Source organism: Suncus etruscus, chromosome 4 (genome assembly GCF_024139225.1).
Source record: "Suncus etruscus isolate mSunEtr1 chromosome 4, mSunEtr1.pri.cur, whole genome shotgun sequence".
NCBI lineage: Eukaryota > Metazoa > Chordata > Mammalia > Eulipotyphla > Soricidae > Suncus > Suncus etruscus.
Genome location: NC_064851.1, coordinates 72,226,457 through 72,370,635, shown reverse-complemented (window position 1 = coordinate 72,370,635; position 144,179 = coordinate 72,226,457). Strand labels below are relative to the sequence as shown.

At 34.2% G+C, this 144,179-nt stretch overlaps 1 non-coding gene and 1 pseudogene across 1 annotated transcript; both read left to right on the top strand.

Annotated features, from left to right (window-relative positions):
- The first annotated feature begins 37,107 nt into the window (after nucleotides 1-37,107).
- Nucleotides 37,108-108,107, top strand: LOC126007107 (structural maintenance of chromosomes protein 3-like; annotated as a pseudogene).
- LOC126007956 (small nucleolar RNA SNORA51) lies at nucleotides 40,349-40,481 on the top strand. The gene has a single exon (XR_007495421.1). It is a non-coding gene; the product is annotated as a small nucleolar RNA SNORA51 (small nucleolar RNA).
- Nucleotides 108,108-144,179: the final 36,072 nt, after the last annotated feature.

Sequence of the window (144,179 nt, the reverse complement as noted above, 5' to 3'; positions counted from 1 at the left end):
GTGCCAACACACTTTTCACACAGTCTCTGTTGTTGGTCTCATGTTTCTGTATTAAAGATTCTGGAATCTGCATGTCCTACATTGAAGTCATGATGTGGAGTGCCTTCTCGTTTCACCTCACCATGAAAGGGCAATGCAGGAAGCCCTTTCCTGTAAGCAGGTTGTTGTTGTTAAGTCTTCTCAGTGTTAAGGGAAGTCTCTTTTGAGTAGGACGATGTCTGAGCAGTGGTAGGGTTTTCCGTGGTAGAGGATTGCTTCCAGGTGATGTTATAGACAAACCTCACCATAAAGGGGCAATACAGCAAGCCCTGTCCAGTAAGCAGGTCTTTGTTCTTGTTGTCTTCTCAGTGTTAAGGGGTGTTACTTTTGAGTAGATGTCAGAGCAGCTGTAGGGTCTTTCCTGGTACAGGAATGCCACCAGGTTATGTTATATACAACCTTGGATGTTTTGTAAATGTCTTCTGTAGATCAAGGGGTGAATGGAGAATGCCCATTCTTCTGAGGCCTGTGCCAGGTCTTTATGTCAATGTTCAGGGTGTAAGGTCTCATTGCACTACAAGATTTGTGTGTTCCCATTTTTATTAGATAAGAACTTATTGGTATGTATAGTATTTTTCCATGTTAGTGTGCCTATGCAAACAAGATATAAAGCCACGTGGTGCTATCAGATATATGGGGGCATAAGAACATTTCCAACAAGACCCATGACTTGGTTCAAACATAAGTATTAAACTGAGGGATTCTTTCACACCAAATTCCATATTGAGCAGTTCACAAAGAGAAGATAAAAAACATGGGGGGGATCATCACTGTATAAAAAGTATTTAGCAAAAGTTATAGCCGTCAAAGAAAACACCCATAAAATGTTGAAAAGATATGTGTCCTTTTTATGCCTTTTAAAATAGTTGGGTGGGTGTTAACTCTAGGGCACCACTTTGGTCTGTGACTTAGGACTCAACAGTACTTAAGTTAGAAAGGGTATAAAAGGAGTAATGATGATAGGAGTTAAAGAAGTTAAAGAGAAATGAGAACTTATGAAGGGGTATGCAAAAGGGCAGAGTACAAAATGGACATTTTGCATACATAAAAACATAATTCAATGATAGTGAGTACTATTAAAGTTTCTTGTGAGAGTACTATTAAAGTTTCTTGTGAGAGTACTATTACAGTTTCTTGTGAGAGTACTATTAATGTATCTTGTGAGAGTACTATTCATGTTTCTTGTGAGAGTACTATTAATGTTTCTTGTGAGAATACTATTAATGTTTCTTGTGAGAGTACTATTAATGTTTCTTGTGCGCCCCCGCACGATTTTGAAAATGTAGACTGGGCAGAGCTTACCAGTGCCAGCCAAACCTCCTCCTGCTAGACTCCCGGCTCCCAGGAAGGAGAGATCCTTCAAGAAGCTGGGAGACCAGAAGCTCAGAGCCCCACCCAGACCCTCCCTAAGGAGCCGCATGGATAGTGGGGGAAGGCCTAGGGTACCTTCAAGCTCCACCAAGGGACCCAACTCACCGGCTTGCCCAGGCGTGTGGCCCGGGGAAGCCCTGGAGATCTGGAGCAAGGCGGCAGAGGGGTGCTGGGGTTACCCAAGTCCCGCACCCCCCCCCAGGCCTGGCCAAGCAGGCCTCCGGCATGGCGGGGGCCTGCCAAACCTCCTCCTGCTAGACTCCCGGCTCCCAGGAAGGAGAGATCCTTCAAGAAGCTGGGAGACCAGAAGCTCAGAGCCCCACCCAGACCCTCCCTAAGGAGCCGCATGGATAGTGGGGGAAGGCCTAGGGTACTTTCAGGCTCCACCAAGGGACACAACTCACCGGCTTGCCCAGGCGTGTGGCCCGGGGAAGCCCTGGAGATCTGGAGCAAGGCGGCAGAGGGGTGCTGGGGTTACCCAAGTCCCGCACCCCCACCTAGGCCTGGCCAAGCAGGCCTCCGGTATGGCGGGGGCCTGCCAAACCTCCTCCTGCTAGACTCCCGGCTCCCAGGAAGCTTATTATCTTTATTTCTTGATCTCCTACATATATAAGTCATATTATATATTTATGAAAATGGTAAATTTGAGTTAGTTTGAAGTTAACATATTGCAATCAATGATAAAATTTAAACAAAAAATAATTTTTAAAAATTTGGAAAATAATGACCATAGATGACTATACATAGCTAGAGAATAAAGATCAATAAATTTAATATTATTATATGGCACTTAGAAAAATAATAAACCAAAACCATGCAGACCACTTTAATATAAAACAAATGAATTTATAGAATTATTGAATAAAGATAGAATATAAATATTTTGTCTCTTAAGTGTATATATAACTCATTAACTCAAGTTATATTCCTTAGGAAGAGTTCTAAAATATTAAAACTCAAAATAAAATGTATTTGAAAAGTAAAGGCAACTATATCATGATGTGAATACTAGACTTAAAAATAGCCAAATGTCTTATCTGGAAATATCAAAGAATTATTTAATGATTTTTGCAGAAATAATTCAGTAAAAGTAGCCAAATCTCTTTAAAAAGATTTAAATAGTTTAAAGAAGCTGAAGACACGCTACAACCATGTAATTTTGCATCAATTTGTGTCAGACATATGCAGAGAATTGATAAGCAAGTGAATGAAAATAATACATAAATAAATGTAACATATTAAAATTTATTCTTATAAACTAGTGCAGTATAATCCTAGCCTGAGTTTTCTCAGGTCCTTTAACTAAGTTTAAAAATTTAGCTAAGTTTTGAGTAAGCAAATGATGACATAATTAGCTGAAAACCATGTCAATCATGGAATAGGTCAGATAATTTGGCTATATTAGGAGAAATTCCCTCAACAAAATCTAACTAGGATATATTTTGTTATTAACATAAATTAATTTTCTTTCTACTCAGCTAGAAATATTTTCATTCTCGTCACATTATAAATGAAGTATAACAGTAAGAACTATAGTTTTAAGTGGAGGAGTTTAATTGTTTCTTGGATCAAATATTCTATTACTTTCAGAATTGTCTATGTATTATTATATTCTTAAGATAAACAGTGCAACTTGACTGTGGCCAGCTTAGTTGTTTTTTTGAACTTATTAAAAAGTGATATGTTGCACTAAACTCAAAATATGCTATTTTGAATGATGCATAATAGTTTGCAATATAAGACAAAATAAAAATGTGAATCTTTTCTTGTAAAGGACTATTGTTTAATAAAACTCTTGATGTGCACCATTTATACATGGGTGAATATACAAACAGTAACATGAGGTAAAGATGTTAGAATCAGAGATTTTAAATTGCTGTAAATGTAGGAATACAGTAATTTTGTGTAACAGGATATGTATAAGAGCAATTTCTGTCTGTATAATTATTTTCAATATTATTAAGGGTATAAATACACAGGAAAAATGAATTTTCCACATTAAAAGATGTGTTATGTCATTTATGTACATATACATATACCCAATAATGTTTATTTTATGATATATAATCAATGTAAGGTAAATATTTAAATATAAAATAACTAAAAAATTTTCTCTCAGGTCTGGAGCAATGGTACAGTGGGTAGAGTGCTTAACTTACATTCTGCCAACATGGGGTTGGTACCTCAGCATCCCAGATGGTCTCCCAAGTCTGCCAGGAAGATTACTGAGCTCAGAGACAGAAGTAATCACTGAGTGTCACTGAGTGTGGCCCCAAAATAAAACAAAAGCCAAAAATTTATCTCTACAACATAGTAAAACTATATATCCAAACCGTAAAGTCAACAACTCTGAAGTATGAAATTCAGACTAGAGCAACCAAACTATAAGTGTGTAGATGAAGAAGGCAATCTGGGAAGTCAGAGGGAACCTGGAGACACAGATGCAGAAAATCTGACACTGATAGTGGAACTGGTACTAGAACATTGTATGCCCCAAACTCAATTACAAATAGATTTGTATATCACAGTAGACTAATAAAAATTAAATTGAATTGTTTAAATTTCCCTTAGTATTAGCTAGTGATGCTATACATTATGGGTTAATAATCCTGAAACTAATGCATATTATATATAAGCAAATTAGTAAGTATAGTAAAAGCAATGTGATGTATTCTTAGGATTATTTGAAGAGGGGGAAAAATTTTAAACAAAAAAGGAAAATCACAGCAAACTAGAATATTAGACTAGAAATATGAAAGTAGTACAGGAGTGAGTGCAGGCACCCACCCCCTGCTTTCTCATACTTTTTTGAAGTGCTAGTGCAGAAAACACACACCACAAAAGCAAAAGTATTAGAAATGGTGCTTGGAATTCCTGGAGCACTCAGCTACATTTCCAGCCTCATGAAAATTTATTATTTTAAATACAGTCATTTCCATTTTAGACAACAATATTTATCTGAAACTACCTATTGTTCAGAAACAATAATCAACTAGCAATGACTCATTGCAAGATAAAATAATTTTCAAAAAATAACAAGAAAATATCACAACTTTAATTTATGTTATAAATTTCTCAAATGTATGTATTATAGAAACATCTATCATGTACCATCTATTTATTGTTAAAATATACATATGTTTTAGTTTTTCATAACATGCAAATATTTTCAAATTACTCCTTGTGAGAGATCTAAAAGTAATGTATTATTAATTGCAGAAAGCCATCTAGAATCAAGGTAAAGATTTCAAAATGTATTTTTAAAAATAAATAATCTACCTCTTTAGGTTCTGAATGGTTCATAATTGGTAACAGAGAAAGCATCTTAAAAATTAAAATGAGCCGCAAAAAAAAAAAAAAAGACTTCTTTATAAACTCCATTCCTTGACCTGTGCAGGTAGCAAAATCTCTAGATACAAAGGTCTAATTTTATCATTCATGATGGAACAGATGTCTCCCTCACATCAAGGAAGGATCTAGGGGAGTGTAAATGAACACACATGGAGTCTGTAGTTAATCCCATGACAACATGCTTCAAGGGTGGAGAAACCCTGTATCACTTAGGCCAAGGGAATTCCCTTTCTAATTTCCCCAATATTTACTGTGCCTATGCAGAAGAAAAGAAAAAAAAAGGAACCAGCACATATTTTAGTGTTTATTTATTTATTTATTTTACTGTTTTGGTTTTGTTATTGTCGTTGTTGTTTCCTTTCTTCTTTTGTGCTCCGTTTTGACTTTTTTTCAGAAGCATGATTATTGTGTGGTGCATGTGTCTATTGCTGTAGTGCTCATTGGATATCTTGTTTGATTTTTCTTTTTGTACTATTGTGGTGATCCTCATCCTTTTTCCCTTTCTTCTCTCAAAATGGATGTTTAGATTCTCAAGAAGGACTCTGCCCACTTTTGGCCTTAGGCATTTTTACCCCATTCTATTTCCTTCCTTTTTTTTTCTTTTTTCAAACATAATCACATAACTGGAACCATCTTGCTCTGCCCTCAAATTAAGAGGGAAATAACAGAGGGTACCAAGTCCAAATAACTGTATTATCATTAAATAGTAATAAAAATGATCAGACTTAATCACCAAATCCAAAGTCAAAGACAACAGAATCGATACCCAATCTACAACAAGCTAGAGACAGAGGGATCACTTATACTAGCAGCCCGGGGGGTAAAGGAGCAGAGTATCGGATTCATGCTGAGAATGGGTGGGGAGGTCAACTTTGGTGGAGGAAATTCCCCTGATACAATGTTAATATGTACCTAAAATATTACTATGAAAGATATGTAACCCATTTTGATCAAAAATAAAAAATTAGAATAATTTTCTATAGCAAAAAATAAATATATGCTCATAACACAATGAGGATATATTAAATGATATAGTTTTAAATGACTCCTAATAAACAATGAGGAAAGAGACTATTAAATTAACTTTAAGATAAGCTTATATGTCACTACCTGCAAAAGGAAGCACGCAGCAGACGTGGTTTTTGGCTTTCCTGGTGCAGTGCCTAATTTCCTCCCAAGAAATATCTGCCAGAAGGCCCATTTGGAGAACTCAATCATTGCCTCTTGCGTGGATCACTGGCTATATTTCTGTCATACTTCTTACTTTGGTAGTGACTTAACATTTTTCCTTTTAGTTCGTTTCTGGTATACTACAGAAATTTGGCCTTAGCTATCCTGCAGTCATTAAAGGAATTTCAGTACCAAAGCAAGCTGCTAGAAGTTCCCTGCTGGCTTAGTATATTTGCAACTCAAAGTCCAGCCAGCTACCTCTTTTTTGTCAGCTTTTTTACTTCCTAGGCCAAGTCAAAACATAACATCTTCAAGACAATGGTCTTCTTTCCCTGCCTTTGAGCATCAACAGCAGAATGATTTCTGTCTCAGGAACATTCCCTGTCACTTTGAATACCTGCTTACAAACAGGTTTGGTCAGTGTAGAATTAGGCTATTTTACTAGGTATAATTATGTACCCCTTTCTTTAGTGTTATTCTCTTTCTATTACCAGATCATAGGAAGTGGGTCTTAGCCTCTAGCTAGAATACTATTTCCCTCAGGTTAAGAATATTTGTTATCAGGAGTAAACCAGGATTTCCTGCTATCCCTTAATTTACATCAGTAATGACACCTAGAACCAGGAACTTCTTTGATATGTAAGAATTCAGTCTTCCTTTTAACCTCTAACTCCTAACTGAAACCTATTCTATTCTAAGGTTACAAACCACCTAAAGCTATGTGTATTTGTTCTTAAATCAAACAATGTACATTGCATTCCTTTCATGTTATGACTGCCTCTTTTTCCCTTTATATACTCCCTTGCCTGAAGATTAAATTTGTCGCACTTTGCCAGAAATGTGTTGACCCCACACATACTGCGTGTGGTATCATTATTTCATATATCATATTCATCTGCTTCGTGTTCCCGCTTACTCACAGTGAGGATTTACGGTCTTGACCACTAAGGTCTTGCCTGTGGGCGCAGCATGTCCACAGCTCTTATACTTATAATATTTAATTCTTTAGTCATAAAAATGAATATATTTTGAATTCAAAATACTTTATTGTACAATAATTTAATGCAACTGTAACTGGTCATACAGATATTTATTGTTTTATTTGAACTTTTGAGATGGGTTTGGTGATTTGTTGGTTCGAACTTTTATTTCACTACACAATTAAGAATATTCAAAAATTTAAATATAGTTACTATATCTCACTCTTATTTTATCATAATTACAGTTATCTAATTTACTTCAGCTTTATCTCAACACACTAATCTAACTTCTTTGGCATCCAACAAAGTCTTAATAGAACTCAAATATTCAATGTAGGCTTGAACATGGTAGATCAGTAAAAACTACTTTTATGTAATACTTTTAGCTACCACTACTAAATAAAATGATCCTGAAGAAAAAGCATTTATTAGTTGAAAATTGTGATCTGTTAACTGAGTCATCAAGTATCATTCTACTTATGTTTATTTGTGAGACTATTACAAGGAGAGATTGCATGGAGGTAGAGAGTTTATCTTTAATGCAGAAGGACAGTGGTTCGAATCCCGGCATCCCATATGGTCCTCCAAGCTTGCCAGGAGTGATTTCTGAGCATATGGCCAGGAGTAACCCCTGAGCTCTGCCGGGTGTGACCCAAAAACCAAATCAAACAAAAAAAATTCTTCCTTTTTCCTCCATAACATCAGACCCTATACTTTGTATAGGGAAGTCCTCTTGCTCCTACTCATTGAATCATATGCAGCATTAGGAATTCAACAGAGGTCAACAATAGGTAAGGCATGCATTTTTGCTCCTGTATTATTCCCCTTGCTCCATTACAGATTCTTAATGAAAGAAGGTTCTACTATCTCAAAAGACTGGCATACATGTCATGCATATGTGAGCACAGGATTTGCTCACCATATATCTATAGTATCTGAGGTATGCTCACACATAACACTTGCCCCAAAGAGAGTATGGAATGATAAAATACACATTTCTAAGATAACTTTATATGATTAATTTATTAAACTAAATATTAATTCATAGTATTAAAAGATAGTTATGCTATATATAGTACATATCAATTTCTATATTGCTAAGTAGCAAATAAATATATAAATCTTTGTACTTATCAATAAAAATATGTTTACCATGGTTCCAGTCATGTTAATGATGCATTTAGTAATACATACTATTTTATATGCTTTACAATTATAATAATTTAAGGACATATTTTAACATATGTAATTAATTATATTCTTTCTGTGATATAATGTAAATAATAAGTAAGTCAAACATTTCCTTATTCTTTTTTGGGGGAAGGGGGTTTTCATCACACCCGGCAGCACTCAGGGGTTACTCCTGGCTCTATGTTCAGAAATTGCTCTTGGCAGGCTTGGGGGACCATACGGGATGCCAGGATTTGAACCACCATTATTCTGCATACAAGGCAAATGCCTTGCCTCCATGCTATCTCTCTGGCCCCAAGTTCCTTATGCTTAGCATTCTACATACTTGCAGTCAATTCCTAATGCCACATAATACCATAAAATTATTGTGATCTAAAGCCAAAATTCACTTTAAAAATGATCAAAATTTTAAGACATATCAAATTATCTTATTGGATTTTTAAATTTTAGAGTGTATACAATTTAATTCGTGTATTATACTCTTAGAATATATATTTTGTGAGAAATTAACAAATAGAATGGCTCATGGCTATAATCTACTTATGGATCACTTTTGGCTTGACTCAGAAGACTTACTGGGTCTTGGGGATAAAAACCAGGTCGACTGCATGAAAAGAAAATGCCCTGTGTGTTAATCAAACTACTATTCTTACCTCAGAACATTTTAGAAATAAAGAACTCAATGAATAGAAATTTCAAGAGTAGCTTTATTCTGTACACAGTAGCATGAAAAAAAAAAATCTCAAATAATTTATACAATTTGAAATCGTAAGAATCCTAGGTAAAAAACTAGATTTTTTTTGACCCAAAAGTTTGACACACTTTCTTTTAGTGGTAAAATATAACCTGGCATTTACAAGCTATTTTATTTTGTGAAAATCTGACCCACTGGAATATTTATCAATTTATGACAGGAGAATCAGTTACTGCTTATAAAGTTTTACTGCCTGGGACTATTATATAATCTATAACATATGACTTTACTCAGAAATACTATGAATTCCTAAATGCAACATGAACACATTTTTTTAAGTAAATGATTTAGGACTTACATAGTCTAAGCTTCAATTTTATATAATTGTAAATCTAGTTTGCATGTAAGACACAGTTTAGGTAGTTGATAATATTTCTACTTAGGTACTTTTATTTTTGTGGCACAAATCATTGTGCTCAGAATAAAATTCCTGGGTCTGTACTGAGAACTATATAAAATGATCTGGTCAAGACTACTGACAACTCCCAAGGCCTTACCCAGAATACTATCTTTCTCAACTAGAATTTATTTTGTTGCAGAATAGTATCTATAAAATAAACTTCATTTTTCATTTGATTAACCTACATTTTTATGGTATGTTATTATTTAATGATACCTCTGAAGTTTGGAAATATAGTACAATTTGTAGTGTGCAAGGAAAGTATAGTGTGAAAACCCAGGTTCAATTCCTGGAAATCTGTACAGGATAGATATATATCTGAGAACACAGACCTCAGAAGCCAAGGTTAGGACCAAGTAATAATAAAGAAAACTATTACTATCATTATATAGTTTCCATAATGATAGAGCCATTGTTATAACAATAATGTTGTGAAACATGTCAGATATTTAAACTTGTTAGATAATAATTTTATTGATTTGTTGTTTTAGCAAATATAACACTAGATGCTATTACTTATAGTGATGTTTTCTCATAAGTTTAATAATTTTAATTATTTTAATTATTAAAATATTTCCAATTTTAACAATCTTATATTATATTTTCCAACTATGAAATGATACAAAGAAGCATGAAATACATTCAGGATGCCTAAAGAATATTAGCTAAAGATATCCAAAGAAAATCACCCCAAGGTACATAGTAGTCACAATGATGAAAACCACAGATAGGGATAGTTTTCTAAAAGCAGCACAATCAAAACGGGAAATTATAAACAAAGAGGCAATCTTAAGATTTATAGCGTATTTATCTCAAGCAACTCTCAAGGCCCAGAGGCAGTGGTGAGATACAGTGACAAAACTCAATGAAATGAATGCTTCATCAAGGGTACTTCACCCAGCAAGACTCACATGCAGATCTGGAGAAAGGATAAACAGCTTCATGGATTAAAAAAAAGAAGAGGAAAAAGAAAACAGCTCAGAAATTTAGACTCAAAATCAACCTTAAAAGAGAAGCTGAAAAGGGCAGAGAGGAGCTACTGCGAATAAGCATACGGGAGCTGGAATTGGCCGGTGATGTTGACCTCACAGAAATAGCAAAGAACATGGAAGGCTATTCTGGGGCAGACATCACCAATGTGTGCAGGGATGCTTCCTTGATGGCTATGAGATGATATATTGAAAGTTTGACTCCTGAAGAAATTCGAAATCTTTCAAGAGAAGAAATTCACATGTCCAAAACTAAGAGGATTTTGAAATGGCTTTAAAAAAGATTTCCAAATCATTATCTTCTGCAGACATTAAAAGATATGAAAAATGGATATTTGAGTTTGGATCATATTAATTCTCACATGTAAACTGTGAGAACCCTGCCTTAAGTGTTTGAATAATTAAGTGTAGTTTTTGATTGCACCAAATGCTATATTTTTTAAACTTTCATAATGGTAAATTTTTAAAAAAGAAGCCTTATGATTCTGAATAGTCATTAACAAAGAAAAGAGAAGCTGAAGGGTCTTCTTTAAAGCAAGGCAGATCCAAGAAATACCCTCTATTCCTACAAAAAGTTGACACTTAAACCCATGACAATCATTTATCTTAATGTCAATGGACTAAATGCGTTAATTAAGAGGTACATAGTGGAAGAATACATCAAAATGTTGAATGTAACAATTTGCTGGTTGTAAGAAATGCATCTGAACAGTCAGAGCAAATAAAGAGTCGAAGGCAAAGGTTAGAAGAGGACAATCATTAAAGCAAACAACTCCCTTAAACAGTCTGTTTATATGTGATGGACATGGAGATTATTATGCTGAGAGAAATGAGCCAGAGGAAATGGATAGACAGAATACTCTCACTCATTTGTGGGATAAAATAAAATAAAATAGAATGTGGAATGATATCCAGAGACAATAAATATGAGGATTACAACGAACAGTTCGTGGAAGGAAGCTTGCCACAAAGAACAGAGAATGCATTTAAAGTAGAGGTGTGTTTCTTTCTCGACTATAAAAGAGACATGCATGGCAACTCTTCATTATTAATAGTAATGCAAACTACAGTGACAACACAACACAGAGAGAGAGACAGACAGACAGACAGACAGACAGAGACAGAGAGACAGAGAGACAGAGAGACAGAGAGAGTGCGTATGTGTGTGTGAGTAAAGTAAAACCCCTGCGCCAAAGACAGGCTAGGGAGGGTGAGCGGGAGGGAAGAGGGCATCAGGTAGGGTGAGAGGGAAACTTTGGCATTGGTAGCAAGAAATGAGCACCGGTGAAGGTTGTTGTACATTCTATGACTATAACTCAAATCATGAATAACTTTATCTGTGCACAATCATGTAACCATGGTATTTAAATTTCAACAAAGGAAAAAGTATGTTATTCCAGATTAGACTATGTAATCTCAAGCATGCCAGGTATTTACGGAAAGTTACAACTATAAAATCAGCATATTTATTTTAAAGCAATAGTCATTGAATATGTTGGTCTGATACAATTATATAAGAGAGTCATTTATTTATTAAATTTTTACTTTTATACATTGTAAGAGAAGGCCAGGTGACAGTACAGTAGGCACTTGCCTTGCATGTAGCTAACCAGGGTCCATCCTCAGCACACTGTATTGTTTCATGAGCCTTTCAGAAGTGATTCCCTGTACACAGATGCAGGATTAAACCCTATGCACATCATACCCAGGAGTGATTCAAAACTTCTGACTCTTATTTTATCATAAGAAATTGAAAGAATGTACTTTTATTCATCTTAACACAATCTATAGTTAGATAATATCTCTCAACACAATATAGATTTGTGTTTGTGTTTTGCTGAATTTATATAGGGAAAATGGTTTAGAATCTTCGAATAAAATTCACTTTTCTTGTTCTTTAATTTTTATCTCCTACTTTCAATAAAATATTTCTAAAGTAATATTGAATATACTAATAGAAGGTAACAGATAGGTCCAGTGTGATACCATATTCTTTGAAAAATATATTTATCTTGATTAAATCATAATGCTGTTTTTAGCATTTAATGTTTACATAATTTATTCCAAGCACATTAAACACTTATAATTATGTTTTTATCCTTTATTCAATGTGTTTCTAGAAGTTCAATAGCATGCTATTTAAGATTACATTTAGCTTGATTATGTGAAATTATCATGCTGAGATTTGATACTAGTTTTGAAACGTATAAACTATAAAGTACTATACAAACCATAAACCTTCAAGTCCTTAGTTTTTATAAAAGAAAAATAAATTCATATACTAATTCTGTTTGTTGAATAAAGTAATTCTATATGAAGTGCATATGAAAATGCATATGTTAGTTTATTAAAACATTTAATCTTCAGTATTGTATAAGTCCTTGTTACAAATATTGCTAGAAATTAAAGACTTTATTTTTCAGCAAAACAAAATAACCCTATGTAAGGATTAAAGAATAGAAAACAGTTACTTTAATACAAGATACTTTTTTAAAAAGAAATAAACACAATTTCAAAAGATCAAGAAAAGATTTCGGGGTCGGAGAGATAGCATGGAGGTAAGGCATTTGCCTTTCATGCAGAGAAGGTCATTGGTTCAAATCCCGGCATCCCATATGGTCCCCCGTGCCCGCCAGGAGTGATTTCTGAGCGTGGAGCCACAAGTAACCCCTGAGTGCTGCTGAATGTGACCCAAAACAAACAAACAAACAAAAACAAAAAAAATCAAGAAAAGATTTCAAATTGATCTATTAGTTACTGATATTAGGCAACATATTTTAATTAGAAAATATGGAAGGAGTTGGCATATAATAGTGAGTAATTCTGTCCTCAGATATATTTACAGAGTTTACAAACAAAAATTGTTAACATCAAAGAAATAAAATTAATCTTTCAAGAATTATTGAGATATATGTCTTTTGAATGTTTAGGACCAGAGCCATTGATTAAGACTCAAATATTAATGTTTACATATTTACAATAAGAAAATGCTTTAATTTCATAGTGCCTCATATTCCTTAAAGTCTAATCTCAAAAAAAAGCATTTTGAGAATTGTAAACATATATTTAGAAAATATGCTTTTATCTAAAAGGATGTCTCATGAAATATATCAGCAAGTATAATATGTGAAGATTTTTATATGTACAGATATATAATTTGAAAATATATGCTTTGAAATTTTTAAATTATCTTATTTAAATAAATTTATTTAAAATTACTTTATTTAAAAAACATATATTATATAGTTGCCTTAGTTGTACATAATACAATTGTTTCCAGGTAAGTGGAATCAAAATTACTAAAAGAAAAAAGAAAAGAAGAATAAAAAAAAAGAAAAAAGGGATAAAGAAAAGAAATGAGAGGAAAATAAAAAGGGGAAAAAAGAATACAACAAAATATTTGTGAAAATAATTGTATCTCTCCATGAGGTCATTAAATCATTGTCAGAAGGTTTAGTAGATCTTGTTCCTATTTGATCATTCTGTTACTTTTTGTTTCTGAAAATTAGATGGTTTCAGATACAAATTGGCATCTAAATTGATATGTTCCTATGTGAATGACAGACAGTATTGAAAAAATTGGAATTGTTTGGTAGCTTCAAATGTGACTGAATTATCCAGGAATTCCAAGTATCATTGTTGATACTGCAGCATTTGTGAGCTTTGTGTTTTTGGCTTATAGGGTTTACAGAAGTATGAGAAGGCAGGGGGTGGGTGTTCACAATCATTCCAAGAAAGGTCTAGTGGTGTCAGCCCAAATACCAGCATACCTGCAGTTTTGATCAGATCCCTGTCTCTGTAGAAATCCTTAGATGAGTGATGAAGCAGGGACATTGGCAAAGTGGTTATTGTGGCTGATGAATACAACAGGCATAGGTTTGGCAGTGTGGAGGTTTGGAACATCCTCTCCTTCTGAGATTGCCAACTTTCAGCTGTTTGGTCAGTGACGCCATTATTTTTACAGCTTGGTATGCATCTCTTTTCAGAACAGAGTTAATCTATAGAACTGGAAGAATGTGATGTGCTTCCAGGGATTCCCAGAGAAATGAGAAGGTAGAACTAAGGTGCCCACAATCACCCCAGAAAAGTCCTAATAATGTCAGCCCACATAATGGCATACCTGAAGTTTAGGTCAGATAGGTATCTATGTAATGAGCAGCAGATGAGTGGTTTTGAAATAGTATATCAATTGACACAAAAGTGTACCTTTAAGTGAAAAATAAAGCAAAAACATCCAAAGTCTAAATTCACAAAAAGAAAAGGAATAAAAATTAACTTTATAATTTATTATTTATATAACTTATTTAATAATAGTGACCCACTTTTAGCATTTATAAAATATAAATTTAAAAGTATTAAGCAATAATAAAAATAGTCAAAGTTAGTGTATCCTTTAAGGCATCTAACTGATTTGGAAATATTGTAAATTTCCGTTATATATTTTTTAATGAGCCAATTTATTGAATATTAGTATCAGTGAGTTGAGAAGTTTATGAGTATTGTTACATTCCTAAGTTCAATGGCACCAAAAAATCTTTAATCTGATAACTTACTTTCCATCTAAATAATGTGTTAGCCTAACTTTTCACACTAGTAAATGTTTATTTAAACACTTATTGCATTTGTACATTTACTAGTTATACTGTTTAATGAACTTTTTCTTACTAATATTGAATCTTTTAAATTAGTATATTCATTTCCATATCACACAAATTTTGCAAACTCTGAATTGTGACATTTTATTGATTCTATTCTCTTTTCAGAATGGTGTTGAAATAATTTTGAAATGATAAAATATATACCACATATTTCCAGTTTTCAATTTCAATACATAATTTAGAGTTATGCATTTCTCTGTGCTTTTTTATCTTACAGAATCTCTCAAATTTTTATCAAATATTTTAATCTGTAAATATATAATGCATATTAAATACTTTATTAGTTTTGTAGAAGTTTCTATTTCAAAACCTTAATTAGGTACAAATAGTTTAGATTTTCATAAACTCTGCAAACCTATATTTCTGTATTTTCCAAAGTAGTTTTCACAGTGAAAATCATTTTCCTTTATGGCAATAGGCCTACAAGTAGCAACAGATGCACTCACATGTAATGAAGCACAAGGCCCCAATTTGGCATTACTAGTCAAGAGTTTCCTCTTATAGGAGATGTCACTTTTTGCACTCAACAAGCCTCCTGCTAAATTAATCTTTGGTTGGCATTTATGTCTACTTGAAACTAGCTTGCCTATTCCTCAGTATGGCACCATGACAACCTAACAGATGGGCTTAAGGATGTGCTTGCCAGATGATCTGAATGACAACCAGGTTCTCAACTTCAAATATTGAAATAATGATCCACTTCAAGTATGTGCATAATAAAGCAGGGATATATGCAGTACAATGTACAAATTTAAAGATACTTAAGTAAATTTTAAACTTAAACATAAATATCAACCATATTTATACCTATGTATGCTTCTATTCAGATACAGTTAAATAAAAGTGAGAATAAATTCAATATACTAACAGTCCTTAGAATGACAGGGTAAATCAAAATAACTTCATTGAAAAAAAAACTTGGATAGTTCCTTCCTGTCAGTTCCCTTGTTTCTTATTAGAACTTTCCCCAATTAACTTGCCTTTCTTATTTTAATTTTATTTTTATCATTTTATTATTATTAATTACTAGTATTATTTGGTGTGCAAGCTTCCTCATTGAAGTGTGATATACTTAAACCAAATATCTATTTCATGGCAAACACCAATAAACAGAGCAATATATTCTGAGGTCATTTTGAGGGAAAATTGAAAGATGTTGGAGGTGATCGAAAGTGAGACACCATGGAAGTCTAGACTTTTTGCTCTGCTCAGTAATTGGTCCTCAGGCTTCTAAATAGCAGGATAGTATGATCAGACACTTAGTATAAAAGAACTATTGGTTTCCAGGCAACTATAAAATAAGGCATAGAATTGCAGAGCTCAGTTCAATGATGTAGTGACTGCAGTTATGATGTACAAGGAGGATATGATGGCTTGACACTTTTTAGGGACATGAATGTGATAATTCAGTTTTATCAGAGGTGTAACAAGTGAAGTTGTCCCAAGCTTATCTGACAAAATGGATGCAGCCATATCTGGAGTAGAAAATCTCCAGGTTTTACATATGATACATATGATGGACTTAAATGAGGAAATAAAATTTACAGTTCCAGTGATTAACCATATTTTGGAATGTAGTGTGGGAAGCATGAGAACTGCTTTTGGTAAATAATATCTGGTGTCACATTCCTCAGGTCCTGCATCTAGCCTTATCACCACTTTTATTTTTTTAATTATTTTTTTTTGGCCACACCCAGTGATGCCCAGGGGTTATTCTGTCCTAGGTTAGCATGCACAAGGCTGATGCCTTACTGCTTGTGCCTCTGCTCTGGCCACTCATCACCACTTTTTAGAGAGAGCTAAAGCTAATGTTACTTGGCCCCACTTGCTTAGTTTTCTAGTAAAACATACTATTTTCTTGAAGAAATCTCTTTCCCTCTGTTAAGCTTTCTTTAACAATTAAACATGAGCAGCAAGAAACTCCCTTTGTATTAGTGCCAGAATATGGCATGTTTGCTTGGACAGGCTAGGACACATTATAAGGATTACCTTGGTCTTTGCTGCCCACTGTCTTGTATTTCATCCTCCTCCTAAAATGCACCCACTGCTTTCCAATCACATTTATAGTTTAGTTAACATAGTGGGATTTAAAAAAGTTCACAGACATTTTAAACTTTGTAAAAACTCAGAGGATGATAAAATTACAGCATTCCATTATATAGATACATACATATATATATATATATATATATATATAAATGAAACAAAGTAATAAAATACCCATAGTATTTTTATTTTCTTTTTTACTTATAGACATATCTTTACCAGAATTTTAACTCTAAGTTTAGATTCTTTAGAAAACTTTCTTAGGAGATATTTTTGTCAAGATACATGAGAAGCACAAGGAAATATATTTTATTATATTGCAGATCCCAGAGAGTTGTATGTGCTGCTGAAAAGCCACTAGTTTATATGAAGAACACTAATTTATGTAAAGAATATCTACATTATGCTTTGAGGATTACTAACATTTTTTTTCCGTTGCTTGCCTTGCCCTATCTGTTCTGTGTCACATTTCTTTTTTATAATAGGCTCTAAAATCTAGATATTATTTGTCTCTAGATGACAAAATGTTTTTATTTTAAATATTATAAAACTTTTGCTTGGGGTTTTTAGAATGGCAAGTACCCATATATATCTTCTCTCTCTTTACATATATATATATATATATATACACACACACATATATATACATATATATATTATACACAGTACTCTAATAAAGAGAATTGTACCTTTCACTGAATTTAAGGAGTAGAAAAATTTGTTGTTAAAATTAACTTATAAAATGTAAAAGACACTCTTTTCTTAATGAATAGTATTGGTACAACTATGTCAATTAATTGTTAACACACTTTCACCTTAAACTTTTAATTCAATACTACCTCATAGTTTGTGAAATTCAATACAATGAATCATTGAAGCCTTTTAACTTTGCAAAGTTCTGTGCTCTCTGGCTAGCTCACTGCATGATGCTAATAGCCTGTCCAACACCCTGTAGCTCTAAAACTCTAATTGCAAAGATCTGGTAAATATGCAGCTTTTTTTCTTTACTAGCCCAAATCTCAGGGTAATCCCCTGAGATAGTGTTCTATCGCTGTTTATGAAATATGTGTCCTTTACTGCCCATAATTCCCCGTAGGCACCCATTTACTCTCTGCTAAGTACGTTGAGTATATCAAACCACTGATGATTTTATTTTTAAATTTTAAAAATCAGATGTTGGTTTTGCTTCTAATATATTTTGTATACCTATCAGTTTTCTTTTAATGAATATTATCAAATTATATTCTGTTTTATTTGATCAAGCAATCCCATTTTTACTTTACTGGTTCTGGTTTTCTCATTGACAAAAAAAGAAACTGTACACACTATTTGTATTTGGATTTATGTTTTTAGTAATGGCTCAAAAGACAGAACTTTCTATTTTAGCTTTATTTTGATCACATGATTGACAATAATGTTAGTATTAAATTCCCATCACCATTAACCCGTGTTCCCCTGAAACTTACTTTTTATATACCCCAATTTTTCTTCATATTATGCTCAGGTCTATCAACATTTCCATATGTTCTATTGCATTTTGGTCATGGTCATTTGTCATTATCTTACCAGTTTTCTTTATTAGCCCTCATATGAGAGATCACTCTTCTGTCTTCTCCTTAAAATTAACTTCACTCAGTATGATTCCTTTCCAGTTTAACCCATGTATTGGTCAATTGCATCAGTTTGACCTTTTTATAGCTATATAACATTCCATTTTATATATACTATTACTTCTCTACCTAATCACCTGTTCTTACACACTTGATTGGTTTCATATATTGGCTCTAGTGAAAAGTATTTCAATGCACTTCAGAGTGAGAATGTTTTTCTGAATAGATTGGAACCTTGGGGACCAGGCCAGCAGAAAACCCTCAAGGATTAAGAAAATAAGACAGATTTAATAGAGGCCAGGGGCCTCATAGCCTAGTGGACAAAGAGCCCTAACTGCCACCCAAGTCTAGTACTTACTATTTATAATTAGTCACCGTATTTTCCGGCATATAAGACGACTTTTGACGGGGAGGGGGGGGGGAAGTCAACCAAAAATCGGGGTCATGTTATACGCCACGTTTCGATATGCGGCTAAACGAAAACGTTTGGATATTGCCAGGAAACGTATTTTCCAACTCGATCCTGCACCAATCACTGCAAGGCTGCTCAGACTGCCTCTCTATTCAGCCAATCCAAGCAGGCTTTTTATGTATGCAAATTATACAATGTTCTGTGCCCGAATCTACACTGTAAAAAGCCTGTTCAGATTGGCCAGGGTCAGACAGGAAGTCTATTACAGTATAACCTTTGAACCTATGTTTTAACTGTAAAATTAGGTGGTCGTCTTATATGCCCGGTCATCTTATACGCTGAAAAATACCGTAAACATAAGGTCCCCCGTGCCTGCCAGGAGAATTTTTTGAGCATGGAGCCAGGAGCAACCCCTGAGCACTGCCGGGTGTGACCCAAAACACACACACACACACACACACACACACACACACAAAATACAGTAAACACTGGGAAAAGGGATAGCATTAACAGATTTATACCTATCTATGGTAATCTAACATGCTAGGCTTTTACATCTGAAAGGAACCTTGGACAGCCAATGCAAACATCTCTATAAAGTCATTTTCTGGCAAAGTGACAGAAATCCTGAATATAGGATTTCCACCAAGAGTATATTCCCCAGTGGTACTGGCTTTCCAGTAATTGGTAATTAATAATTAATAACAATTAATTAATTAAACAATAAATTGTCTTTTGTACTGCTCTCTAAAGATTGTCACCTTTGTAGTTAAGCATATTTGTTTCCTAGTTGTCTGCATATCCAGCAACTACACACTTAATTAGTCAATGAGTATCCATTTTGTTTTCAAAAAACAAATTGTAAGCAACAACAGTTGTGTGGATGAGGATTCTTTTCCCTCCAAATCCAAGTAGTAACTTTAATTGCTTTTTTCCTTTTGATGTGTGCCAGTGTAATAGCAGGTTTGAGGTAAGTGATACAGATTAGTTTTCTTTATACACATTATCAATTTTTATGTCTTCTGTGAGAAAATATCAGTTCATTTATTCTTGTCATTTTTTAGATTTTTTAGTTTAGTTTTACAAGTATTTGGATACTACCTTCATCAGTTAAATAGTAGAAAGATATTTTTCCCATTCTGTAGTGTATCTTTTAATTTTAGTCATCATTTCTTTTGTTATGCAGGAGCTTTTAAATTCAGTGTGGCCTTATCTTTGCTACAGTTTGTGCGAAAGATAGCATTGATTCATTGAAGATGCCTCTAGCTTCAATGTCATGAAGGGTTCTGCCTGAATTTTCCTTAAGACAATTTATAAATTCATTTTTTCTTTTAAAATTGTTAAGCACTTTCGAATTGACATTTGTATTTTAATTGACCAATTTTTCAGCACTATTAGTTGAAAATTTTTTTCTTACTCTAATGTATACTATAAGCTTTAATGTCAAATATTTGCTTACCAGATATCAGAATAGAAGACTATTTTATTTTATTTTAGGTTTTTGGATCATACCCTTTGATTCTCAGGGGTTATTCCTAGCTATGCACTCAGAAATTGCTCCTGGCTTGGGACCATATGGGATGCAGGGGGGTCAAACTGTGGTTCATCCTAGGTTAGCCCCATGCAAGGCAAATGCCCTACCGCTGCGCCACCTCTCCAGCCCCAGAATAGAAGACATAAGTTCTATGTTTTTAACTCTATTTCACTGGCTTGAGTATATCCTATTCTATCATCACACAATCTTTTTTTAGTACAGCATATAAGAGCCAATTATCTTTAATAAGAAAACTTTCTATTTACTTTTTAGTCACGTTTACATCCATGGCATTTTTCTAAAGACTGATTAGAACAGGTCTAGAAATCACTTTTTTCAATAGAAAAAAAATATTCATGCATTTATTTCTTTAACTTTGAATACTATTTGGATTTTCATTGAACCTAAATTATAACAGTACTTTTGAAATGTTTATATTTATTTGATATTTGTCTCCTCTCATTCGTAAAACAATGAGATAAATGTAAAACTGCTGTGCAGCTGTACATTATTTATATAATTCTACATTCCTTTAGAATAAAAGGAAATAATTAAATTTTTTATTAATAATTTACATTGCATTTCCTACTAAAATGAGAATAATAGCAGCTTTCTTCTGCCTTCATATCTAGTACAATAGTAGCTATCCAGGGAACACTAATTTTAATAATCAGAAACAGTTCTATAATGCCCTTAAAGGAGAAATACTTGATATAAACTTTATGAAAAAATTAACTAGAGTAATGTTTTTTTGTAATTTTTTTAATGTAATTTTTCAGCAGAATATTTTGGGTCTTTGCATTCTCATCAAGTTGTAAATAAAAATAAAATTTGAAAATATCCACACATACTAAGAAAATAAGTTAACTTAAATTCAAAGACAACTTCTTTCTTTCCACTTTTAATTAGATCACCATGAACTATAAAATTACAAAGTAATTAATAAATGGGTTCCAGGCACACAATGCCCGTTACCACATTCTTCCACCAATGATTCTGCTTAGCATAAAATGCTTTCAGTAAAACGTAATAAAATAAGCATGGACCATTAAATTTTGGCATCCCAGATAGTAGCACAGGTTTCTCTAGAGAAGATTAGATGCTACACAAGATATACCTTGTGTATATCTTCATCAGTCTCCTGAATTAGGGGACTTAACTACCTGCCAGGAAAGTATTAATGCATGGGACAAAGTTGCAACCTGGCAAGTAAAAGAAATTTGGAGACAGTTTAAGATGGCGGACCAAGAAAGAGAGCAGCAGAACAACACAGGAAGAAAATAGAAAAGAAAGCACAGTGGCTAATGAAGAAAGAAGAAAACAAAATTAGGGTGAAAATTCCAAAACAAATGTTTTTTAAATATCAGAGTTCCAGTAGGAGAACTATGAGCTCCAACCCCAAGAAACATTTGTATGGATTTCAGAGTCTTTTCAGAATACAAACATTGCTTGATTGAAACACAATTTATCTGGCCATCAGACCCTCTGATCCTTCAAAATACTTTGAACTCAGTGATTGAGACTGGAAAGTACAAAAAAAAAGACAGACTATGGAACAGTATTTTCTTTAATGTGTTCAATCTTAAGATAATTGTTAGCTATAGAGAAATTATTACAAATGTAATATGCCAGTACCTCATGCAGATAGTGTTTCTAGTCAAATGGTCATAAATAATTTTTGTTGAGAAAGAATTCTGCTGTCTATAATGTTTTTCTCCAATGTGCATAATGAGAAAATAAACTATTTTGAATATTAAAAAATAAGCATGGGGAACAATGTTGCCATTTTATCCTCTGCTCATTTAAAATCAGAGATGCTCACACTTTACAAGATAATCATGTTCTAATAGTACTTTGTTATTAAGTAAGTTTGTTCAGGCAAATAGCTGTTAGAGTTCTTTTATTCAGTTTAACCAGCACTTGGTAATCTATCTATTGTTTCAATGAAGAAACAATCATTGAAAATTACCAAAGAAAATTCTATAATAGTCAGATATCTTTCTAGACAAGTAAGATAGTCTGATGACAGCTAAAATGTCTATAGCAGGTAAAGAGGATTGAGAGTAACTAACAACCAAATAATAGCAAAAGGCCAGATTCATGATGCCCTGAATATTAAATTATATGCCCCCTTTCTAATTCCAGGGTGAAATCTATTTGTCAGAGGATTCTATCACAGATATAAAATCCCTCATCAGAAATTTAACATTGTAAAAATTGAATGCTTGAGTCTTATGCACTGCTGGATTCTCCTGATTTGAGAATTTGCCTCAGGGTCTCACATCTGCCTATCTTGAATGAAAAGATCAAGGTCAAAGCAGAAACATTGTATTAGAGCTAGGAATGTTTCTCTGACCTTAGGAATTAATTAACTTTTAGAATGAAGAATGTGAATGAATGGAAAGCTGATCTAAACTGTTACCAGTTCTAGATGCACATAAAGTCATATTTATTTATTAATTATAAAGAAATATGCTTAAAATATGGCCTTAGATGTAGATATTTTTATATGTTTATGTTATCACTTAGAAATTTACTTTAAATATTAATTTATTCACAAAACTTAAAATTCGGAGATTGAGGAATTTTAAAAATAAAATGAAGTTAAAATAAAAAAACAAACAGAAATATATAATGAAGTTGAGAAAATTATGCTCAATGGAATGACTGTTGTTATTTTGAAAAAGCAACTTTTATGTTAAAATTATTAATTATTGATTTAAACTTCATGAATCTGTGAAATGCATATAAGCATGACCTCAGAAATTATTTTATAAGAATTTAATTTGTCATTTTCTCTGGTAAAGAGAGATTTATCACTCTCAATATGTATGTATATATTTCAATATATATTTATGACTATCAATATAAATTAATAATTCGTGTTTTTAAATTTTACTTTATTTTATGGTATTCATTTACTGGGTTTTGGAGGTTACACTTAAGCAATGTTCAGAGGCTGTTCTTTTTTTATTTTAACACTTTTTTTTATTTTGATCATAGTGGTTTACATATTGTTGACAATAGTATTTTAGGTACATATTTACACAAAATCAGGGGGGATTTCCATCACCAATTTGTCATCTCTACACCTCCGCTTTTGTCCTGTCTCCCATATGCTCTTCCCTCACCCTTAGGGCTGCCAGAATATGTTGTTCCCTCTGCATCTAGCCTAATACTTAGTAGTCTTGCACCTGTTTGGTTCTGGTGCCTCCCCTACTTCCCCCTCTAACTTCGGGGCAGGAGTAGCTAGTTCAATTTACGTGGTTTTGCTTGAAGAAGGGAATAGTAGTAAACTGGGGTAAAGGTCTAATATGCAGAAAATAAGCGGAATTCTTCTAGAGGGTCTCCTCCTCAGAGAGACGAAGGAGAAAAAGGTGAAACAATCCACCAGTACAAAAAGAAGTGTCAAATATCCAGTGAGGACTCCAACAATAACGCTAAGCACCACAAAAACAAACAAACAAACAAAAAAAAACAAACAAAACACGCCACGGTCTTGAGATAAGAAACATGGCAGAGCATATAATGAAAGAAAAGAAAAGAAAAGAAAAGAAAAGAAAAGAAAAGAAAAGAAAAGAAAAGAAAAGAAAAAAAGTGTAAATGGGGGCAACAGTTTCAATAACCACACCGGAGGAAAGAAGTCAACCAAAAATAGGTAGGTAAATATAATAATAATGATAATAAATGAAGATAAAAAATAATATATATAAAGAGATAAATAATATTTTGTGTTTTGTTTCTTTCCCTCCTGCCTTGGCACAGTAAGTATTGGGGTCATTCCAAAAGAAATTCACTTGGCCTAAGAGATATGGGGTTTCTCCGCCCTTGGAGTATATTGTCACGGGATCAACTATAGCCTCTGTTCAGTATCCTTTGCTCTCCCGGTGGTGTTTTTGTGTTGTTTGGAAGACTTCTGTTCCATCCTAGGTGATACATTCAGACCTCTGTATCTATCGATCTCAGTATCTGCATAATTCCAGGGATGGGACTTATGATGAAGTCAGTCTTTGTGGTTCTAGAAGTTTCATTCCCTCAGTGTCATTTTAATCCATCTTCTGTGGTTGGTGGTCTTGGTCTTGGCACCTAGGATAACGCCTTTCCTTGTGTTTCCAGAAGCCCCATTCCGTTGCAGTTGTCTCTGCCAAACCTTTGGAACTGGAGATCATGATTGTTGTGCAGGTCGTAGTTAAAACCCTAGACTAGGGCTTTTTTTATTGGTCCCAAGATATATACAGTCTGGTCGTGATTCTAGTAGCCAGTCATCTGTAAATCGCAATCTTGGTTTTTGGACCTACCAACGAGTGATAAGACTTCTGATTTTGACTTATCGATGATTGGAAAGGTAGGATAATCTGCTCTTAGGTCAAGTTGTTCCCAACTTCCTCGTCGTCAGGATATCATATTAGTACTGGCACTCGTTGGTGTTCCAGTAGTATTAAGGTTGTCCCGGCTGGGGTTTGTTTCCTGCAGTTGTTGTGAAGAACTGTGCCATTTCTGTGTCTGGGATCCAGGGTTCAAGGCTGACCGGATGGCTGTTCTTGGCTACATGCTCAAGAGTGATAGCTTATTGTGCTCAGCGGTCCAAATAGTGTGAGGATTGACTCAGATTCAGCTATACAAAAGGTAACTCTTACTTTTTACATTTAGTTCTGTTTTTTTTTTTTGTTTGTTTGTTTGTTTGTTTGTTTTTAGGTAAAACCTGGAGGTGCTCAGGGATTTCTCTTTGCTCTGAACTGAGAGATCATTTCTGGTTGGTTTAGGGAACTATGGGAGTTGATGGAGATCAATCCAGGTTGGATGCCTGAAGGCAAGTGCCCTACCAAGTACTATCTTTTCAGTCCCTTTATCATTTTGAATTTTTGCTTGTAAAATTAAAGTTGACTAATAATGAAGATAAAGAAATGCTAAACACAGAACTTAACATTAGAATATCTTTAAGGGGGCCCGGAGAGATAGCACAGCAGCATTTGCCTTGCAAGCAGCCCATCCAGGACCAAAGGTGGTTGGTTCGGATCCTGGTGTCCCATATGGTCCCCCGTGCTTGCCAGGAGCTATTTCTGAGCAGACAGCCAGGAGTAACCCCTGAGCACCGCCGGGTGTGGGCCCCCCCCAAAAAAAGAATATCTTTGAGGGGCCGGCGAGGTGGCACTAGTGGTAAGGTAGGTCTGCCTTGCAAGTGCTAGCCAAGGAAGGACCTCGGTTTGATCCCCAGGTGTCCCGTATGGTTCCCCCAAGCCAAGCTGAATTTCTGAGCACTTAACCAGGAGTAACCCCTGAGCATCAAACGGGTGTGGTTTGAAAAATAAAGGAATATCTGAGTATTTTGAAGAAAATTGCTAAACTTCTTTAGCATGTCATCTCATATGGGATGACAAAGTAAAGGGTATTTGACTAAAAAAAGTCCTATTTTATTTATAGATATTACACTCAGTAAATAATAACTGTTAACATAATTTTTGTAGATGCACAGAGATACAGGTGGAAGTAATTTTTATGGTGCCAAGATAAAACTCAATTTGTTTTACATTTAGTATTACACTTAACCATATCCTATTACGATAATTTTTATTATAAGGCAAAAATAAAAGACTTCTGGCTCTGAGCTAAAAATTCGCTCCTGGCAGGCTCTGGGGATCATATGGGATGACAGGGATTGAACAAGATTCTCAGTTTAATATAGTCCCATTTGTTTCTCTCTGTTTCCATTCATTTGGAGAGTAGTGTTTCCTCATCGAAGATGCCTTTAGTCTCAATGTCTTGAATTGTTTTGCAGATATTTTCATCTACATACCTTTTAGTTTCAGGTCTGATATCAAGGTCTTAAATCAATTTTTATCTGACCTTTGTGCATGGTGTTAGAGGTCTATGTTCACTTTTTTTGCATGTGGCTGACCAGTTTTACCAAAACCAATTTTTGCTTTATTTGTGATTCTTGCTCCTTTATCAAAGATTAATTATTTGTATATCTGGGGATCATTCTTTGAATATTCAAGTCTATACAATGGATCTGATGATCTGTCTTTTTTTCCAATACCATGCTGTTTTACTGTATATTGCTTTGTAATAAAATTTAAAGTTGGAGAGAGTGATGTGACCCATCTTTTTTTCCCCTTAGGGTTGCTTTAGATATTCATGAGCTTTTATTGTTTCAAATAAATTCAGGAGTGTTTGATCCACTTCTTCGAAGAATGCGATGGGTATCATTAGAGGGATTGCATAAAATTTATATAACGCACTGGGGAATATTGACATTTTAACTATATTAATCCTCACAATCCATGAACAGAGTGTGTCTTTATTTCCTCATGTCTTCTTTTATTTATTGAAACAGTGTTTTGTGGTTTCCTTGTGTAGTTACTTCACCACTTTAATTGACTCCAAAATATTTGAATTTTTGTGTTGCTATTATGACTGGAAATGTTCTTAAAATGTCTATTTCTTTTCTATTACTATTTTTGTGTAAGAAGTTCATTGGTTTCTGTATAATTTGCTCTCTATATATACTGTTTCTAGAAGTTTTTTGGTAGAATCTTTAAGGTTTTTAAATGTAGTTCCATGTCATCTGCAAACAGAGAGAGCTTGACTTGTTTCTTTCTTTTTATTTTTTTATTGCTATGGCAAGTACTTCTGGTAATATTTTGAATAGAAGTGTTGAGAGGGGCAGCATTGTCTTTTGCCATATTTTAGAGACAAGGTTTCAGTTTTTCTTCATTGATTATAATATTTTCCAAGGACACATTGGAAATGACCTTGACTATATTAAAAAAGTTCCTTCCATTTCCATCTGTTTGAGAAATTTTTTATGAATATGTGTTAGACCTTATAAAATAATGTTTCTGCATCTATTGGTATAATCATATTTCTTTTCTTTTCTTGATATGGTATATTATATTAATTGAATTGAGTATATTAACCTATCCTTGCATCTATAAAATGAAATCTATTTGGTTATGATGTATGAACTTCTTGATAAGTCATTGAATCCTATTTGCTAAAATTTTTTTGAGAATCTTTGAATCTTATTCAAAGATATTGATCTATAGTTCTCTTCTTTAGGTGGCATCTCTGTCTGCTTTTGGTGTTAGTTTGATGTTAGCTTTGTAAAAATATTTGGATTTGCTTCTGTTATAATTAATCCACCTGGTCATGGGCTTTTGTTTTTGTAAAGACTACTAATTACCCTTTTAATCTCCTAACAAATAATGGTTCCCTTTAGATAAGCTAGATCATCTTCATTTAACCTTGGAGGTTAAAAAAAAGCACAAGAATTCAGCCATTAATTCCAGGTTCTCTTGTTTTATGGCATAGAGTATCTTAAAGTAGTCTATGATTACACTCTGAATTTCTTTAATGTCTGTAGTAATCTCTCCCGTTTTATTTCTAATTTTGTTTACTAAGTTTTTCTCTCTCCTTTACTTCATGAGATTTGCTAGTGGTATGGATTCTGTTAATTTTTTCAAAGAACCAACTCTTGCTTTTATTGATATTTTGTTTTTTTTTCTTTTGATTTCCAATACATTAATTTTGCTCTAAGGTTTTTTTCCTTCGTCCTGCCTATTTATGCTTCATTTTGTTGATCACTTTCTAATTTTATGAAGTGTGCCATTAACCCTTTCTTCATTCCTGATGAGTGTTTTCAAAGTTATAAATATTTCTTTTAGTATTGATTTTGCTGTGTCCCACAAATTCCAATAATTTGAGTCTTCATTCTCATTTGCTTCCAAGAATCTTTTAAGTTTCTCTTTGATTTAGTCTATGACCCACTGGTTATTCAGTAGTGAGGTGTTCATTTTTCATGTGTTAAAGTCTTTTTCTCTGTGTCTGTTTGTAATTGATGTTATTTCAGTGCTTTATATTTGATAAGGCAATTTATATAACTTCTTTTTTGTTTGGTTGCTTTTTTATTAATATCTTGATTTAAACGTCTTTATTACAAATATGATTGTGGTTAGGTTTCAGACATGTTAAGAACACCCTCCTTCACCAGTGCAACATTTCCACCACCAATGTCCTAAATCTCCCTCCATTCCACCCCACCCCCACCTGTACTCTAGACAGGCTTTCCAGTTCCCTCATTCATTCACATGGTTATGGTAATTCTCAGTGTAGTTATTTCTATAACTGCACTCACCACTCTTTGTGGTGAGCTTCTTGAAGTGAGCTGGAAGTTCCAGCCCTCCTCTCATTTTTCTGAGAATTGTTGCAAAAGTGACTGTTATTTTTCTTAAAACCATAGATGAGTGAGACTATTCTACATCTCTCTTTATCCCTCTGACTTATTTCACTCAGCATGATAGATTCCATGTACATCCATGTATAGAAAATTTTCATGACTTCATCTCTCCTGACGGCTGCATAATATTCCATTGTGTATATGTACCACAGTTTCTTTAGCCATTCATCTGTTGAAGGGCATCTTGGTTGTTTCCAGAGCTTGGATATTGTGAATAGTGATGCAATAAATATAGGTGTAAGGAAGGGATTTTTGTATTGTATTCTTGTGTTTCAAGGGTATATCCCTAGGTGTGGAATAGCTATACAAAAAACAAAACAAAACAAACAAACAAAAAAAAAAAAAACAAAAAAAAACCTACAAAGCCCTGCTCCAAGAAATAAGAGAAGACACATGGAAATGGAAACACATACCCTGCTCATGTATTGGCAGGATTAACATCATTAAAATGGTAATACTCCCCAAAGCATTATACAGATTTAATGTGATCCCTCTAAAGACACCCATGAATTCTTCAAAGAAGTGGATCAAACACTTATGAAGTTCATCTGGAACAATAAACACCCTCGAATAGCCAACGCACTCCTAGGGAAAAGGAATATGGGAGGCATTACTTTCCCCAACTTTAAACTGTACTCTAAAGCAATGGTTATCAAAACAGCATAGTTTTGGAATAAAGACAGACCCTCAGATCAGTGGAATATGCTTGAGTTCTCAGAAAATGTTCCTCAGATATACAAGCACCTAATTTTTGACAAAGGAGCAAGAAATCCTGAGTGGATCAGGGAAAATCTCTTCAACAAATGGTGCTGGCAGAACTGGTTAGCCACTTGTAAAATAGCAAACATAGACCCCCAGTTAACATCATGTATGAAGGTAAAATTCAAATGGATTAAAGACCTTGATATCAGACCTGATACCATAAGGTATATAGATCAACACGTAGGTAAAACACTCCATGACATTGAAACTAAAGGCATCTTCAGGGAGGAAACTACACTTTCCAAACAAGCAGAGATAAACAGATGGGAATACATTAAGCTGAGAAGGTTCTGCACCTCAAAAGCAATAGTGCCCAGAATACAAGAGTTCATATAACTTCTTCCTCTTTATTTTGTAAAGATATATTTTATGTATTAGTATAATGTCTATTATGGAGAATCTTCCATGGGGACAAATGTGTATCCAGTTTTCTGGTTATGGAGAGCTCTATTTATATCTACTTAGCCACTTTTTTCCATTTTTCCCATCAAATCCAGTATATTCTTGTTTTATCTTGGTTGACCTATCAAGGCATGACAGGGCAGTGTTGAATAGCCCACTAATATTATGTTGATATTTTTATTCAAATTTGTCTATAATTATTATATATTTTTGCTGGACTATCATTGGATTCTTCTTTAGTAAGGAGTATGATTTCTTCTGTTGTACATATTCCTTTATTAATAAGAAATGTCTGTCTCTGTTCCTTTTTATCTTAGTTAATTCCAGAATATATGCCATCTGTTATTAAAATGGACACTCCATCCTTTTTTTAACAGATTATTTTGCTTTGATGATTGTCCTCAAAACTTTGTGCTTGAGTCTATGCTTGATACTTTTTGAGTCATCAGAGCTGCTATCTTCATTCTCTAAGCAATGTGTTGCCTGCACTGTTTCCTTTATTGTCATGCTTGTAGTGTGGTGTTTTCTATGTATTGTGCTGGGGCTCATTGACTAGAAGTGCTCTGTCACAGACTCCTTTGGCTCTCTTCAGTGAGAAGTTCATTCACATGAGTTGACTTGCTGTGCTCTGTTGGAGTAGAAGTAGTACTTAGCTATATTTTTTATTTTTTTTAATTTTCATAGTTGTTTATCATACTGCTCTTACATGATTTAATGAATGTCCAACACCAATCCCACCACCAGTTTGAATTTCTTCCACCGCCCACTAATGTGGCCAATTTCTGACCTCAATACTTGCACCATTTAAGGCACAAAATATTTTATTTATATTGCTTGTTATAAAAAATGGCATTAAAATATTGGCCAATAAAAAACAATTTGAGTTCATTACTATATCACATAACAGTGTCAACTAGTGACATTTTCTGAGAATTTACTGAGCTGGTCGTGGGAGTTCGAGCTTTCATTGTTATTGATTTGCTGTTGAGTTTATGAACTTTTATGCAATTTTCTTATCAAATTTTCTGTGTTATTAGACTATGAATTTGAATATATGGGCTACTTCAGATGTATATATATAGAGAGAGTGATTTCTCCATAATCAATCCTACATTTATAAATTTTTCTTTTTCTTTTATTTTTTTGAAATTTTTTGGCCATACCGGTGATGCTCAGGGGTTACTCCTGGTTATATCTGCTCAGAAATCGCTCCTGGCTTAGGAGACCATTGTGGGATACCGGGAGATTGAACTGTGGTCTGCCCTGGATCAGCCACGTGCAAGGTAATAACCCTACTGCTATGCCATTGCTCCAGCCCTATAACTTTTTAAAATATTTTTATATCTATGTTTCTTTTATATTCAATTCCTCTATTTTGTTGTAAATCAAACCCTGTCTTATATGCACCATAAAGTATGTTTCTATTCTAACTGATGATGTGTTCTGGAGTGTAAAATGTAAATCAGGGAAAATCACAAATGATTAAGGTGCAAATATCAAAATGATGGTGGTCATAACCTGTTCACACCATGTTGAATTTATGTTTAACATAGTTTAAAGATTACTGATTTTAGTGTTCAGAAATAACAGAGTTATATAATGTCAATGGTGTAATATTACATATACATAATATCTTATATAGATATAATATAATATGTAATATTATCCATAATGTAATAATGTACTATATATTATATCCATATTTTATATTTTAAATTCTATATTTTAAGATATATCATGTAATTATGATTTATATCATTATATATATTGTATATTATTTGTTATATATGATCTATAATATATAATATGTAAAATCAGAGTTTTAATAAAACACCACAATAAGGTGATCATATGTGTGAGCTTTCTAAAATACATTTTAAAGAATGCTATTTCTAGACATTCTCAGAAACTCACATGGAGATTGAGTATTATTAATTTTACAAAATAAAGCATAAAATGGTAAATAAAATTAGGATTAGTACATTGCTAAAGGTAAATACCAAGTATATGACAATCCTAGCTCAATCCCTAGAAAAACTCAGCACCAATGTATTTCTGGGTGAATCTTTGGAAATATCAAATTTGTATATGCCAATCTGCTTGGGTCCCATATGGTTATCAAAAAACACAAGTCCTGAGTAATACTACATAATCCCATCTTGACATCAAATTGTTAGCCCAGTTTGTTCAGTGTCACCACCCCTTAAATACTCAATCTTTATGTTTTAATTGGTAAGTTCCACAACAGATTTAAATATAGGAATAACTTTAATTCTAAACTAATATCACCAGAAAATAAACAAGGTGAAATTATTCTTAATTTTTTACACCCTCTTTATCTTGATATAAAATTTAGACAAATGTAAGAACTCAAAAAGAACTGTGGTAAGAAGTGAATGGAACAAGCACTAACATACTATGAAATTTATTTTTCTTAATGATTGTAAACTTTTTGTATTCATCTTTTGTATGTTATGAAACCAATGATTAATGTATGTTATAAACTGAAATGATAGTATCATGTGTGTTTACTTGTCATGATATCTTACTTAGAATGTAGGTAATATGTATGGATAGGACAGCATGAAAACTGTATTTTAGAAATATTGGTCTAATTTTCAATTTAGGAAAAGATTAGAAGGGGTGGTAAAACAATTGATAGCAGAAGGGCAGATAGAAGGCCAACTCAATATTCTGTATTGCAGATGGTTGTATTCTGAACTACAGAGTGCAAATGGAAAAAATAGATAAAGCCAAATAATTTTATAAGAGAACTTACTTATAATCTTACTTACCTCAGATGATAAAAGTCATGTTAAGAATGTTTTTCATTGTTGGACACTATAAACAAAATTAACTGCCAATTAGTTGTGAGTCTCTTTAAATATATTAAAGCCACATCTTCTAATTTAATCTAATTCTTTTATCAAAATGTATTTATATTGATGTAAGATGTGACATTATTAACATAATCCATATAAAAATGTTATGTGAACATTTCCATTTAATTATCCTAGCAAATTCAAGCAAGGGGATATCAATTTGGATAATGTTATTAATTTTCTATCAACATTACTTGTTTTTAGATTTTTCAGTTCTCAAGAACACATTTTAGATATGATTTGGGGTTTGTTAATGAAAGATATTAATATATTTGGAAGTTAGAAATAAAGAAGTAAACAATTCTCCAGTGGTAATAACATACTACAAAGCAACACTCAGACCTAGCCCTGAGTCTCCTTTATTTGTTGCTGTAAATATGGATTGAGTAGTAAGTGGTAGTGATTTATATTTTAATGCAAACAAGATGGGGGAGGTCTGCTAGATACTTAACATTCATTTTCTTATAGAGCTACTCTCAGTGGAAAAATTATTCTATTTATTTTTAATTATTTTGATTTTAATTCTGCCCAGTCCACACAGCAGATGAATTTTCAATTGTCTGTATACAACACTGTATACATAAAACAGTAACATACCTGTTCTAAGTTTTAATGCAATGCACAATGTTAGACCTTTTTTTTTTTTTTTTTGATTTTTGGGCCACACCTGGTAATGCTCAGGGGTTACTCCTGGCTATGTGCTCAGAAGTTGCTCCTGGCTTGGGGGACCATATGGGACACCGGGGGGGATCGAACCGCGGTCCATCCAAGGCTAGCGCAGGCAAGGCAGGCACCTTACCTTTAGCGCCACCGCCCGGCCCCCACAATGTTAGACCTTAATCAAACTTTACAAAATTAGAAAAAAATATTTCAGATGTATTATTATTCTTTTCTATTTTTCCTATTTTATACATAAAGCTGCTTGTCTGCTTGCCTTTTGAAAGTTACATACTGCTCCTTATATTTGACTCATTATTTTAAATAGTGATGTGTCTAATTCTGGATCTGCAATCCCTCTGCAGCAGGACCTCCTCTAGGAAGCAGCAAATGCAACAATTTGTGTTTACCTAATGGGTAGTGAGATGCTTATAACAGTAATTTTGCTTATTTTTACACAAGGTCATCTATTGTGCTATTTATTTTGATTATATCCATATGGATTGTAAAAGCATAGAGATAAGATTTATGTGAAAAAAAAATACTACCTTGACCACTTTATAGTAAATAATCAATGAATTTAATGGTGGCAAAATGCTGTTAAGCCACAGTATTTTAACAGGTAAATTTTGAGTAAGCCATATAGCTTTTAAACAATAGCAACAACAAAAACAACAACAATCACCACCCTCGAAACATCTCAGTCACTTAAAAGAGGAAAGTGAAATGACATCTATTCACATGCAAAATAATTACCTATGGGATATTCTGAATTTTGCATATGAAACACTTTTGCCCCTTCTCTTTTTATTAGCTTTGTAGGCATAACTGCAAAATTAACAAACCATGAAATTCAACACCACACCAAACAGTAACAGATGCCTGACTTTGCAGTTGCTAGAGCAAAACCCAAGGAATGTATTTCAGGAATTGGAAGAGAGCTCATTTTGTTTTCTTAGAAAATTCAGACATTTTCATGCTTTATAAACACCCATTTAGGAAAATTTCATTTCAAATATGTACACTAGATCAGTGGTGTAATATAGAATACATTTTAAAACTCATTGGAACACTGCTGTCTTGTATCATACTTTCAAACCTAGTTGTAGACACATTGATAATCACAGATGCTTTACAAAAATAAAAATTTTATGCCACATCATTGCATGTGCTACTGCAAATAAAAAACTGCTTTATCTTTTTAGGTGTGATTCAAAAAAAATAAAAGCAAATAATGATCTCAAAGTAATATAATATTTTTTTCACATTAGAATGACCATTATTAAGTTTGTGTAGAATTTTATTTGCATATGCATTCATAATTTATTTAGTTTAAGCTATGTAAAATAACTATAAAATTATTAAAATGATATTTAGCCAATTTACAGATAATAAGGTATTTTAAAAATAAAAACAAAAAGTGAGAGATGGTTTAGGGATTTAGACATATGTTTGTATATGTGTATATGTACATATGTATATATATATATGTATATATAATTGTCCCCAGTTCAATCTACAGCACCAAATATGATCTCCTGAGGACAACCTGAGGGCTTTGTGATCTAAGCACAGAGATAAAAGTAATCCCTGACCAATTATGGGAATAATCCCCAAATAATAATCAAATGAAAACAAAATATTGTGCTGCTGATGAATGTTTCCCTGGTGTTTTATGTGAATAGCGGGGGAAGATGGAAGCCTCAAGAAGGGAATCTACCAGTTTTCTCTAACCAGCTTTGTCACTCTGGAGAAATACTAGGGAATTCAGGTCTAATGAAAGTCTGTTGTGCTGAGATGTGCTGAGACTCAGCACAACACTTACACACACTACCAGGCCCTGCTAGCTGTGCCTGTCAAGCTGTGCCTGAAGTCTCTGTGTTTTGCATAGTCAGGGGATGAGCTCTAATACCCAATAACTCAACAAACAGTGGACTCAGACTGGAGCAAGGAAATGGTACCTCCAGTAAAGTCAGTTCTAATAGTACCCTTTGAGTCTTTTGGGTTTTTTGACTTCTTTGAGTTCTTTAACTCTGAGTTCTTTAACTTTCACTCACAGAAAAATATTTCTGGAGGAGACAAATAGTAAGTATAATAAATTTATTGAGGGAAGAATAAAAGTAAGAGAGAGATAGATTAAGATATATGTTCATGAGAAAACCTGAGCTTCTTCCAACTGGAGAGTCCAGTAAACATTCCAATGTGAAAGTGCAAATCTCAAGAAGAAAATTCAGGTGGCACAGGCCTGGGCACCATGTTTGCAGGGAACACATGTTCACACTTTCTCTGCCAAATTAATTTATATAGACTTCATAAAAATTTCTACCACCAGTTCATTGCTAGAGTAGTTGCCAAAACAGAAAAAAGAATGACTGTTTAAAAAATAACATGTATTTAAGGATCAAGTCAGTCAGCATAATAGTTTCCATGTCCATCTATGTATAGGAAAATTTCATGACTTCATTTTTTCTGATGGCTGCATAGTATTCCATTTTGTACATGTACCACAGTTTCTTTAGCACCTCATCTGTTGTCAGGCATCAATGTTGTATCCAGATTCTGGCTATTGTAACTAGTGATGTAATGAATATAGATGTGCAGAAGACATTTCTGTATTGTGTTTTTGTGTTCCTAGTTTATATTCCTATTGAATCAGATAAAAAGGAAAATATATACTGAGTATGCCAAAGAATTAAATAACCATGCTTTGAATTAATGTTATGTGGTTTTCTATATGCTCCCTATGTATTAAAAATAAAAATAAATATTATTTATTTAAAGCATCTTAATAAACACATTTCAAAATATAAAAATATTAAAATAATATTTATCATTAAAGTATATAATTTTATGATAATTTATTATCCTAGTCACAGTGCTCCCTTCTCTGCCTTCACTGCAATCCGCACTCTTTGTGATGAGCTTCCTAATATGAACTGACCTCCTGGCCTAACATGAACTATCCTCCTGGCCTTTGTCTCTATTTTCTCTTGATATATCCATAGTATCTTTTTAAAAATATATTCCCCAAATATGTGAGATTATTCTATGTCTATCCTTTCTCTGATTCATTTTATTCAGCACAAAATTCTCTATATCTATCATGGTAAGCAAATGTCATGACTTCATTTTTCCTAATAGCTGTGTAGTACTCCATGGTGTGAACCACAATTCCTTTATTCATCTTCTGTTTTCTGTCACTTGGGTTGTTTCTCGATTCTGACTGTGCTAGTGCAGATACGGGGAGAAAAGAACTCTCATTCACTGTTGATGGGAATGCTTCCTGGTCCAGCCGTGACACTGTCCTGCTTCAAAGAGGCCCTTGAAGGTGCTCCAGGGAAAGCCACTGGGCTTCTTTTTCATTTCAGCACAGTTGCTCCCTTGAGCTCTTTCTGCTTTGGGATCCACAGTGCCTCCAGGGAGCCCCTCAAGGTATTTCCATACCAAAGCAGCTGACCAGACAGGCGCAGCAGGCAAGGTCAGAGTCATTCCTGTTCCTCTGGTTACTGGGTCAACAGGATTCCTTGTGCTGCAGTTCTCTGTATGAGTCCTGCATTCTTCCACATCTAGTTGCATGCACCTGAGCGAGAATTCTCCAATCCATATTGGGTTGGGTAACTCCCCAGGAAGTTCTGCTGTGAGTGGGGAAGGCATTAGTGGATCATGGGCTCCAGAGCTAGGAGGAGAATAAGGAAGAGGAAGAAGAGGACCAGGAGGAGAAGAAGCCTGGGACCTGGAGCAAGAAACTATTTTAGAAATAAACCAAATAAATGTTAAACCATCTTTGCATTCCTGGGATGAAACCTACTTGATCATAGTGAATGATCTTCTTGATAAGGCATTGAATTCTATTTGCCAGAATTTTATTGAGAATCTTTGCATCTGTATTCATCAATGATATTGGTCTGTAATTTTCTTTTTTGGCTGTATCTCTGTCTGTTTTTGGTATCAAGGTGATATTGGCTTCATAGAAGCTATCTGGAAATGTTCCCGTTTTTTTAATTTTATGAAAGAGCCTGGCCAGGATTAGTAGTTCCTCTTGAAAAGTACGAAATAATTCATTAGTGAATCCATCTGGACCTGGGCTTTCCTTTTTGAGGAGACATTTGATTACCGTTTTAATTTTCTCAATAGTGATGGGGTGTTTAGATGTGCTACATTCTCCTTGTTCAACCGTGGAATATTATAAGAGTTCAAAAATTATCCATTTCCTCCAGGTTTTCATGTTTTGTGGCATAAAGTTTCTCGAAGTAATCTCTGATTACCCTTTGAATCTCTGCAATATCTGTAGTGATCTCCCCCTTTTCATTTTTAATAAGGGTTATCAAGTTTCTCTCTCTTTCTTTATGAGTTTTGCCAAATAAAAGGCTGAAATCCAGGAGTGGTGGCTCTAGCCCTGCTCTGCTAGCCTAGGACAACCACGATTTGAACCCCCCGGCTCCCATATGGTCCCCCAAGCCAGGAGTGATTTCTGAGTGCATAACCAGGACTAACCTCTGAGTATCATGAGGTGTGAGCCCCCCCAAAATAAAATAAAATAAAAGGCTTAGATTTAACCTCATAAACACGTAGGAGATACTATGTTAATTTTCATCGAAAGAATTATGGAATATGAATGTTGTCATTACAGATCTTTATTTGTAGCATAAATAAATTCTTATTTTAGAATACCATGATAAAAGTTTAAACAATAAAACCATAATAACTAATCTTATTAAAAGTTAGTAAATCAATTCCACAGTTTTTATAATTGTATACTTATGTTTGACCTTAAAGTTTTTTCTTTAAATATTATTCCTCTAGACAACATGTTTCTACTTTACATGAAATTTTTATTTATTTATGACAAAATTAATAATACAAATGATATTTTCTTTATTTTTTTTAAGTCCATCAGTTAGGGATTAGTCAAACACCTCTTTACTGATAAATGGGGGGTTGTTTGATATCACATATTTCTTTTTTATTTTTAAACAAAATTCACATTTTATTTAGGTTCAAATAAACTATACAAATTGATTTTCTCCACCAAAAATGACAGCAATATTTTCATATTATCCCTGGAAACCCACAAAACAATAATTCTTATAGGTTTTCCAAGTTTTGACTATAAATCTATATGGGACAGTAGATATTGTCATGAAGAAAAGACAGAAAACAAATCAGTTGTCAGTATCCATGGCGTCTTGAGAGCAGGAGCATTTTTTTTTTTTTTTTTGGTTTTTGGGCCACACCCATTTGACGCTCAGGGGTTACTCCTGGCTATGTGCTCAGAAATCGCCCCTGGCTTGGGGGGACCATATGGGACGCCGGGGGATCGAACCACGGTCCTTCCTTGGCTAGCGCTTGCAAGGCAGACACCTTACCTCCAGCGCCACCTACCCGGCCCCAGAGCAGGAGCATTTTAACCCCTTTAATGAATTCTTATTGTTCTTGGGACAAAAACCTTTAAGGACGTAATTGGCAGGAACAGTGGTGCCTGTGTTGAAGCTTGTAGTTGCACTCCTTTTTCTTACCCTTGGCACAGGTCTTTCTATATCAATTGTTATTTTCATATTTCTTTTCCCTAATTAGTCTTTTTTATAGCACAAAAGATATTTTATTTATAAAAGAAGCAAAAATAGATTAATGTAAAAGTTATTCAGAGTAAGATTCACACTTATGTAGTTGACTAATCTTTGGCAAAGATGCAAGGACAATAGATTAAGGATTATCTTTTTTTTAATTTAATATCTTTATTTAAACACCTTGGTTACAAATATGATTGTACTTGGGTTTTAGTCATGTAAAGAACACCCACCTTCATCAGTGCACCCACAATCAATGTCCCAAATTTCACTCCTCCTCACCCCACCCCCACCTGTAATCTAGACAGGCTTTCCACTTCTCTCATTCATTCACATTGTTAGGATAGTTCTCAATGTAGTTATTTTACTAACTGCACTCCCACTCTTTGTGATGAGCTTCATGCCTTGAGCTGGACTTTCCAGTCCTCCTCTCTTTGTCTCTGAGGATTATTACAAAAATGTCTTTTATTTTTCTTAAAACCATAGATGAGTGAGACTATTCTGTCTCTATCTCTCTCTTTGACTTATTTCACTCAGCATAATAGATTCCATGTACACCCATGTATAGAAAATTTTCATGACTTCATCTCTCTGATGGCTGCATATTTCATTGTGTATATGTACCACACTTTCTTTAGCCATTCATTTGTTAAAGGGCATCTTGGTATTTTACAGAATCTGGCTATTGTAAATTGCACAGCAATGAATATAGGTGGATATAACATATTTCCAATTCAATTACTGAAAATTTATTTTGCTTTATCAATTTTACTTTTTAGAGTGTAAGTTAATTTTGTGTCTTGTTTGAAGCTAGACTCTAAATAAAAATAGTGTAATTATTTGAGAAGTTGTATATTTTAATGTAACAAAATTGGTTCAATGACAGATAAATGAGTGCCCATATTCCATATTCATTAATAATAATTAATCATTAATTAATACTTTTTCAATTTCGTGTTAATTATTTTATCTTTCAGAACCTATATTTCTAGCTGTAAAATGGGAAAATAATTGACAGAATTGTACAGAGAATTGCAATTGAAAATAACACATATCTATAATTTAGGAAGCTCAATATACACTGGCATTATTATTGCTATTACTATTATTATTACCAATTTTCTAATTTTGAATGAGATACAATTATCAATACTAGTATCAGTATTATTTATATTATATTTAAAACATTCTCCATATATATATAAACCTTCACTAGTGCAACATTCCCATCACCAATATCCCAAGTGTTCTTCCTCCCCACCCCACACTGGCCTGTACTCTAGACAGACAATTTATATATATAAAAAAAATTAAAAAAAAAAGAAAAGATAAGATAAGGCCTCCCAATGCTTACCACAGGATGTGTTTTTTACACTGACTGTAAAGAAAGAGGAGGTGCAGTAAATGCATTCCATATACATCTCAACCCAGTCCCTTTGCCTGCTCCGTATTGTTAATGGGGGGACAAAAATATAAAAATAAAACATTCTCCACAAATTCTAATAAATTATTGATGTTTAAAATATAAAATTTTATATTCAAATTAGGAATTAGAACAAATTAACTGTTATGCAGTATGGTTAAAAAACTAATTAATATAAAAATAGTGTATTAGTTTATAACATGTACCATCAATTTCAAATTATAGCATGGACCAGACACATTTTTTATTTGTTTTTGGGCCGGTGATGCTAGGGGTTACTACTGGCTGTGAGCCCAGAAATCTCTCCTGACTTTTGTGGAAGCATATGAGATGCCAGGGATCGAATTGATGACTGTCCTGGGTCAGCTGCATGCAAACAAACCCCCTATCACTGCACTATTGCTCTGGCCCCAACAGTCATATATATTTTTTATATATTTATATATATATGATATTTTATTATATTTTTTTTGCTTGAAATACACTTATAATCCTTGGATAAACTAAGTGGTTAAATAATCCTCAAATGTGCCCAGCAGACATTCTTCTTCAGCTAACTGAAATTTTGAAAAAGTACCTATTAAATGTACTAATGTACTATCAGCTCTACATGTTAAAATAGCCACAGGTAAGAACCAGGTTCAAGTTTCCAACAAATCATACTAAATATTACTGTGGGAAAATATATTTTAAAGGGCCAGAGTAAATGCATTGCATGAAGAAAATCTGGATTTATCCTTAAAACACATAACCTTTGAAATAACAACAGATAACACCCAGACAATGAACAAGGATTAAACCCTGACCAAAGCTGGTTATGGATTCAAAAGAAAGAATATAACATGTTTTACAAATTTTGAACCAAATCACACTTTATATACATATATATTTGCATATTATAAATACTACATATCATTATATATACATTTTACTATATGGTATTTTTAATATATCATGTATAATGAATATTCTTTGATGATGTTCATAATTAAGTATATTTTGAAACTATTCTTATGATAATATTTGCTACATACAGTTAGACTTTCTTAATATAAGATATTTAAGAATTAGAAGTTGTGTTGAATATTCAGTAACTATAATGCATTGAATCCCAGATTTAATACTTATGATTTAAGGAGCCATGTTTCTCATCATATAATTATTGCAAAATACTGAAGTTATTTCAAGAATAATATAGTCTGTAAAATTTTGCCACAGTGTCATGGATCTGTGGCACAGAAACTGTTTCCATGACAACACTTTCAAATCACATTGAAGAAATATTTGTAGGTATTCAGATTTTGTAATGAGAAAATAAAATATTTTAATCTTCAAAAGTCATTTTAAAATTTCTCATCTTATCCACTTTAACTATCATAACCTAAAATTTATGTCTCTTTTATGTTTAAAATGCATTATTAAAATATGTACACATTAATAATAGACATACTTATGAATAGTTTGTTTGCATTTATTTTCTTACAAATATTAAGTGGAATGTACATAATTATATAGACCCTAGACAGTAATACATGTTAACATTCTAGCACTTACGTTTTTAAGTTATTGACATTTTTAAGTGACAATTTTTTGGGGGAATCACACCCGACAGCACTCAGGGGTTACTCCTGGTTCTAAGCTCAGAAATAGCTCCTACCAGGCTCAGGGGACCATATAAGATACTGGGATTCGAACCACCGTCCTTCTACATGCAAGGCGAAAGCCCTACCTCCATGCTGTTTCTCCAGCCCTCAGTGACAATTTTTTAAAGTGACATCATTTAAGAAAATGAGTGTTCAATTATAGATTTGTTTTTCAAATTAAAATTGAAATATTATATTACCATCATTAATGTTTTACCAAATTATAAAATTCAAACTTATCTCACATTTTGTTTAAGATATTTCACTTTTGATAATTTTGTGCTCAGTCCTTATTATACAGTGTTATAATTTTGTGTAGAGTTTTTATTTTTCAAGATCTGTAACATTATTTATATTTGATGTTTAATGTTCTACACTTTAACTTTTATGAAACAAATTTGAGTGCACTAAAAATTGAAAACAATTTTTTTTGAAATAGAAAGTCAGGGGGCCGGGCGGTGGCGCTAAAGGTAAGGTGCCTGCCTTGCCTGCGCTAGCCTTGGATGGACCACGGTTCGATCCCCCGGTGTCCCATATGGTCCCCCAAGCCAGGAGCAACTTCTGAGCACATAGCCAGGAGTAACCCCTGAGCGTTACTGGGTATGGCCCAAAAACCAAAAAAAAAAAAAGAAATAGAAAGTCAGAACTTTAATTTCTAGCTTATTTTTCTTCATAATTAAAAATTATATAGCATAATAGTCATTATTTAAATATTATTTCATTATATAATTTAATATTTTGATAGCTGATCACTTTTCACCGAAGGAAGAATGACAACACTAAAGAGAAATTTAAAAATTTCTGATTTTTTAAAATCTAAATAATTTGAAAATTCTATAGATACAATTTTAAGTGTGAGATTAGATTACTACTATTAACTATTATTATTATAACATTGTTCTGATTAAATAGAGGAAATTTTCTTATAGTTGTATACTATTTAATTATTTATATGTATCTCACAATATCTCTCTTTTGTTGGGAATTTAAATTTTCTTCAGATATACGCTAATATAAATAGTAATAAACATATGAACATGTATATTTTCAAATCATTATTTTTATAAATAGGAACGCAGTAACAAAATGCTGAATCATAATATCTATTTATTTTATTATTATTTAATTATTTGAGGTCATGCTATTTTCTATAGAGGCTAAATCAGATTACATTCCTAGCCAATAGTGAATAAGGGTATCTTTTCACCACAGAATCTCTAGCATAGTTTGTCTTGAGTTTTTGATGCAGATTATTTACAGTAACACAAGTCATTGATTTTTGACATGCTTTTCACTTGTAATCAGTAAAAATGAACATTCTTTGTATGCCTGTTGGCATTCTTAAAATCCTCCTTGGAGAAAATAACACCATTTTTAAAATTTTGTTTAAATATTAAAAGATGTTAGTCCTCACTCACTCATGCTCTCTCCTTTTCTCTCTCTCATCTATCTATGTACTTTATATATTTTTGTTAGTAATTTGTCAGGTATATAACATGTGAATATTTTCTTCCATTTAGTATGGTGTCTTTTGATTTTACTCGTCATTTCTTCTGTAGTACATAGGGTATTAAGTTTGATAGTCTCACTAGTTTATTTTTCATTTATTTTACTTACCAATAGAGAAAAACTCACTTAAGTCTGACCCTTTGTGACCTGACCCCACTGTCAGGCTGCTGTTATTCCTAGGGATGCCATTGCCCCTGGCAAGGGCCATACCACCTGTACAAGTAAGTCATTATCCAGGGCTTTCAGATGTATGAGGACCAGATCATTGTGGATGGACCCTTTCAGCTCCAAGCACAATGTAGTCCTGGGCAGAAATGGATCTGAAAAAGAGTAACTTTTTAATGCAGTTCAGTTTGTTCTCAGTGATGTTTTGTCATGTTAGTTGGAAACAGAGGGTTCCAGTCCTCGTGTGATTTCTGTCCTCCCTTTTTTTAATAATAATTTCTTTATTAAACACTGTTGTTACAAAAATGTTTGCTGTTGGGTTTCAGTCATTGGGTTTCAGTCACCATCCTTCACCATTGTAACTTGCTTGTCACCAGTGTTTTCCATTTCTCTCCTCCCTTACCCCATCTCTGTCTTTAAGATAGGCATTCTATTTCTCTCCTCACTATCATTTCACAGTAGTTGTTGGTGCTGTTATTTCTCTAACTGTGCTCATAAATCTTATTTTTGGTAATTTTGACAACAGGTTGCCTATCAATAAAGAAGTTTTAATTCAAGGAATTATTTGTTCTAGAAAGGACCAATATTTCTTGTATTTAAAATGGTCATAAAAATGATGGGATGAACCTCCTTTAAAGTCTTGTTTTTTCTCGAAGAAATTCTTATTAAGTTATTAAACAAGAAAGTTCAACCAGATGGCAAGAGCAACAGAGTCACAAAGATTAAAGAGACTAACAGTTGGTACTAGAGTATATGGTGAGAAAAAGGAATAGAGTGTTTTTTAAGTGAAAGAAACAGAGAGACAAATAGAAAAAATTAATGTGCTGTTAAAATATATTGGAGAGTGATGACATATCTTATAGGAAAACAAGGAAGAACTAGCTCAATATCAAAATGGGATAAAATGAGATGAGCTTTGGAATATACCAGGTATAAAAAAGATCTTAATGAGACTCATGCTTGATGAGCTGCCTGCTAAGTGAGAGCTTAGTGGAGAAAAATTTATACAATTAAGAAATAAATCATAGGATTTAAAAGATAAAGTGGAGGATATTGAATGTCAACTTGGATAACTAAAAGCAAAAATTTCCATTGTGAAAGAAGAAAAAGAGCAGCTCATCACTGAAAGAAAAATTAGGCAGAGGACGAAGAACTTAAACCCAAGATTTATAGGATGAATTGGGAGGCAATAGTACACAATGAGACACCTATTTAAAGAGAGACTTAAGGTACTAGGAAAAAAAAATCGAAGTAAAACAGAAAGACCTGGCAGAAACAAAACCTATATTTAACAGAGTGAAAGAAAAAGAAGAGCAAGGAATTGTTAGATTAGCCCAAATTATCCAGGAAAGAACAAATCTTTATTGCCGAACAAGGTTTAGGAAAACCAGTTTGTTTCATAAGAACAGGATAAATAGATTAAAAAGAAAAGTAAGTCTTTAGATCAGGTTATCAATGACATAAAAAAGACAGATTACTGCTCTTCATAAGAATTTGGAGGACACTGAAGCAAATAAAAAGAGAAATCTGGATCAGGATTTTTTGTTGTAGTTGTTGGCTGACCCAGGCATTATTTTGCGTTGCTCCTGATTCAGATCTTATTCCTGTGAAGTTTAGGAGAACATACTGGATTGAACCTGGAATCGAACTTGGTTGGCTGTGGGCAAGGCAAATGCCTTATTCACTGTACCATCACTCTGAACTCTCAATTAGGATCTCATTTAAATCAAATCTCCAGTAGAAGAACTGTACAGGAAGTAAGACAAACAAACAAAAATAAACAAAAAATATGAATTACAGAGTGAACCTACTTGTGGAGATACAGACTTAACTGTAGACCCTAGCTGCAGTAGTGATTATCTGGAAAAGAAACAGTGGTAGCTTCTTAAAGTGGCCACAGGAAAGGCCATTTAAATGGAATACAGCATAAACAAGGTCTTAGACCATTTTTTCAATAAAGGAACAAACCAAAATGTTCAAAATAATTATTATGATATTGTTATAAATACTTTGAATACAAACCTTCTCTCTACACATATTGGAGTTCACTTCTGGAAATAGATCATTTTATCATTCTATTGGTTCAGGTGAAGTCAGAAGAAGATTTTGATAGAACTTAAAAAATGAATCTTCCTTAAAAGGTCACGTTTTTGCCACTTAACAAGTTAGATGTCAGATATATGACGTATATTGAAACCAATGTTGCTGTTCCTGTGATAACTAAATTGGGTACAATTCCATATTTACAAAGCTTTCAAACATGTATATGGAAAATTATTTTTTTGCTGTAGCATGGAAGTTTTAACACAGCTGTCTCCAGGTTGCACTAGGGATTGTAGCTGATCTGGTAGCTGATCAAGTCAATCATTGAGTTGCTCAAATTGGAGCTTAATATGACACAAGAAAATCTAGGCTTGGATTACAAAAGGATGTTAGAAAAGCAGAAGAATTAGCTTGACTTAAAGCAAAGCTCAATGAAAATCTGAACAGAAATATTGAAAGAATTAATAATAAAAAGATCAGGTGGGAGGTCATAAGATTCCAAGAATTTTTCCATTTCTATCAGGTTCTCATGTATTGTGGCACAGAGTTTCTCAAAATGCTATCTGATTACCTTTGAATTTCTGTAGTATGTATCTGCCCATTTTCTTTTCTGATTTATTTTATTAAGTTTTTCTCTCTTCTTATATTTGTGAGTTTTGCTAGTGCTTTATCAATTTTATTTTTCAAAGAAACAATTCTTATTTTATTGGTATTTGATTTATTTTTTTATTTTTCCATTTATTGATTTTTGCTCTAAGTTTTATTATTTCTCTCCACCTTACTATTTTGGTTTCATTGTGTTGATCACTTTCCAGTTTTATAGCTATGTCATTACATTATTTACTAAATCCCTTCTTCCTTAATGATAAATGCTGCTAAGCTATAAATTTTTCACTTAGTACTACTTTAATTGTGTCCCAAAAACTCTGATAATTTGTGTTTTTATTCTAGTTTACTTCCAGGACTCTTGATTTTCTCTTTGATATTATCTCTGGCCCATCAGTTGTTCAGTAATGAGCTTAAACATGGCGTTTAATTTTCATGTGTTAATTTTTTTTGCTTTGTGTCTGCTTGTTGTTCACTTCTATTTTTATATTTTTTTTAGTTTTTATTTACTTATTTTTGGGGGTTTTTTTTTTTGGCCACACTCAGTGATACTCAAGAGTTACTCCTGGTTATGTGCTCAGAAATCACTCCTGGCTTGAGGAACGATATGGAACACTGGGGAATTGAACCGCAGTTCATCCTAGGTCAGACACATGCAAGGTAAATTCCCTACAGCTGTACCATTGCTATGGACCCTATTTATTTTTATTATTTTGGTTTTTTGGCCACACACAGTGAAGCTCAGGGGTTACTCCTGGCAATGTGCTCATAAATTGCTCCTGGCTTGGGGGACCATATGGGATGCCGGGGATTGAACCAAGGTCCATCCTGGATCAGCCATGTGCAAGGCAAATGCCCTACCACTGTGCTATCTCTCTGGCCCCCTCTATTTTTATTTTGTTCTGAGAAGGTAGTAGGTACAATTGCTATCCTCTTTATTCTATGTTGGTGTGTTTTATGGGCTAGCAAGTGATCTATTTGGAGAACACCCAAGTGTATTGGAGATAAATGTCTATCCAGTTTCTGGGGGTGGAAAGCTATATATATATATATATATATATATATATATATATATATATATATATATATATATATATATATATATATATATATACTGGGCCCATTGCTCCTTTTAGTGCTAGTATGTTCTACTTAGATTTCAGATTGGTTGATAATCAAGGGGTGAACAAGGTAATGTTGAAGTCTCCTACTATTATTGTGTTCTTATTGATATATTCCTTCTAGTTTGTCAGCAGTTGTTTTAAATAATTTTTTGGTTCCTCATTGAATACATATATGTTTAGGAGTCTAATTTCTTTCTGTTGTACAAATCCCTTAATTATTAAGAAATGTTCATCTTTGTCCCTTATAACTTTTTAAATATAAAATCTGTGTCATCTAAAATTAGTATGGTCACTCCAGCCTTTTTAAGGGGGGATGTTTGCCTGAATGATTGTCCTCCAATCTTTGAGTTAGAGCCTGTCTTTGTTCTGACTATTCAGATGTGATTATTCAGATTTTTTTGTTTGTTTGTTTGTTTTTGGGCCACACCCGGTGACGCTCAGGGGTTACTCCTGGCTATGCGATCAGAAGTCGCTCCTGGCTTGGGGGACCATATGGGACACTGGGGGATCAAACCGCGGTCTGTCCTAGGCTAGCGCAGGCAAGGCAGACACCTTACCTCTAGCGCCACTGCCCGGCCCCTGATTATTCAGATTTTTGTAGGGAGTTTTGGATTCAGCTTTATAATATATTTTACCACTGTGTGGCTCTTAACTGGTGCATTTGGAACATTAACATTGAGAGGGATCATTGTCATAGGATGTAGTGTTATCCTTATGCAGGAGTTTGGTGTCTGTTGGTTGGTCTCTGTCTTACTGTAAAGTAGATCTTTTAATTTATTCTTTAAGACTGGTTTTTTGTTTGTAAAGTTTTTGAGCTGCTTTTTATTCTTGAAGCTGTGTATCATTTTTTTAAAACCTGAATGTAAGTTTGGCTGGGTAAAGTACTCTTGGCTTTGTCTTAAAATAATTGAATTTTAACACTATATCCCACCACTGTCTTCAGGCCTTGAAAACAACTTGTGATAAATCTGTGGTAAATCTTATTGATTCTCCTTTTAATGTAATTTTTCTTTTGTTCTTGTTGCTTTCAGTATTCCATACCTATCTATGGTATTCATCATTGTGACTAGGATGTGTTTTTGGATGCCTTTCTTTGGATCTCTTTTGTATGGTACACTTTGAGCATGCAGAATTTGGTTCTGGGTGTTTCTCTGCAATGATGCTATTGATTTTTGATACTTCATAAGGAATTTCTTCCTTTGTCTTTGGGACTCATATCATTTCTGTTGAACTTATCAAAGACTTCTATTTTATCTGCTCACATTCATTGAAGACATTTCCATTGTCTGGTCATTTTTAATGCTGCTTTCCAACCACTTCTGTTGCATGAAGTAGTTATGCATCTCATCATGCAGCTCATTGAATTTTCTTCTGCTATTGTTACTTTGTTGGAGAGGCTTCTCAGGTTTTCATTTTCCATACCAAGTTTTTCAGCTCTCTTATTTTAGCTTGAAGTTTTCTTATTTCCACTCTCAGATACTATTGATTTTTATTTGTGGCACATTCATTTATCTCCATGCTTTCTTTGAGTTTTATGAACAACATCAATATTTTTCTTCTGTAAAGTCCTTATCTGAGGGTAAATGAGTGATTGCAACTTTTCAGATCATTGGAGCTACCATCTTTGTTCTCCAAGCATGACCAGACTTGCATTGTTTCTCCATTGTTGCAGTTGTGATGTAATGTTTTCAATGTCTTTTTCTGGAATTCCTTGACTAGGAGGACAGTGTATCCACAGAGCATAGCATAATGTTTGCACTCTACTGACTTTTTTTTAAATTTGACTTAGATTCTGTCCCTCACGTGGGCATTTTTGACATGGCTTCTTGGTTTCAAAGCCTCAGTCTTTGCCACCTGTGATCTTGTCTCTGATGCAGGTTACATATCTCTGCTGTCCTCACATTTTAAATCTTTCAAAACAAAACACAAAACAAACAAACAACAAACATAGGTTGGATACATTCAAAGCTATCTGCTATGCTATATTGCTTAGGCCCCTCTATCTCTTTCTTGCCTCTGCCATCTAGATACTGTGGTTAACAATATTGTTAATGAAGTGGTTTTATACCTATCTCTATTTCCTTTAGCACCCAGTTTTTGTCAAGATAGTTCTTTGTTTGCCATACTTGGCAATTCTCTGGACTAAGAGTTACTCCTAGATGCTTTCAGGGGACTACATAAGATTAGAGGTTTTAAACCTGAAAAGTCTACATAAAAAGCAAATATTTTACTTTCTGTATTATGGATCTGTCACCATTTGTTATTTCTTTATGATAGGTTGGTTATATGTGACTTACTCTCTTTTATGTTCAGGGATCACACCTGCTTGTGTATATGGTGGACCATATGTCTGTCAGGAATGCACTCACAGTCTCCTAACGCAAATATATCATTTTCTAAACTCTTTTTTCTTCATCCTAATTTTCTTTTTTAAATTAATTCTAAGGTACTTGACTTTGGGGAGGGGTAGAATGTAGAATAAATGTAGAAACTCTTGATAATTGTATACAGACAAAAATTGATCAGATTTATTTACATTGGTTTTGTATTTGGTCCTTTTATAATATTACTCTTGTATTTAAGAGACATTTTGAACTCTTCAAGGGGTTTTAATGCCAAAGAGCTAAAACTAGTGAGTTTTATTTATTGCTCATCACTCTAGATTTAATTTACCCTTTTTGTTTAATTGTATCACTAAAACTTCCAATATTATGCTTCCTTATGATCCAACAATACAAGTCCTAGGAATATGCCCTAGGAACAAAAAAAAAAAAGCTGAATAAAAAATGCCCTTTGCATCTTATGTTCATTACAGCACAATTTAAATAGCCAGAATCTGGAAACAATCTAAGTACCTGAGAACAGATGAGTTGCTAAAGGAACAATGGTACATCTACACAGTGGAATACTATGCAGCCATTAGGAAACATGAAGTCACATAATTTACTTATACATGGATGGACATGGAGGTTATTATGCTGAGAAAATAAGTCAGAGGGAAAGGAGTAAACATAAAATAATTCATTCATCTGTGGAATATAAGGAAAATAAAAGAGAGTGTGGGATTATATCCAAAAAAAATAGAGAAGAGAGAAGAGGATTAGGAATATCTGTCCATGGTATGAAGCTTGCCACAAAGAGCAGAAAACAGTTAAAGTAGAGAAGGGTTTACTATTATAGAGTTAGGTAGAACTGATAACTCTACCCAAGAATTGGGAGCTGAAAACTAATAAAGTGATATGCATGGCAGCTCTTCATTAACAATAATGCAAACCACAGTGCCAAAAAAATAAAGAGAGAGAGAGAGAGAGAGCATAAAATAAATTGCTTGTCCAATGGCAGGTGAATGAGGGTGAGTGGGAAGGAAGAGAGTATTAGGGAGGGTGAGAGGGAAAATGGAACATTGGTGGTGGGAAAGGTGCACTGGTGAAGGTTGTTGTATATTGTTTGATTGTAATTCAGTCATGAGCATTTTTATTTGTGGAAAAAAACTGTATTATGAACAATCTTGTCACCATGGTGTTTAAATTAAAAACTTTATTTTATTATTTTTAATATCTTTATTTAAACATCTTGATTACAAATATGATTGTGATTACCTAATCAGTCATGTAAAATTACAATCATTCATGTAAAGAACAGAACACCCCCCTTCACCAGTGCAACCTTCCCACCACCAATGTCCCAAATCTCCCTCTATTCCACCCCACCCCCACCTGTACTCTAGACAGGCTTTCCAGTTCCCTCATTCATTCACACAATTATGGTAGTTCTCAGTGTAGTTATTTCTATAACTGCACTCACCACTCTTTGTGGTGAGCTTTTTGAAATAAGCTGGAAGTTCCAGCCCTCCTCTCATTGTCTCTGAGAATTGTTGCAAAAGTGACTGTTATTTTTCTTAAAACCCATAGATGAGTGAGACTATTCTGCATATCTCACTCTCTCACTCTGACTTATTTCACTCAGCATGATAGATTCCATGTACATCCATGTATAGAAAAATTTCATGCTTCATCTCTCCTGACGGCTGCATAATATTCCATTGTGTGTATGTGCCATCATTTCTTTAGCCATTCATCAGTTGAAGGGCATCTTGGTTGTTTCTAGAGTCTGGCTATTGTGAATAGTGCTGCAATAAATATAGGTGTGAGGAAGGGATGTTTATATTGTATTCTTGTGTTCCTATGGTATATCCCTAGTAGTGGAATAGCTGGGTCGAATGGAAGCTCAATTTCCAATTTTTTTGAGGAATCTCCCTATTGTTTTCCATAGAGGTTGGACTAGACAGCATTCCCACCAGCAGTGAATAAGAGTTCCTTTCTCTCCACATCCCCACCAACACTGATTGTTCTCATTCTTTGTGATGTGTGCCAATCTCTGTGGTGTGAGATGGTATCTCATCGTTGTTTTCATTTGCATATCCCTGATGATTAGTGATGAGGAACATTTTTTCAATATTTTATTATTTTATTTATTTATTTATTTTTTGGTTTTTGGGCCACACCCGGTAATGCTCAGGGGTTACTCCTGGCTATGTGCTCAGAAGTTGCTCCTGGCTTGGGGAACCACATGGGACACCGGAGGATCGAACCGCGGTCTGTCCAAGGCTAGCGCAGGCAACGCAGGCACCTTACCGTTAGCGCCACTGCCCGGCCCCATATTTTATTATTTTATTTACTTACTTTTCTTAAGGGCCATATCCAGCTGTGCTCAGGGGTTAATCCTGGCTTTACACTCAGAAATTGCTCCTGGCAGCCTCAGGAGACCATATTGGATGCTGGGAATTGAACCCTGGTTGGCCATGTGCAAGGCAAATGCCCAACCTGCCATGTGTTTGCTCAGGCCCTTAAATTTAAAATTTAAAAAAATAAAACATATAAACTCAATGTAAATGAATAAATAAATAAAATTATACTTGAATTAGTGAAATTGAATATTTTGCAAGAGGTACAGACCAAAGTTTATTTCTTCTTATCAACTTTTCCATCAAGGTAACACAAGGTATTCACACAAGTTTATAAGAAAAGCATTCCATTGCTTTAGTTAAACAAACCACATTCAATTCCTTCAATAGGTTTAAGCTCACAAGTCCTCAAATCTCTCCAGAAGGTATTTGTGAATCAGCCCAGGCCATTTAATGGAGAAAATAGGTAACAAATATAATGCTAGGGGCTGAAGAGATAGCACAGTGGTAGGGTGTTTGTCTTGCATGCAGAAGGGTAGTGGTTCAAATTCCGGCATCCTATATGGTCCCCCGAGCCTGCCAGGGGCGATTTCTGAGCGCAGAGCATGGAGTAATCCCTGAGCTATGGTGGGTGTGACCCAAAAACAAAAACAAAAAAAGAAAAAAATAACAAAAGAAACATAATGCTAAATTTTCCTTTGTATTGTTTATGAGGTTTGAGGTCAAGCTTGACCTGCAAATTTTAAATAATGTTTTCCTTTGGCTTTACTGATGGTAAATCCAAAATTGTAAATACTATGAGAGACATTCAATTTTAGGTATTTTTTTTTCTCATCCTCTAGGCTCCCATGTATTGGACATTCAAACAGTGTAATTAATGAATGCCTAAGGTAGTATATTAAATCACCTGCATTAGTTCAGGTGCATAACTTACCAATGCATTTAAAATGACACAACTAAAAAAATAATGGTTGGAGTTTTACTGGTATTACTTTAGATTAATATTTTTTTTTCTGACTCCTGGACAGTTATTTACTTATCATGCAGTGAGCAGTGTAGCTGGATGAGGGTTTTCCTCTTGGATCTTTAAGGGTCAGGTTGGAAATATTTTCCTATAAAATTACAAATATACTCTACCAAAATGTCACCCATCTGGGGCTGGAATGGCAGCACAGCAGGGGGGCATTTGCCTTGTATGTGGCTGAAAGGATGAATGAGGGTTTGATCCCTGGCATTCCATATGGTTCCCAAAGCCAGGAGTGGTTTCTAAGCACAGAGAAGGAGTTATCCCTGAGTGCCACTACATGTGACCCCAAATCTAAAATAAAATAAAATAAAACCAAAATTTCACCCATCTTCTTTTTCCATTCTCTTTTATCTTTATAATTTGTTGGGGGGGTTGTTTGTTTGTTTGTTTTTGTTTTGTTTTGTTTATTGGTGGGGAGAGGGAACACCTGGTGACACTCAGGGGTTACTCATGGCCATGCGCTCAGAAATTGTTCCTGGCTTGGGAGACCAAATTGGATCCCAGGATCAAACTGAAGTTGATTCCTGGATCAGCAGGGTGGAAGGCAAATGCCCTACCATTGAGCTATAGCTCCACCTCTCCTTTATCTTCATTCTTAAACCAAATAGTTTCATCAACATGGATTTTATTATTAACCTCTGCAGTTTTTCTGCTGCAGACATTTTATTCTTATTCTCAAGGAACAACAACAACCAAAAATAGAGTTAAAAAGTTACTGTTACTGGAGAGAAACTCAGATGATGATGATCTAATACTGAATAAATAAAATGTGTTATTTAAAAAAAAAGCCTCTATGTATTTGTTGCCTGAGATTCATATTCTCCCCTTTATATTTTTGTAACCAAGCTTTTAGTGCGGGTTTGATAATTTCTATATAGCTTTATAAGAACACCAAAAGTATTTAATGACTATTGTTAAAATAATATTTTGTTTTTCAAACATATATGCTGGGCCATTGTCTTTATATTTTTAGGGACACCATAACTGCAAAACAAAAATATAAAAATTCAATAATAAATTTTCATGTTCTCTAGATAAAAGTCGTACCCATAAAAGATCCTGAATATTCTACTGGCCAAAATATAAGACATGAGTGACATCTATCACCAGACATTAAATCTAGGAACCATTGAAGGACAAATGATAGGATCATAAATTGAACATATGGCAACAATTTCTCCTGCTTGTGCTTTGGAAACTGACAGACACTTTTACTATTGCTATGAGTTAGTTGGGTCTGTTCTAGAGTCTTTTGAATATTACCAATTAATAATCAACCTATCACAGCATTTTCTTTGACAATTTCTCTTGGTAAGGAAGAATGAACAAGTAGATGCATGATAAACACTTTAGCTTGATGATTCCTCAGATGCTTTTGTAGATGTATAAAATATTCATCTATTTACTCCATGGATTGTTGAAAGTGAATAATGCCTATATCTTGACCTACTCTGGCTATGTATTGGCTATCAGAAATAATATTTAACTCACTCAATGCATCTTTCAATAATTGAATCACTGCTTTTAATTCTATGTTCTTGGCAGAGAACTATGGTACTGCCACTAGATTTTCATTGTGTGCCCCAATATCTCACTTTTTCATTACTACTCCCAACAATAAAGCAGATAGGAGCATTGGTTAAATGTTAGGATGGTGACTACTTTTGCATATCTGCAGTGTACTAAGATAGTAACTTTTAAACTAGTCTTAGATCATCAGAGCAAGGGGAGCATCTGATCACATTTTTTCAACTGCATGATTCAGGCCAGTCTTTTAGTTTGCCTAGCACCTTTGTTCCTTCTTCTAGGTCTTGGGGGAGGTAAATATTCTGTCACTATAAGGCCTTGAGAATTTTATATGACTTTTTTGACTCAAATTTTTCTTTTCAATAGTTTTTCTTTAAAAAGTTCATGCATGTATTGGAACGACTAATATTCTCATGATGTCAAAATTCTCCAGAGTTGTTAAGATTCAATGTAATCCCTATAAGAATATCCATGTCATTTTAAAAATAAATAGACCATATACTCCTGAATTTCATATGAACAGTAAATTCCCCTGATCATCCAAGGCAATCTTCGGGAAAATGGCATTATTGTATTGTTTAAGACAGTTACATATGTTGAAATTCTAAAGTTTAAATAATCCTATGGATCTTATTTTTTGTATTATCATTTATTTTGTTTTCATAAAACAGATGAAAAATAACACCCAGAAAGGGCCTAAGTAATAGCACAGCAGGTAGGGCATTTGCCTTGCACACAGGTAACCCGAGTTCGATTCCAATATCCCAAATGGTCCCCTGAGTCTGCCAGTCTTAATTTCTGAGTGCAGAACTAAGAGTTGCCCCTGAGCAACACCAAATGTGACTCAAAAACACCCCCCCCAATAAAAGACTCCTAGTACTTTATCTAATTCCAAAGACATATAAAGTGCAAATAATTGAATTTGAATGGAGAAATATCTAACCTAGTTCTTAGAGTTAGTGATCTAGTATATAAACTGCCTAGTTAAAGTCTCACCTCACCAAAAAATTCTTTGGTATCTATTATTATTTCCTATAAAAATATTTCCTTATTTTCTTTTGAAATTAATCTTAATTCCTTATAATGTATATTATTTTAAAACTGAAAATAAAAGCAAACATATATAGATAATAAGTTTGGAAACTAATAATTAATTAATATATAATAATATTTAAAATAATTTTAAAACATAATTGAGCTATCATTTGAGCAAGCTTGAACCTTTACTTCAGTCTCTGTTCCAAATGTATTTTCTCGTTAGTACAAAATAAAGTTCATTTATTCGGTGTTCTAACTGACTTATTGCCATCATTTAAAACTAATGCAGTTCGTTCTGGCAGTAAAAAACATTCACCTCATTTTATTTTAAGTGAGTTTCATTAAATATATAAAGAGAAAAATGAAAATGATTCAACTTAGACACTTTCTTCAGTTACTTTGTTAATATCTGTGTCACTAAACTATTCTCTTATTCCAAGTTGTAGCTCTATTACTTTTAGCTTCCTTCCCAAGGTACATATTGCTGATCACTGAATCAAAGAATATTTTCTTTTCTAATCATGCTCCAGTTACTTTTTATATCATTCTGAGTTGTGCTCCAAGGATACTTGAAGATTTCAGTATTAAACATGAAACTTCTTAGCTTAAAGCTAATACACTCATTTTTTTAAAAGTCCTTCAGCATGTTGTTAAAATAAGGATACTTGGATTTTATAATGAGTTTATTGAATTATAGATGTTAAAATTCTATAAATGCATTTTTAGGTCATAATCTAAAATAATTCTAAGAATAAAATTAGAACAGCTATAAAGAAGTCAGACTTTGGCTTTTCCAACTAAATAGACTAAACTTTAATTTTAATACCTAACATTTTTAATCTATAAATCAAAATAAATTAAGTGTATTACTTGTGGTGACATATGGAGAGAGAGAACATAAGGAAAGTCTGTTCATAGGAAAGAGTTTTTGTAACCTACATATTTTTCTATATAGTAATATATTAGTTTATGCAGTTGTATTTGGGAAGTTTGAAGTTATTTTTATATAAATAAAGTTATCGATTGAAGTTTTATATTCAAAAATTTATTTAATACTTTTTATTTATTCAATAAATATGTTCTCAGTGGTTTTCTGGGAAACTGATAATGACTGATAAATATGCAAGAAAATCTAAATATAGAGGATCTATGAACTGAATCTAAAATATAACTGCAGCTGTCTATGAAAATTTAAAAAGTTTTAACAGAATTTTTCCTCTATGCCAAAGTTGTCTATTATTTCTCTTTTCTAATATAGTTTAAATTTTATCTATGTGCTCAGAAGAAACATTCAATCATGTTTAATGAAAATAATTAAATAAATATTGTAGAGAGATGACTTTGATGATACTTTTTTAATTGAAGGTTGCCATAACGACTGAAGGTCTAGATTCACAAACTCACAGTACAAGGAAGTAGCTGTCCTGTATCACCTTTATTATAATTCTTAATACTTGTACATGTGGCATGTCTAATTTATTGCAAGATGATATTGAGGTGGAAAGGACATGAGGAAAATGCAAATATAGGGACAATGTCCATTTTATTTGCACTAAGTATCATAGTTTCATTCTTTCTGTATTGCACACCCATTCCACTAGCCTTGCATCTCTAGCCTCACCCCTGCTGAGCAAAAAGAATGTGGCCTGTTAAAACTCAACCATGACTGGTGCAGCTCCTATTATATTAAGCTTGCATCCTCACTCAGTAAAAGAATGTGCTTTGTTAAAATTTAACCAGGATAAGGGAAAGGCACAGGTTGCGTGTCTAGTCTTGACATTTTTACAAAGGCAGGATGTTAGCCAACCACACCATCTGCTTAGAAAAACAGGACACTCCTAATATATAGAAAGTATGATGCTCCCTTAAAGTTTAACAAACTCTACTGAGAATGTCCATTTATGAAATTATCCCTTTTGGCCAGCTTCAGACACTTGTTTTTAGTTCCTCATTTCATTAACCTATATAAACCCTTGCTGTACCCAATAAAGATAGAATTGCCTTGACAGAACCCCCACTGTAAGTGTCCTTGCTTTAGGCTGGTTGGTACTGTGGCAAGGCTTTTCCCCTTCATCCCAACCCTCTATGTCCTGTGCCAAGAGGCAGTTGGGACAACATGTCAGCGGTGCAGGCATATATTGAACCAGATCCCCATGAAACAACAGTTCAGTATTGAATAGCTTGGATATTTCTGAGATTAGGTATTTTTTGATTTTCTAATATCACCTATATTAGGAATTTTCTAATAGGTTTCATATAAACAATTTTTATCTAACTTTATATGTAATAATTTTTCTTAGGTATATTTACACAAGTAAGCCATATTTATATACATATACATATATGTATGTGTGCTCAGTTAATTTCCTCTTAATAAGGAAATAGGAGAGTTATTAACAAATAAAGAGGTAACTCCTGTGATATAAAAATGAGGCAGGGCTTCTAGGTAATAGCAGTTATATAGATTGATTAATCTATATAATCATCATCTTGCTGAGGCAAGATATGTTTTATACTATAGATTTATAAAGCTATAAGGTTTCAGTAAATAAATTTTTTCATTTATTATGAACTTAAGGCCTATGTGGAAAAATAATTTTCAAATGTAGCTTTATCCTATTTATAAAGAAATTATCGATGTCCACAGTCACTATGTCTGCACCTAGCCAGTTGCATAGATTCATTCTGTTCTTGAGAGGGATATAAAACAAGTTGTAAAAAATTAGGGGTACACCAGCCATGCAGCTAAAAGCTGGCAATATAGGGAGGAGAGGTTGGCACAGTCCCAGCATCACCTCTCATCTAAGGTTTGCTGTAGAAATACCAATCTGACCAAACTCTAGGAATGTTATTATTTGGGCTGATATTGCAGGATTGAAATTTGGCACCCTCCTGCCACCTTCTTATGTTTTGGAAAGCCTGATAACTGAAAAAACTCCTCCAAGAGCAACAGTTCTTGAAATTCCTGAACAACTTCATTTTTGTTTACTACTGTTGTCCCCATAAAAACACACCAATTAATTGCATTGTGTAGCAGAAGTCACTTAATGTTTGGAAACAAATAAAATTACAGAAAGGTAGGCTAGCAAGAAGAACTTAATAAATTTCCTAACAATGACTTAGTAATGTCATTGGAGATAGAATAATTTTTACAAATGTCTTGTAATTGTACTTCTGTATGAACTTCACTTCCTTCTTTATCTTTCTATTTTTTTTTAAAAGAAGTTTCCTCTCACTTATATGGAAAAGATATATTACCATAAACTATTTCACTATGCGATACATGGTTTTTAAATAAATTTAAAAATTATTTCTCTAAGTTTTAGGTCTGGCAATTATATTTAATATATAATAAGTAGCATTCAAATTTTAATGAAATAAAAATTTTTATCCATGGTTCTTTTGAATATGATTAGAGCTGTATATTTTAAACATATTATTTATAATTTATCATAGGCAACCCTGATTTCTCCCATTTTGATTATTTATTTATTAATATCTAAAAAGGCCTAAGTAAGAAATAAAGGTTTAGTTAATATTTTATACAAATGTGTAGGCTATAGGTCTATTAAGTATTAAACCTGATACACGTAAGCAGATTTCCTTTATGAATGTAGCTTAAAAATGTTTTTTTCTCATATATAAAAATGGTTTTTTTTTCTTGATTCTAGAGAGGATGCTATATCATTGTTTTTTTTTCTGTTTGTTTAATTTTTTGGTTTAGTTTGGGGACCAGACCCAGTTTTCTCTAGTCTTATGCCTGTTCTGTGTTCATAGTTCCTATAGTTTTCAGGCAACCATACTTAGTGCTGGGGATCAAAATTCAAACTCAGTAAGTGCATGAAAGTATATGCCTTTTACACAATATCATTTATCTGGCTCATAACCCTAAACCTTTGATATGAGCTTCTTTCATGTATGTATTTACCCAAGAAGATATATCTAATATGGGATTTTATTTCCCACAGCACCCAGTCAGTCTAGGAAATGGTTGAGTAAAATATCAGATGATCAATATGTCTTCTCAGGCTCAGACCTCTACTGTAAAAGCATTATTTCAAGTATAGTGCCAAACACTATACTTTCTTTAATCAACTCCTACCTATATGACAAATTTCTATTCTAGCAAGTCAGAAAAAATGAGATTACTGCACTCAGCATGTCAAAATCTTAGAAAAGTATTAAGCAAAAGTACTGTACTCATATAAAATATTTATCTTATGAGTAGACAATTAGGTTAATTCAAGTCTTTAAACTTTAAGTTTGATATTTTTTGCATATCTAACCAGTTTTTATTTGTTTTTTAGAATTTCATTTCTCTCAAAGTTATTATCTCTGATTTCTAAAAATAATGTTTCTCAGTATTTTTCTAATATTTGATAGGTCATTTTCGTTATTCGTTTGTTTGTTTTGTTTTTTTGTTTTTGCTTTTTTTGGCCACACTGGGTGACACTCAGGGGCTTCTCCTGGCTATGTGCTCAGGAATTGCACCCAGCTTGGAGGATCATATAGGACACCAGGGGATCAAATCGCGGTCCTTCTTAGGCTAGCTCTCACAAGGCACACGCCTTACGGCATGTGCCACCTCTCTGGCCCCTCATTTTCATTTCTTAATATATTATCCTGTGGTTATTTAATTGCTAAAGAAAAAGAGTTTTTCTTTTTCCTGATCCATGGATTTTCAGTAATTTTGAATAAATTTAAACTATTATATTTTCCATGAAAAACCAAAATGTGCTTGAATACGTTTTTGTTTTCTGTTTTTTGAGTCACACCCAGCAGTGCTCAGGAGTTACTCTATGCTTAGAAGTTGCTCCCAACAGGCTCAGGAATATGGGATGGGAATATGGGATGCTGGGATTCGAACCATCATCCTTCTGCATGCAAGGCAAACTCCCTTCCTCCATGCTATCTCTCTGGCCCCTTGAATAGATTTTTAAGTTCAATGTACTAAATGCTATATATTTCTAGAATGAATTGCATAAAAATTATGAGGTCATTTATACATGTCAAAAATCTAATTCTTAAGGCAAAGTTTAGTAAAATGCATAATATTAGTTCGTAGTTGCTGTCATAACAAAAATATAATCAACAGAAACATTTTATATGGCTGTTGAGATAGAGATCCAGATATATATTGAATAAAATAGGTTTATCTAGAATATTCTCTGCTGGCTTCTAAGTTGTGTCCATACTGCATTGTATTTACATAATATATTCTTTGTGTGTTAGAGAGATCTGTCTTTTCTTTCTATACCCTTTTGATTTTATTTAACATTAATTACTTCTTAAAAGACTTATCTGCAAATATAATAATCAAGGAAGTTGCAGCTTCAAAATCTACACTTTTGTGACAAGGGTCACAACTCAGTTTACAAACATCTCTATAGGACTTTGTTTTGTTTGTTTTTGGTTTTTGGGTCACACACAGCAGTACCCAGGGGTTACTCCTGGCTCTATGCTCAGAAATCGCTCCTGGCAGGCTTGGGGGACTATATGGGATGCCGGGATTCAAACCACCGTCCTTCTATGTCTAAGGCAAACGCCTTACCGCTGTGCTATCTCTTTGGCCCCTCTATATGACTTTTTTTTTTTAATTTACTGGGCCACACCCAGCAGTGCTCAGGGGTCACTCCTGGCTGTCCACCCAGAAATAGCTCCTGGCAGGCACAGGGGGACCATATGGGACACAGGGCTTCGAACCAACCACCTTAGGTCCTGGATCGGCTGCTTGCAAGGCAAACACCGCCGTGCTATCTCTTCGGGCCCTCTATATGACTTTTAACTTGAAAATGTTCCAAATTATTTAGTCATCACAATAATGAGACTTTTTAACATTTTTGAAAATGTATATTGATGAGATTATTTAGGATGCTATAGTCTAATACATATCTTTTAAGAATTTTTGCCAAATGGTCTATGATCCTTGCCATGACAAGGAGTTATATAGCAATTTCATAACCAATCAGAAGTTTTGGTATAATTTCTCAAATATATTACATGTATTGGGTATGTAATTATTTTAAAATAATATTTTCTTTCAATTTTCTGCAGCATTTTCAATTATACCATTATAACATAATTTGATTAAGACTACATTTAATATGCACCTTTAAGTTTTAACTTAAAGAACAAGTATATCATCACAGATAGAAGAAATCTAAAATATATTTGTCATATTGGAAGATAGCTGGATTTTATTAAAATAATCTAGATTACTATATTTGAATGTCGATCTAGATTCCTGGACATGAAGCAGCAGCTATCACCATATCGAAAATCAAACTCCAAGGAGATTGCCAGAAAAAAAATGTGGCAGTGGTGTTTGCCTTAAGCAGAAGTAGAAGTGCTGGAACAGTAAGATACACCCTGACTTGGACCTATAAAAGTATTAGGAAGTGTGTAGTGAAGTACAGCTAACCATGCAGGGCATGCAGGTATTAGTGCAGCCAAAGCAAAGCTAATTGAGGCAATGGAGGGGCATGACAGAAGGGTTGTTATCTGGCCAAATTGCACTGGAGGCATGGCTGTGATATAGCCAGCTACAAGAAGGTCAGCAGGATAGTAGGGCCAGAATCCTTTCACCGAGTTTGTTCTTTGTATGACTATTGAGAAAGTTTTTAGAGCCCAGCCTGCATTATGAACTAAGTTTGCACACCCAGAGAAATGTGTGGCCTCAAGACAAAACAAGGGTATTGACCAACAGCCCACAATGGTGATTAGCTTTTGGAATCAAAAGAACCACTTTGAACTCAGGCTCTTCACTGGGAAAGAGTGCTGCTGCTTTGTTTAGTTTCATGGTTGCATATTACTTCTAGTCAAGGAGTTCCACCACAACACATAAAAATACCACTACACTGCAAATATCACAATGGGAAAAAAAAGCAGAATCCCATAACAAAGAGTGAACAAATATGGTAGTTCTGGAGACTTAACTAAATTCAAACAGAAAAATAGAAATAAAATCTTGGTAGGCAGAATAAAAATATGACTGTAAGTCTGCACTAGCAGAGTAACAGCTGATAAGTATAGAATATGTTAGCAGGAAAATGAGCTGCATAATAACACACAACAGAAGAACCTGGAAAAGAGCCTTAACATAGACGAGAAGAAGATAAAAAATATCCTCAAAATAAGTGAACAGACAACAATAAACCTTTGGTATAAGTTCAACAGGAACAACATAAGAATCATAGGGATCCCAGAAAAAAAGGGGGAAAAAAACTATGAAGAAGCATAGTCAAAGATCATTGCTGAAAGGTTCTTTGAGCAAAAGAATGCATACACCTCATCCTGATGCCCAAAGAGTACTAGTTAAAAGAGACTCAAATAAAAGCACCTCTATGCACATGCTAGTAACAATGATGAAACCACAAGCATAGAATACTGAAAGCAGCAAAATCAAAAAGGGAAATTATTACAAAAGAGCAAATATAAGATTTACGGCAAATTTATCATAAAAACTATCCATATCTGAAGGCAGTTTTGGAATATAACGAAAAAACTCAATGAATTAAATGATACACCACAAATACTTTTCATTCAGGTTTAACAGAAGGATACACAGATTTAGAGATAAACAACAGCTCATTTACTTTATAGACCCAAAACCAACTTTTAAAGAACTGAAGGGTCTAATTTAAGGCAAGACAAACTTCATAAACACACCAAAATTCTACAAAAAATGGTAGAAAATTCCATGAAAATAATATATCTCAATGTCAGTGAACTAAATGCACCAATTTAGAGACCCAGAATGCAAAATGGATCAGAAAATTGAATCCAAAATGTTTATGCCTACAAGAAAAACACTGTAATAATAGTCATAGCAAACCCAAACTCAATGTAAAGGTTGGAGGACTTTCCTGCAAACCAGCTCTGTATAAAGGCTTGTCTGGATACTAAAATCAGATAACAAAGACTTTATAATTGACATTTATAAATATTTTATAATTTAAAACATTATAAAGTGTTATTTCATAATAATCAAGGAATATGCATATCAGGAAGAAATTACATTACTGAACATATATGCAGATTTTGAGGGAACAGTATGTTTAAAACATCTGCTAATAGACTTGAAGAAAGAAATCAGCAACACAATAGTAGTGTGAGACTTCAACAATGCATGTCAACTCTTGATAGTGAACCAGGCTAAAAATAACAAAGATTTACTGGCTTTGAAAGAAATTGAAGAGATTGGCTTAGTAAACTTACATAAGGTTTTTCATCCCCATAAAGCTAAAGAAGACATTCTTCTCTGATACACAGGGACATTCTCCAAAATAGACCACTTGATGGGCCATAAAACATACCTTCATAAAACCAAGAGGACAGAAATTGTATCAATTATTTTCTCAGGCCAAAATGCACTGCGAATAGAAGTGAATTACAAACAGAAACAGAGAAATAACTTTAAACAGATACGAAACAACCAGTGGATTAGAGAGAAAATCCAAGAAGATTTAAAAATATTTCTGGAACAGGGACTCACACTACAGTGCTCACTAATAGAATGTTTTAGTGTCTTAATTTTATTATGCCTATAATTCTTTAACTTCTCTGTCCTCAGTGGTCTTGGAGATATAGATTGGTCGCCCTAGTTTCATATTTCACTACTTTATCATATTAGACTCCAAATACAGTGCTCAATATGGTAACGCCTTGAATAAATGTTCTAATTTATTTATTTTCCATTGAATTACATATGCTATTATGATCTAATGTTTATGTCCACAAAGACCATTAAAATAGACAACTGCACCATAGAGTTTTGTTATAGGCCCTGTTCATTGAATATGTTTTTTCAATGATTTTTTTCAATTCAAGCTAATTTACTATTATTCATAATGCCCACATTGTCCGTTTGCTTTTAGGAAAGGAACCTGGATGTTCGAAACTGGTTGATCATACTACATGGGGTAGACTCCTCTTACAGTGTGCTTACTACCATATTGCTTAGTACCCTAGATGTGAAAATTCTGATCTAAGAATGTGCCATGCACATCTAACTCCAGAAACTTTTATTTATAAAGCTTACAATTACCATTGATGAATTGCCTAGAAACTGTAAAATCTTTCCTCTGATATCCAGTCTCATATTTTTTAAGTGTTCTGACCCATTCCATAAGAATAAATTCTTCAAATACAACCATCCATAGATCTCCAATGTTTGTGTGTGTTGGAAACCTCTATGTCTGTCTAACATGTTTTGTACATAATGCATGCCTATGTTGTATATAGTAACTATTATATATAACCCCTCCACCTCAGCCTTTCAAACCCTTTAATACCTCTCAAACCTGTTCTGTTATCTCTCCCTATTTAAACCTGTTTACCCTCAGTTTTTAACTCCTCAGAAACTGAAACCTTCCCCCTACCACAACAAGCTGCTAGCTGGCTTCCAAAATGAAAGGACACCCTCCAAGGCAACCTTGTCTTGCCCCAGAAAGCAGCTACAGTGACCACTCCTGCAGACTCATTCTATGGTTCTTTATAACAATAAACAAGATAGACAAACCATTAGCATTACTCACAAAAAAAAGGGAAATGAAAAAGTTTAATAAACAGAATCAGAAAAGGGAAAGAGAATGTCACTACAGATACTACAGAAATTCAAAGGGTAATCAGAGATTACTTTGAGAAATTGTATGCCACAAAACAAGATAAGCTAGAAGAAATGGATATATTTCTGGACTCCAATAACCTCCCAAGTTTGATACAAGATGATAGAGATACTTTGAACTAACCTATCATAACTGAGGAAATTGAAATAGTAAAACATAAAAGCCCCAAAACAAAAGCCTTGGTCCGGATGGCTTCACTAAAGAATTATTTCAAACCTTTAAAGAGGACCAACTGACAATATCCTTTTCAGGTTCTTTCAGGAAACTAAAGAAACAGAAAATACTCTTAAATAGTTTCTATGAAATGAGCATAAACATGATAGCAAGAGCAGAAGAGATACTGCAAAACTTGAGAATCATAGACCAATATCCTTGATGTAAACAAATGCAAAGACACTCTACAAAATACTAGCAAATAGAATCTAACAACTCATCAAGAGGTCATACACCAACATCAAGTAGAATTCATTCCCAAGTGCAAGGAGGATATAATAGATGCAAGTCAAAAATTTAATACATCATGTAAATAAGAGAAAAAATATATGATCATATCTGATGCAGTCAAAGTTTTGGACAAGGTACAGCACCCATTTATGATAAGAAATACTCTAGTAGATGGTATGTGAAAGTACTTTTCTCAATATAGTCAAAATCAGTTGTTACCACAAGCCCATTGCAAATATTTTACTCAATGGGGAAAAACTAAACTTCCTTCCTCTAAGAATTGGCACAAGAATAGTTTGCTCCTTTTCATTATTTCTATTCATATAGTACTGGAATTACTTGACATATCAATTATGTGTAATCTATTAGGCTATCTAGATTAGAAAGAAAAAAAAAACTCTCACTGTTTGCAGATGATCTGATAATAAATTTAGAAAAGCATATAAGGTATTCAAATAATAATCTATACAATTATGTTTCAGGCTATAAGATTAATATAAATATTTCATGGCTTTTCTATATATACATAATGAAAGATAAGAAAGAGCTGTTAAAATCCCATTTACAAATTATACTTCAGAAAATCAAGTACTTTGGAATCAACTTAAAGAAGTGTAACACATATACAAAGAAAACGATATAACCATGCTTCAGAAATTAAAGAGGACACAAGAGACACAGAAACTGAAACATATATTTTGCTCATGGATTTGCAGGATTAACATAATTAAAATGGAAATACTCCCCAAAGCATTGTACAAATATAATGCAATCCTATAAGAATAACTATGATATTTGTCAAAAAATAGTGGATCAAGTGCTTGTGAAATTCATATGGAACAGTAAACCTCCATGAATAGTGAAATAATTCTGAGGGAAAAGGAGATGGAAAACCTCACTTTATCCAATTTCAAGCAGTACTAAAAAATAGTAGTGATTAAAGCAGCATGGTACTGAAAGAAAGATAGACTCTCAGATCAAGTAAATAGACTTGAAAATTCTGAGACAGACTCACAGATATAAAGTCAACTATTTGATAAAGGGAAAGAAATACAAAATAAAGCAATGAAAGTCTCTTCAACAGTGATATTTGGAAAATTGGTCAACTATGTCAAATCAAAATGGGTTAAAGACCTTGATTACAGACCTGAAATCATGAAGTTGATCAAAGAAAATATAGACAGTACACTCCATAATATTGAAGCTAAAAGTATCTTCAAGGAAGAAAAACAACTGGCCAACAAGTGAAAGCAAAGTTGTGCATATGGGATTACATTAAAGTGAAAAGCTTCTGTATCTCAAAGGTTGTGACTAGGATAGTAGTAAGACTTCCCAAGGAAAGGGAGAAATTATTTAACCAATATCTTTGATAAGTGATTAATATCCAAGATATTCAAGGCATTAGTAGAACTTAGAAGACAAAATAAAATAAAAAAAAATAGAGCATAGGTGAAAATGACCACTCTCTGAACTGCCAGAATCTTTGTAACCTCATGTAAATGCAATAAATGTTAAAAATTATATAGACACTGTACTTCAGTTTTTATTCATTCTTTTTGTAATTTTGTTTTTTTCCCCTCTTCTTTTACTTATTTTTTCCATTCCCTTTTAATAACTTTGTTTTCACTTACCTGGAAATGAATGTATGATGGTCAACTATGTCAAATATTTGATGCATTTACTTTAAGTAAAATTAAAAGTGAGTAAAAGTACTGTTTCTATAATTTGATACAAAACATAAAATTATAAATATTAAATCACTTTATTTTTAGTTCCTATAGAAATTAAAACTGTTATCCTTAAAAACATGAAAATGAAGTATAAATTTAAAAGCAGAAGCATATACATGTGAATTCTTATTTACATATTTTAAGAGATTTAACTTGCTTTTTTGTACCATCTTCTTAGTTTAGCCTATGAAAACATACACCATAAATAAAATTTGTTCTCTAGTATTAAGTGAAACATAGCCTTTTATGATTAAATCAAACTGAAGAAAGACATTTCTGTTTGCTTTAAATTGTGGATGATTTAATATGACTGACCTTCAGTTCCATTGCTAAGGTTACGTCTATTAATCAGAAGTCACTGAAAGAGAGGGACCACAACTTGATAACTACTTGAGTTCTGTGTTCTACTTTTTAAAAAGACATAGGGGACTCATGAAGTCTAATTACTCACTGGTGCCATAAGCAAAGTTATTAAAGTGTTTCCCTACATGTAGAGACCAGGGATCAATCTCTGAAAACACATATTGTCCTGTAAGCACTACCAGGAATGATTTCTGAGCACAGATTCAGGAATACACTGAACATACTTGAGGCAAACTATTGTAATTAAATGTTGCTAATATATTCATATATATATGTATACAAATACATATAGTACTGCATCCATGTCTTAATAGAAGTGCCTAATATTTTAAAATGAAAGTAAAATTTAGTAAATGGGAATAGGAAAATATGGTCAACCACATGATTTGAGACATCCATCTCAAATCATTCACAAAAGTAAATTCAAAATGGAATAATGATCTCATCTGACAAGATTAAAATCTAATCATTGATATACATATATATTAATACACAATAAAATGGAAGAAAGGGGTTAATAGAAACATCCAAAAATCAGACATAAAAATGCCCAAAACATATGAAAGGCTCTGCATTATTGATCACAAGAAAATAGAAATCAAAACAAAAATTATGTATCAGTTCCCACCTGTGAAACCGGCACCGATAAATAGAATTAAATATTTCCATAGTTGATGTGGGGTCAAATGAACCCAAATACTCAGTAGAGGTTATGTCAACTTCTTAACACTTCTGAAAATAAAAATAATTGAGCATATATGAGCCAGCAATCCCACTTTGGGACATCCATTCCAAGGGACTAAACACTCTTTTCAGAAAAGATACTTACACTGCTATTTTTATTGCAGAACTACTACTATTAGTAGCTGGAATGTGGAAAGCCACAGGTCCAAAAAAGGATGACTGGATGAAGAAATGGTCATATTCAGTCAGCTAGAAGAAATTAATGAAATAAAGAATTTGTCATTACTGTATGAAACTGAAAGGTGTCATAATTAATAGGATAACTGAGAGAAGAGAGAGAAATATAGAATTAACCAAATTATTTTTCTCATGTGTAGGATATGAAGAAGCATAGTAAAGGAATAACAAATTACGAATAGCAACAGGACTTAAGAACTGGTCAATGGTGGGGCCAGAGCGATAGCACAGCATTAGGGTATATACCTTGCAACCTGCAAATCCAGGTTCTGGTTCCATCCCTGGTGTCTCATATGGTCCCTCTAGCCAGAAGAGATTTCTGAGTGCATAGGCAGTAGTAACCCATGAGCGTCATCAGGTGTTCCCCCTCCCCCCCCAATAAAAAGAACTGGTCAATGTAAAAGAACTCATCATGCTTAAGGTATTTGAAGGGATGAAGCAGGAAGTTAAAATTGTGAGGACCTTTGGGGAGAACTGGGAACAATGATAGAGGGAAATAAACTCATAGGGGTGGTTGGGTTGTTGTAATATTGTGCACAAGAAATACTAGAATTGAAAGTGTTGAAAGTGTTGAACAGGGCCGGATAGAGAGTACAGCAGTAAGGCATTTGCCTTGCAAGCGGCAGACCCAGGACCAGCCATGGTTCAAATCCCAGCATCCCATATGGTCTCCTGAAGATAGAGCCTGGAGAAAAACTGAGCGACGCTGGGTGAGGCATAGAAACCAAAAAGAAAAAAAAGTTCTGAACAAGTTGAAAACACAATATGCCAATGCAATAATAAATTAAGTTAAAAATCTATAATTAGAATTAGAAAAAATTATTACCTCATAACCCTCATTTATGAAAAAGCATCATACTTGTAAGAGGAGAAATGTAAAGAGTTACAAAAAGTGAGCTGAGTAAGCACAAAGCAATAATCTCAGTTAAATTCCAAATTTATGGGGCCGGGCGGTGGCGCTAGAGGTACGGTGCCTGCCTTTCCTGCGCTAGCCTTGGACGGACCGCAGTTCGATCCCCTGGTGTCCCATTTGGTCCCCCAAGTCAGGAGCAACTTCTGAGCGCATAGCCAGGAGTAACCCCTGAGCTTTACCGGGTGTGGCCCAAAAACAAAAACAAAAACAAAACAAAAAAAATTTCCAAATTTATATTGATTTATATTGAAGGACAAGGATCAAGAATAGTCAGCATGATATTGAAAAACAAATATGAGCATCGAAACTGATGGATTCCAGTATATTCAACACTATATATCTTTACTGCTTTTTTTTCATGTATCAAATAGCATGTATTTGTTGGAGGGAGGCAAGGTATTGAAGTAAATAAAGAACTCTAGGTAGAGTAGAAAATATTGCTATGAAATATTTGCCAATGGTACAATTCAATGGTAAAATGTGATCATAATACAAATAACAATGTAAATACTAGAAATTTTAATTAAAAAGTGAGCATGGCAATGACACTAATATAGAAAATAAAGTTTATAGCTGGTTAAAATAATTGATATAAAATATCCATTATACTGTAATTTAATTGCATATACTTTTTTTTGTTTGTTTGTTTGTTTTGGGGACAGACTAAGTGGCGCTCAGGGGTTACTGCTGGCTCTGTGCTCAGAAATTGCTCCTGGCAGGAACAGGAAACCAAATGGGATGCCGAGATTCTAACCACCATTTTTGTCCTGGATATGCTGCATGAAAGGCAAATGCCCTACTGCTGTGTTATCTCTCCAATCCCCTACATATACTTTTTAATATGATTATACATGTAAGTGTTTTGAGCATGTTAAATATAAAAAAAATCTTAGATATTTATTACTACACGTTTTTTATTTTAATTCCTTTAATTTCCATAATTTCTGTAACTAGAACTTCTTCATATACTGACTAATAGTGGTGAAAGTGTACAGTCTAATATACAATAATAACAGAACAATCAAATTGTGGTAAATACTTTAAGATACACTTTTTAAATGATAGTCATATTTAAATTAGAATGTTTTGCTGTTTTCATGATGTATTCTATATTACCTAAAATATTTATCTCTACACTAGAATTTTTACCATTTTATTACTTCACTCTTTCACTTACCTTTTTCTCCTCAACAAGACAACACATATTATGTTTATTGTAACTTGAGTAATAAATTTAGTATTATATTCCTCATACAGGTGAGCATTTACAGCATTTGTCTGCCCTTAGCAAGAACATAACAAATTTATTTTATATATAGCTTGTCACAACAGTATGAAAAAAAGGAACTCTCGGAAAAGACATCAATAGCAATCAGTTTGTGATGGTTTATTGTTATGTCGTGTTCCTAAAGTCATTATTTTTTGAGGTTTTTGGTGCTGTTTGAGTCTTATGTGGTACTGCTTTCACTCAGTGAACTTGATGTGCTGCTGTACAATTTTCCATCAAATTTGCTGTGTTTTTATTGGATTTATGAGTACTGTTGAAGTGGGAAGAGATGCCACACAAGTCTCAAAAATTTGAGTCAATTTAAATTGCAGAGAAAGTACGATGTGGTTGAAGGAGGGCGAGCCTAGCAGGAAGGGAAGAAATTCTTCTGGCACCTCTTTCAGGAAAAAAAAGTTTTATCACAGAAAGTTTATTGCAATAATTTGGTCACTGCTTTTATAGGTCCTTTACTCATTACTTTTTTACTTTTTTTGTAATTTGATGATGTTTTATATTAATATAATTTCATATTTATCACAATATTTTCCATATCTATGACACAATATTTTATATAAGTGTTTACATAGTTGTATACACTATAGATAATATATAATTGTATGCATAAGTGAATATATATGAATATAATTATCTTCTACTGTTATTACATAAAGTATAAATATAAATGAGATCAGATCACAAAATATATATTATGCTATTAAAACCTGTTTCAGGTTATTAAATATTGCCAACTATTAGTTAATGATATTATCATTATTTGGTATTATCAAATACTATTGTATTATACAATGACACCTTTAATACATGTTCCATGGGCACAATAAGTATCCCTTATATTGTAAACCCCTTCAGTTTTATTGTGAAGCCGGGAGCTATTTTACTATTGTAAAACATGTGAAGTAGAACGTTTATTGCTATTATGCCAAATAAATGAAGTGAAACAACAAAGAGGCCTTTAAATGAACTGCATTTTATGGCAGAAGCACAAGGAAGATTAAATGTAAAACCAACTTTAAATTTATTCAGCCATTTTACTTATTCATTTGTTTGTGCACAGGAAAACAGCCCATTAGAAAAGGAAAAGCCCTAGGTGTAGTGATCCCTTACTATAGAGAGTTCTGATAAATCTAGAAGTGTAGAAATAGTTTATAATATGTGAGTTTTGCATTTAAACTATAGAAAAATGAAAGGAGTAAAACCTGATATTATCTAACACAATGCAAATACAATAAATTATCGAACACATCTAAATAAATCTAACTAAATTATAAACAAATAAATAAATAAATCTAAATAAATTATCTAACACAATGCAAATACAATAAAGCCAAAGGATTTGAAATATCTAAAATTTGCATATATTTAAATATACATCACTACCAGAAATAGAATTTTTAGTATCCTAAAACCTTAATTCTTTTTTGTTCCTAAAGCCTTAATTCTTAAAGCTTTAGTTTTCAAACATTTATTTTAGATTTGAAGCCAAATATAAAAAAAGAGTATTCAGGGCTTAGTCTTGGCTCTACATTTAGAAATCACACATGTGATGCCAGGGATGGAACATCTGTGTGTTGGAAAACACCCTACTTACTGTACTACTATTGGTTCTTTTCCCATTTTCACAATTATTAAAATATAGTATGTTCATATTCACAAAATTGATTTTAATTATAATATCAATTTGAATAAACCTTGTTATTGTTGACTCTAAAGAAGCATATACTCTCATAAACTTTTGCAGAAAAGCAAGTATCATATATATTTGAAATCAATATAATGTAAATAGTTACAATGATAAATGATTGTTCTTCAATATACCATAACTATAGAAAGTAAATTTTCTTGGATCCTAACATTACTATATATGAATATTATTTATTTTCTATATTTTACAATTTTTTTTTATTTTTTGGGTAACACCCATTGATGCTCAGGGGTTACTCCTGGCTATGCGCTCAAAAATTGCTCCTGGCAATGGAACACTGGGGGATCGAACAGAAACCTTACCACTTGTGCCACTGCTCAGGCTCCTATTTTACAATTTTTCTCTAACACATTTTTTTTTCATAATAGCAACAAAACAGAAATTTGTTAGCACCAAAGGAGAAAATACTACTCTGTGTATGTGTGTTGTGTGTGTGTTGTGTGTGTGTGTGTGTGTGTGTGTGTGTGTGTTACTGGGGTCTAAGCGTGCCAGGAACAATTTATGAGCATAAAGCCAGGAGTAACCCCTGAGCATCACCAAGTGTGACACCAAAAAACAAAATAAATAAATAAAAATGTAATTACATCGAGGTACATAATTATAACACAACAGTTATATCAGGAATACATTATAAAGTAAAAGGCATTCTTTCCAGCAAAGATGTTCACCTCCTATGAAATCATGTTACTAATTACTTGTTTGCAAACTCTATGTGAATCCCAAGCTATCAAAAGAACATAACTAGTTTTGGAAAGTTACATTGTATTTTTCTAGTAACAAATAGTCTTTGAAGTACTTAGTGAATAAAAACTTGTAGCAAATGAATTGATGTACAGTAATAAAATTGTGTATTGACATTTTTAAAGGCATATGTTCATTAGTAGTATTGCATCTTGAAACAATGAGAGCCTTTGCTTCCTAGTCAACCTTGATTCCTTTCAAACTATTAAATCATCCGAAAAAGGAATTGTTCCCCTTAAACAAGATTTACCTCCAAGTTACTTTTGTTCCTCATTAGACCTCGTTGCATTTAGTTTGAACATATTTCCAATTCTGAAGCTCTTCCTTCCTGAAGAATATTATATAATGTGGCTCCCTTTCAGATATTAATATTATATTTATGAAATTAAGATGAAAAGGTGATTATTTTAAAATATTTTAAAAAGAATATACAAAGTAAAAAATAAATTGAAATTCACAGTCCAATATATGTCTTAGCTGAAATTATTTTTCAAAAAATTCTGTACTTATAGAAAAGGAAGACTGATAAATAGACTTACCTGTCATAAAAAATATAGAATGGAGGCAGGGAGATAGTTAAGTAACATGGACACTTGCTGGTTGGCAGCTGACAAGGATTTAATCTCCAGCACCCTCAACACCAGCCAGGAGTGATCCCTGAGTACAGAGCCTAGAGTAAGTACTGAGCATCACTGGGAATAGCTCACAACCAAAAATATATAAATAAATAAAATAGTAAAAGAAATGGCTTACTAAAATGCATATTGAAATAATATCTTTTAATATTCTTAGCTTATGATGCCCTAAAACATATATTAAAATCACCAATATGTCAAATACTTTCTATGACCACTGCATATGTGTAATTTGAACAACTTCTCAAATGTCTACAAAGATTTCCCCTGGGTAGTTCGATTTGCTCCACATCTGAATCTCACCCACCTTTAATAAAGAGAGTCTTCGGTTGAAGGATGGTTCCTACTAAGTTCTGTTTAACCTATATAGGGCCTAGTCACCCAACTTCATGAACTTAAATAAAGGGTAGAGAAGATAAATTGGCATAAATATTGTTTAAAATTATAATAGTGTAACATATTTATTTAGAACATTGGGGTTTTTATGACTAAACTGTGTTATAGGAATTTTCAATATTGTAGCACTTGCCTGTAGTAAAATTAGTTTCTTCTTATATTATCTTTTACTTAAGTCATGTCCTAATAGCCTATCAGTGGCATTATCTGAGCACATGGTTTATATAACTTGGATATAATTTCTACTAAACATTTAGTTTTAAATATTGTGGAACATTTAAATGTGCAATTGACACAAAACAGAAAAATTCTTATATCATCAGATAGTAATAAGTGTCTTACATAAAATTCATACATGTAGCACAGCATATCTGAGTTATAGTTGAGATAAGTTTTTTTAAAATGTGATTGTATGAATTGATGTGTGACTGTTAATCTTATTTTCCTTTAATATAAAATTTTTTCCTTCACTAAATAAATTAATTACTATCTCCACAGAGTGAAACAATTTTTCTTTATCAGCTAGATTCCTTATTTTCTGTAAATAAAAAAAATCTATGAAGCTATTATCTATTCTGAAAAACATTATTTAGTGATAGTAGATAGAATTAATGCCCTTACAAACAAAGCTCTTCTAGTGCAAAGCACAAATAATCAAGAGTAAAGTCTTAATGATATTTAACTGTTTTTAAAACAATTCATAGAAGTACAGCTTATTATCACCCAGGGGAACAGATTACATTTTTCAAACTTGGCATCGGAATGTCTTATTCTTACAAATTGTCCAGGAATGAGGTAGAAACTACTTGACTTGTGCATAATTTGCAAATGAAGAAAACAAAGAAACTTTCCAGTGCTAGAACATAAAAATATATTTCTCGAGGCCGGAAAGATAGCACATAGGTAGGGTGTTTTGCCTTGCATGTTGCCGACCCCGGACCAATTGAGGTCTGATTCCCGGTATCCCAAATGGTCCCCTGAGTTTTCCAGGAGCGATTTCTGAGCACAGATCCAGGAGAACCCCTAAGTACAGCCAGGTGTGGCCCCAAAACAAAAATAAAACTAAGAAAAAAAGAAGCCTAGCTTTCTCTTTCCTTCTCTCCTTTTCTCTCCCACCCTTTTCTATGTGTACATATTTAGCCTTTTTATACTCTACCTTAATTCATTTTATAGGCTCTATGAATATAAAAAAGTATTGCTTTGTTACAATAGTATCTGGAAATTTTATAAACAATAAATTTGCAACGTGCCCCTTTAGACACCTTAGATGCATATTGAATTACAATATCAAGAAGTATTTTTGATACTATAATTTAATAACTTGCTATGTAGTCAATAAAAAGCATAGTTCAGAATGACTAAGACATACAACAAATTTAGAGTATCACATCATAATACTGATAGTATGAGCATAAATATATCCAAAAATCGACAATTTCTCTTCAATAAAGTATATTTGTAATGTATTTTACTAAAGGAAATACATTCTGGATCACATTTAGGATTTTTTTTTGTTATATTTAATTTCTGTTATCCATTCTTGAATTTTGTTTTTGTTTTGTTTTGGGTCCATACCAAGTAATGCTTCTGGCTCTGCCTTCAGAAATCACTCCTGGCAGGCTCAGGATCCTAAGGATTGAACCCAGGTTGCTTGTGTACATGGTTATGACTCAAGTTCCACATTCTTGAAAATATTTACATGCGAATTTCATTATGTTCCTTGTAAGATCCACATTTTCAATCTTTGTTAATAACATCCTCCAAATTCACTAAAAATCTGTTTCAGTAAGCAAATTGCAAATGTATTTTGTGTCTCTAACACTTCTGTAAATTAACTAGCTATTTGCTGCCTCTAACTTTATAGTGACTTTTGCATATATCTTCATATTACCATAGATTTATGATCTCAATTTTATGCCTTAGGTCAGGATATTGTATTTTTCCTGTATATTGCTAATGATCGAAATTAATCTTATTCCACTCAGCAAAGTATTGTTCTGTGTATAAGTTGATGACTAAATCTCCCAGTGGGACAGCACATGAAAGCTTAAGACCTGTGTGACATTGTTAAACAACCACCTTGTTTAAGGGAACTTAAAATGTTATATTTTTCATCCCCTAGTCATCCCTGAAAAGGACTCTTAACTGAATTTTCTTTAAAAAATATACATCATTCATCAGTCTAGAATCCAGCCCCATAAAACTTTTGTCAAAAGTAACACAAGCTTTCATGGATTTTTTCAGATAAAAAATAGTCAATATTTTTTAGTTAAAGTTATGTTTGAAAATATTAAAATTAATAGCTTATAATACTGTTGTTTTCATTTTTATTAAGTGTAAACTGACCCTTGTTAGCTTTTGTAAATCTTCTTTGTGTCCATAAATTGAATCATTACTTTCCTTTATAAGTTCCTCTCTGTGTCAATGAAACAGCAATCTAGTCTCATTTTTAGCCCAAATGTATGTCTTTGATTACCAAACTATATATTATCAAAGCCCATTTACTATCATTTTATTCAACTTAGAAAACTACCATTTAGTATATAATGGGTTGTTAGCATTAAAAATTTCTCTCACCCACCTGTGTTAATTTTTAAAGCCAGCAGAATAAAAATGTTTTATCTATATAAGATGGGATATCCCCTATCATCTGTGCTTTCAAAATTTCTTAATTTCCTTAACTTTTGACTCACTCTGGAAAGATGACTAACGCTTAACTGACTTGCAAAGACACAGTCTATCAAACATGTACTCATTTCTTTGCTGTTAAGAAAGTTCATTTGATGACCATCATTCATCCATATAACTTATTGTCCATTCATGTTTAATAGATTAAAATATTCTATTTTACTTGTATCCTTGATTTATCATACAATTCTAACAAGCACTCAAAAATCTGACAATCTAAAAGAAATATTACCTACAAAAAGGAACTTGTCTTGAAAGTGGCTGACCTAGGTTTGATCCTAAGCATCCAAATATGCCCCAAAGCAGCCCCAGGAGTGATTTCTAACTGCAGAGATAGTAGTTACCCATGAGTAGAGTCAGGTGTGATCCCCTAGGAAACAAACAGAATCTTCCAATTTATTCCAATTACTAACTTTCTAATCTCTTTCTGTTTAATTTTATTTTTCATTATCCCCTACGTTAAATTTTTAATAAATATTTATTTAAGCACCTTGATTACAAGGAAGTTTGTAGTTGGGTTTCAGTCATAAATAGAATATCCCCTTTCACCAGTGCAACATTCCCATCAACAATGCCCTCCTCCTCCCCACCTCTGCCTGTATTGGAGAAAGGGAATCTACTTCTCTCATTCTTTAACATTGTCATGCTAGTTGTTAGTGTAGCTATTTTTTTAAACAGCATTCACCACTCTTTGTGGTGAGCTTCAAACTGTGAGCAAGTCCTTCTGGCCCTTCCAGCCCTTAACTTTATTGTCTCTGCACAGTATTAAGGTAATGTGTTTAAATTTTCTTAATAGCCATAGATGAGTGAGACTATTCTGTGTCTATCTCTCTCCCTTTTATTAATTTCATGCAACATAATAGATTCCACATACATCCATGTATAGGAAAATTTCATGACTTCATCTCTCCTGACAGCTGCATAATATTCTATTGTGTATATGTAACACAGTTTCTTTAGCCATTCATCTGTTGAATGGGATCTTACTTGTTTCCAGAGTCTGGTTATTGTAAATAGTGTTGCAATGAATATAGGTGTGAGGAAGGGATTTTTGAATTGTACTTTTGTATTCCTCAGGTATATCCCTTGGAGTGGTATAGCTGGATCCTATGGGAGTTAATTTCCAGTTTTTTGAAGAATCTCCATATTGTTTTCTATAAAAGATGGACTAGATGGCATTCCCACTAGTAGTGAATAAGAGTTCCATTCTCCACATCCCTGCCAGCACTGATTGTTCTTGTTCTTTGTGATGTGTACCAGTCTCAGTGGTGTGAGATTGTACATCATTGTTGTTTTGATTTGTATCTCCCTGATTAGTAATGTGGAGCATTTTTCATGTGTCTTTTGACCATTTGTATTTCTTCTTTGAGGAAGTGTCTGTTCATTTCTTCTCCCCATTTTTTGATGGGTTATATGTTTAATTTTAAAAGATAACTGACATGGAAAACTACATATTTAGCAAACACAACATACACCCCCTCTATTTTAAGTCTAATTTTATCTTCCTAATCTTACTTTGTCTACCAATACGTCTAATATTTTTAAACAATTAATTCTATCTATATTTTATTATCCTATACAACAATTTCTTCAATGAAATAGTTGCCTACATGGTAAATACAATTAGCATTCATTACTATTAATATTGTGTCATCAGACCACAATTACTTTGGATAGTTTAAATTTTTTTTTGATGTTTTCATTACCTTTACAATTTAAGTTTTCTGCATTCTAGTCTTATGAAACTTTTTGCTTGTTTGATTATTCTGAGCCACACCCAGCAGCTTTTATTTAAGACTTACTCCTGCTCTGTGCTCAGGGATCACTTCTGACAGACTCTGGTGCCCTTGGTCCCAGGGATACTAAAGCTAGAAATTATCAAACCTAGTTCAGCCTTGTGCACGGTAAATGATTCCTGCTGCACTAGGTAAATATATGTATATATCTCTATATATGTATATACTATATAGGAGTATATATATTGGTATATATATATCAGGTGCCACTCCCCTTTTAAATACTTTTTAGTCTCATATTAATAGTAATTGTTTTCCCTCAAGTAAAATCCCATTTGTCAATTTTCTCATGTCTTTTTTCTATATAATACTATCCATATTATGTTATAATAATTTTTGTGACAAACTTTAAATATATTTTATTCCTTACCTAATACATAAATTTCAAACATATGTAAAACTCCCTAGTAAGTACGTGACTTTTTTGTTTATGATTCTCATAATGCACCACAACTTGTAGAAATAGAAATTATAACAAATTATAACATAATATCTAAATTCTACCAAGGTAATTATTTCACTTTTAACATAATACATAGTTCATGTATTATGCACTAAATCCTCAAGTACATGTTGAATTTTTTATTTTTTAATATTTACTTTTCTCCATTGCATTGATTATTATGTCAAGTAAGTATAGTTTATTTTATACTAAAATTTAAATATCAAAAATTTCCACTATAAAGCAAGAATTTTAAAAGTTTAATGTAACTGTATTTGTCATAATATCTGACCTGAGTGACATAAGGCTATTATATTTATATCATTTTGAACATCTAAATGTTATATATAAGTAATATAAATAATTTGTGTAAATCATTATGATATTTAAAATTATTCAAAATAGTTTTGTATGAATATGCCACATACATTTATAATTAAAATTAATTAAAATATTTATTAGTCTGAGAAAATTAAAAATAAAAAGCATTTTTACATTAAAAAATGTAATAAATTGCTGGCACAACTAAAAAAGGAAGAAAGATAAAGAGAACAGATGCAAATAAGTAGAAAAATAATGAGTCGGGCCGGGCGGTGGCGCTGGAGGTAAGGTGCCTGCCTTGCCTGCGCTAGCCTAGGACGGACCGCGGTTCGATCCCCCGGCGTCCCATATGGTCCCCCAAGAAGCCAGGAGCAACTTCTGAGCGCATAGCCAGGAGTAACCCCTGAGCGTCACAGGGTGTGGCCCAAAAACCAAAAAAAAAAAAAAAAGAAAAGAAAAATAATGAGTGTAAGGAGGAGTATGAAGAAAAGAATGAAATGGAGGCAGGTATTTATGAGATTTGAGAAATAAATTGAGATCTCTAAAAGAAAATTTATAAACAGAAATTTCATTTTCAATTATTTCTTTAAAATTTTATCATAATATCTTTCTCTATATTGTTTTATCTAGGTCTTTTAAAATCTTATATTCTCTCATTCTCTATTCCATACACACAGAGAAAAACATTTTTTTTAAATTTATTGGTCTAAAACTTTAATCTTCCCAATTATAGCCAGCATTTGGATAAAACAAGATATCTCACAAGAGATCATATTACAAAATTTATTTTATTGCAGACCACTCTATCTTCAGTTGCTTATTCATTACTAGACTTTTAAATTTGAAATTACATTTAAAAATTAAATAGCCTATAAAAATTGAACTATATATTTCCAATGTCCAACTTAGTACCTTTGTATTATTAGTACATCAACTTTCACTTTGATACTTGCTAACAAGGCAGTATTTTCTTAAGAATTTTGCAAAAACTGTTCAACAATAAAATGCTCATCAGCATTTCCCACCCACATATTAATTCCTACTCTCCCCACAGATAAAACTGTTTTTCCTTAAAATAGTTTAAGAATCAGATATAAGGAATATTATTAGAATTGTTATGATTGCAGTAAAACAGTAAATCAAATTAAAAATTAATGATATTGCAAAAATATAAATAAACATTTAATTTTGCTTGTAACCGTACTTAATATAGTAAACCATTAAATAATCTTGGACACCACTATTTGAAAATTAGTTGTAACTATAGAAAATTTTACAAAATGCAATAAAACTATACAAAATGCATTGCTTTCTATATTTTGCCAAGAATTCGCATATGGATTTTCTTAGCACCTCGGTACCATTGTCCTTAGTTCAAAATTACATCCGTGACAAGATATAATATTTAAAACTTTCAATTACCAAAATATAGTTGTTCTAAATTCCAAATATATGACCTTGATTTACTCAGCATAATTTCAATGAAGTTTTACATCATACAAAAATGAGTCCAAGAAATATATATTATTTCATTCCATTTAAATAATGAGAAAATATTTTAGTGAGGAAAAATTAAAGAAGGAAAAAAATGGAAAAAAATTTATATTAACATTTAAATTAATCGTTTTACTTTGCAAAAATAAATGAATACATTTTCTTTTTATTTGTCTACAATCATTTTCAGTTTACTTAAATATGATAATTTACATTATTATTAAATATATAATTATTTAATGACATATAATTATATAAATATAATAATGTTTTGTTTCTTTCAATCAGTCATTTTAAAAATATAATATTGCATAAAGACCCTGGGGTACTCTTTGTTCCTTCAAAAAGAAAAAATAAATAAAAGGCTTCAGAGGTAGTATAGAACTTAAAGTACTTGGCTTGGATGCTTTTGACCCCATTTAATAACTGGTACAACATGTGGGCCTCTGAATAATTGTTGGAGGGTCCCTGAGCACAGTGCAGAAAGTTTACTCTGAGCATTGCACAGATGGTTCCAATCTCTCAAATAGAACAAGATTTGGGCTTTCATAATGTTATTATATTATGCTCCTGGATATCTGCCTCCAAAATATAATTAGTCTTAAAGTACATTCACATGTCTATGTTCATCACATCATTGTTTACAATATCTGACACCAGATAGGTGAAAGAAAGGAAGGAAAAGAAGAAAGAAAGAAAAAGAGAGAGAGAAAAAGAAAGAGAGAGAGAGAGAGAGAGAGAGAGAGAGAGAGAGAGAGAGAGAGAGAGAGAGGTAAAGGTAAAACCAGTGCTGCTGTGGATGGTGGGAGAAAGGAACTCTCATTCATTACTGGTTGAAATGCTGTCTACTCTAGTCTTTCTAGAAAACAATATGGAGATTTCTCAAAAACCTGAATTGAGTTACCATATGATCCAGCAATACCATTCCCACTCCTAGGGATATATCCAAGAAACACAAAAAAGACAATACAAAAATGCCCTCTGCACACCTACATTCATTGTAGCATTATTTAAAATAGCCAGAATTTGCAAAAACAACCCATGTGCCTGACAATACATGAGTGGTTAAACAAACAGTGGTGCATCTTCCAATAGATTACTATACAGCTATTAGGGAAAATGAAGTCATAAAATGTACTGATACATGGATGGACATAGAGATTATTATGCCCTATCTCCATGCTATCTCTCCGGCCCTAGTTCTAATTTTCTACAGGGTTCTCTTGCCCAAATTTTGGTCTTTATCACTTTGGTCTTCATTTTTGACATAAAGCAGTGAATGGATAATATTTTTATGTTCTTTTCTGCTGAACAAAGGCTATTGTACAGCAAGAATTTTGCTTATCTCACATACAGTTGACATGACTTAAAATTCCAGCACCATATACCATCTCTGAGCCCCACAGCAAGAATCCTTGAGCACAGATCCAGGAGTAAATTCTAAGCATCACAGAGTGGCCCCAAAAATCAATTAAAAAATAAACAAATCATTGCTTTGCAGTTAGTAACTATCATTTATCAATTCTTCATTACTGTGAGTGCCACTGCCATTAGCTCATTTCTACATGTTAATTTCATTATCCTTAATTATTAACCTATGACTTTAGAGATTTTCTTGTAAAATATTTTCACAAAAGAGTAAAAAATGTGCTAAATACAGTTTTTATTTAAGTGAGTATATTTTCTTTATGCACAATTATTTCTCAAAGCTATATAAGATGTGTTAATTTTAAAATGTATTGTGGCAAACTATTATAAACATGAAATAAACTAATAATACTAAAATTTGTTTGTGTGACTTTGGGCCACACAAACTGATACACAGTGTTTATTCTTATCTCTGCTCAGGGATTACATCTGGTAGACTCAGAGGACCATATGTGATGCCAGATATCAAATATGGTTTAGCAAAGCAAACAAAGCATACAAAGCAAGTGCCCTACCTTTTGTACCCTCACATTGACTCTGAATAATATTAATTTTAACATGCACTTCAATGAATTTTTACATATGCACATAACCAAGAAAATTTATAATGTTTCTTAGTCAATTCTAATCCTAAACATTGAAAAAAGAAACCCTGCTCTGACCTGAGAACTATTAAATAATTTTACATATACTTAAATTTCAAATAAAAGCATGAATCATATTATTATTAGTAATACTATTGATGTCACTTGATATGCATTTTTGGTGAACGTATAAAGAATATCCTATAAATTTATTTCGGGATGATATTGCAACCTTAAGGACACTTTCATTTGTTGCATCATTTTAAATTATGTCAGGAATTTTATAAAGGTTCTACTGAATTACTTAGAAACCTATACTAGTTTTAACATGAAAAAGATAATGTTAGGTCAGCTAAGAAACATAAGAAAAGCTTCAAAAATCATTAACATTGCTATAATTTTTAATTTTTGTTTTTTACAAGATGGTCATAGGATTCTAAAGGGAGTTTTGTTTGAGAGAAAAATGTTCAGATGACCAATCTTTTGAAGTTTTTCTGCATCACAACTGTTTCACTACATTTTATGTGCCATTTAAAAAATGAAGTTCAAATTCAAATTCAAATAAGACTGTGTATATCATGGTTTATAATTTATGGATAGGTTACCTCCTACCAAATTTGTTGTAAACATCTAAATAGTTACCCTAAAATATGGTTCATGTCCTTAACACTATTGCTACTACTTTATAATGACTATGAACAACCATTTAATTTAAGCATCAGCTGGCATTTTCCTAAAATATGTGTTGCTAATCATTGTTTACTTGAATATTTTCTAACATAAAATATGTATTTAATATTGGTGACAAATAATACTTCCAAGAACATTCATGTCCTTCCTTTAAATACACTTTTGTAGTATTGAATAAAATCTTAGGATGTGAAATTTACTTAATTTCTTGCTCAGAAAACCATTTTCTATGTATTATTTAAGGGGCTTTGAATCCAGTTTATGAAACTTTGCTCCAACATCCTAAAAATATTCTAAACGGTTTTATTATAGAAACTTTCTTTACCTTAATTAAGGTTATGATCTGTTTATAATTTCAACATAAATTAAAGTAGAAATCAAGGTTCATTTTGTTTCTTAAACACTTGTATCTTTTCATAATTTGAAAAACATTTTTTTTAGAGGGGATGCACCCACAGGGCTCCTGGTTCTGTGTTTAGAGAACACACCTGATGATATGCTTGTGCTAGATTCCAGGTTCACAATATCTAAAGCAAGCATGCTACCTTCTCTACAGTGCCCGGGGCCACAAAACTACTTTAAAAAATTCATTAAAATTCTATTGTAATTAGGTAAACAGATATATTTAAGAATATTTTTAGAGATTTAATTGTTTCTGATATTTTTGTCAGTATCCTTTGCATGTTTGTTGTTTTATATAAGTAGTGTAAGCTCTAACAAAAACAAAAATCTTGCAGAGAATTAAAAACTAGACATTAGAACTAACTATATGCATCAAGTATTTGTCTTTTTAATACTCATAAATACATATTTCTAGGATGCTAATAGCACTTTATTTGAAATTTTATAAATTTATACATTCTGTATAAATGTGGTTTTTCTTGTACTACTCATATTTAATCTTGAAACAGTAGAAAAATATTCACAAACATGTATGTATTAAATATAAAGTTTGATTTTTAAATTAAATTACTTTATGTAGTCACTGTGTTTACAAAATTGTTCATAATTGAGTTTAAGTCATACAATGTACACTACCCTTCATTTCCCACATGAGTGTCCCCAGTTTCCCTTCCACCCTCTCCCCTGCCTGTCTCTGGAACAGACATTTTACTTCTCTCTTTTTTTTGTTTAAACACTGTAGTTTTCACTATTGTTAATGATAAAGATTTTAGTCATCAAGTAACGACTTATAGTAAATTAAAACTATATATTAATGTATAAATATATAAATGCATTATTTTATTATATACTATACATCAAGTAGAAAATAAATTCTCCAAGCATTTATTTAAAAACCAGTTCAGATAAATGAATGACCACTTAAAAATCCTTGAAATTTGAAATTAAGTTTGTAGTACTCTTACATTGAAGTTTAATATTGAGACTTCTATTACAAACAATTTGTATTGACATAAAAACCTGCCGGCAGACTGCTGCAGAAGCTGGATTCCCTGCTTGGGACATCAGGCGGGGAAAAGACACGAATCTAAGCCTGCGCAGAGGGGCCCAACTGTGAGTGTGAACTGTAAATATCTGTCTACTGTCCTCTTGTGTGAAACTCTTGGGAGTGGGGCAAAAGAGCTCCAGAAATCTGCTCTCCCTATCCCGGAGGCCATTTCCAGGGCGGGACTTCAGAACATAAAAACCGGCAGGCAGACTGCTGCAGAAGCTGGATTCCCTGCTTGGGACATCAGGCGGGGAAAAGACACGAATCTAAGCCTGCGCAGAGGGGCCCAACTGTGAGTGTGAACTGTAAATATCTGTCTACTGTCCTCTTGTGTGAAACTCTTGGGAGTGGGGCAAAAGAGGCTCTATCAGAGCACGCCGCTCCGCTTCGCTACGCGGCCGTGCGCTCCTTCTAAGAAAAGAACACCATTGCAACAATAAGAAAAAATCACAATAAGAACTGTGCTATATCAGAGAAGCAAGCATTTCTCTCTGGACTGTCTTCTCTGTTGCATGCTCGGGCCTAAGATTTGACCCAGTGTGAGGCTTCATCCACGGAGGACTCCCCTCCCTTAGAGGCAAGTCAGCCCATCCAGAAAGGGAGGAGCCAGAGGAGTGTGCTGCCTACATCATATAGACAATGAATACAACCACAACACGTAGAAAAACCCACAATACAAGTGTGACAATGGGGAAACAACGCAGGCCAGCATCAGACATTGAGAATGAAGATGACAATTCTGAGGACCAGATAATGACTGAACAACTAATCAACCTCTCAGATAAGGACTTTAGACTAGCAATATGGAAGGTGCTCAACAGACTCCAAGAAACCATGGATCGAGTTGAACAGAACACTAATAAGAACCAAGAAAATATGAAGGCAGAAATGACAAAACTCCAAACTGAAATAACATGTCAACTAACAGGACTGAAAAAGTTAGTAAACGAAGTGAATGACAAAATGGATAAGCTCTGGGACAGGGTATCAGAAGCTGAGAATAGACTTGGTGCTGTGGAAGATGAGATACATAACAATTCCATACAGCAGGAGAGATTGGACAAAAAACTTAAAGCAAATGAGCAGACAACGGAAAAATTAGTCAAAGAATGGGAACAGATGAAAATAGAAGTCTAGAATAAGATCAACAGAAACAACTTAAGAATCATTGGCGTCCCAGAGACCCAGGAAGAAAATTCCCAGGAAGAATCAATGGTCAAGAACATCATTAAAGAGAAACTTCCAGAGCTAAAGAATATAGGTGATCAAATCCTGCATGCTCAAAGAGTACCAACCAAAAGAGACCCCAGAAAAACCACAAACAATTTGTATTGATTATAGAAGCATTCCGTTCTAAAGGTAGATCAGGAAAATTAGAAAAAAATACTTTATTTTTATATATTGTGAATTTTTTTTAAATGATTGCATTTTGAAGAATAATTCTTGATTTATTTGTACCATTTTTCTTTTCTGTCTTGACTGTGTCAGTCATAAAATTTAAAAGGTAACATAAATGAAGTAGTTGTTTAGTTGTTACTTCTCTTCAGGAGCATAATTAGCAATGGTGCTAGCATCCTAGCAGTTGCCTAGGGCACTGTCAAACATTAGTCTATTGAAGGATAAACTGTCTTTAATGCATTGCTCTTTCATAATAATCTCTTTGATCTCTGTGATATTACATTATATTACAACTCCTACTTCAAAGATCTTAGAGTGCTTCACATATGTTATATATTTCACTCTCAAACTTCCTCAGGGTCAAATCTACAAAAATTTATTTTGACCTTTTGTCACAGGACTATTCTAAGCATGCATCAAACTTAATGAAATTTTATGGCTAAATAACTGTCAATCTGTAGTCAGTCTTATGGGGGAAATTCAAATCTAAAATAAATAAAAACTAAATTTAAGAAATTGTTATTTTAAATTTACATATTACCTTGATTATTCACACAATTTGGAAAACTTTACAAAGATTTAAATATTTATAAATCTGCGTTATTCAAAATTAATTTATACAAAAATGGTTTTGTTTAATTTTCCAAATGAAACTGCATATTCTCATCAGAAATAAATTTGGTTTATCACATATCATGTTGTCTTTCTATTTCTATTTTGAGTTCAGTATTACTGGTAATCATTTTAATATAAGAAGGACCAATACAATGCTAAGCTTATGTCAACTATTAATAACTATTAGCCTAAATTCATCATACAAAATAGTAAAGGTAAAAATTGATACCAAATACTTAAATGACTTTATGAGGATCACACTGGGCAATATATCAGTATTGAATCTCAAAATTATAACCTCAAATATACTATTTATGTACTTGTATCACTTAGAAACATTCTGAAAGCTAATTTTTTTTATTTTTTAAATATATGAAACTAAAGTGAATACTTAACAGCTGATTTTCTGTTGTGGCAGAGACTGGCTCTTAAAGTGAAACTAAAGAAACTTAGAAATGCTACAAACATTTTCAATATCTGTCAAAGATTAAGAGGACTAAGGATACAATAATTAAATTCATAAGTATTTTATAGTATTCTCAAAGTGATAATCATGGATAGTCTGATGAATTTCTTTATAGTAATATTTTTATTTTGGGCCACAGCCAGCAGTGGTCAGGGGTACATATAGGATGTCCGGTTTCAAACCATCGTTCGTCCTTGATTGGCTGCATGCAAGGCAAATGCCCTACCACTGTGCTAATACTCTGGCCTTTCTAATGTCTTCTGAATTATATCTTCAGCATAGTTAGCAGTAATGTTGCTTATCTCAAAATTTTAATAAATGTACTGTATTTAGGTAGTTAATAAATTGCAAAAAATTATGTGAGCATTATTTTGGAACTATTCATTAGTCTTTATTTCTCAAAAATTTTTGAAGTTCAATGGTTTAAATATAAGGATAAAAGAGATCCTTAGTCTGTGAAGGCAAGCAGGAGGAATCTGCCCCTTTTGTGAGATTACCAACTGGGACAGACTGAGGGGTCCTTCTGCCTGTGTGTGTTTCTCTACTCTTCCACCTTCTGAAATTCTCCTGAGATGGCAGAGAATTCTGTCCTAGAGGTGCCCAAGTCGAAAGGCCAAGAAAGACTGAGTGAGTGAAAACCAGCTACCAGTGGTGCCCCAGCAGAATGGCAGGTCCTTTGTCTGTTAAGGGAGGTGGGAGGAATCTGCTCCTGTTGTGAGATTACCAACTGGCAGAGACTGAGGGGTCCTTCTGCCTGTGCATGTTTCTCTACACATCTGTCTCCTGAATCTCTCCTGAGAGAGCCAAAAAGGGCCCAGCAAAAACTCTCTCCATCATGTGCCCAAGCCAAAAAGCCAAGAAAGACTGAGTAAGTGAAAACCAGCTACCAGTGGTGACCCAGAAAAAAGGCAGATCCTTTGTCTGTGAAGGCAGGTAGGAGAAATTAGTTCCTACTGTGAAATTACCAACTGAGAAGTACTGAGAAATCCCGTCGCCTGTGTGTGTTTCTCTACTCTTCTGTCTCTTGAACCACTCCTGAGAGAGCCAAGATGACCCATCAAAATCTCTCTCTTAAAGGTGCGCAAGCTGAAAGGCCAAGAAAGACCAAATGAGTGAAATCCAGTGACCAGCAGTGCCCCCCGGCAGAAAGACAGTTAGATCCTTTGTCTGTGAAGGCAGGCAAGAGGAATCTGCCCCTGCTGTGAGATTACCAACTGGGAGAGACTGAGGGATCCTGATGCCTATGCGTGTTTCTCTACTCTTCTGTCTAATGAATCTCTTCTGAGAGGGCTGAGAAGGGCCCAGCAAAAACTGTCTCCTAGAAACTCTAGAAGAGCATGGCCACACCTCTTTGCTTTGCGGTTGCACAATCTTTCTAAATAATGAACCCCACCATAATACACAGAAAAAAATTACACTACAATAGATTCATATAACAATGTGGCAGACTACAAAATTAACACACACAAATTAATGGCATTTTTATATACTAATAATGATAGGGAAGTAATGGACATTAATAAAACTACCCCATTCATAATAGTGCCACACAAATTCAAATATTTTGGAATCAATTTGACCAAAGATGTGAACAACCTATACAAAGAAAAATATAAAACCCTGCTCCAAGAAATAAGAGAGGACACTGAGAAATGGAAACACATACCCTGCTCATGGATTGGCAGGATTAACATCATTAAGATGGCAGTACTCTCCAAAGCATTGTACAGATTTAATGTGATCCCTCTAAAGCAGGGGTCTCAAACTCAATTTACCTGGGGGCCACAGGAGGCAAAGTCGGGGTGATCCTTGAATGCAAAGTCAGTAGTAAGCCTTGAACATTGGGGGTGTGACCCAAACAATTAAAACAAAACAAAACAAAAAAAGCTTCCACTAGAGCAGGGCCACAAAATGTTGTATGGAGGGCCGCAAATGGCCGCAGGCCCTGAGTTTGAGACCCCCAGCTCTAAAGATACCCATGACATGCTTCAAATAAGTGGAACAAACACTTCTGAAATTCATTTGGAACAATGAACACCCACGAATAGCTAAAACAATCCTTGGGAAAAAGAATATGGGAGACAATACTTTTCCCAACTTTAAACTGTATTACAAAGCAATAGTTATCAAAACAGCATGGTATTGGAATAAAGAAAGACCCTCAGATCAGTGGAATAGGCTTGAATACTCAAAGATTATACCCCAGACATACAATCACTTAATCTTTGATAAAGGAGCAAAAATCCTAAATGGAGCAAAGAAAGCCTCTTCAACAATTTATGTTGGCACAACTGATTAACCACTTGCAAAAAAGCAAACTCAGAACCCCAGCTAATGCCATGTACAAAGGTAAAATCCAAATGGATTAAAAACCTTGATAGAACACCTGAAACCATAATGTATATAGAACAGTACAAAGGTAAAACACTCCATGACATTGAGACTAAAAGTATCTTTAAGGATAAACAGCACTCTCCAAACAAGTGGAAGCAGAGATATACTGATGGGACTATCTGAGGAGCTAAGGAGTTTCTGCACCTCAAAGAAAATATTACCCAGGATACAATAGCCACCCACTGAGTCAGAGACTGTTCACCCAATACCCTTCAGATAAGGGGCTAATATCCAAAATATACAAGGCATTGAGAGAATTTTACAAGATAAAAAAATCTAATTCCATCAAAAGTGGGGAGAAGAAATGAACAGACACTTTGATAAAGAAATACAAATGGCCAAAAGGCACATGAAAAAATGCTCCACATCACTAATCATCAGCTAGATGCAAATCAAAACAACCATGAGATACCATCTCATGCCACAGATATTCGCGCATATCACAAATAATGAGAACAAGCAGTGCTGGCTGAGATGTGGAGAGAATGGAGCTGTTATTCACTACTGGTAGTAATGCCATCTAGTCCAACCTTTATGGAAAGCGATATGGAGATTCCTCCAAAACCTGGAAATTCAGTTCCTATACGATCCAGCTATACCAGTCCTAGGGATATACCCTAGGAACATAAAGACACAATACAAAAATACCTTCCACACACCTATATTTATTTCAGCACTATTTATATAGCCAGACTCTGGAAACAACCAAGATGCCCTTCAACAGATGAATAGCTAAAGAAGCTGTGGTACATATACACAATGGAATATTATGAGCCATCAGAGGAGGGAAGTAATGAATTTTTCCTATACATGTATGTAATGGAATCTATTATGCTGAGTGAAATAAGTCAGAGGGAGAGAAATAGACACAAAGTAGTCTTCCTCATCTATAAATTTTAAGAAAAATAAAAGACATTTTTGCAATAATTCTCAGAGACAAAAGAGAGGAGGGCTGAAGTCCAGCTCATAACATGAAGCTCATCACAAAGTGTGGAGAGTGCAGTTATAGAAATAACTACACGGAGAACTATCATAACAATGTGAATGAATGAGGGAAGTAGAAAATCTGTCTACAGGCGGGGTGGTGTGGGGAGGAGATTTGGGACTTTGGTGATTTGAATGTTGCACTGGTGAAAGGGGGAGTTCTTTAAATGATTGAAACCCAACTACAATCATATTTGTAATCAAGGTGTTTAAATAAAGATAATAAATAATAAGGATAAAAATATTTGGAGATGCAATTAATTACAACTAGTTTACAATCATGAAGATCAATGAAATATAGAAACAACTTTATACATAATTTAGATAATGTAATATTATTTTATTTTTATCAAGTTTATTTTTATCATTCTTTCATTGCCTATTCTTAAGAATGTCTTGTATTTTGTGATTAGATTTTATATGGTTAAGATTTGAAATTCTAGCTAAGATTTCTAATTTGTTCTATGTCATCACTAATTAACCAGTTACCCTTAAATATTAATAGTCATTGCAATATATTTAAAAAGTGTATATTAATGATATAGTCCTTTATTTTTATTTATATCATTATTTTTATTTACAAAAGGAGTTAAGCTTCTTGAATTTGGTGCTCCATAAAATCACTAAAGATTTTAGTACTCTGGTTTGCATTTACTGATTTGCAGTTACTTAAAATTTATATACAAATATGACTAGTATAAGTCTTATTATAAGTTTTGTCATATTAATATAAGAAAAAATGGAAATCATCTTTGTATTTTAATATTAAGTAAATAAAATAAAAATAAATTAAGTTTAATAATAATCTGCTATTACATTACTTTGTTAGTATATAAAAATAACTTATTTATAAAAATGTAAATGTCAATTTCAAATTGTGTTTGAAAAGTAGATTTTAAATTTATGTTTGCTATTTTTGAAATGATTCTATTATTATTCTCATGAATACATTTTAATTTTTTAATTATTGTATGCATTTAGAGATGAAATGACTATAAATTTAATTTTTTATGTGAGCAAGTCTTATTGATGGTTTTTAGTCTAACAGCTACTTTGGGAATGAAACAGTTGTTATATAGTTATAGTCTTATTTGTCCTCTAAAGTATTAGTTATAATCCATAGAAAAACACTTATGCAGCAGAGGAACTAATATTTCTGCTGAAGGTAATAAATAAGGCTATCTATGTTTCTAGTACAGAATGTGTATGAGCAAAGTGAAAAACTAATCAAGATAACTAGACTGTGCAATGATAAAATGAAATGAGGCATATGAGTTCAAATTTTTAATAAGATATCAGACACAAATTAAATATAATGGAATATAATTATTTTCATATCTTCACTTTAATTATTTATTCAAATTCAAGTATATGTATTTAAAATTTTAATTAAAATGTATGCACTATAGCAACTTTAATTTTATTTCACATTAAAAATATTAAAGGAAAATAATTGTTCAGAACATTTAGCACATCAAAATAAGATGGAGGGATAAATGTTGATCACTATACAATAAAATGTAGTTAAAACTGAAAGGAAGCTTGAATATAAATATTGACTATTGACCTATAATTACTAATGTTATTTTATATATAAGGTAAAGATAATTAAGCTTGATGTATCCTCAACTCAAAGAGGATACTTTTGTAAGCAAGGTACTTTGAAAAAAACAATTGCTAAAGAAGAAAAATGTTCAATAAAAAGTTTCATTCAGTATTATACAACAACATAGCAACTAGTGTTTATTACCCTGCATATCTTCCTTGAATCAAAAAAATTTAAAATAGATATATTTCCTTGGCCCTCTTTTATTTATAATTTCAATATAGATGATTATGTGATTTATTAATATTAAGTTATTCACATTTTCTTAATAATAGAATTGTACCTATCAATTTTTATTTCTTTTTTGTTTTTTATAATATCTTTATTCATATGACTTTATTAAAAAATGATTGTAGTTACAGAATGTCCCCCTTCACCAGTGCAACATTCCCATTAACAATGCCCCAAATCTCCCACCTTCCTGTATTTGAGACAGGCTTTCTACTTCCCTCATTCATTCACATTGTTATAAAAGTTCTCAGTGTATTTATTTCTCTAACTGCACTCATCACTCTTCGTGGTGAGTTTCATATTGTGAGCTGAACCTTTCAGCCCTCCTCTCTTTTGTCTCTGAGAAATATTACAAAAATGCTTTTTTATTTTTTCCTAAAACCCATAGATGAATGTTACTATTGTCTATCTCTCTCCCTGTGACTTATTTCACTCAGCATAATAGATTGCATGTACATCCAGGTATGGGAAACATTCATAACTTCATCTCTCCTGACGGCTGCATAATATTCCATTGTGTTTATGTATCACAGTTTCTTTAGCTATTAATCTGTTGAAGGGCATCTTGTTTATTTCAAAAGTCTGGCTATTGTAAATAGTGCCTCAATAAATATTGGTGTGAGGAGGAATGTTTGCCGCAATGAATATTGGTGTGAGGAGGGATGTTTGAATTGTATTTTTGTATTCCTAAGCTATATCCCTATGTTATATATAGTGGTATAGATGTATCATATGGGAACACAATTTACAGTTTTAGGAGGAATCTCCATATCCCTTCCATAACAGTTGAAACAGGCGGCATTCCCATCAGCAGTGAATGAGAGTTCCTTTCTCTCCAGCACTGACTATTTTTGTTCTTTGTGATATGTATCAGTCTCTGTGGTGTGAGATGATATCTCATTGTTGTTTTGATTTGCATCAAATTGTTTGCTTGAATGATTTTTTCTCCAGCTTTTGATTTTGAGTCTATGTTCTGACTGTTCAGGTTGGATCTGATTTTTCTTTCTTTCTTTTTTTTTTCTTTTTGTTTGTTTTTTTGGGGGTCACACCCAATGATGCTCAGGGGTTACTCCTGACTATGCACTCAGAAATTACTCCTGGCTTGGGGACAATATGGGACTCCGCTGATAGAAGGTGGCCTGACCTAGGCTAGCTTGTGCAAGGCAGACAGCCTACCTCTTGTGCCACCACTCCATCCGTATCAAATTTATTTTTTTAAAAAAAATGACTTTTGTAGATATTTACTATTTTAAAACAAAAGAGCTAAAACCTATTAATTTGAAGATATATACTCTCAAAATCTTTTTCTTGGCAAATTGTCAGCATATTAAACATTCCTTCTTCAATTTTCCCAAGATACTTGTGTTGGTGAGGACCACTTCTAGATGTCTTTGAAGTCTTTCCTGGTAATATTTGGTCTGCTGGTGTGGACCAAGCAGGTGTGTGGGGCTTGCCAAGTGAGAGAGGATGAAATATAATATATATATATAATATATATGCCTACCTTTTACAGGTAGGCATATGTGCTGTCCTTTAATATTATGTCTCATTCCTCAGCTCAAGTTTTGAAATAAGTAAAGAACTTTCAAAGGATTAAGTAAAGTACCTTTAGTAATGGCTTTTGGCAATAAAAGGGTATTTATCTCAACTAAATAGCTCAACTTCAAAGTCTATTTTTTATTGGAAAATAAGTAAATAGGATGAAATTTTTAGAAAATTTCCATCAATTCTGGCTATTAAATGCTCCTATTTAAAGTCTCATTGTCTTTTTTCCACAATCTGGGGCATGAGGACATACAAAACATGTCTTCCCTCCTGAGTGCAATAACAACAAAAAAGCACAGTCTCTTTCCATCAAGTCAATTCATCATTTTACACCACTTTAAAGCTACCTCCTCCATCAAAGCATCAACATATCATGCATGCATATAAAAATTGTTCTTTATATCTTTAAATTTGTCAGTTTTTTAAGTATTTGCAGAAAGGCTTTGAAAGTAGTAAACTTCCTGTGTATTTTACACATCTTTTCTATTAATAAAAGCATCAATAGGAGTACATTATTATGTCAATTACAGATGTACTATTCTCAGTCAAAGTTAACCATGCAAATACTTAGTTGTACTTTCCAACTGTGATTTAACTGAGGTTCTATTGTATTTTGCAAAGCATACAGAATGAAACAATATATATAGGACTTTGATAAAACATAAAATACTTTTATATTTAATCAAAGACAACATTGTGGTACAGAAAAATATGATACATACACAATCCAGGATGGTGTTAATCAATCATTTTTAGTTTATATAAGTGTATTATATATTGTGTTAGTTTAATGTTTCATAAAAATATATCACTCTCATAACTAAGTTTATTTATAATACAAATTGAAATACCTATATATAAGACTCTTTTAAGTTATTGTAACATTGGCATATGCATATATAATAGAATATATCTTCATATTTTATCATATTTAACAGACCCATAATTAATATTACATGCACGTATTATTTATAAGATGTTTCTTATTTTATTTTGATGGTGGCACATAGACTATGCTCAGGTTTACTACTAACTCTTCATTTAGGGATCAATTGTGGGAAATTCAATAGTCTATATTAAATGCTAGGAATCTAACCTTGCTCTCTTATATGTAAGGCAAGGAACCTACCTACCCACTGCCTCTAGTGATATGAGATTATTCTTTTTATTTATTTTAATATTTTAATTTAATCACCGTGAAATACACAGATAAGAAGTTTTTCATTATTTAGTTTTAGTTATACAATAATCAACACTCATCCCACCAGTATAGTCAGGTTCTTTCCGTACTTCCACTTTTTTTCCCAGTGGCAGACATTTTTCTTCTCTCTCTCTCTCTCTCTCTCTCTCTCTCTCTCTCTCTCTCTCTCTCTCTCTCTCTCTCTCTCTCTCCTCTCTCTCTCTCTCTCTCTCTCTCTCTCTCTCTCTCTCTCTCTTCCTTACTTTGTTTTTGTTGTCTTTTTAGGGCTTGTTGGGTCCCCCGGCAGCACTCAGGGGCTACTCCTCGTTCTGTGCTCAGAAATTGCTCCTGGCAGGCTCTGGGGACCATATAGGATGCTGGGGGATCGAACCTGGATCTGTTCCTGGTTCACATGCAAGAAAAATCCCTACCGCTGTATTATGGCTCCGACCCCATCTTTTCTCTTGTTTGACACAAACTTTCACTATAGTTACTGAGGAATGTCATGCATATCATGTTATCTCCTTTCAATACTAGTTCTTTTACACTGTGATCCAGACTGTTCATTTACAACTATCATTAGCATAATGATCTCTGCTCTGCTCTAACTGCACTGCCCCTCTATTTGTGACAAGTTTATGTCACCATGGACTTGTCTTCCTGGTCCTCATCTCTATAGACTCGGGATAATACATCAATGTTTAGATGTTCCACAGTTTCTTTACCCACACTGCACTTAGATTATTTCAATATCTAAGTGCAGTGTGGGAAAAGAAACTGTGGAACATCTAAACAATGATTCTGGCTAAGTGAATAATGAATCAATGAACATAGTATTGATGTAAGGAATAATAAAATATACTTGATTTCTATTTTCTCCTCAGCCCCAATTAGACAGTCACTACAACATAGGAAATAGGAGTGCAGATGCCTTTTCTGCATTGTGTCTTGGAGTCCCAGATTATATTTCCAAGCTAATTTTTTAAAATTAAAACTTACTTTTATTTTATTATTTTTATATATATAAAAAAGACCCTTCACCAGTGCAACATCCCCAATACCAATGTCCCAAGTGACCCTCCTCTCCACCCCACACCGGACTTTACTCTAGACAGGCTTTCTAATTCCCACATATACTTACAAGGTAATTTTAATGTGTCTTACAGGAGCTCAAACTTGTTCTGTGCCAGAACTCTGAATGAAGGGTTTTAGCTTTTTCCCCATTTTGAATAATGTTTCCTGTTGGCTTGTGCTAAATGGCTTTTAAAATAGTGAGAAAAGTTTTTCAATCTGATCTTTTTGAGAGTTTTTGGCATGAACGTGTGCTAGAGCTTGTCAAATGACTTCTGAATCTACTGTTATTATCATATAATTTTATTTTATCTGCTATTGATAAGGTGTATTATGTTCCTTACTTGCATATATTAAGCCATCCTTGCATCCCTCTAATGAATTCTATTTGATCACAGTGATCAATTTGATGAATTGTTGGATCTATGCTAATATATTGTTTGTTTGTTTGTTTGGGGGGCACACCCAGTAGCTCTCAGAGGTTACTCCTGGCTCTGTGCTCAGAAATCATTCTTGCAGGCTTGGGGTACCATATAGGATGCTGGGGATCAACCAGGGTCAGTCCCATGTAGACCAGGTACAAGGCAAATGCCCTACCGGCTGTGCTATTGCTTGCTATGACTCTGGTTCCATGTGAGAGTATACTACTAAAGATCTTTTTATCTGTGTTCATTAAGTATATAATTATCTTTATATGTGGTGTATCTCTATGCTTTTTAAATCAGAATTATGTTAGCTTCACAGAAATTGTGACCTTTTGTTTCTTCAATTTCCCAGAAACTCCTAAAATGATTGACAGTATATCCCCTATAAAGAACTGAAATAATTAATGCACTAGTGAATACATCTGAGTTAGGACCTTTGATTTTGGAAAGAATTTTGTTTACTGATTCAATTTTCTTGATAGTGATAGGTCCATTCAATATTCTAAAGCATTTTGTTTTTACTTTGGGAGATTCTAGGAGACCAAGAATTTGTCCATTTCTTCTAGGTTCTCTTATTTTGTGGCATAAAGATTCTTGAAATAATCTCTGATTATTTAATTATTATTGAATTTCTCTAGTGTTTATTGTGATTACCCCTTTCATAAGTGATTCTGTTTATTGGTGTACTCAGTTCGTGAGTCTTGTGAATGGTTTATCAATCTTGTTTATTTTTCTTTTTTTTAATTTTTATTGTGACGAAAGTGCATTACAAATCTTTCACTGCATCATTTATGGTACATAGTGACAATGAATGAGGGGCATTCCCACCACCTGTGCTGTCCTCTCTCCTCCCCTGTTTCCAGCATGTATCCCATATATCTCTCTCCACTACCCCCCAGAATGCTAGTGCAACTGGTCTCCATTTTACAGCTTGTTGTAGATTGAGCATCCCATTCCACCATCATTGGAGATAAAAAGGATAAGAAAAAGGGAGAAAAAAAATTGGTAACAACTACCAAAAAAAGAAAGAGGGGAAAAATGGAAGAAAAAAGAAAAAATTCACCTGGCAAATAAAAATAAATCACCAAGTAATAACCACAAGAGTGAAAAAAAAGAGAAAAGTGGAAGAAAAAAAGAGAAGAAAAATAAAGTCAAAAACTAGCAAATCAAAACAAAACAAAACAAGAAAAAGTAGGGGTGCTGGAGTGGCAAGGTTTGGCTTTCCCCCCACTTCTTTTTTTGAATAGGCACAGGAAGCATTGGGGAGGAAAGGGAATTCCCGTGGCCTAAGAGATTCAAGGTTTCTCCATCCTTGAAGCATACCATCATGGGATCAACCGCTGGCTCCATATATACTCATTACCCCATCCCAAAGGTTTTTTTGTGGTGCCAGGAAACTTTCCTCTCAGTTGTGTGTGAGAAAATCAAGCCACTGTAGTTAGCGATCTTAGTATTTGCACAGGGTCTAGGATAGAGTCTCTAGGTTCTAGAGGTTCCTATCCATCATTGTTGTTGTGTTCAGTCTTCTGTAACACTTGCTCCCTGTTTTTGTTCATTTCCTAAGCCGAAGCCTAGGATATTATGGATCCAAAGGTTCTGCTCAGTCTCTGTTGTCCAAGTTGGGCCTCTGCAATAAGACATCTTGTTGTTGTTGTTGGAGTCCTAAGAATCCACTCTTGCTATCATTGATCTCTTGGACTTTTGGGTGGGGGGTTTCTGGTTCATAAATTTCTATTCTAAGTTTCATTATCTCTTTGCTCCTGCTTGCTTTCAGATCATTTTATTGGTTATTTTCAATTTCTTAACCATGCTATTCATTTATTCAGTTTTAGTCTTTCAGCTTGAAGAATGCTTACAAATTATATATTTTCCTCTTAATAACGTTTTTGCTATGTTTCATGTTTCTGATAGTTTGTATCTTCATTTTTATATATTTCCATCTTTTTTAATTTGATTTTCTCTCTCACTCACTGATTTTTCAATAGTAAGCTGTTTAACTTTCAGGGTGTTTTGTTCTCCAATTTTATTGTAATTTCCTCTATTTTGAGCACATAGTAGTTTTAGAATAGAGTTGATGCAATTTTTATTATCTTGATTTTTATGAATATATGTTTTGTGTATAAGTATGTGGTCTCTCTTGTAGAAGTACTATGTGCATTGAAAAACAATGTGAATTCTATTTGGGGGATAAAAATTATATATATATATGTATATATATATATGTATATATATATACTAACTCCCTCTTGTTATATATCTATTACTTCCCTCTTCCTTCAAAGTCAGTCTTCCTTGTCAAGTTTTAGCCTGGATATTCTATCAATAGGTGCCAAAGCAGTTTTGAAATCTTCAACTGCTATCGTATTGTTATTGGTTATCTTTTTCCAATCTGTAAGCAGAAGTTTTAAATATTTTGCTGCTTCTCATTGCACAAATATATGTGTACTTTTATATGTATGTGTGTGTATTTATATATACATATGTTTAGGAGTTATATATGTTTTGGGGTTAATTTTGTGATTTCTTCCTGATGTACATATTCTTTGATTATTAAGAAGTAATCCTCTCTGTTATAATATTTTGAGCCTAAATTCTATATTTTCAGATATTAGTACAGCCTCCACAGCCTTTTTGAGGAAGTTGTTTGGTTAAAAGATTATCTTTAATATTTTACTTTAAAATCTGTGTTTTCTCTTACTATTCCAATCTGTTTCTTTCAGGTAACAGCGTGCTGGATTCAGTTTTCTGATCCATTTTATGACTCTGTCTTCTTAATTTGTGCATTTAATTAATTGACATTGAGAGAAACTATTGTCATGAATGTGCCATCATTTTGTAAAAACATGATGTTATACGATTTGATTTTCCTTAAAATACCACCTTCAGTTCCTTTAACTTTTAAGCCTATACAATTCCTGAGCTATTTTTACCCATGGAACTGTGTATTGTCCTTTCAAATGTGAGGCATTGATTTCATTGAGCTTATTTTTCCCCCACTATATCCCACTATTGCCACTGTTCTGAAGGGTTGCCTTTAGTAAATCTGATATAAATATTAAGGATACTCCTTTTGCTCATCTAAGAAGTGTCTGCACACATTCTTTAATTCTGGAATTTCTCAAAAATAATAACTTTGACCATTACTTCTTCATAGAGGTTTTTTTCTTGGCCTCTGGGACAGTGATGATTCTTGTATTGTTCCTCTTGAATTTATCCTGAAGTTCTATTATTGTATTTTTCATTTATTTTAAGGTTCTTTCATCTTCTGTTGTCTGAAATTGAATTCACTCATTTTGTCCTCAGCAGATTTTACTCTGTTGATGAGGTCTTCCAGAAAGTTTAACATTTTGCTTAACAAGCTTTTCAGTTGTTATTTATGTTTGAAATTTTTTCACTTTTCTCTTCATATCCTCTGAGTCTTAATGGCTATTTACTAGTTATCCCATGGTTTCTTTGAGTTCCTTTAGCATCCTCAATGTTTGTTCTTTAATGTCCTTATCACAGAGCCTATACAGCTAGCTGATACTGGTTAAGTCTTCAGAACGATCATCTTCAGTTGCTAAGTGTAGTGGTGTTCTGCATTGCTTTCCTGTTGTGACTTTGCAGTCTGGTAGCATTTATTATGTGTTGCTGTGTATGACACATTGATGAGAAGAAATGTGTGACTTTGAATTGAAGTGGAGTGGCTATGCTCTTCTTGGGACACACTGACCTGGATGTGAAATGGTGTTTCTGAGTCTCAAAAGGACCCCACCCACTGCTGTTCTGTCTCTGCCTCAGATTCTTCTACTAGTTGAATTTTTATTGACATGTTTACATTTGACAGATATAAAGAATTAATTTTAGCACTATGTGTTTGGCTGACCCTTTATTATCCTTTGATGTTATCACTAACAAAAATTAACAGCTTTTTTCCATGATCATTTTCATCTTTAAAAATACATTTTACAAAAGAAAAATACATTTTACAAACTGATGTGATAGTACAGCAAGTAGGGATTTTACCTGATTTTAGATATATTAAAATACCTATGATTTTTAAAAGTATGAACTCAAATATATAAAAAAGAATCTATAGTTTTAAAATGATTATGCTAAATTAATATTTATGTAAGCATTAAATGTTCAAAATGCAAGAATAATTTTAATAACATGAAAATATTTTAGTTAACTTTTAAGAGTAGATGCTAATTCTAATAATATCATTAGGTACCTTCTGTCTAAATTGCTTGCTCTACGTCTACAAAAATTAAGGACAATTACATTGTTAAACAAAAAAACAGTCACTTTGCCTGTCAAAATGTTAGAGGAAACATTTAAAACTGTTGACACAAATGTGTCTCTTAAAACAACAAACAAAAATAGCAACATCAATATTTTGAGTGATATTTTTACAATATTGCTAAAATAATATGAAAATATGCTATGTTGTTATTGCACTTCAACTATTGCCAATAAATTAAATTTGTCTTGTATTCTGGTACTCAATATTTCCAATGCACTTAATATTACTTATTTAAAAGTATAACAACTAGTCCATATTGGAATATTCCCTTAAACCCTATGAATAACATTTTAATTATATGATGTAATGGATCAACTGGTAATTCCTTCGTTGCCAACTGTAATTTAATGCATATTGGAAGCATTTCATCATGTGACAATAAACAGATAAAACTTTCTATATTTAAACCTCTATTTAAAGGTTATGTAAAAAACTAAGAGTTTAGAAAGACCAGCCTATGGTAGGAAGCTTGCCACAAATATTGGAGCAGTGCAGTTATGGCAAAGAATGGGTCACTATAACACTAATAATTGGAACTGGTCATTTGGAAGAATTATTGAGTACTAGATAGAGAAAAAATGGTATGTATCTGGATGTTATTACATTATCTTTTATTATTTTATATCCCATAACTGATATTATTCTATATCTATTTCTCAACCTCTGACTCATTTCACTCAGTATAATAATCTCTATACCCATCCATATACAAACAAATTTCATGACTTCATCTTTTCTAAGAGCTGCATAAGATTTCAATGTGTAGATGTACCAGAGTTTCTTTTTTTTTGGTTTTTGGGCCACACCCGTTTGACGCTCAGGGGTTACTCCTGGCTATGTGCTCAGAAATCGCCCCTGGCTTGGGGGGGACCATATGGGACGCCGGGGGATCGAACCGCGGTCCTTCCTTGGCTAGCGCTTGCAAGGCAGACACCTTACCTCCAGCGCCACCTACCCGGCCCCGTACCAGAGTTTCTTTAACCACTCCTGTGTTGTTGGGCACTTGGGTTGTTTCCAGACTTTCATTATTGTAAATAGTTTTATGATAAACATATGTTTTTGTTTTTTGTTTATTTTATGACCGCAAGAATGCAAGTTTTGTTTTTTTTTTGTTTGTTTGTTTGTTTTTGGTTTTGGGGCCACACCCGGCATTGCTCAGGGGTAACTCCTGGCTGTCTGCTCAGAAATAGCTCCTGGCAGGCACGGGGGACCATATGGGACACCGGGATTCGAACCAACCACCTTTGGTCCTGGATCGGCTGCTTGCAAGGCAAACACCGCTGTGCTATCTCTCCGGGCCCAAGGATGCAAGTTTTATTAACATTTATACTCTTTACTTTCACATAATGATAATTTATGCACTTAAAATATTAATCTTCAGGAAGCCTTTTTATATTCTTTTTTATTTTATTATTATAATAATAATTTGTTGTTTTTTTAATAAAGAAGTATTACTATTCTAAACTCAAACACATTCAATGCTTAGTATAGTACAATAAAGGTATATCTTGTTCTTTACAGTAAGTTCTCTGAAAACATTATAACATAATTACAGGATACACACAAAATTAAATATATCAGCATGATGCAACTATTCAGTACTGCATACAGTGCATTGTTGTTGGGTTTTTTGTTTGTTTTTGTTTTTTTTTATTTTTTTATCTTTATTTAAACACCGTGATTACAAACATGATTATAGTTGTATGATTACAGTCATGTAAAGAACACCCCCCTTCACCAGTGCAACATTCCCACCACCAATTTCCCAGATCTCCCTCCTCCTCACCCCCCTACACCTGTACTCGAGACAGGCTTTCTACTTCCCTCATTCATTCACATTGTTATGATAGTTTTCAGTGTAGTCATCTCTCCAACTGCACTCATCACTCTATGTGATGAGCTTCATGTCCTGAGCTGCACCTACCAGCCCTCAAATCTCTTGTCTCTGAGATACTGTTAAAAATGTCTTTAATTTTTCTTAAAGTCCATAGATGAGTGAAACCATTCTGTGTCTTTCTCTCTCCCTCTGACTTACTTCACTCAGCATAATAGATTCCATGTACATCCATGTATAGGAAAATTTCATGACTTCATCTCTCCTGATGGCTGCATAGTATTCCATTGTGTATATGTACCACAATTTCTTCAGCCACTCATCTGTTGAAGGGCATCTTGGTTGTTTCCAGAGTCTGGCTATTGTAAATAGTGCTGCAATGAATATAGGAGTAAGGAAGGGATTTTTGTATTGTATTTTTGTGTTCCTCGGTTATATCCTTAGAAGTGGTATAGCTGGATCGTATGGGAGCTCAATTTTCAGTTTTTGGAGGAATCTCCATATCATTTGCCATAAAAGTTGGAGTAGATGGCTCCCACAAACAGTGGATAAGAGTTCCTATCTCTTAATTTCTCTCACTTGGGAAGTGGTGGCGGGCTTCAGAATACAGGAGGAATAAAAGTATGCTTGGTTTCTACTTCTATCTTTTCTCTCTCTCTCTTTCTCTCTCTCTCTCTCACTCACTCTCTCTTTTAGTTTTGGATGGGCAATTGCTACATGGTGGCATCCCTGAGTGGACACGAGGCCCCATCCTACAACCGGGCCTCATGTGCCCCTGTGAACCTTGCAACCTTGCAGCACTGGGCCCTGGCAGCATTGGGCCTTTGCAGTGTGCAGCTCGGCAGCCACGGCAGCCTTTGGTCCTTGTAAACATAGGAGTGCAGAGGGTATTTTTAAATTGGTGTGTGTGTGTGTGTGTGTGTGTGTGTGTGTGTGTGTGTGTGTGTGTGTGTGTGTGTGTGTGTGTGTGTGTGTCTAGGGTATATTCCTGGAAGTGGTATTACTCGATCATATGGGAGCTCAATTTCCAGTTTTTTGGTATTTTTTCTTTACGAATAGCTATATTGTTTTCCAAAAACAAAACAAAACAAAACAAAACAAAAAAAAAACAAAAAACTGGAGTAGACGGAATTCCCACCAAGAGTGAAAGGAATCCCTTTCCCCCTACATCTGCACCAGCACTGGTTTTTCTTGTTCTATGTTATTTGTGCAAGTCTCTGTAGTATGAGATGATACCTCATTGGTGTTTTTATATTATTTTATTTGTGTTCCTTTTGATAATTAATAATGTGGGGCACTTTTATATGCCTTTTTTGGCCATCTGTATTTCTTCTTTTAGAAGATGTCTGTTCATATATTCTCCCAATTATTGGAGGGATTAGATTTTTTTTTCTTGCTGAGTACCAGTACCTTGTATATCTTTGATATCAAACTCTTATCAGTTGGCTATTCTAAAAAGTAAATAGATTTTTTTCTTTGTGCTCTAGTCACCATTATTTTTTTGTAGTGCAGAAGCTTATCTTTTTTTTTTCTTCAGAGAGAAGCTTTTCATTTTAATGTACTCCCATTTGTCTAATTTTGCTTTCTCTTTCTTAGTTGTATTTCTTTCTTGAAGATGACAAGCTTCAATGTCATGTAGTGTTCTGCCTACACCTTCCTCTATTTTCCAGGTTTGATATATAGTTAATTTATTTTGATTTACTTTGTGAAGGGAAATAGAGATTTGAATTCACTTTTTGCATACAGCTGACCAGTTTTCCAGCATCACTTGTTGAAGAATCTTTTCTTGTTCTACTTTGAATTTCTTGTTCTTTATCAAAAATTACTTGATCTTATATCTGTGGGTCCAACTTAGTATACTCAAGTCTATTTCATGGATCTGAGGGTCTTTTTTTATTCCATTAACATGCTCTTTTAATGATTATTGCTTTTATATTAGTTTACCTTTAAGGAAAAATTCCTCCCACCTTTATTCTCTAAGGATTTCATTAGCTATTTGTGAATGATTATAGTTTCATGTAAATTTCAGGAGTGTTTTTATTTCTTTAAAACTATACAATGCTTTGGGAATTATTGCCATTTAATGATGTTGATTCTTCCAAACCATAGCATGGTATATGTTTCCATTTCCTTGTATTCTCTTTTATTTTTGAAGAAATGTTTTGTAGCTTACTTTGCATGGGTTTTTCAAGTCTTTAGTTAAGTTGACTAGAAGATACTTGATTTTCTGAGGCACATTTGTAAATGGAGTTGTTCGTTTAATATCTCTTTCTTCTCTTTCATTATTTGTGTATAGAAAAGCCTTAAATTTTTGCATGTTAATTTTGTAGACTTCCACTTTTTTATACAAACCTTTTGTTTCTAGTAGATTTTTAAATAATATTAATGGTTTTCTAGTAACAGTATCACGCTATCTATAAATAGTAAGAAATTCAACTCTTCCTTTCCTAGCTGAATGCCCTTGATATATTTTTTTTTGCCTGATTTCTATGGTAAGTGCTTCCAGGACTATATTTTATAGAAGTGGTGAGAAAGGCTAAACTTATCTTGTGTCAGATGTTAGAGGAAAAGCTTTTAATTTTTCTTTATTGAGTATGATGCTTGCTTTAGACTGTGGTAAAGGACTTTAACTAAATTTAACTAAATTGAGGAAAGTTCCATCAATTTCTATTATTAATAGTTTTTATCATGAAGGGGTATTGTACCCTGTCAAATGCTTTCTCCACATCTATTAAAATAATCATATTAGTTTTAATTTTTCTCTTATTGATGTGATTTTTATATTATTGACTTTCATATATTAAACCATCCTTGCATTCCTGTGATGAATCCTACTAGGTCAGAGTGCATAATTCTTTCTGATGAGTTGTTGGAGTTATTTGCTAATATATTGTTAGAATGTTTTCATCTGTGTTTATCAAGGATAGTGGCTTGAAGTTTTCTTTTCTCTTCTTTTTTATTGTGCCTCTCTACTTTTGGTATCAAGGTAATGTTAACTTCATAGAAACTTTTGGATTGCTTTTGTTTCTTCAAATTCATGGAAGAGCCTAAAAAGAGTTGGTGTTAGGTGCTCTTAAATGTTTGAAATAATTTTCTAGTGAATCCAACTGAGCCTGGGTATTGGGTTTTGTTGGAAGCCTTTTGATTACCCCCTTTATTTTCTGTACCATGATAAGTCTATTCAAGTTTTCCAGGTCATCCTGAGTCAGCCTCAGGAGGTTGTAGAAGTCCAAAAATTAATCCAACTTCTCTTGTTTTGTTGAGTATATTCTTAAAATAATCACTCATTATCCTTTGTATTTCTTTAATATCTGTAGTATTTTTACTTTCTTTTTTTCTGATTCTGTTTATTAAATTTTGTTCCCTCCCTTTCTTTTTGAGATTTGCTAATGATTTAAAAATCTTGCTTATTTAATATTTTATATATCTTTTATCTTATTTTGTGTTGTATTAAATAATAAAAGAGGCCTTTTGGATGGAGCTGGATGGTGATGGAATGAATGAAGGGACCTTTCTCTGCAATATCAGACCACGTGGCTCCAATCCCCTCCAGGCGAATATCTGGGTTCAGGGGAGTGGAGGTTAGAAAACTTACTCACAGGCAGGCTTCTTCTGGAAATAACATCTTTATTTGCCCTGGCCAACATGTGTGGTCTATCATAACCATTTATACTGGATCCTTATTCAGCCCTGCATTGTACCTTGTCCCTCAGAGATCTCCTCTTCCTTCCTCCTCCATACTGCATCCATACAAATCCCCCTTACCCCTCAGGCCAAACCTTTTGTAACGTTCCCAAGACCCCTCCCAGAAATGGGAGGGTCTTTCTTGTAGGTAAGTTTACATGAAGAATGCGGGGTGGGGTTACAATTTTCTGTATGTCCAGTTCATTAATTTCTGCTCTAAGTTTTACTATTTCCATCTGCCTGCTTACTTTTCATTCTCTTAGCTGGTCATTTTCCAATTTCTTATGCAGTGTCATTAAATTAATTATGTAGGCCTTTTCTTCCTTCCTGATGAATTCTTGCAAAGCTATAAATTTTGTTTTAATACCACTTTTGCTGTTTTATCAGAAGTTTTGATCATTTGTGCCTTCATTCTTATTTGTTTCCAGAAATATTTTGATTTCCTTCTTGGTTTCTTCTCTGGCACACTTGTTTCTCAGCAGTGAGCTTTTTAATTTCCAGGTTTTAAAGTTATTTCTAATTTTCTGTTTGCAATTCACTTCTATTTTTATTGCAAAGGTATTTTGCAAAAATATTTGATACAATTTCTGTTCTCTTGATTTTATGGAGGTATGTTTTATGACCCACCATGTGGTTGATCTTGGAAATGACCAAATTACATTGAAGAAAAATGTGTATTCAGCTTACTGGGAATGGAAAAACCCTATATTTGTCTAATAAGTCATTTTCTTCATTTATTCCTTCAAAGATAGTATATCCTTCTTAAGTTTTAGCCTTCTCAATCTAGAAAGATGTGACAGAGGAAATGACTGTGACAGAATGGCTTCTAATGGGAATGACTGTGGGTGGAGCAAGTTTGAAAGAAGATCAGGAGCTTGGTGTATCTTCTGTTCACTTAGAGATGTCTGTGGAGCATCCCAGCAGAGTCGATGAGTAGGCTATAGTTCACAGAAGAGTACAGATGGTATTTAAAATGAAGTCTCTCTCAATTATTGTGTTGATATTGGTTTTCTTTCTTCAGTTGTTTTAGCAGTTGTTTTTATTATTTTGCTGGCCTTTATTAGGTTCCTGTATGTTTATGAGTGTGATTTCTTTCCTGAAGTCTATGTTGTTTGATAATAATATGGCCAATCCAGCCTTTATAAGGGAGTTTTTACTTGAAGGTTTGTCCTTCAAACTTTGACTTTAAGTCTGTGTTTGCTCCTCCTCTCTTAGCAAAGATATCTGCAAAGGAAGTTTAGATAAACTGGTGGGTTCATGCCTCTTTAAACAATTCCCAGCCCTGTTACTATTTTCCTGCCTACTACTGTGGAAAATAGTAGACCAGCCCTCCTGCCACTTTCAACAGTTCTAAGTTGTGCTCAGGATTGATACAAAGCATCACTCACTCTCTCTCATGAAATACCATGGCAACAAGTGCTGCTTCCTGATCAAACTGTGCTCTCTAGTACCTAACCAAGTCCATTTTTTCCTCAAAAATTTATCTCAGTGCTTGATCTAGTGAACTGACTTTGTTCTTAAACCATGTGTCTGGTCTCATTGCTGCGCTCAGGAAGTTTGGAAATTTAATGTTCAGGCTGCAAGGGTCTAGAGTAGACACTCTAGGTAGCTTTTGGCTTCTCTCTACTGCTTTCTTCACCTGCTCCTCTCTTTCCACCTTTTTATATTTTTTACAATCTCTTTCTTTTCTGTATTATTTGTATAAAAAAGTCATAACTTTCTGCATATCAATTTTGTTGACTGCCTCTTTATCATACCAATCTATTGTTTTAGAAGCTTTTATTGTAAAAATGTTAGGGTTTTCTAGATACAATATCATATCATCTGCAAAAAATTAGTGCTTGACTTCTTTTGTATCTTGCTCTTTATATAATATTTCTTGCCTAATTGTTATGGCAAATACTTAAAGAATTATATTAAATAAAATGGTCAGAATGAGCTACCTCCTTTTATACTAGTTCTTTTTGTAGGCCCTTCCTTCCTGATAAATGCTTACTAAGCTATAAATTTTATTCTTTTTTTTTCATTTTTTTCTCTTTATTTGAATATCTTGATTACATAAATGATTGTGATAAGGTTTCAGTCATATAAAGATTACCCCTCTTCACCAGTGCAACATTCCCACCACCAAAGTCCCAAATCTCCCTCCATCCCACCCCACCCCCACCTGTACTCCAGACAGGCTTTCCAGTTCCCTCGTTCATTCACTTGATTATGGTAGTTCTCAGTGTAGTTATTTCTATAACTGTGCTCACCACTCTTGTGGTGAGCTTCATGGAGTGAGCTGGTGTTCCAGCTCTCCTCTAATTGTCTCTGAGGATTGTTACAAAAATGACTTTTATTTTTCTTAAAATCCATAGATGAGTGAGACTATTCTGCGTCTCTCTCTCTCCCTCTGACTTATTTCACTGAGCATGATAGATTCCATGCACATCCATGTATAGGAAAATTTCATGACTTCATCTCTCCTGACGGCTGCATAATATTCCATTGTGTATATGTACCACAGTTTCTTTAGCCATTCGTCTGTTGAAGGGCATCTTGGTTGTTTCCAGAGCCTGGCTATTGTGAATAGTGCTGCAATAAATATAGGTGTGAGGAAGGGGTTTTTGTATTGTATTCTTGTGCTCCTAGGGTATATCCCTAGGAGTGGAATAGCTGGGTCGAATGGGAGCTCAATTTCCAGTTTTTGAAGAAACCTCCATATCGCTTTCCATAGAGGCTGTACTAGACGGCATTCCCACCAGCATTGGATAAGAGTTCCTTTCTCTCCACATCCCCGCCAGCACTGATTGTTCTCATTCTTTGTGATGTGCGCCAATCTCTGTGGTGTGAGGTGGTATCTCATCATTGTTTTGATTTGCATCTCTCTGATGATTAGTGACGAGGAGCATTTTTTCATGTGTCTTTTGGCCATTTGTATTTCTTTTTTATCAAAGTGTCTGTTCATTTCTTCTCCCCATTTTTTGATGGGATTAGATGTTTTTTTTTTTTTTTGTAAAGTTCTGTCAGTGCCCTGTATATTTTGGATATTAGCCCCTTATCTGAAGGATGTTGGGTGAATAGTTTCTCCCACTCAGTGGGTGACTCTTGTATCCTGGGCACTATTTCTTTTGAGGTGCAGAAGCTTTTCAGTTTAATGTATTCCCATCTGTTAATCTCTGCTTCCACTTGTTTGGAAAGTGCAGTTTCCTCCTTGAAGATACCTTTAGTCTCAATGTCATGGAGTGTTTTACCGACGTGTTGTTCTATATACCTTATGGTATCTGGTCTGATATCAAGGTCTTTAATCCATTTGGATTTTACCTTCGTACATGATGTTAACTGGGGGTCTATGTTCGCTTTTTTGTAAGTCACTAACCAGTTCTGCCAGCACCACTTGTTGAAGAGATTTTCTCTGCTCCACTTAGGATTTCTTGCTCCTTTGTCAAAAATTAGGTAATTGTATGCCTGGGGAATGTTCTCTGAGAACTCAAGCCTATTCCACTGATCTGAGGGTCTGTCTTTATTCCAATACCATGCTGTTTTGATAACCATTGCTTTAGAGTACAGTTTAAAGTTGGGGAAAGTAATGCCTCCCATTTTCCTTTTCCCTAGGAGTGCTTTAGCTATTCGAGGATGTTTATTGTTCCAGATGAACTTCATAAGTGTTTGATCCACTTCTTTGAAGAATGTCATGGGTATTTTTAAGGGGATCGCATTAGATCTGTATAATGCTTTGGGGAGTATTGCCATTTTAATGATGTTAATCCTGCCAAGCCATGAGCAGGGTAAGTGTTTCCATTTCCGTGTGTCCTCTCTTATTTCTTGAAGCAGGGCTTTATAGTTTTCTTTGTATAGGTCCTTCACGTCTTTGGTCAAGTTGACTCCAAGATATTTGAGTTTGTGTGGCACTATTGTGAATGGGATTGCTTTCCTGACTTCCATCTCTTCCCTATTATTATTGGTGTATAAAAAGGCCATTGATTTCTGTAGGTTGATTTTGTAGCCTGCCACCTTGCTATATGAATCTATTATTTCTAGAAGCTTTTTGGTAGAGTCTTTAGGGTTTTCTAAGTAGAGTATCATGTCATCTGCAAACAAAGAGAGCTTGACTTCTTCCTTTCCTATCTGAATTCCCTTGATATCCTTTTCTTGCCTGATCGCTATAGCAAGAACTTCCAGTACTATATTGAAGAGGAGTGGTGAGAGAGGACAGCCTTGTCTTGTTATTCTTAATATCACCTTTGCTAAATTATGATACTTTGTGTTATGAACATTTTATGTAATGGTTTATGGCTCAGCATGTGGTCTATTTAGGAAAAATCCTATTTGTGTTAGAGAAGAATGTGTATTTAGCTTTGGGCATTAAAAGTTACATAAATAAATATATATATGCACATATATAAAGTAAGTCTTACATTCCTTCCTTCAATGTCAGTATACCATTATTGAGTTTTAGCCTTGTTAATCTATGAAGAGGTGACAATGCAGTGTTGTAGTCTCCAAATATTACTGTGTCATTACTAGTGGCTGTCTTTAAGTCTATTTGAAGTTGTCTCTCAAAACATCTATATGCCTGAACATTTTTAAGTTTGCAGTCCATACAGTCTGATATTAGTATGCCACCTTAGTCTTTGTATGGGGTTATTTGAATGAAGCATTGTCTTTCCAACCTTTAACTTTGTTCTTGTTTTTATTTTGACTCTTAAAATGTGTTTCTTGCAGGCCGAAAAATTCTGATTTTATATTCTGATCCATTTTGTGACTCTGTGTCTCTTAATTGGTGCATTTAGCGCATGGCATTGAGATTATTGTTATGGAATTTTGTGCCATCTTACTGCAAAATTTTGGCTTGTTTGTAGGGTTTTTCTTGCATTAAAGTACCCTTTAGTACTTATATTAAAGTTGATATTGAGTCTGTAAAGTGCTTGTGTTATTATTTTTGCATGAAGCTGTGTATCTTTCCTTTTCATCTGAATGAAAGATTGGCTGGGTGAAGTATTCTTGATGAGATGTTCATTCAATTAAGATTTCTTTTTTTAATCATGAACAACTATTGTCTTAGGCCCTGGAGGGTTGCTTGTAATAACTCTGTTATACATAAAGCAAGCATGTATACACCCACATCCTGGATGTCCAAAGAGTATCAGCTAGAAGAGTCTCAAATAAAAACACCTCAATGTACATCCTAGTCACAATGATGAAAAATGTAAAGAAAGATAGAATACTGAAGGCAGAAGATAAAAATAAAATGAACTACATACATAGGGCTGGAGTGGTGGCAATAGAGGTAAGGCATCTGCCTTGCAAGCGCTAGCCTAGGACGAACAGCAGTTAGATCCACCACCACCACCACCACCACCACCACCACCACCACCACCACCACCACCACCACCACCACCACCCCCGCTTCCCATATGGTCCCCCAAGCCAGGAGCAATTTCTGAGAGCATAGTCAGGAGTAACCCCTGAGCATCTAACAAGTGTACCCCCCAAAGGAATTACATATAAAGTGCATGCTTTATTTATAACTGTATGCAGTGTATGCATTATGTGCTATATATGTCTTACAATGTAGCTCACACTTATTGATAATACTTTGATTTTTTTGTGTCACACTTGAAGCTTAATCGAGGTTCTACATTCACATCTTAGTTTTGGTAAATCTCAGGTTTCCATGGGGGTGGAAGGGTGTTGGGAATCAAAATTAGGTTAGCTGTGAATAAGGCAAATACCCTGTCTGCTGCACTAGTGATTTGAACATACAAGTCATTCACAGTTAAGAATACTAATTTCTGAATAAAATATAAAATCATGTATGTTAAAATAAATGAGCATTTTGTAGACTTGTATGAACTATTATGCAATATCTCATCTTTCTACTCCATTATTCATCAATTTTTGAGTATTGTCATACATAAACAAGTATATCATAACAATAAAAATGTAGTGTCAAGCAATGTGGTTTAATGCAATCAAGATTACAGTTAAAATTTCAGATATGAAAACATCAGAAACTAATAAATATTAGAGTAAGATGTATTAAATTACTAAAAATGAAAATTATTTAAACATATTTTTATATAGGTTCAAAAGGAAAGGAGCAATTTTGGTAGTAAATTTATAGTATCTATAATTGGAGAGAAAATAATCTAAAATTTATTGAGTTAAAAAGTTTTTCAGGCCTGGAGAGATAGCACAGTGGCGTTTGCCTTGCAAGCAGCCGATCCAGGACCAAAGATGGTTGGTTCGAATCCAGGTGTCCCAGATGGTCTCCCGTGCCTGCCAGGAGCTATTTCTGAGCAGATAGCCAGGAGTAACCCCTGAGTACCACTGGGTGTGGCCCCAAAACAAACAAAACAAAAAAAAGTTTTCAATTAAAATTTGAGCATTACTTATTTGATTGTCTCTAAGTAAATGTACCCTAAATGTGTAGCTAACAGAGTGAAGAAGAAAGAAGTATATTATTTCATTATTTTATAGACTCTTGATATTTCATTTATTATTGTATATGATTTTATTTCTTTCAATCAGAATTTCATAAGTGCAACAGATATTTTAAAACCTTTTAATCGCAATACTCTTAATTAGGAATAAACTAAATATATGTATAAATTTGGAGCACAAACTAGCACAAAGTACTAATATGCATGCTCTGAATTCCAGATTCTATTACTGGGATTACATGACTCCCAAAATTGACAATCCATGCCCAGAAATATTAGGGGCATAATCCTTGAACTAGGCTGCGTGTAATCCCCGAATCAAATATATATGGAATGAGAAAAAGATTGACCAAATCTTTAGTTTCCCTCAGTAATGTAGGCAATAATACTCATTTACTTGAAGAATAATTTTCTACATATTTTTCATAACTAAAAACTATGTGGTTTTTTCATAGCTAAAAACTAATGAGTTAGATTTGTTTAATTATTAATAATATCTTATAGGAAAGTAAGCATAATTTATGATCATAAAATAAATATAGTGATCATACAAAAGCAATTACTTTTTGAAACAATGTTGTTTTCATTTATTTTGGGGTCATCTTGCTTGTATTCATGGGATATTTTTGTCTTTGCTCTCAGGAATTACTCTTGGTGGTGTTCAAAAAAACATATGGGATATTTAGGATCAAACTCATGTCAGCCATATGCAAGGCTAGCAACTACCATCTGTACTATTGCTATAGCCCTTTTGAAAATACTATCAGAAGACACAAAATATTTTTTAAAATAAACTAGCAAGTTTACCTAAAATTATATATAAAAAGGAAATGTGATCTCTAGGTAGAAAAATATAAGTACAATCAGTAAAAATAATCAATCAATGGAAACAATGGTTAAAAATTTCTCCTGTACATATTCTTTTTTCTTTTTGGGCCACACCCTGTGACACTCAGGGGTTACTCTGGCTATGGCTTAGAAAGTGCTCCTGGCTCAGGAAACCATATAGGATATTGAAAATCGAACCAACGTCTGTCCTAGATCGGCCGCCTGCAAAGCAAATGCTCTACCACAGTGCTATAGCTCTGGCCTTTCTCCTTACACATTCTTAAAAAAAATAAAATAAAATTAGAAATAAGACTCTGAAATATTAGTAAAATTCTTAGGTAGAACTTGCACTATTTTTTGTAATTTAACTATAAGCTATAATACTTTAAACATTTTATATAGCAAAATTATGTAATGTAAAAAGTACTAAGGCAATTATATACAGTCTTTTTTGTACTTGCCTTAACTGCCTACAATTCAGATATGATTTACAGAACTCCAGATACTCTTTGAGCCCTTCCAGGAAAGACCCTTTAGCATAGAACCAGGAGTTATGCATGTGAACAGCCTGTATTGCCCTGAAACAAACGTATTAAAATATAAAGAAAAATACATGCATATCTATATGTTCTATCAAAAATTATATTTCTAAGAATGCAAATATGTGTGGAAATAGTATTTAGCAAACAAACATAATTTCTGTTGTGATTAGTAAAAAGGCAAATAGGTTGATACTATATTTCAAAAATAATATTGCTTTGATTAATATTATAAGTTATGCTAATAATTTGGTATGATTTGTATACAGCAGGAACAGATCTCTTTTACATGGAAGTCTGGGAAATCAGAAGCTTTAAATATTACGTGTGTTGCTTATTAATAATGTCACCTAAAGCAAAAAATATGATCAACTGATTTTTAAACTAATGACTATAGCACATGATAAGAAATTAACTATGTAAGTTAAATGAAATAGTACACATGGTAACACTTGGAAATATTGCTTCTCTTTTACTAGCATTTTGATTTCCAGTAATAGACTAACACCAATTTTTAAAATTCAATAGCTTTGATATTTATATTTAAGTTTCCCTATTTCTTTAAACCCTAAAACCATATTCCAAGGGAATTTATGGTAAATAATGTCTTGAAGGGAAATGATAAGAGCAAGTATATTAGCTCATAACTGTGCTTCACAGATTGAGTCAATACTGAATGTTTGCCTGAAGAATACCAAAAAGTTAATTCTCAAATAATGCCTCTGATAATTATAAATATTTAAGACATGAATAAAAGACTTCAAAGAGCAAAAAGGAGATTACTACAATTATAAATCTTTTGTTCTTTGTTTATGAATTTAAAGTAGGACTGGTAAGTAAAACTTGTTATGACACATTATAATTAAAAATACACTTAGAATAAATACAAAAGTAGAGACATTAATTTGATTTTAACAGAAGTCTCTTTTAAAGAAAGAAGATGATTTAAAACAGTATTTCTGAAATTCTAACTGAAAAGATAAAAGGAAAATGCATTCCTTACATATAATAAGAATTGGTTACCACATACAAAAAAAAGACAATACAAGAAAGTACTTTGGATGTTTCTAGGAGATATTATTTACTTCAACTGCTGGTAAAAAAATATCAAGCCAAAATAGGTGATGAAAACAAGAACTATATTGTGTGGTCAAGAATCTTTAGAGAGAAAATGAGAAGACTGATAGTGAGACTGTGAAGAATCATCTATTTCCCTGTTATCTCAGTTAAAAAGATGTCTCTAAAAACAAGTGGTTTGTACAACACAGTTATGAATTATCTTGGTAGTTCATTCACGTTTCTTCCATTTACTCTATGAAGAAGTGTGGCCCCACCACCACTAGGAATGGGGATCTATGTATGAGATTGAGAATAATAGCATGATGGCCATGGAAGTTAGTTCTTTCCATTGTGACTGAGGATTCTATTTTCTCATTTAAGAAAGAAGAAAAAAAATGAAGGTTTCAATAAAGAGAACATAGAACTCACCTCTCATTGGAAGGACCTCCTTCGAAAATTATAGTTACTATTAAAAAACATTGTCATACAAGTCTACTTAAGATTTTATCTTTCTATTAAATGGGCCATTCACTTTTTGTAGCCTGTGGTTTATTTAAAAAATTATTGTTAAAATCTTACAGAGTTAATAACATCAGACACATTCACAGAAGTCAAATAGAAAGATAATGTTAACATTCATGGATTCATTCACTCACTCATTTATTCATTCAATATATGTTGTCATAATTTGTTCAGTGACTATACGCAAGTATAAAACACATTTAGGCACAGTAGCAACCAATTTAATAATTTAATGTGTATTTACCTTGTTTTAATTTTTTTTTTCTTGATTTTGTTGGGTTTTTGTTTTGTTCTGTTTTTCTTTTCTCTTTATCCAACTCATGCATTTGCACTTTCAAAAGTGTGATGACAGGTTCAAGATTATAGTTGTACTTTAGGTAAAGGGAAATAAGAAAATTTTAAGTTAATTTCAGTTATCAAGAAGCTCAGTTGCATATGTACTGAAATAAAATTTAAAAAACTAAGAAACAGGGCCCGGAGAGATAGCACAGTGGTGTTTGCCTTGCAAACAGCCGATCCAGGACCAAAGGTGGTTGGTTCAAATCCCGGTGTCCCATATGGTCCCCCGTGCCTGCCAGGAGCTACTTCTGAGCAGACAGCCAGGAGTAACCCCTGAGCATCACCGGGTGTGACCCCCCCCCCAAAAAAAAAAACAAAAAAAAAAAAAGAAAAAAAAAAAACCTAAGAAACAGGGCCAAGGGAGATAGCACAGCCGTGTTTGCCTTGCAAGCAGCCGATCCAGGACCTAAGGTGGTTGGTTCGAATCCCGGTGTCCCATATGGTCCCCCGTGCATGCCAGGAGCTATTTCTGAGCAGACAGCCAGGAGTAACCCCTGAGCACCGCCGGGTGTGGCCCAGAAACCAAAAAAAAAAAAAAAAAAAACTAAGAAACAACAGTACAATAATGCACTACTATAAAAATGTGGTTTGGTTTATTAATTCAAAGAATGTACACATTGTAATTGATATTCAATAAACTAAACACATATAAGTATGAATTTTGCTGCCTACACACTTTCATAATTATAGGTAAGCTAATCTTTATAGCAAACATCCCAAATGTTCTTTGTATCTTATTTGAATTTTTTTGAATTACTAATCTCTGTTTTCTTTTTCTCCTCTTATTGGGCAACCATTCCATCTGGTTTCTAGCACCAAGTCTCATCTGTGTTTTCTCCCAACTGTAGAAACAGAAGTTTATAATGTGTATACTCCTTTGGCATATTATCTGAATTTCACATAAAAGAAATTTTCAATGGTTACAGGTATTAACAATTATTTCTTTTTAATTCACTGGAATCTTCTATTACAGTAGATCCACTTGCTTCTTGGTTTGCGTTGTTTTTTTTACTTTAACTTGATTTACTATTATGATTTTTGACAATGAGCACATTGTGTGCTTTTATGTGCATATATGCCTTTATTTCTCTTGAAAATATAGAAGCATAGAATTTTGACATTATGTTCAAATTTTAAGAAAACTTCCAAATGCTAGATTTAAAGTCTGATCATTTAATTTAAGTTATTTCACATCATTGCTGAAAAAATTAGCTGGCTTACTAAATGTATATTACATTGTGGATCAACATTCATTTTAAATTTGATTAACTGCTTCCTGGTTTATTTGACATTTCTATTATGTGCTTAATAAAATCTACACAAAGATTTTGTTTATCTTTTAAATTAAGTTTTGCCACCTTAATAATTATTTGTAAAATGTAATTCATGTTATGTATATGTTCATTTTTAAATAGGCTATTTAAGTAATTACTGTGACTTCTTTTTAATATATGAAAAACTATCTAAATATAGAGCTTGTGAACAATTGAAAAATACATTATATCAACATTATTTTACTAGTAGTAGGATTATTCTGTAAAGGTCAGTTAAGCAAAATTTATAGCAGTATTTGTATCTGTTGATTACTACTGATTTTTTGACCACATATTCCCTCTTTATAAAGCAAAGGTAATAAAATCTGACTGCAATTAGATATTTTCTTTACTAAATAGAACACGCATTAGATTTATAGATGTTATTATGATATTCGATCTTTGCAAATTGATCGTATGATATAATTAGTTTTATCCTTTATTTTCAAGTATTTGGAAAATTTTAACATGCATTAGAGTTAATCAGTATATTTTTACTTTTTATGCTAATATATTTATCTGTATAGTTGGCAGCATATAGTATTGCTAATTTATTTTTATATGATCTTTTATCCTGATATTTTACCTATTTGTTTTTATCAAAAAATATAACTGTTCCTTACTAGGTAAATACCAGAATGATATTAGATATTAGATATTAGAATACAAGTACAATATACACTTTTATTTAAGGTCATATCTATGACTATTTAGAAATTTCACGTCAAAAACTCTTAGTAATTACCATTAATGAAATATTTAGTCAGAGCCATGGGAAGCGAACCCCAAAGAAACTACATTCGGGAGCTACCCAGCGAGCCAGTGAGTGAGTGAGAAATGGCTGCATGTGGGGGTTTCCAGGCAGAGTGCTGATTGCTCTACCTGCAGAGTCTCCACCGGGCTGTGCTTCTTCTGAGGAACTGAGCACCGGAAGGGAGCCCTGTCCTACCCTTCTCTGTCTTTCCTGAACTCTGGAAGCTCTCCTCAGAGCCCTGGGAAGCAAACCCCAAAGAAACTACATTCGGGAGCTACCCAGCGAGCCAGTGAGTGAGAAATGGCTGCATGTGGGGGTTTTCAGGCAGAGTGCTGATTGCTCTACCTGCAAAGTCTCCACCGGGCTGTGCTTCTTCTGAGGAAACTGAGCACCAGAAGGGAGCCCTGTCCTACCCATCTCTGTCTTTCCTGAACTCTGGAAGCTCTCCTCAGAGCCCTGGGAAGCGAACCCCAAAGAAACTATATTCGGGAGCTACCCAGCGAGCCAGTGAGTGAGTGAGAAATGGCTGCATGTGGGGGTTTCCAGGCAGAGTGCTGATTGCTCTACCTGCAGAGTCTGCACCCGGCTGTGCTTCTTCTGAGGAAACTGAGCACCAGAAGGGAGCCCTGTCCTACCCTTCTCTGTCTTTCCTGAACTCTGGAAGCTCTCCTCAGAGCCCTGGGAAGCGAACCCCAAAGAAATTACATTTGGGAGCTACCCAGCGAGCCAGTGAGCGAGTGAGAAATGGCTGGATGTGGGGGTTTCCAGGCAGAGTGCTGATTGCTCTACCTGCAGAGTCTGCACCCGGCTGTGCTTCTTCTGAGGAACTGAGCACCGGAAGGGAGCCCTGTCCTACCCTTCTCTGTCTTTCCTGAACTCTGGAAGCTCTCCTCAGAGCCCTGGGAAGCGAACCCCAAAGAAACTACATTCGGGAGCTACCCAGCGAGCCAGTGAGTGAGTAAGAAATGGCTGGATGTGGGGGTTTCCAGGCAGAGTGCTGATTGCTCTACCTGCAGAGTCTCCACCCGGCTGTGCTTCTTCTGAGGAAACTAAGCACCGGAAGGGAGCCCTGTCCTACCCTTCTCTGTCTTTCATGAACTCTGGAAGCTCTCCTCAGAGCCCTGGGAAGCGAACCCCAAAGAAACTACATTCGGGAGCTACCCAGCGAGCCAGTGAGTGAGTAAGAAATGGCTGGATGTGGGGGTTTCCAGGCAGAGTGCTGATTGCTCTACCTGCAGAGTCTCCACCCGGCTGTGCTTCTTCTGAGGAACTGAGCACCGGAAGGGAGCCCTGTCCTACCCTTCTCTGTCTTTCCTGAACTCTGGAAGCTCTCCTCAGAGCCCTGGGAAGCGAACCCCAAAGAAACTACATCCGGAAGCTACCCAGCGAGCCAGTGACTCTCCTCAGAGTCCTGGGAAGTGAACCCCAAAAATACAACATTCTGAAGCTGCCCAGCGAGCGAGTGAAAACTACGCCTGACCAGTGGGGCCCGACTGTGAAAAACTGTGAGTGCTGCCTGTGTGTGTCTCTCTGCTATCCTGTTGCGTAAACCTCCTGAGAGTGGGCTGAAAAGAGGCTCCAGAAGGCACTTAGCTCTACTTCACTACGCAGCCGTGCGCTCTTTCTAAAAAAAGAACACCATCACAAGAAAAAAAAACCACACTAAGAACTGTGCTGGATCACAGAAGCAAGAATTTCTCTCCAGACTGTCTTCTCTGCTGCGTGCTTGGGCCTAAGATTTGATCCTGTGTGAGGCTTCATCCACGGAGGACTCCCCTACCTTGGAGGCAAGTCGGCCCATCCAGAAAGGGCGGAGCCAGAGAAGTGCGTTGCCTGCATCATATAACCAATGAATACCACCACAACACGTAGAAAAACCCACAATACAAGTGTGACAATGGGGAAGCAATGCAGGCCAGCATCAGACATAGAGAATGAAGATGACAATTCTGATGACCAGTTAACGACCAACCAACTAATCAATCTCTCAGATAAGGACTTTAGAGTAGCAATATGGAATATACTCAAAGAACTCAAAGAAACCATGAATAGAATAGAACAGAACACTAATAAGAATCAAGAAAAAATGAAGACAGAAATCACAAAACTCCAAACTGAAATAACATGTCAAATAACAGGCCTGAAAAAATCAGTAAACGAAGTGAATGACAAAATGGATAAGCTCTGGGACAGGGTATTAGAAGCTGAGAATAGACTTGGTGCTGTGGAAGATGAGATACACAACAATTCCATACAACAAGAGAGATTGGAAAAAAAACTTAAAACAAATGAACAGACAATGGAAAAATTAGTCAAAGAATGGGAACAGATGAAAATAGAGGTCTATGATAAGATCAACAGAAACAACTTAAGAATCATTGGAGTCCCAGAGACCCAGGAAGAAAATTTCCAGGAAGAATCAACGGTCAAGAACATCATTAAAGAGAAACTCCCAGAGCTAAAGAATATATGTGATCAAATCCTGCATGCTCGAAGAGTAGCAACCAAAAGAGACCCAAGAAAAACCACCCCAAGACACATCCTAGTCACAATGACAAATCCCACAGATAGAGACAGAATTCTGAAAACAGCAAGATCAAAAGGGGAAATTACATTCAAGCAAGCATCCTTGAGATTTACAGCAGACCTGTCACCAGAAACACTACATGCCAGAAAGCAGTGGTGGGATATTGTGACAAGACTGAATGAAATGAATGCTTCACCTATAATACTGTACCCAGCAAAATTCACTTTCCGGTTTGACGGAAGAATACATGGTTTCACAGACAAAAAACAGCTCAGAAACTTTACAGACTCAAAACCAGTCTTAAGAGAAAAACTGAAAGACCTAATCTAAGACAAGACTGACCAAAAGACACACCAAATTTTGATATAAAGATGGCATTAAATCCCAGGACAATTCTTTCTCTCAACGTCAATGGACTAAATGCACCAGTTAAGAGACACAGAGTGGCTAAATGGATCAAAAAACTCAATCCAACCTTCTGCTGCCTACAAGAAATGCACCTGAATAGTCAGAACAAACATAGACTCAAAATAAAAGGCTGGAGAAAAATTATCCAAGCAAACAACACCCATAAAAAAGCTGGAGTGGCCATACTAATATCAGATAATGCAAACTTTATACTCAGGAAGGTTGTAAGGGACAAAGATGGACATTTTATATTAATCAAGGGGTATGTAGAGCAGGAAGAATTCACTCTCCTAAACATATATGCACCAAATGAGGGGCCAGCAAAATATTTAAAACAACTGTTGACAAATCTGAAAAACAATATCAATAACAACACAATAATTGTGGGGGACCTCAACACTGCTTTGTCAACACTGGATAGGTCAACCAGACTGAAACCCAACAAGAATATACTAGACCTGAGGAGAGAAATGGAAGAAAGAGGCCTAGTGGATATATATAGGACACTCCATCCCCAGAAACCTGGATACACATTCTTCTCCAATGTACATGGGACATTCTCCAGGATAGACTACATGCTGGCACATAAAACATACCTCCAAAAGATCAAGAGGATAGAAATTTTGCAGACTACCTTCGCTGACCACAAGGCTCTGAAATTATTTGTAAATTCCAAAGGGACTCAGAAGAAAAACTTTAACACCTGGAAGTTAAACAGCCTCATACTCAATAACCAGTGGGTCCGAGATGAAATCAAGGAGGAAATCAAAAGGTTCCTGGAAACAAATGACAATAAAGACACAAACTATCAGAACTTATGGGACACAGCAAAAGCAGTACTGAGAGGAAAATTTATAGCTTTGCAAGCACACATCAGGAAGGAAGAAGGAGCTTACCTGAGTAGCTTAATGACACAGCTAATAGAACTAGAAAGTACTCAACAAAAGGACCCAAAAATAGGAAGACAGAAGGAAATAACAAAGCTGAGAGCAGAAATCAACGAAGTGGAAACTCAAAAAACAATCCGAAAGATCATCGAAAGCAGAAGTTGGTTCTTCGAAAAAATAAACAAGATTGATAGACCACTGGCAAACCTAACAAAGAAAGAGAGAGAGAGAAACTTGATAACTCGTATTAGGAATGAAAAAGGAGAGATCACTCCTGATATGACAGAGATTCAAAGGGTAATCAGAAACTACTTTGAAAAACTCTATGCCACTAAAAATGAGAACCTGGAAGAAATGGATAAATTCTTGGACTCTTATAATCTTCCATGGTTGAAAGAAGAGGATGTAGCATATCTAAACACCCCCATCACCATTGATGAAATAAAAATGGTAATCAAAAGTCTGCCCAAAAACAAAAGCCCAGGCCCAGATGGATTCACTAATGAATTCTATCAAACTTTCCAAGAGGAACTACTACCAATCCTGGCAAGACTCTTTCATGAAATTGAACAAGTGGAAACACTCCCAAATAGCTTTTATGAAGCCAACATCACCTTGATACCTAAACCAGACAGAGATGCTACGAAAAAAGAAAATTACAGACCAATATCGCTGATGAATGCAGATGCAAAGATCCTCAACAAAATCCTGGCAAATAGGATTCAATGCCTCGTTAAGAAGATCATCCACTACGATCAAGTAGGTTTCATCCCAGGAATGCAAGGATGGTTTAACATCCGTAAGTCTATCAACATAATACACAACATCAACAACAAGAAAAATAAAAACCACATGATTATATCAATAGATGCAGAGAAAACATTTGACAAGGTCCAACACCCATTCTTGATCAAAACTCTCAGCAAGATGGGAATGGAAGGAACCTTTCTCAATATAGTTAAGGCCATCTACCACAAGCCAGTGACAAATATTATCCTCAATGGAGAAAAACTAAAAGCCTTCCCTCTAAATTTTGGCACAAGACAAGGCTGTCCTCTCTCACCACTCCTATTCAACATAGCACTGGAAGTACTTGCTATAGCGATTAGGCAAGAAAAAGATATCAAGGGAATCCAGATAGGAAAGGAAGAAGTCAAGCTCTCACTGTTTGCAGATGACATGATACTCTACTTAGAAAACCCTAAAGACTCTACCAAAAAGCTTCTAGAAACAATAGACTCATATAGCAAGGTGGCAGGCTACAAAATTAACACACAAAAATCAATGGCCTTTCTATACACCAATAGTAATAAGGAAGAAATAGACATTAAGAAAAAAACCCCATTCACAATAGTGCCACACAAACTCAAATATCTTGGAATCAACTTGACTAAAAATGTGAAAGACCTATACAAAGAAAACTATAAAACTCTGCTCCAAGAAATATGAGAGGACACGCGGAAATGGAAACACATACCCTGCTCATGGATTGGCAGGATTAACATAATCAAAATGGCAATACTCCCCAAGGCGTTATACAGATTCAACGCTATCCCTCTGAAGATACCTATGACATTCTTCAAAGAGGTAGATGTCACTTTTGAAATTTGTTTGGAACAATAAACACCCTAGAATAGCTAAAGCAATCATTGGGAAAAAGAATATGGGAGGAATTACTTTCCCCAACTTTAAACTTTACTACAAAGCAATAGTTATCAAAACAGCATGGTATTGGAATAAGGACAGACCCTCAGATCAGTGGAATAGGCTTGAATACTCAGAAAATGTTCCCCAGACATACAATCACCTAATTTTTGATAAAGGAGCAGGAAATCCTAAATGGAGCAAGGAAAGCCTCTTCAACAAGTGGTGTTGGCACAACTGGCTAGCCACTTGTAAAAAATTGAACTTAGACCCCCAGCTAACATCATGTACGAAGGTAAAATCCAAATGGATTAAAGACCTCGATATCCGACCCCAAACCATAAGATATATAGAACAACACATAGGCAAACCTCTCCAGGACATTGAGACTTCAGGCATCTTCAAGGAGGAAACTGCACTCTCCAAGCAAGTGAAAACAGAGATTAACAGATGGGAATATATTAAGTTGAGAAGCTTCTGCACCTCAAAGGAAATAGTGCCCAGGATACAAGAGCCACCCACTGAGTGGGAGAATCTATTCACCCAATACCCATCAGACAAAGGGCTAATCTCCAAAATATACAAGGCACTGACAGAAATTTACAAGAAAAAAACATCTAATCCCATCAAAAAATGGGGAGAAGAAATGAACAGACACTTTGACAAAGAAGAAATACAAATGGCCAAAAGACACATGAAGAAATGCTCCACGTCACTAATCATCAGAGAGATGCAAATCAAAACAACAATGAGATACCACCTCACACCACAGAGAATGGCACACATCACAAAGAATGAGAACAAACAGTGCTGGCGGGGATGTGGAGAGAAAGGAACCCTTATCCACTGCTGGTGGGAATGCCGTCTAGTTCAACCTTTATGGAAAGCAATATGGAAATTCCTCCAAAAACTGGAAATTGAGCTCCCATATGATCCAGCTATACCACTCCTAGGAATATACCCTAAGAACACAAAAATACAATACAAAAATCCCTTCCTTACACCTATATTCATTGCAGCACTATTTACCATAGCAAGACTCTGGAAACAACCAAGATGCCCTTCAACAGACGAATGGCTAAAGAAACTGTGGTACATATACACAATGGAATATTATGCAGCTGTCAGGAGGGATGAAGTCATGAAATTTTCCTATACATGGATGTACACAGAATCTATTATGCTGAGTGAAATAAGTCAGAGAGAGAGAGAAAAACGCAGAATGGTCTCACTCATCTATGGGTTTTAAGAAAAATGAAAGACATTCTTGCAATAATAAATTTCAGACACAAAAGAGAAAAGAGCTGGAAGTTCCAGCTCACCTCAGGAAGCTCACCACAAAGAGTGATGAGTTTAGGTAGAGAAATAACTACATTTTGAACTGTCCTAATATTGAGAATGTATGAGGGAAATGCAGAGCCTGTTTAGGGTACAGGCGGGGGTTGGGTGGGGAGGAGGGAGATTTGGAACTTGGGTGATGGGAATGTTGCACTGGTGATGGGTGGTGTTCCTTTTAGGACTGAAACCCAAACACAATCATGTATGTAATCAAGGTGTTTAAATAAAAAAAATCCTTTATAAAAAAAAAAAGAAAAAGAAATATTTAAATATTTTATTTGTAATACGATGGTTGCACTTATTACCTTTCCATATTTTCTGTTTGTGCATTATACTTTTCTTCTGATTGAATATTTCATTGTTCAATATTATATCTTGTTTGGCTTCCCATCTCTGTTTGTATTCCCAGGAGTACCACAGATTTATTCATTTACAATAAACACTTAGAGGATCCAGAGACATTATTATACTCACAATTATATGTTACTACAGTGTAGTTATGATTATTTAAATAATCAAAAAGTACTAATGGCAGTCTTAGACAAAATTTAAATGCATATTTGTTTCTACCTATCAATAAAATTGTATGTTCAGCAGTTAATTTCCCAAGAATTGATGAAATATAATGTATTATATTATATAATAATATAATATCATGTATATAATTTGGAATATAATTTATTGAAATAAAGTTATTTATTTTATTGAAATAAATGAAATTTGAAATATAATTTATTATAGTAGCTATTGAATATTGATTATTGTGATCACATTAAGCCTGTGTTAAATTTTTTTGAGGGTCAGTCACAGAGGTACAGAGAATCTGAATTATATTCTTCAAAGAATAGCACAAAAAATACCCAGAAGACAGTGGTCTGTTTACAGATTAAGAAGATTTAGATAGGGGCTGGCGAGGTGGCGCTAGAGGCAAGGTGTCTGCCTTGCAAGCGCTAGCCAAGGAAAGGACCACGGTTCGATCCCCCGGCGTCCCATATGGTCCCCCCAAGCCAGGGGCAATTTCTGAGCGCTTAACCAGAAATAACCCCTGAGCATCAAACGGGTGTGGCCCGAAAAACCAAAAAAAAAAAAAAAAAAAAAGCAGAAGATTTAGATAGCAGGCATAAAATGTATGGATACTTTTATATATTTACTTTTATTGAAAGAGCATATACCACAGAGTTGACATAGTTGACATTAATGCATTTATTTCCCAATAAGTGAGAGCAAAGTTGTTTTATAGAAAATAAAAGAAAAAATATAAATAAGAGAAAAATAAAGCACAGTGACAAGCAATTTGTGAAAATGATGACATTGGTAATGGAAATGTTGCACTGGTGTTCTTTACATGACTGAAACCCAGCTACAATCATATTTGTAATCAAGGTGTTTAAATAAAGGTATTAATAAAAGAAAATGAATGTATTTCTAATAAAGCTATTAAGACATTTTCAGAAGGTTTAGCAAGTTCTTATTGCTAGCTGACTATTTTGTTATTGGGGCATTGAATAATGCATCTTAAACGAAATGCTGTATAAATTAAGTCTTGATAAATAAATTACTTAATTAAATATGTGGTTTTTATTAACATAATTCTAACTACAAAGTGATAATGTATGAAAATTTAAAATCTGGAAAAAGATGTTATATATCTTCACATGAATTACTTTAAATTTCTAGATAAATCATAATTTATTTTTAAAATAATGAACTGTAATTTTGTAAATACTCAGCAATCAAATATATCAAAGATAAAAACACCTTTAAATACAGTTATAGTTGCTTCATACTTGCATATATAGATAAATATTTCAGTATGCATCAATAAAAATTAGGAAACTTTCTAAGTAAAAAATACTATGTATACTAAAAAATAAAACTCTTTCCTAAAACAATAACCAATTTTTCATATTTAAACTTTCAAAATTGTTTCAAAAAACCATTTTAGCTCTTTAAAATGTATATGCATATGTCTGCACCCAACCAGCGCCATAGACTCACTCTAGTCTCAAGATATGTAAATCAAGCAATGAAAAATCATGGGTACATTGGCCACACAGGAGGGCAAGCTAAATTCTTGCCCTGCTGAAGCCAAGCCTGCTGTACCCATCATCCACAATCACCATTTCGCCTGTAAGCGTTTTTGCAGAGATGACAATAGATCTAAACTCCAGTTATGCTGTTATTTGGGCTGATATTAGCAAGACATTTTTGGGTTGAGTGCAGGAACCCTCCCCCTACTTTATCATACTTCTGGAAGACCTAACAACCAAAAATATGCTCTGCAAAAGTCAAAGTATCAGCATTACAGCTTGAAATTTCTGATGTGCAGGGCTACATTCTTGGCAGTGTGACAACTTTATTTTTCTTTAATAATGCCGTCCTTATAGGAACACATCAATTAGATGCCAATGTATAGCTGAAGACACTTAATGTTAAGAAAAAATATTAGTATATAAAGATGATTTTATCTTTAATATATTTTATTTCTGAGTATTATAAAATTACATTTAAGTAATTTTAAAATAAATTTATGTATTTTTCTAGAAATTTAAAGTAATTCAAGTGAAGATATATAAAATATACCTTTTATCTTTATCTTAAATTTTCAGACATTCTCACTTTGCTGTCATAATTATCTTAATAAAAACACAGATTTGGTTAAGTAATTTATTTATCAAGTCTTAAGTCTCTTTTAAGATGTTTATTCAATGCCTTTGTAACAATGTGTCATCTTATTGTGCTTTTTCCTATAACTCCTACATATTTTTCTGTAATAGTAATAGTACTATATTTGATTTTTATTTCATTTTAATATTATAGCCAATTTAAAATCTATTTTATTTTGCTATTAGCTAAACTCTTGGATTTTATTCTGCTAAAATTCCATATGCTATATCTGTTCATTTAAAATAATGAATAGTTAGATAATTAAAATTTACAAAATTAATTTTAAAAATATTGGTGTTGATTCTACTTTTAAAAAATAACATATTAAAAATAAATAGTACAACTAAACTGTTCTTAAGGTTGTAACATTTTATTACACAAGTATTAATTTAAATAAAATAATTTCTTGAAACTATTATAAATTATTATTGTTTCTATAAATATATTATTGAATATAAATATTTTACATATATTTTATATAGTATATATAATCCAGTGTCCTAAATTGTAATATTAAACTAAAATACTACATAAAATGTATTAGTAACAGAAATACACAATCTAATAGCAAACATTTTGGTATAGTTATGAAAAGTTTAAGAAGTGAGTTTCTATTAATTCATATAAATATATATGACGATTTTATGCCAAAATCACAGGCATCTTCAGTGGTGCTTTTGGCAGTATTTTTCAACTTTAATGGTTTAAAAAGTGTATATGAAACAATCTGCAAAGAGGGAGTTCAAGGTTTCAAACATTTGCCTTCCACTTTGCTGACACCAGTTCAATCCTCAACACTGCATATGGTCCCTAAAGCACTTCGATTAATGATTCCTCATAGTTAAATATAAGCACTAAATACATGAAGGTGTCGTCCAAAAACCTTTAACTAAATAAATAAAATAGCCATGACAAATTATTTTAAAAAATAACAAAGGAAATCTTGAGTGTTTGAATCACCTAAAGTGATTTCTGCATTGGGTCATTGCTTCTAAATTGCTTTGGGCTACTTAAGTTGTACTACCACTGCCTCTTTTCCATCAACTTTTGTTGAGCAAAAAATTCAGATAACATATTTTGTATTTAATTATCTTTCAAAGATTTTATATTTTGGATGGCAAATAAATTCCCTTAATATACAAAGTTAAATAAAAAAAAACAAACAAAACAATCTCATTTAGGCTATTGATTTCCCCCATGTTGCTACTGTTTCTCTTTTACTTTTTTTCCCTATTTTTCTTGTCATGCTTGGATTGAAATCTAAGCTTCCCGCTACAGCTGCTAGCATTCAAGCTGTCCTAAAATGAAATAAAGGACACTCCTCTCCTGACCTTTCTGACCTTTGCTTAGAATTCTACAACATATTTCCTCTTTTACACCAAGAGCAGAGCTACTCCCTTCATAAAATGTTGCCACATCCATATGTATTAGACAAAGCATAAAGAACTGGCTGCTTTATAATGCTTTTCTAGCACTTTTTTCTAGCTTGCTCACTGCTTATATCTCAGCTCAGGAGACAAACAAAAGGCTTAAGAAAGGCTTTCATTTGTTCTGGGGTCTTAGTTTATTCTGCCAAGTAGAACTACAAAAGGCTTTATATTTCTATATCTTTTTTTGATGATGATTCTACAAAAGAAATACTTTAATATGGCTTCTGTCTTGATATATTTCCTCTTACTTAAAAAAACATACTTAAAAATAATAGATATAATTAAATTAAACAAAGAACTCAAGTGTATTCACAAAGTCTACCCTTTCCTATAAAAATGTATTCTGTGGCAGTGCAGCAAGAATAAATATCATTTTCAAAAATGACAGACAAAAGTGAATGCATTCATACTTTTTGTCAAATTGCATTATTCAACTACAGAGCACTGCTTTTCTGAAATATTCGTATGGTGTCAACATCAACAGTGAGTTAAATAAAGTTTATTATAGTCCCTTAAATTTAATATTGTTAACACACGAGCTGATTAAATGTATGCAAGCTTAATTTGATATTTGAGTAAATTAATACTAAAACTTCTTAAAATATATCATAATGTTTTGTTAAATATTAATTGACAGATTATATATTTATATTCTAATTTAAATTAAAAGTTGAAGGATTTTAATATTTTGTGTATTATCATTTGTTTCCTTTTTGAGGCTAAAAGTTCTGATACCAGCTTATTCTTGACTGACTGAAGATTATTGTAGGCAAGGTTTGATGAACCATAATGATACTGGGGGTTAAACCTACATTGGCTTCATGAATGGCAAATTCCTTACCCACTCTGCTGTCTTTCTGTCACTTCATTTAAATTTAAAAGTAAAGTTGTCTTTTTGGTATAGTTTTTATTTTATTTTTTATATGTATATGGATGTTTAATAAATAGTAAATGTAAATACAAATGTTTATATTATAATGTTCCTTCCATCATATTTTGTATTTACTATAAGGATAACCCTAAAATGTATTTCAAGCCACAGAAAATACAGTTAATAAACAAATGTATCACACAAACCTGACCTGAGTTTGATCACTGGCACTGAATTTAGTTCCTGGAAAAATACCAGGAGTGAAGGAGTGAACCCTGAGCACAGAATAGTAGGGTGCAGTATCCAACCTCCTCAAACATACGAACAAAAATATTGCCTAAATATAGCGAATTCTTAGTTATTTAAAAACCATATCATTTCTTTCCTGGCTCTATAGTTTCTTATAGTAGAAGATGAGAACGAGTAAAGTAATTGAACTGTCTTCAACACCAATTTATCCAACACATCTCTCATTCTACGATGGAACTTGAATGATCTTACATATTCTCAGATCTTCTGAAGTGACGAATTCACTGGTTTCTTACTATTTGAAAAAAAAAAATAAACAAAAAGTACTTTTCCCTATCATTTTTAGTAATATGGGAGGTTTTAGATTTGCATTTAAATAGAAGCCCAATAAATAAAATATTTAGGTTTTTTACTTGTTTACCATAATTTAGTATCACATCATCATCTCTTATTTTAATACAAAAAGCTTTGTTTTCTGTAGCAATGCATAAAGAGTGGAGCACATTTCCTCTTTTTCACATAATCACCATTTAAATGCTCTAATGGCGATTGTATGATTTTATTTATTTAATTTTTAAAATTTTTGTTGTGGCCAAAGTAAATTACAAATCTTTCACAGTAATATTTAAGGTACATAGTGATAATGAATCGGGGCATTCCCACCACCAGTGATGTCCTCCCTCAGCCCCTGTTCCCAGCATGCATCCATATCTCACTAGTATAATTGGTCTCCACTTGTACAGCTTGCTGTGGATTAGGTGTAGATTCTGTTGTCATTGACTTTAGTTTTTTTTTGTTTTTGTTTTTTGTTTTTTTTTTTTTTTTTTTTTTTGTTTTTGGGGTCACACTCAGTGGTGCTCAGGGGCTACTCCTGGCTGTCTGCTCAGAAATAGCTCCTGGCAGGCACGGAGGACCATATGGGACACCGGGATTCGAACCAACCACCTTTGGTCCTGGATCGGCTGCTTGCAAGGCAAACACAGCTGTGCTATCTCTCTGGGCCCGACGTTAGGTTTGATGTTCAGGTCTGATAATTTTTTATTTCTACTAAATGCTCGTGCAAGTGAATGGAGCTGGTACCATTTATTTTTCCCCCCTTCAATTAATGGGGCTGAGCAAGATGATTCAAGCAATTTAGTTCTGTTGGAGATATAGAAAAAGAAAAAGGAAAAGAAGAAAGAAAAAATGAAATAAAAAGTAGGAGGAGTCCTTCTAGTTGTTATAAATATCAATTAGAAGAGGGAGAAGAAAAAAGAAGGAAAAGATAACAAAACAAAAAAAACAAACAAAAACAACAAAGCAATAACAAGAAAAATACAATAAACAGAAACAAAACAAATAAAATAAAACAAACAAAAAGAACAAAAAAAACAAAGCTAGCAACTACAAAAAAATACAAAAATCTTCTTCTTCTTCCTCTTCTTCCTCTTCTTCCCTTCATCTTCTTCTTCTCTTTCTCCTTCTACTTCTCTTCTTCATCTTCTCCTTCTTCTCCTCCTTCTTTCTTCTTCTTTTCTTCTTCTTCTTCTTCTTCTTCTTCTTCTTCTTCTTCTTCTTCTTCTTCTTCTTCTTCTTCTTCTTCTTTTTCTTCCTCCCCCTCCTTCTTTTCTTCTTCATCTTCTTCTCCTTTCTCCTTCTTCTCCTCTTTCTTCTCCTTCTCCTTCTTCTCTTCTTCATCTTCTCCTTCTCCTCCTTCTTTTTCTCCTCCTCCTCCTCCTCCTCCTCCTCCTCCTCCTCCTTCTTCTTTTTCTTTTCTTCTTCTTCTTCCTTCATCTTTTGAAAATCTTAGTAAGATTTGGAGAAGTTAGAAAGGAAATTCCCTTGGCATAAGAGATTTCGGATTTTTCCACGCTTGAAGCATACTGTCATGATAATGGTAATTTGTATGATTTCATAAGTGTAACTTATTGATGATGATTAGAGGAGGATACATGGATGGATAAGTGCTAGATCATTGTGTCCCTTTACATTGGACAACAATGACTTGAAAATTCATATCACTAACACTACAAATTACCTTAAGTATGATTTCAATAAAGTCCTTATACTTTGGTCTCTAGTAATTGGCCATGATAGAAGCACGAGAAAATAGTTTTAATTTTAAGGAAAACCTTATCTATACACAATTTCACTGGCCTTCAATCATGACACAGATCATTTAAATTTTCTTCTTGTCCTCCTTGAAATTTGACTTCTGTGGTCTATCTACAGACTTACTGTTTTAATATAAAATCATTTACTAAATAAAAGAACTTGACTGGGTGCCCATTTAACTGTTTCAAGAGCATGGCAGTGCAGAAGGCTTTCTTTGCTAAGAACAGATGGAAGTTCTGGACAGAATAAAATGGGCTATTATATTGGCACTTTAAAGTCCAACTAAAGCCAAAAGAAAAGCTAAGAACCATAGCCTCAAATACTCAATACTATAAAACCATTTCTTTTTTCTTCACCTGAAAGATGCATGCACTTAGGTTCTGGATTAAAATCTTTAAACAGTTATTATGTGGATAAAATCCAATTATAATTTTTTTTTTTATAATTTTTTTATTTTGAATTATGAGAACAAAAGATGCAAAGAAAGAGGATAAGGTAAAGTTACAGTGGAAGGACAATCACCCATAACATAATTATCAGAAGAAGTCCCCTTGCTGATATCTTTTTTTTTTTTTTTAATTTTTTTTTTATTTAAACACCTTGATTACATACATGATTGTGTTTGGGTTTCAGTCATAAAAGGAACACCACCCATCACCAGTGCAACATTCCCATCACCCAAGTCCCAAATCACCCTCCTCCCCACCCAACCCCCGCCTGTACCCTAAACAGGCTCTACATTTCCCTCATACATTCTCAATATTAGGACAGTTCAAAATGTAGTTATTTCTCTAACTAAACTCATCACTCTTTGTGGTGAGCTTCCTGAGGTGAGCTGGAACTTCCAGCTCTTTTCTCTTTTGTGTCTGAAAATTATTATTACAAGGGTGTCTTTCATTTTTCTTAAAACCCATAGATGAGTGAGACCATTCTGCGTTTTTCTCTCTCTCTCTGACTTATTTCACTCAGCATAATAGATTCTATGTACATCCATGTATAGGAAAATTTCATGACTTCATCCCTCCTGACAGCTGCATAATATTCCATTGTGTATATGTACCACAGTTTCTTTAGCCATTCATCTGTTGAAGGGCATCTTGGTTGTTTCCAGAGTCTTGCTATGGTAAATAGAGCTGCAATGAATATAGGTGTAAGGAAGGGGTTTTTGTATTGTATTTTTGTGTTCCTAGGGTATATTCCTAGGAGTGGTATAGCTGGATCGTATGGGAGCTCGATTTCCAGTTTTTGGAGGAATCTCCATATCGCTTTCCATAAAGGTTGAACTAGACAGCATTCCCACCAGCAGTGGATAAGAGTTCCTTTCTCTCCACATCCCCGCCAACACTGTTTATTCTCATTCTTTGTGATGTGTGCCATTCTCTGGGGTGTGAGGTGGTATCTCATCGTTGTTTTGATTTGCATCTCCCTGATGATTAGTGATGTGGAACATTTTTTCATGTGTCTTTTGGCCATGCGTATTTCTTCTTTGTCAAAGTGTCTGTTCATTTCTTCTCCCATTTTTTGATGGGGTTAGATGTTTTTTTCTTGTAAAGTTCTGTCAGTGCCTTGTATATTTTGGAGATTAGCCCCTTATCTGATGGGTATTGGGTGAATAGTTTCTCCCACTCAGTGGGTGGCTCTTGTATCCTGGGCACTATTTCCTTTGAGGTGCAGAAGCTTCTCAGCTTAATATATTCCCATCTGTTAATCTCTGCTTTCACTTGCTTGGAGAGTGCAGTTTCCTCCTTGAAGATGCCTGTAATGTCCTGTAGTGTTTTGCCTATGTGCTGTTCTATATATCTTATGGTTTTGGGGCTGATATCGAGGTCTTTAATCCATTTGGATTTTACCTTTGTACATGATGTTAGCTGGGGGTCTAAGTTTAATTTTTTGCAAGTGGCTATCCAATTGTGCCAACACCACTTGTTGAAGAGGCTTTCCCTGCTCCATTTAGGATTTCCTGCTCCTTTATCAAAAATTAGATGGTTGTATCTCTGGGGAACATTTTCTGAGTATTCAAGCCTATTCCACTGATCTGAGGACCTATCCTTATTCCAATACCATGCTGTTTTGATAACTGTTGCTTTGTAGTACAGTTTAAAGTTGGGAAAAGTAATTCCTCCCATATTCTTTTTCCCAATGATTGCTTTAGCTATTCGAGGGTGTTTATTGTTCCAAATGAATTTCAAAAGTGTCTGATCCACTTCTTTGAAGAATGTCATGGGTATCTTTAGAGGGATGGCATTAAATCTGTATAATGCCTTGGGGAGTATTGACATTTTGATGATGTTAATCCTGCCAATCCATGAGCAGGGTATGCGTTTCCATTTCCGTGTGTCCTCTCTTATTTCTTGGAGCAGAGTTTTATAGTTTTCTTTGTATAGGTCCTTCACATATTTAGTCAAGTTGATTCCAAGATATTTGAGTTTGTGTGGTACTATTGTGAATGGGGTTGTTTTCTTAATGTCCATTTCTTCTTTATTACTGTTGGTGTATAGAAAGGCCATTGATTTTTGTGTGTTAATTTTGTAGCCTGCCACCTTGCTATATGAGTCTATTGTTTCTAGAAGCTTTTTGATAGAGTCTTTAGGGTTTTCTAAGTAGAGTATCATGTCATCTGCAAACAGTGAGAGCTTGACTTCTTCCTTTCCTATCTGGATTCCCTTGATATCCTTTTCTTGCCTAATCGCTATAGCAAGTACTTCCAGTGCTATGTTGAATAGGAGTGGTGAGAGAGGACAGCCTTGTCTTGTGCCAGAATTTAGAGGGAAGGCTTTCAGTTTTTCTCCATTGAGGATAATATTTGCCACTGGCTTGTGGTAGATGGCCTTCACTATATTGAGAAAGGTTCCCTCCATTCCCATCTTGCTGAGAGTTTTGATCAAGAATGGGTGTTGGACCTTATCAAATGCTTTCTCTGCATCTATTGATATGATCATGTGGTTTTTATTTTTCTTGTTATTGATGTTGTGTATTATGTTGATAGATTTACGGATGTTAAACCAGCCTTGCATTCCTGGGATGAAACCTACTTGATCGTAGTGGATGATCTTCTTAATGAGGCATTGAATCCTATTTGCCAGGATTTTGTTGAGGATCTTTGCATCTGCATTCATCAGTGATATTGGTCTGTAATTTTCTTTTTTGGTAGCGTCTCTGTCTGGTTTAGGTATCAAGGTGATGTTGGCTTCATAAAAGCTATTTGGAAGTGTTTCTGTTTGTTCAATTTCATGAAAGAGTCTTGCCAAGATTGGCAGTAGTTCCTCTTGGAAAGTTTGATAGAATTCATTAGTGAATCCATCTGGACCTGGGCTTTTGTTTTTCGGCAGACATTTGATTACTGTTTTAATTTCATCAATGGTGATGGGGGTGTTTAGATATGCTACATCCTCTTCCTTCAACCGTGGAAGATTATAAGAGTCCAAGAATTTATCCATTTCTTCCAGGTTCTCATTTTTAGTGGCGTAGAGTTTTTCAAAGTAGTTTCTGATTACCCTTTGAATCTCTGTCATATCAGTAGTGATCTCTCCTTTTTCATTCCTGATATGAGTTATCAAGTTTCTCTCTCTCTCTTTCTTTGTTAGGTTTGCCAGTGGTCTATCAATCTTGTTTATTTTTTCAAAGAACCAACTTCTGCTTTCGTTGATCTTTCGGATTGTTTTTTGAGTTTCCACTTCGTTGATTTCTGCTCTCAGCTTTGTTATTTCCTTCTGTCTTCCTGTTCTTGGGTCCTTTTGTTGAGCATTTTCTAGTTCTATTAGCTGTGTCATTAAGCTACTCAGGTAAGCTCCTTCTTCCTTCCTGATGTGTGCTTGCAAAGCTATAAATTTTCCTCTCAGTACTGCTTTTGCTGTGTCCCATAAGTTCTGAGAGTTTGTGTCTTTATTGTCATTTGTTTCCAGGAACCTTTTTATTTCCTCCTTGATTTCATCTCGGACCCACTGGTTATTGAGCATGAGGCTGTTTAACTTCCAGGTGTTAAAGTGTTTCTTCTGAGTCCCTTTGGAGTTCACAAATAATTTCAGAGCCTTGTGGTCAGCGAAGGTAGTCTGCAAAATTTCTATCCTCTTGATCTTATGGAGGTATGTTTTATGTGCCAGCATGTAGTCTATCCTGGAGAATGTCCCATGTACATTGGAGAAGAATGTGTATCCAGGTTTCTGGGGATGGAGTGTCCTATATATATCCACTAGGCCTCTTTCTTCCATTTCTCTCCTCAGGTCTAGTATATTCTTGTTGGGTTTCAGTCTGGTTGACCTGTCCAGTGTTGACAAAGCCGTGTTTAGGTCCCCCACAATTATTGTGTTGTTGTTGATATTATTTTTCAGATTTGTCAGCAGTTGTATTAAATATTTTGCTGGCCCCTCATTCGGTGCATATATGTTTAGGAGAGTGAATTCTTCCTGCTCTACGTACCCCTTGATTAATATAAAATGTCCGTCTTTGTCCCTTACAACCTTCCTGAGTATAAAGTTTGCATTATCTGATATTAGTATGGCCACTCCAGCTTTTTTATGGGTGTTGTTTGCTTGGATAACTTTTCTCCAGCCTTTTATTTTGAGTCTATGTTTGTTCTGACTATTCAGGTGCGTTTCTTGTAGGCAGCAGAAGGTTGGATTGAGTTTTTTGATCCATTTAGCCACTCTGTGTCTCTTAACTGGTGCATTTAGTCCATTGACGTTGAGAGAAAGAATTGTCCTGGGATTTAACGCCATCTTTATTTCAAAATTTGGTGTGTCTTTTGGGTAGTCTTGTCTTAGATTAGGTCTTTCAGTTTTTCTCTTAAGACTGGTTTTGTGTCTGTGAAGTTTCTGAGCTGTTTTTTGTCTGTGAAACCATGTATTCTTCCATCAAACCGGAAAGTGAGTTTTGCTGGGTATAGTATTCTGGGTGAAGCATTCATTTCATTCAGTCTTGTCACAATATCCCACCACTGCTTTCTGGCATTGAGCGTTTCTGGTGACAGGTCTGCTGTAAATCTCAGGGAAGCTTGCTTGAACATGATTTCCCCTTTTGATCTTGCTGTTTTCAGAATTCTGTCTCTATCTGTGGGATTTGTCATTGTGACTAGGATGTGTCTTGGGGTGGTTTTTCTGGGGTCTCTTTTGGTTGGTACTCTTCGGGCATGCAGGATTTGATCACATATATTCTTTAGCTCTGGGAGTTTCTCTTTAATGATGTTCTTGACCATTGATTCTTCCTGGAAATTTTCTTCCTGGGTCTCTGGGACTCCAATGATTCTTAAGTTGTTTCTGTTGATCTTATCATAGACTTCTATTTTCGTCTGTTCCCATTCTTTGACTAATTTTTCCATTGTCTGCTCATTTGCTTTAAGTTTTTTGTCCAATCTCTCCTGCTGTATGGAATTGTTATGTATCTCATCTTCCACAGCACCAAGTCTATTCTCAGCTTCTGATACCCTGTCCCAGAGCTTATCCATTTTGTCATTCACTTCGTTTACTGAGTTTTTCAGGCCTGTTAGTTGACATGTTATTTCAGTTTGGAGTTTTGTCATTTCTGCCTTCATATTTTCTTGGTTCTTATTAGTGTTCTGTTCAACTCGATCCATGGTTTCTTGGAGTCTGTTGAGCACCTTCCATATTGCTAGTCTAAAGTCCTTATCTGAGAGGTTGATTAGTTGTTCAGTCATTATCTGGTCCTCAGAATTGTCATCTTCATTCTCTATGTCTGATGCTGGCCTGCGCTGTTTCCCCATTGTCACATTTGTATTGTGGGTTTTTCTACGTGTTGTAGTGGTATTCATTGTCTATATGATGTAGGCAGCACACTCCTCTGGCTCCTCCCTTTCTGGATGGGCTGACTTGCCTCTAAGGGAGGGGAGTCCTCCGTGGATGAAGCCTCACACTGGGTCAAATCTTAGGCCCGAGCATGTAACAGAGAAGACAGTCCAGAGAGAAATGTTTGCTTCTGTGATATAGCGCCGTTCTTAGTGTGATTTTTCCTTCTTGTTGCAATGGAGTTCTTTCCTTAGAAAGAGTGCACGGCCGCGTAGCGAAGCGGAGCGGCCGTGCTCCTCTGAGCCTCTTTTTGCCCCACTCGCAAGAGTTTCACGCAAGAGGACAGTAGACAGACATAGACAGGTCACACTCACAGTCTTTCACAGCTGAGCCCCACTGGGCCGGTGTACTTTCGCGGATTTTCCCCGCCTGGTGTCACACACAGGGAGCCAGCTTTTGCAAAGGATAGCCGGTTTTTATGCTCTGAAGTCCCTCCCTGAAAATGGCGTCTGGGCGAGCGAGGTTTCTGGAGGCTCTTTTTGCCCCACTCGCAAGAGTTTCACGCAAGAGGACAGTAGACAGACATAGACAGGTCACACTCACAGTCTTTCACAGCTGAGCCCCACTGGGCCGGTGTACTTTCACGGATTTTCCCCGCCTGGTGTCACACACAGGGAGCCAGCTTTTGCAAAGGATAGCCGGCTTTTATGCTCTGAAGTCCCTCCCTGAAAATGGCGTCTGGGCGAGCGAGGTTTCTGGAGGCTCTTTTTGCCCCACTCGCAAGAGTTTCACGCAAGAGGACAGTAGACAGACATAGACAGGTCACACTCACAGTCTTTCACAGCTGAGCCCCACTGGGCCGGTGTACTTTCGCGGATTTTCCCCGCCTGGTGTCACACACAGGGAGCCAGCTTTTGCAAAGGATAGCCGGTTTTTATGCTCTGAAGTCCCTCCCTGTAAATGGCGTCTGGGCGAGCGAGGTTTCTGGAGGCTCTTTTTGCCCCACTCGCAAGAGTTTCACGCAAGAGGACAGTAGACAGACATAGACAGGTCACACTCACAGTCTTTCACAGCTGAGCCCCATTGGGCCGGTGTACTTTCACGGATTTTCCCCGCCTGGTGTCACACACAGGGAGCCAGCTTTTGCAAAGGATAGCCGGCTTTTATGCTCTGAAGTCCCTCCCTGAAAATGGCGTCTGGGCGAGCGAGGTTTCTGGAGGCTCTTTTTGCCCCACTCGCAAGAGTTTCACGCAAGAGGACAGTAGACAGACATAGACAGGTCACACTCACAGTCTTTCACAGCTGAGCCCCACTGGGCCGGTGTACTTTCGTGGATTTTCCCCGCCTGGTGTCACACACAGGGAGCCAGCTTTTGCAAAGGATAGCCGGTTTTTATGCTCTGAAGTCCCTCCCTGAAAATGGCGTCTGGGCGAGCGAGGTTTCTGGAGGCTCTTTTTGCCCCACTCGCAAGAGTTTCACGCAAGAGGACAGTAGACAGACATAGACAGGTCACACTCACAGTCTTTCACAGCTGAGCCCCACTGGGCCGGTGTACTTTCGCGGATTTTCCCCGCCTGATGTCACACACAGGGAGCCAGCTTTTGCAAAGGATAGCCGGTTTTTATGCTCTCCAATTATAATTTTTGTAAACAGACCAATAAATTGAGAAGCATCTGTTCACACTAGATGGACAGCTGCTTAGAGTTGCTGAGCAAAACTACGTCCATTTCTGTAAATTCAAATTGCATTTAAAACATCATTTATGTCAAATATTATACTATTTACTTCTTAGTAGATAATACTTTCCATTTGGATGCTGTTATCAACTTTATAATATAAGAAAATTTAGCCAAAGACTTTAATACCATTTTTGGTTCTACCATAATGGAAATATTCACAGAGCTCTATTAAACACAGAAGACAAAAATTCTGATCCCAGAGTGAAGAGAGCAAGAGTTATTCATGTGGGTGATAAAGATGAGTGCTGAAGCATAGGTAATATCTATAAATAAAGTGTTCAGGGAAGAGAGTTGAAGTACAATTCAGGAAAATACAACATTAAAAGTCAGCATATTGGAAGAAGTGACACTAGAAGTTCTGTGGAGCTTGAAAAGAATAGAGAAGGAAGGTGATTCTTATTCAGGAAAAAATGGTGTCATAGGAGGACTTTTAAAAATATGGAAGTGGAATTTTCATATTTAGATTTTTATAAATAACTTTTTTAGGGGCTGGAGAGATAGCATGGAGGTAAGGCGTTTGCCTTGCATGCAGAAGATTAGTTGTTCAAAAACCACATACTCCCATATGGTCCCCGTGCCTGCCAGGAGCAATTTCTGAGCGAAGAGTCAGGAGTAACCCCTGAGCACTGCCAGATGTGTCCCAAAACAACAAAAGATAAAATAATAAAATAAATTAAAATAACTCTTTTAAAGTACTGTGGAACCTTCAAGTAATAAATACTTTAAAAAACAAAGGGCTGGAGCAGTGGTGCAGGGTGTAAGGCGTCTGCCTTGAGCATGCTAACCTAGGATGGACTGACAATTGATTTCCCAGCATTCCATATGGTCCCCCAAGCCACGATCAATTTTTGTTTTTTTGGTTTTTGGTTTTTGGTTTTTGGTTTTGGGGCCACACCCAGCATTGCTCAGGGGTTCCTCCTGGCTCTATGTTCAGAAATAGCTCCTGGCAGGCTCAGGGACCATATGGGATGCCGGTATTCGAACCACCCTCCTTCTGCATGCAAGACAAACGCCTTACCTCCATGCTATCTCTTCGGCCCTGCAGGAGCACTTTCTGAGCCCATAGTCATCTGGTGTGGCCGGAAAAAAGAAAAATAGAGGCATAAGTTATATTTAACTATGTGATATGATATATATATATATATATATATATATATACATATGGGTTAGGTGGTATATCTTAAGAGTTTAAAACTGGCTAATTATTTATTTTTTAATGTATTCATTTAAATATTTTAATTGAGTCACCATTAGATACAGATACAAAGTTATTCATGATTGAGTTTTAGTCATGCAATGTCCAAAACCCATTTCTTCACCAGTGCACATTTCCTGCCATCAATTTATTTATTTTGTTTTTGTGTGGGAAGAAGTACATTTTAAATGTTACCTGTCTAACTCAGGGCCATTGTTTCAATGCAATGGCATGTGGCTGTTATACTGCTCTGTCCTTATGTGTTAGGGGACCATAAGGTGTTGGAATCAAATCCAGGTCAGAGGCATGCTAGGCAAAACCTAACAGCTGTTCTGTCTCTGAGGCTCTTATTAATTTTTAAAACACTATTATTAATAGTTTTAGTAAAACTTAGTCAGATGATTTTGATACATAGTATGACATCTCTGAAAGTATTTTGCAGTGTAATTTGTGACATGCATACACAGTTCAGTTAGAGATATAACTACACTGACAACGGTAATGAGTGAAATAAACTGTCTGTCTCAAATAAAGGCAAGAAGTGAGGAAGGAGATGGAGGGCATTGATGGTGAGAATGTTGCACTAGTGAAGAGGTTTTCTTTTTTATAATTAAAACACACCTACAAACATGTTTGCAATTGTAGTGCTTAACGATAAATGTAAAAAGAATAAACAAATAAAATGTAACATTAACAAGTACCAAAATGTGAAAGGCAATCAATTTATTATACATTTTTATTTGCATTAGAGCATTTGCATTAGACTCAGTAGAGAAAATGGAAAAGTATATTCAAATATATTTAGTTAATCAAACCTAAGGATCCTTATTGAAAAAAGGCATCTCAATGTGTGTGAAGAATTTTTATGTGCGTTTTCTATATTGATTCGTCTAAATAACTATTCTAAAATGAAATAGAACCTATTTACTGATTCTACTAATATTTCAACACTAGAATTTATATCTTAAATCTAAAGAACATGCATGTAAAATTGAGAATATATTTATTTTATAAAAATATTTCTTGAGTAAATCACTCTGTTAACAAAAATGTATCTTAGCAAATATGTAAATCTAGAAGTTTATTTATTTTTAATTTTTTGGCCACACCAATCCATAATCAGGGCATACTTCTGATATAGTACTCAGGGATTATCCTCCATTCTGGGTGAATGGGAACCAGTTGGAGAGGTCAAGATAAACCTGAGCTGAATGCATCTAAAGCAGTAAATCACTCTTTACACTATGCTATTTGACAGACCCAAGATTTAAAATATGCATACATATATATTAAAGAAAACCCTTATATGTTTTTAGTGACAAATAGAAATGCAGTGATGAATTTAATGTATAAATGCTGATTTATACAAAACTAAAACTCATAATGAATTAAAACCATTTTCTTCAATAAAACTTTAGTTTAAGGTCAGAGTAATAGTGCAGATGTTATGGTGCTTAAATTGTATATTGCTGACATCAGTTAGATCCCCTTCAACAAATATGCTTTTTGAGCAATGCCAGTAGTGTTTCTTGAGCTCAAAGCCTAGAGAAAGTCCTAAGTACTCCTGGGTGTGGATGGACATAGGCAGAAAAGGGAAATTTATATTAATTTATCAAAGTGTAATAAAATGTAAAATAATTAAATATCTACCAACCTTCAAAAATGTTGAAATTGACATAAAAATTATGTCATTCCAATGCTTTTGTTCTGAATTGGTTAGGTAGCAAACTTCTTCGTTTTTTTGTTTGTTTGTTTGTTTGTTTTTTTGTTTTTTTTTTGTGGTTTTTGGGTCACACCCGGCAGTGCTCAGGGGTTATTCCTGGCTCCAGGCTCAGAAATTGCTCCTGGCAGGCACAGGGGACCATATGGGACGCCGGGATTCGAACTGATGACCTCCTGCATGAAAGGCAAACGCCTTACCTCCATGCTATCTCTCCGGCCCCTGTTTGTTTGTTTTTGGTTAATGGGCCACACCTGGTGACTCTCAGGAGTTACTCCTGTGTCTACATTCAGAAATCACTTCTGGATTGGGGGACCATATGGGAAGCCGAGGATCAAATCCAGGTCTGTCCTGGGTCAGCCATGTGCAAGGAAAATGCCCTACTGCTGAGCTACTGCTCTGGCCCTGTGGTGGCAAACTTCTATTGAAATATCAAAAAGGAGTTGTTAATGTATTAGATTGGGTTCCTTAAAAACTGAAATAGTGTTATTGAGAAAAGGATAGAACAATAATTTTTGGAAACAAAACAGGTCAGAATAAGTCACTGTATTTTCTAAATATAATGCAATTCCATTGAGGAATTCAAGAGCACAATTCACACCAACGAATGGATCTCATTTAATGCCAAGTGTGCTGCTTTTTAATGCCACTCTTTAGATAGGGCAATGTTTTACAACCAGATACATCTACCTGTCAAAAACTATTTTCCCCCCAAATTTT